Consider the following 144,179-nt stretch of genomic DNA (forward strand, 5'->3'; position numbering starts at 1 on the left):
AACTTGCACCATAGGTTGGGGAGGTGGAGACTTAGAGAGAAACGCAGATTTGGAAGTCCTACCTCGCTCCAAACCTGAGATCTGACATTCCCATTTCCAATATATCGCATAGGTAAAAAATATAGTGGCGGCTGCTGGTCTTTCAAAGAGGGGAAGCTCATTGTCGGCTTACATCATAAAATTTGTCAATTTATTTATATATAAATGTATAAATTCTCCCCTTTGTTAGTTTTCAAGAAAATGGCCTGAAATGGGTTGCAGTTTGTCTTCCGACTTCACTCGCAAAATCTGCGATGGTACTGAAGCGCCCAGCGACAGCTGTCAATCAAAACGGGATTCAGCCTTTCGACTGATCCTCCAATCATCTTGCAGAAGCTCAGCGTCCAGACCCGCCCACAGCTCATTCACCCCCAGAGACGCTCAGCGTGCAGCCCATGCAGCCCCATAGAAGCAAAGAGACGCTCAGCTTCTGTGGGTAAATGCATTAAAGCTCCGGGAATGTATGAGTTAAGTTAACAAAATCGAGTCGATTTGTGATAAGTAGCTGATTCTGAACGAACTCGTCTTCAAGATGAACGTGTTCTAACGCATTTGTAGTCAATGAAATGTTAACACAACTGTACATATTTGACCATTTAATTTTTGACATTTTAGGGGAAGCTGAGCTTCCCTTGCAGTCTTACAGAAATCGCCACTGATATATATATATATATATATATATTTATATATACAGTGCCTTGCAAAAGTATTCAGCCCCCTTGAACTTTTCAACCTTTTGCCACATTTCAGGCTTCAAACATAACGATATGAAATTGTAATTTTTTGTGAAGAATCAACAACAAGTGGGACACAATCGTGAAGTAGAACGAAATTTATTGGATATTTTAAACTTTTTTTAGAAATAAAAAACTAAAAAGTGGGGCGTGCAATATTATTCAGCCCCTTTACTTTCAGTGCAGCAAACTCACTCCAGAAGTTCAGTGAGGATCTCTGAATGATCCAATGTTGACCTAAATGACTGATGGTGATAAATAGAATCCACCTGTGTGTAATCAAGTCTCCGTATAAATGCACCTGCTCTGTGACAGTCTCAGAGTTCTGTTTAAAGCGCAGAGAGCATCATGAAGACCAAGGAACACACCAGGCAGGTCCGAGATACTGTTGTGGAGAAGTTTAAAGCCGGATTTGGATACAAAAAGATTTCCCAAGCTTTAAACATCTCAAGGAGCACTGTGCAAGCGATCATATTGAAATGGAAGGAGTATCAGACCACTGCAAATCTACCAAGACCTGGCCGTCCCTCTAAACTTTCAGCTCAAACAAGGAGAAGACTGATCAGAGATGCAGCCAAGAGGCCCATGATCACTCTGAATGAACTGCAGAGATCTACAGCTGAGGTGGGAGACTCTGTCCATAGGACACAATCAGTCGTACACTGCACAAATCTGGCCTTAATGGAAGAGTGGCAAGAAGAAAGCCATTTCTCAAAGATATCTATAAAAAGTCACCTGGGAGACACACCAAACATGTGGAAGAAGGTGCTCTGGTCAGATGAAACCAAAATCGAACTTTTTGGCCACAATGCAAAACGTTATGTTTGGCGTAAAAGCAACACAGCTCATCATCCTGAACACACCATCCCCACTGTCAAACATGGTGGTGGCAGCATCATGGTTTGGGCCTGCTTTTCTTCAGCAGGGACAGGGAAGATGGTTAAAATTGATGGGAAGATGGATGGAGCCAAATACAGGACCATTCTGGAAGAAAACCTGTTGCAGTCTGCAAAAGACATGAGACTGGGACGGAGATTTATCTTCCAACAAGACAATGATCCAAAACATAAAGCAAAATCTACAATGGAATGGTTCACAAATAAACGTATCCAGGTGTTAGAATGGCCAAGTCAAAGTCCAGACCTGAATCCCATCGAGAATCTGTGGAAAGAGCTGAAAACTGCTGTTCACAAACGCTCTCCATCCAACCTCACTGAGCTCGAGCTGTTTTGCAAGGAAGAATGGGCAAAAATTCTCTCGATGTGCAAAACTGATAGAGACATACCCCAAGCGACTTGCAGCTGCAATCGCAGCAAAAGGTGGCGCTACAAAGTATTAACGCAAGGGGGCTGAATAATATTGCACGCCCCACTTTTCAGTTTTTTATTTCTAAAAAAAGTTTAAAATATCCAATAAATTTCGTTCCACTTCACGATTGTGTCCCACTTGTTGTTGATTCTTCACAAAAAATTACAATTTCATATCGTTATGTTTGAAGCCTGAAATGTGGCAAAAGGTTGAAAAGTTCAAGGGGGCTGAATACTTTTGCAAGGCACTGTCAACGCATATATATGTGTGTGTGTTTGTCAAAATTTGCTTATATAATCATAAATAGACTTATCCCATTTGCAATATATTCTGAATCTCACTTGCAATATACTGTAATGATATAGGATCTCATTCCAGTTGCAACATAAGTCCTACTTGCAATATACTGTAGTAATACATGTCATCCCATTTGCAATACAGAATTACAATTCTGGGGTGGCAGAGCCGGACGGGTTGCGGGCCCCTGCCGGCCTCGGGCCGGGGACCCTGGGTACCGAAAGCAGAGGCGATCTGAGGTCGTCCGGGTCAACCCGTCCCCCCAAAATACGGGGGGCCCCACGCACAGTGCCTGGCGAAAGGCGCGTAATAGATTGCTATCGGGACATTAAGGCACTAATAAGAGGAAGTATTACTGTTATAATGTTATTTACATATATGTACATGTTTAAATGTTTTTTTTTATAGAATGATGAGTTTTTCTTCTTTAAAACATATAATTTGATGATTAGTAAAAATACTTCAGGGAGAAGAGAGAACTCTTTAGGGATCGGTAAAAGACTGAGATCATATCCTCTTTATAATTAAATTAAAATAATTTTAAAAGAAAAAATAGAGGTTGATGTTTATTTAAAAACATTTAAATTAATAAGTTCTACACTGTTCAAGCTCCAAACTTAAAAGTTAATCCTGCGCTTGTAATTAATATAGAGTATCTAGATTTATACTGTTTTATTTTGTTTATATTAAAATAGCGCTTGTGTTTCCTAACATAAATCCCTGCTTGTTCCCGAAGTCTGTTACTAGGAAACCTGTGCTACTGGTGTCAGAACTATATGCGTTTGTGTTTGTATGATTTGTGTAAATCCTATTTATTTAAAGTATCCTCCAGACCACCCAAGAAAGATGGAGGGCCCTGCTGAGTAATTTTAAGGTTGTTTTTCCTGCCACAGTCGCCCTCCGCTTGCTCAACAGCGGTTTTTGTATCTGTTGGTCCTGGATTTTGTAAAGTTGCTTTGAGACAATGTCTATTGTAAAAAGCACTATATAAATAAAATTGACTTGACTTGACTCTGTAATTACATTGTCAGGCTACATACAGACAACATGGGCGGTGTCTGAGGGCCGGGGGGAGGCCGAGGCACTGCCATGGATTGGCGTCCTGTCGGGAGTGTGTTTGTGTATTATGCCCAGTGATTATGAGAAAACCAGACCCAACGTGACCCTGATCAAAATACAACAAAATATGAATACTAAATAATAAAAATACATTTACATTTACATTTAAAAAAAATAAAAAAAATAAACAAAAATTAATAACTTAATTAATTTCATTTATTTTTTATATTTTACCAGCACTTTATTATGGTCGGGGTCATGGTGGCACCTGACCGACTGATAGCTCTTGTGCAAATTTACTGCAGAATCACCATTACTAAATCAATAAAGACTAATAATATTAATATTAATAATAATAATAATAATAATAATAATAATAATAATAATAAAATAATAATAATAATAATAATAACAAAAATAATCATTTTTATTAATAATATTATTATTATTAATAATAATAATAATAATAATAACACACACAAACAAATATACTGTTTATTCCAGTATGAATACTAGTTTAAAACGGATTTTCTTCCTGTACAAAAGCAGACATGGTGTCATGTGACTGAAACAGCCAATCAGAAAATTTTCCCATCTTGGCCAATCAGAAAATTAGTTTGCCAGGTCAGCCATTAAATAAAATTTTAGCTGCAGTACCGGTGTCCGAGCTATAGAGGGGCACTATTTCTGAGTTTACTATCTTACTGAGGACATTTGCTGAAACTTCTACACGTGACTCATTAGGGTCATAGGAGCCTATTCTAGAATTTTCTTTGTGCGGACCAGGCAAAATGTCCTAACAACAAAGAATGACCTCACAATGCTGGTGTTCTGTCAGGGGTTGGTCCTCACAAATATATAAAGACAAGAACACACACACACACACACACACACACACACTCACTCACACACACACTCACACACACACACACACACTCACTCACTCACACACACACACACACACACGCTTCTCATAAGACTTGAAACTGTATCTGTCGGAATTTGGACCCATTCTGTCAAAAAGGCTTTTGTATGGCTTCAAACTGATGTTGATTTCAGGAGGGCCTTCATCGATATTACGGAAAACCTGAATTCCTCAGCTGTGCAGTGGGGCTTCGGTCAGGCCACAGGAGTTTCTTGAAGTCGAGCTTTTCTTTATGTGTTTGTGGATTTTGCTTTAGAAGTCGCTTATGACACTTGTTAACACTTGTTTGCTATTGTTGCGGCTAAAACACATGAATTTCCAAATTACAAAAAGCATCATTGTGAATACGGTTGTTTTTTTTGCCATTAGTACTATTACCAGTATTATGGTTAACATTAAATATTCTTCTTATTATCATCATCATTATTCTAAATTGTTATGTTTATTATTTATTTTTAGTTTTTTTTTCTCCATTTGTTCTTTCAGCTACATGACAGTTAAGCACCCTGGACTCGATCTAGTCCTGCTTGGTAGCTGTGTTTTACTTCGCACTAAACAGCCTATTTTTCTAGTAGAAAAGGAAGCTCACATCCGCTTATAAAATCATGTGGAAAACACCAAGGTCTGGTTTGCACTTTTCAGTCTGTGTCTACAAGAAGATCGGGTTTCCTCAGCATATTTTTACGTGTAATAAGATGTGAAATGTGCGCTGCGTCGCTTTACGCATCAGGAGCGGTGTGCTGTTTTAGCAGAACACAAGGAAACAGAGCATCGTTAGGTTCCCTTTGCGGGCTTTTACATGAACGAGAGAGCTTATGTTCGGCCGACGTGCACTTTATTACCTCGTATTTTATATCAGGACTTGTATTTTAATCACTATTTGCCATGAGAAAACACAAGTGCGCATGTGTCACGGAAGCACACAGACGCTGCGCTGGTCGAGTTGAGTCTACACAGTTCTCATGTGTGCTATAAAGCCCCGCCCCCTTTTGTAAGAGGGAGGAATCTCTGTACAACAGAGCACAGCGCTTCACTCGCTCTTTCTTAGCGCCGTTTTAGCTCCAACAACGATGGTAGAAGAAGCTCCAGCACCGGCCAGCTCGGCCCCCGCCAAGGCTCCTAAAAAGAAGACCGCGGCCAAACCCAAGAAAGCGGGTCCCAGCGTCGGCGAGCTGATCGTCAAAGCTGTTTCCGCTTCCAAGGAGAGGAGCGGCGTGTCCCTGGCCGCCCTGAAGAAAGCTCTGTCTGCAGGTGGATACGACGTGGAGAAGAACAACTCCCGCGTCAAACTCGCCGTCAAAAGCCTGGTGACCAAGGACATCCTGGTGCAGACCAAGGGCACCGGCGCCTCAGGTTCTTTCAAGCTCAACAAGAAGCAGACCGAGGCGAAGAAGCCCGCCGCTCCTAAAGTGAAAAAGGCCGCAAAGAAACCCGCCGCTGCAAAGAAGCCCAAGAAGGTAACAGCCAAGAAGCCCGCCGCTAAGAAGTCCCCCAAGAAGGTCAAGAAACCCGCTGCTGCCGCTAAGAAAGCAACCAAGAGCCCCAAGAAGGCTAAGAAGCCGGCGACCCCCAAGAAGGCAGCCAAGAGTCCTAAAAAAGCCAAGGCAGCCAAACCCAAGACCGCTAAACCCAAAGCGGCCAAGGCCAAAAAAGCTGCACCCAAGAAGAAGTAAACTTGTTCCTGTTTTATTAACTTCGTTTTCTTAAAACGGCTCTTTTAAGAGCCACCTATATCCTCCCATAAAGAGTCGTTTCCTAAACACATACATACATATAAGCATGCATTCGAACATACAACTATTCATACATGCAACCATCCATACATACTTATTTTGTGGAGAGTGTAATAAGCAAGGAGTTCAAAACACTAAACATGACTGGTCCTGTTTTATGTGTAATAATGATTTGGTCACACATCCTCATAAATGTGTATATGTATGTGCACTCACGTATATGAGCCCTTTACATAATGTAAATGTTATTGTGACATAATATAATGTAATTGTTGCTTAAGAGAAGCTTTTCTGTATCATACATTACACGGGCGGGAGAACGGAGGAGAAGAGAGGGGGGGAGGAGGAGGGGGGGCAGTATGTGAGGGGGCGTGTATGTGTTTCCCTGAGACATGACGGCGCGTTTAGGATTGGCTCAGCTGAGCCTTCGCTCTAAGCCAATATGTGAGAGGCCAGTTTGCCTATATAATACCGCTTCGAGCTCTCTCCCAGTTTACTTCAGTTTTGTCCGACGAACACATCTGATCATCAAAATGAGTGGCCGAGGGAAGACCGGTGGTAAGGCTAGAGCTAAAGCCAAGACTCGCTCATCCCGTGCCGGCCTTCAGTTCCCCGTGGGCCGTGTTCACAGACTGCTACGTAAGGGTAATTACGCCCACCGTGTGGGAGCTGGTGCTCCTGTCTACTTGGCTGCCGTGATGGAGTATCTGACCGCTGAGATCCTCGAGTTGGCTGGTAACGCCGCCAGAGATAACAAGAAGTCTCGTATCATCCCTCGTCATCTGCGAATCCATCCAAAGCGAATGGATTAACGCCACAGACATCTACTCCTTTATTGCTCTCCCAAACAGAAAGGACTTTGAAATATGTTTTTTCCGCTCACAGACTTTGGCAAAATTCACCAATATATTTAGTAATGGTGCAGGAAGTGGTTTCTGGAAACACTGGGAACTGGTTTCTTCAATTCCAAATGACGTAAAGTTCATCGTTGTAAAGTTCTGGACTGGAAGAGTTGCGGATGAGGATGTCGATCAGTACATTATGAGGTTTGCACATATACTACAACCTGTTCAAAAACCAGTAGACCAGTTTGGAATATGGTATGGTGTACGGAGGTACAAAATAAAAGTCAAGAGGGACGATGGTGGAAACCTAATGCAAATCCCAAACTCTATCTCGATGGGGCCGTACAACGGGAACATCACCTTTCCTGGACAACAACAACGGTGCTACATTTGTACATCTTCAAGTCATCAAGCTAAAGAATGCGACACGATTAAATGCTGGAAATGCGGTCAACTGGGACACAAAGCCAAACTATGTGACAATTCTGAGATCTGCAATTTATGCAGACAAGAAGGACATTCATACTTTTCCTGCCCACAATCGTATAGTAATAGAACTAAAATTCTGCAAAGTCCTTGTACAGTATCCGTCGTAAAGGTTGCAAACACGCAGCTGCCTGCACAGACGCCTTCAACTCAACAGCAAATAGAAGAGGTACTTCCGACTCAAGAGCAAAAGAAAGATCAACAAGAAGAGAGTTCAGATTCTGATGGATCCACCACTACCTCCTCCGATACAGACAGCGACACCGAGGACTCAACATCTTCAAACGCTACATCTGATGAAGAACCTCCCCCGATACCCAAAGTTGATTCAGGTGAAAGACAAACTGACACCACAACAATGAATGATGAAAATTCTGTTCAAACAGTAATAAAAAAAGCTAACTCACCTAACACAGTTAACATAGTGGCTGAAAAAAAAGGCATCTCAAAAAAGAGACGTAAAAAAATTTCATCTATAGCGGACACGAGTAAACGAGTAAAAGATGCAGACTAAATATTGTTAGTTGACATCTTACCTGAATGATCTCATTAGGTATTAAACGTAACACTTAAATTATTTTAAAATGACATTGAATATAATATCAATAAATGTAAGAGGGATGAAATCTGATAAAAATATGAATATAAAAATAGCTAAATTTATGAATAAACGCTGTGATATAATATGTTCCCAAGAATTAAGATTGACAACTTTAGAAGATGTAAAAAAAATGTCTTCACTATGGACAATAGGAGAATGTATTATATCAATAGGTAAAGATAGAGCCGACGGAATTGGAATCTTTTTTAAAAAAAAAACAGTAAGAATAATTAAGACTAGACTTCTTGTGCCGGGTCGTCTACTTTTGGTCGACTGTTTTTTTAATAATAAAAAAATAAGAATCATAAATGTTTATGCACCCACAGATCGTTCAGGTAAGATGAAAATACTACATAAACTTCTCGAGATACTATATGTTGGTTTCCCCGTAATAATGTGTGGAGATTTTAATATAATTTCTGACTTAAAAGATAGAATACCGTATAGGGATATACCTTTATCTAGGGATGGTAAATTTTTAAACAAAATATGTGAAATGTCAGAGCTAAAAGACGCGTTTAGACAGATTTACCCGATCGATATTGGCTTTACTAGAATGGACAAATCAGTTAAAACAAGGATTGATAAAATATATGTATCACAAAATATACATGTCAAATCGTATAAAACTGAGCTGTTAGTTGATTCTGATCACCTAGCTCTAAATGTAAAACTATTATTATATAGATATGAACAAAAAGGTTATTGGAAATTAAATACTCGTTGTTTAAAAGAAGAAATAATTATCTCCGACACTAAAAATGAAATTAATAGGATAAAACAACTAAAAGTATTAACAAGATCAAATATTGAATTATGGCAAGTTTTAAAAGAACAAATTAGAATGTTTTTTAAACGAAAATGTAGGGAATTGCATCAACAAAATAACGACATTTATGATAAACTGTTGGATGAATATATTGAATTATTTACAAAATCTGGGTTGACCTCTGAAGAAGAGAATAGATTAAATGACATTAAAAAAAAATTAACTGAAATTAATGATGAACTAACTATAAGCCCTCAAATGCAAGCAGGTCATGACATAAATCAACCAGCAAATATTACAAATATAATTAAACAATTAAGAGAAGGAAAATCAAATAAATATATTACCGGGATACGAAATGATAAGGGAAAAATAATTGAGGATGAAAGTGAAAAATGTATATTAATAAGAAATATCTGTGAAAAGATGTATAAAAAAATAGAAGTAGACATTACAAAAGTGCGGTCCTTTTTGAGTACATGCACAAAAGATACTGTTTATTGTTCAGAAGACCTAGGAAGACCTATATCATGTGATGAAACTCTTATTGCCATTAAACAACTAAATAAAGGTAAATCTCCCGGCACAGATGGCATACCCACCGAATTCTATCAGTTATTTAAACAAGATGTGGGGGAATTATTGGCATCCGCTTTTAATGATGGAATAAATAACTGCAAAATGCATGAATCTTTTTATCAAAGTGTAATTAACTTAATTTTTAAAAAAGGAGATCCACATGATTTTGATAATTGGCGACAAATTACAATAATGAACGTAGATTATAAAATATTTGCTAAGATTTTAATGAATAGAATAAATGAACATTTAGACAATTTGATAGAATTGGAACAGACATGTGCAATAAAAGGCAGATATATGTGGGACAACTTGAATTCTTTAAGAGAGATAATGACAAATAAAAACATTAACGATTATTTTATTATTGCTCTTGACCAAAAGAAGGCTTTTGATTTAATATCTAGAGAGTATCTTTGGTTGGTGTTGGAACACTATGGGTTTCCTCCTAAATTTATACATATGGTTAAGCTATTATATAAAACATCTGTGACACAAGTAAAAGTAAACAGTGTTTTGACAGATTCCTTCTTAGTGGAACGGGGAGTTAAACAAGGCTGCCCCTTAAGTGCAGCCCTTTATGTACTAGCTATTAGCCCTCTTCTAAATAAAATCAAGAATGACCCAAGAATACAAGGTATAAAACTTTCTAAGAACAACATAATTAAAATCTCAGCTTATGCTGATGATATAACAGTTTTTATTAAAAACCAATTTGAATACAATATATTAAAAGACTATTTTAATGAATATGAAATAATAGCAGGTGCAAAACTTAACCAAATGAAAACAGAAGGTATTTGGATAGGAGGAAATACACAACCCTATCTAGAAGTTAATATAAAAGAAGAAATAAAAGTACTGGGTATATATGTATCTAAAGACAGAGCACGTGAACTAAACTGGGAAAAGAAAGAAGAGTCAGTGAAACATGAACTGGACAAATTCAAAGGCTCTAACTATAAAACTCGCATACATATTATTAAAACCTTTATTTTATCTAAATTATTATTTCTTGCTACTGTTTTTCCACCAGATGAAAAATGTATTAATCGCCTGAACAAATTGTGTATTAAATTTATATGGAATACAAATAGGGAGGTAACAAAACGAACCCTTTTGTTTAAACCAAAGTTACAAGGAGGGTTAGGAGCAATCGATTTAGGCATTAAATTAAAAATTGCATTTTGTAAAAACATAGCACAAGCAATGGAAAGGAAGGCTAAGTGGATACTAAAGGAATCTGAATGGTTGAAACAAAAAGGAAAGAAAAGAAAAGATGTATTTTATTATAAACTTATTTATGGTGATTTCACATTTAAGCATACAAACTTAAATATTGACTGGATTAACTTATCAAATAAAGAAATTTATAAATTAATTAATACATTTTATCATGGAGAAACCTTACAGTATAGACAGACAGATTTAAATGAAAGTAAGATAATAATAAAGAACATACTCTCTAAAAATATTTCTGAAAATATAAGAGACACAATGTGGCTAATAATAAATTATAGATTACCTGTTAGAACAATTGTGAAATGGAGTTGTTATGTCACCACCACTAAATGTCCTATACATGGTTGTCTGGAAGAAGAAACAATTGAACATCTTTTGTTGAACTGTACAAGAACCACCAACATTTGGAATAAAGTAAAAACATTAAATTTGGATTTTGATATTAATATGAGAACAATAATGTATGGTATTTTTGATAATGTACATACAAATATTGAAGAATTTTACTGGCTAATTATTTGTGTGGTGAATACAAAGATTTGGAAAACAAGATGCAAAATAATTATAGACCAAATTAATATAAGTGCTGACATTGTTTGTAAACAGATTGTTTGTCACTTAAGACGGTTGCGAACTGAAGATCTTAAAGCTAAGAAAAAATTTCCATGGTCGATACTTAAGTTGTAAAAATTTGTATGTAATAGATTTTATGTTTTGTATGTGTTATTGCTGTGTTCTTTATCTGGTTCGGATTGTAATGTAATGATAATAACTTTGTTCTGAAAATCATGTCTTAATAAAGATCATATTTAAAAAGGAAGACCGGTGGTAAGGCTAGAGCTAAAGCCAAGACTCGCTCATCCCGTGCCGGCCTTCAGTTCCCCGTGGGCCGTGTTCACAGACTGCTACGTAAGGGTAATTACGCCCACCGTGTGGGAGCTGGTGCTCCTGTCTACTTGGCTGCCGTGCTGGAGTATCTGACCGCTGAGATCCTCGAGTTGGCTGGTAACGCCGCCAGAGATAACAAGAAGTCTCGTATCATCCCTCGTCATCTGCAGTTGGCCGTGCGTAACGACGAGGAGTTGAACAGACTGCTTGGAGGTGTAACCATCGCTCAGGGCGGTGTGCTGCCTAACATCCAGGCTGTTCTGTTACCCAAGAAGACCGAGAAAGCAGCCAAGTCCAAGTAAAGTCGCTCTCGTGTTCTAACCAAAAGGCTCTTTTAAGAGCCACCCATTTCCACAGAAAAAGTGCATTTTCCCCAGATAATGTGTAAACACAACAAATGTAATATCGTTTCATAGAATCACATGGCATAACACACATGATTTATGACAGGGTAAAACTAATAATTCAATATGTACGATTTATTTTTTCTCTATCTTTACATATGTCTCTATATACATACATTATATGTATACATAAGTGAAGTTTTATATCACTTGCAGAAGCAAAACCAACAATACAGACAATTAAAAGTGGTGCAACAAACGTGTTTGTGTAATACACATGAAACAAAAATAATAATAATGCTAATAATAACTAATAATAAGCAAAATGAACGAAATAATCAATATTATATATTTTTTTAAATGTATATACTTTAAATGCGATTGTAGGCTGTGTTTTAAAAGCACAAAGAAAGAAAGGAAAGTATTATAAATCCCGCCAACAGCATAGAGGAAATATTATGTTTTCTGAAACGAGGCAGCGGCAGAACGCCGACCAGTCAGCGACATTTGACGTAAGCACGATCGTCCAATGAGAAAAGTGCGTCACCAAGACGCCCAATGAGCGCGGATCGGCTCTGGTACTTAAATAGAGCGTGTTGGGCGGGCTGACATATTCTGTTCTACAGTTCGTGAAGTGCTGAGTTCCAGACGCGATGGCAAGAACCAAGCAGACCGCTCGTAAATCCACCGGTGGTAAGGCGCCGAGGAAGCAGCTCGCCACTAAAGCTGCCCGCAAGAGCGCCCCGGCTACTGGCGGTGTGAAGAAACCTCACCGTTACAGGCCAGGTACCGTGGCTCTGCGTGAAATCCGCCGTTATCAGAAGTCCACTGAGCTGCTCATCCGCAAGCTGCCCTTCCAGCGCCTGGTTAGAGAGATCGCTCAGGACTTTAAGACCGATCTGCGCTTCCAGAGTTCTGCCGTCATGGCTCTGCAGGAGGCCAGTGAGGCTTACCTGGTCGGTCTGTTCGAGGACACCAACCTGTGCGCCATCCATGCCAAGAGGGTGACCATCATGCCTAAGGACATCCAGCTGGCCCGCCGTATTCGCGGAGAGCGAGCTTAAACGAACCCACTCCATCCAGTTATCCCCAAAGGCTCTTTTAAGAGCCACTTACATGCTGCCACTGAAATGGGCATTTTCATAAAGTGTTTTTATTTATTTACTTATTGTTCCATTGTGTGTGTGTTCCGAGTTATAATTTAGTTATATTTATCAGTTATAAATATTAGGAAAAACTGGTTAATGTGTTTGTGTGTGTAGAGATGTACTTTACATGTTCTTACAACAATTATAAACAAGGTTACATAAGTACAGCAGATTAAAGATTGGCAGGCATGGCTGGATTACTGACCGGGCCAGGGCCCTTGAGGTCAGGGGGCCCTGGCCCAAAACTCTTTGCCCAGGGGCCCAGACTATCCTTGATCCGTCCTTGTTGGCAGGTGGTGTCTTATAACACACATGATTAATAATGTTTATAGTGGTGTATGTTTATGGGGCTCTATAAAGCATTGAGTTAGTAAGAGTAATATAGTCGTTATGAGTAGTAGAGTAACAACACAAACATGACTGTAAAGAAGAAGGAGCAGTAAATTGCAGCAGTGGTAAAAATATTATGCTACTAATGCAAAAAAAAAGATTAATAATCAGTAATTATTATTCAGAGTAATAAATCAATAATAAAATACTATTCTAGGTACTCAACACAGGGTAATTAGAGGCATTTTAGAACAGATATACTGTATAATATTAAGTGTAAATAATCATAATTACTCATAATAATGATTTTTATTTATATTATAGTTGTAATAATAGTATTATTGGTGATGGTGGTAGTAGTAGTAACTGTAATTATAATGTTATGGAGAACCAATAGACGGTTAGTGGAGCGTTTCTTCCATCTCGTGGCCAAAATGTGAAAACATGAACTAAATCTGTGTGTTAATGTGTGTATGTGTGTATATCTTTATGTATTTTTATGTAATATAAAAAAAATTGTCACGGAAATTTAGTGGCGTTGGTGTTGCACGGTGTACACAGTCTGTATTTTGTACTGTGTGTGTGTGTGTGTGTGTAACCCTAACCTTTGTCCTCTGAGTCCCGCAGCACCGACTCCCATTTCTGACGGGTTTTTGTCGCCGTTTGCAGGTTCTCCGGCTGGTACTCACACTCAGGCTGGAACTCATTGTGCTCGCTACCTGATCTGAAGGCATGAGGACCCTGGTGTGGTTCGTCAGCTCCAGGTGCGCCTTGTGTTCCTAGGCAGCACAGATGATATCTGTTGAGCCCAATTTAAGCCCAACCTCCTTCAAACCCAAACTATAATAACCCCAACAGGTTTTTAACCCTAATTAGGTAATTTAATTTACTTTCACGAAAACAGGTGGGCATTAAAAGTGTAGGTTTTCACATTAACAATACACAAAATCTTATTTCTATAACTTTTGGAACTTAATGACTTTATTTGCTGTTTTTTAGTCCTTTGAAGCAGTCAAGAGCAGCTTTGTGATTTCCAAAAAGTACATAAAGAGCTATAAAAAGACCTTGTTGCTTTTGTATTTGAGCTAGCAAAGCTTCACACCTGAATGTTGTGCATTGTTCACGTTCTTGTATTTCTCTCTGTGTTTAGTACCATAATGGGGATTTAAATTGTAAACCCTAAACGGCTTTACTTCTGACTTCAGTAAATAAATAGTCTTGTTAAGAAATTGCAGTTTCTATCTATTGCACTCACAGTTCTGTTCGCAAACACATTACGGTGAAGATGGATACACTCACACACACCTAAATCATAAACTGAGAGGGAAATAAAAAAAAACAGTTCACCCCCCCCCATAAAAAAAGAAAAGCAATAAATTAATTACTTAATTTGAGTTCACATACACAGACACATTCCTAACACAAAACATGGCTCCTACACAACAGATTCAAGTCTATTTTTTTTAAATTATTCTTTTTAAAACTCAGAAATAACTTTAACACAGCTAACACTGAAACATAAAATGTCTTCTTTCACTTATTTGGATTTTATTGATACACAGCTTTGACCACTTTCACTTTAATCAAGATGTGTCTGACTTTGAAATATGTTTATGAAACGTTATGCTTTAGCAGAATATAACTTATAATTTCCCATTTCTCACAATACAGTGAAATATACAAACACATTTTTAACACAGATGTCACTTATAAAGACTTTATAAGTCGGTATTGTTCAGCACAGACAAATCCAAACACTGCTTTACACATTTTTTATGTATTTATTTGTTTAATGTATTCATTGTTTATGTATTTATTTAGTTATTCAATCACAGCCACTAACACCCACTTTAACAAAACATCTATGGCTCTAGCAGTCCAGGTGACACATATCCAGGGCCAGCTGTAGCCTAGTGGTTCAGGTACTAGGCCAGTTCAAGCATCAACACTGCTAGGTTATCACTGTTGGGCCCTTGAGCAAGGCTCTTAACCCTCAATTGCTCAGACTGTCACTGTAATGTAAGTCGTTTTGGATAAAGGCGTCTGCTGAAAATGTAAATATCCACCTATTTTACTTTTTTTTTTTTACTCTCTCTCTCTCTCTCTCTCTCTCTCTCTCTCTCTCAATTCAATTCAATTCAATTCAATTCAATTTGCTTTATTGACATGACAAATTTCTATATTTGTATTGTCAAAGCATACATATAGTATATATAAATATTTACAAAAGGAAAAAAAAACAGGTGTATATATAGAAAAAAATGGTAAGAAAATATTCATTATATAATTAGACAATCATTCACACAAAAAAAGAAAATATTACTATGTGTGTGTGTGGTGTGTGTGTGATGTGTGTGGTGTGTGTGTGGGGGGGTGGGTGGGGGTATTGTGTGTGGTGTGTGTGTGGTGTGTGTGTGGGGGGGTGGGTGGGGGTATTATGTGTGTGTGTGTCCCTCTCCTAATATAATGGCCAATTTCTGGCTGTCTGTCGGCGAGCTGAAGCCGCTCACCTCTCTTTCTAACTGATTATAATATTTGTTTCTGATTGTTGTGTATTTTGGGCAGTTTAGAAGGAAGTGCACCTCTGTCTCAACCTCACCTGCCCTGCAGTGACCACACAGTCTCTCCTCTCTGGGGATCCAGGACTTTTTAATCCTGCCTCTCTCGATGGCCAGGCTGTGGTCACTCAGTCTGTATTTGGTGAGAATGTGTCTCTGCTTTGTATCTCGGACAGTGAGGAGATACGTGGCCAGGTTGAATTCATGTTTTAGGGTCAGATAGCAGTTTAGTCTATTTTGGGATTGAGTTTTGGTTGTCCAATGTTCCAGATAAGTGTTTATGAGGTGTTTGATAATTTGGGTGATCCTGATTGGTGTTTGGGAACCAGTGCTGGTCAGAGAGTTGGGATTGTTAGGGGTCAGTGTGTTGGTCAGTCTCTGGACCAGCTGACACAGGGGACTCTTTTCAGGGTATAGCTCTTGGGATAGGAGTGCCTGAAACTGCAGGCTTGTTGTGGGACTGGATTTTAGGTGCATCCAGAATTTAAGGGCTCTTTTATCAATATTAATAATTAATGGGTATCGACCTAATTCAGCCCTGCATGCTTTGGTTGGGGTTTTTCTTTGTACATGTAAAATCATTCTGCAGAATTCTGCATGCAGGACTTCAGTGGGATGCTTGTCCCATCTAGTGTAGTCATGATGACTGAGTTGACCCCATACTTCACTACCGTATAGCGCAATGGGCAGGATTATACTGTCAAAGATCTTTAAACAGATTCCAATTGGGATGTCAATCTTAATTAATTTGTTTTTAATTGAATAGAGGGCTCTGCAGGCCTTCTGTTTCAGTGCATCCACTGCCAGACCGAAGCCTCCTGAGGCGCTGATTTTGAGCCCCAGGTACTCATAAGTAAAGGTTTGATCTAGGGCGGTGTCTCCTAGATTGAAAGTGTACCTGCTCTCCTGAGATCTGGCTTTCTTTTGGAAGATCATGATTTTAGATTTATCAGGATTTACTGTCAGGGCCCAGGTCTGACAGAACTTCTCTAGCAGATCCAGCACACTCACACATCTGCAAAAGCTAGCAACAAACACTGGCGTTGTCCATTTATATATTACACATTCCAACACAATTTTACCCTCATGTTTTATTTAACCTACACCTCATCCTACACTGCTGCAGGTGTTTTAGATCTTTGTTTTTATCATAACGTGTCTCTAATGCTACTTTCACTAGCACTGAAAAGTTTCTAAAGCTATTTGTTTCTTTCAAATTCAATATTCACTACAACTGTACTGATATGAACTAATATGAATTTTTGATCATACACTGCTGTATTCTCCCACACTGTCTTTCCGTATTCCTAATATGTTTTTTTTTTGGGCTACATTGTCATGTCTCTAATGGCAATTTGTCCCACCTAATTGTACAATATTAAAAAATGCGACAAACATGGCGATTATACAGTAGTACATTGTAATGGGGTTTAGGGTTTTTAAATAAACTTTATTGTACAAATTTATATCACATTACAAATATCATTTACATCATACACGTACAGTAATATTACATTAATTGATACATTTCATGTAATAATAGGGCTGCAAAGTGTTTAGGGTTGTTTCTTTGTTTGTCTTTCATTCTTCTTTTCATTCTTTTGGCACAACATGTTTATAATTTTTTTTTTTTTAACATTAAACATTAGTTACAGAAAAATATGTCATGTGGAATACATCACATCGATTGTGGACCGATTTACTGTGAGGATAAAACAGTGGAGGTTTTAAGTTACGCGCTTTACATGAGACCTACTCCGAGCAGCTGCGGTCACAGTGGGCGGTCGCTGCTTAACTCCGCCTCATTGTCTTCAACTAGGTCCGGTAGAAGGAAATAACAGGCTCGCTGTGAACGCTCGTCCTGCATTGACTCTCTTCATCTCGACGAGAGCAGTAACGATGTCCGGAAGAGGAAAAGGCGGCAAAGGTCTTGGAAAAGGAGGCGCTAAGCGTCACCGCAAAGTTCTCCGTGATAACATCCAGGGTATTACTAAACCCGCCATCCGCCGTTTGGCTCGCCGTGGCGGTGTGAAGCGTATTTCCGGCTTGATCTACGAGGAGACCCGCGGTGTGCTGAAGGTTTTCCTTGAGAACGTCATCCGTGATGCCGTCACCTACACCGAGCACGCCAAGAGAAAGACCGTCACCGCAATGGACGTGGTGTACGCTCTGAAACGCCAGGGACGCACCCTGTACGGATTCGGGGGTTAAACGTTCAGACCTCCACGCTAACACAACGGTTCTTTTAAGAGCCACCCATATTTTCTACAAAAGAGAAAATTCTTTCTGGTTTATTATTAATATCGTTATTATTAGTGCTCTCCATTAAGGATGATGGCCAAGCTGTCCTCCTTAATGGAGAGCACTGATCACCCACTGCATGAAACTGTGACTGCACTGGGCAGCTCCTTTAGCGACAGGCTTCTTCACCCGCGTTGCTCAAAGGAGAGATATCGCAGCTCCTTTCTTCCTTCTGCTGTCAGGCTATACAACCAGCACCGTCCCAAACGTAGACAATTACCATCACAATAATTCACTTGGTTTTTAGTACTTCTCTGTGCAATTACTTTTAAATTATGTGCAATACTTGCTGTACCTGCTGTACTTTGTGCAATATTTTTTAATAACTGCAATACTTGGTTTAACTTCCTCTATAAATACTGTTTATATTTTTGTAATTTTTACATATTCTTACTATTTAGTATATGTGTACATACATGTAAACTTTTTGTAATTTTCTATTTTTGTATTCCTGAAAGCTGCTGTAAACACTACAAATTTCCCCCTGTGGGATAATAAAAGGCTATCTTATCTTATCTTATTAGTAGTAGTACGTTCACAGATGCGTACATTTGCAAATCACTCGTTTAGCCCCAAAAGCTTGAAAGCATAATTATAAGTAAAAATAACACTTTCACTTTATGTAGCCCTAACAGCTTGGCGTTATCATTAGTAATTTTAGTATTACGTTTACTATCAGATCTCTCGTTTAGCCTTCATACGGCGTGTTTGCATACTATCAATGTACATCCATACTGTAGATTACACTACAATCATTAACACGATCTCTGTGTAAAATACAGTAAAACATTGTGCCCAAATGCCTCGCTTAAAAAACAAACAAAAAATATGTATATATCTATCCTATCTATATATTTATATATAAAATGTAATAAAATATTGCTATTTATTCTTTTATATTCGGTTTTTAAACATGTATCGACCTCAGATTAAGCGGGAACAGACAACAAAGAACAGATTCTAGTGAATGGGGCAGAAGGGGGCGTGGAACGGTATGTTGTCTGTCCAATAGAAACCCAGGACCTTGGACCAATCAGAGTTACGTGTTCCATCTTGGCTGACTCAGCATGCAGGGTTAATAAAGCGGGCGTGTAGAGCGTCTACATTCACTTGCAGTTTGTTCTAGAGGAAACAGCAGCATCATGCCTGAACCAGCGAAGACCGCGCCCAAGAAGGGCTCCAAGAAAACCGTCACCAAGACCGCCGGCAAAGGAGGCAAGAAGCGCAGAAAGTCCAGGAAGGAGAGCTACGCTATCTACGTGTACAAGGTCCTAAAACAGGTCCACCCTGATACCGGGATCTCCTCCAAGGCTATGGGCATCATGAACTCCTTCGTCAACGACATTTTCGAGCGTATAGCTGGTGAGTCCTCTCGTCTGGCTCACTACAACAAGCGCTCCACCATTACCTCCAGGGAGATCCAGACCGCCGTGCGCCTGCTGCTTCCCGGTGAGCTGGCCAAGCACGCCGTGTCCGAGGGTACCAAGGCCGTCACCAAGTACACCAGCTCCAAGTAAAGCGCCTTAGTCGCTCTGGCAAACCAACGGCTCTTTTAAGAGCCACCCATCTTATCAAGTTAAGAGAATTTTCTTCTTTTTAAATATGTTATACCCATTTTATCTAGGTAGCCTCACATGTTTATAATAATTGACCATTTATTTATTAACATATTACTATTTTGGGCACTGCTGTCTATCACGGGTTGTCCACGACTGTCACTATGTGGTGAGTTTAGGAGATTACATAATAAAATATCACTGTACTCTTAAAAAAGATATTATAATACACTCGGAGCCGTAGAGAGAGAGATGCTACACTCCTTGATCTCGCCAAACTAACCCGGTGCTGTCATGTTCTCATGTGGGACAGGAAGCAGTGAATGAACTATTAAATGCTAAATAATAATTTGTACAATTTCTGGGTATTTTTAACTGCCTTCACATTTACTGCATCTGCTTTAATGTCAATCTGGTATATGAAGTGGAAGATTGATGTTTATAATTACTTAAGTTAATAGGTCGTTCTTGTTAACACACAGTACATTATATTAGCATACATTACATAATGTGATATCATTAAGTAGTAGAGACAATTTACAATACAGAGATTAAATCAGGTTTGTCTGCACTGACTGAACAGATTCACCAACACACCACTGGACCAGAAACATTATAGTGCAGGTACATGAAATAGCTTCATTCATCTCTTATTTCATGAGTTTTTAATTATTTCATGAGTTATTAATCATTTATTCCTACCAGAGTTATTATCGATGTTTTCCACTCGAGCAGTTTTAGGTGAGCTGCCTGCACCGTACGGTACCTCATGCGGTCTTTCTTTCTTTTTTTTTCTTCTTTTTTTGGCCTTAGCCCTAGCTTTACCACCGGTCTTGCTTTTTTAAATGGCTTTATTAAACAAGATTCAATCACATTACAAATATATGCAGATCAAAACATCATCAAGATAATTACATCAGTTCAAAATACTAATTACATTTCAAAGAATATTATTATGAGGAAAAAAAAAGAAAAAGTGCGTAATTCATCTACCTATTCTAATACAGAAGCAGCATCCTCAAAACTTGTTCTTTTTCTTTTCCATTTTTGTAGTTATTTATTTATTTATGTATGCTTTATTATTATTATTATTATTATTATAAAAAAATTTTTTATAATGTAAAAGTTTGCAAAGTTAAAATTACAGTCTTAATATTGACCAAAGTCGTTTTTTTTTTTTTTTGTGCGTAAATCTTCATTTTTTAGTCTTCTGAGGTGGCATACAATTTGTTTAAAAACAGTATCTGTGGATATATTGCATTGTTCAATGATCATTTTACACCTAGTTTTCCAAATTTTTGTATTAACAATGCAAACAATAACCAATAAAGGTCATTCATTTTTTGGGAGGTATTTTCAAAGATTCCAAACTTATTTTTTTTTTTTTTTATTATTTAAATCAAACTCTAAGTTTAATGTTTAATTTTGTTCCAAATATCAATTGATCTACTGCAATTTATTAACAAATGTTCAATGGTTTCACCTTGTAAGCAGCCCTTACAGAGGGCATAATTTTGTTGTTACAAAACAGCTCCATTTTACAATAACTCTCACAGGAAGTCTTTCATTTGATTCCTCTTCAGTTAGTTGATTGTATTGTAAACTTTCACCATAATAATAATTATTAATTATATTATAAATATCTTTATTAGTTTGATTTAGCCAGTCTATTTTTAAATGATCATGTTTAAAAATAGTCACCATAAAGGAGTTGGTAGTATGGTGTTTTTAATCTCTTTTTACCTTTTTGTTTTAACCAATTGCACCTCTATTTAAAGCTTGTTACATTTTTACAAAAAGCTATTTTTAATTTGTTACCTATTTCAAATGCTCCCAAACCTCCATATTTTTTTGGTTTATTTAAAAATGCTCTTTTTGTTACCTCTCTATTAGTTCCCCATATATATTTTATGCATTGCTTGTTAATTCTTGTGATACACTTATCATCAGGTGGTATAACTGTAGCAAGGAATAACAATTTTGACAAAATAAAAGTTTTTATAAATTGGATCCGTGTCATATAATTGGTAACTTCATATTTTTCCAGTTCCTCTGGAATATACGGTCTTTCCCAATCCGCTCCCTCCTCACTAACACTCCACTACAGAGGGACCCTCCACGTGAACGCGCACACGGAGGCGGAGTGGAGAGGGGGAGTGAGTAGGGAGCGGATTGAGATTGGGGGGATTGGGATCCCTGACGGCACTTCATGTTTACATTCCGTTTCTGCTCTCCACGCTAGCCTGCAAAATGACCACAGCAAAAGTTAAGTTGATCTCAGATTGAGCTCCCTGATGTGTGTCTCATGAATTAGTTTATATTATTATTAGGGCTGTCGTTAATCGCGGTAATTAACGCGATTAAGGCGTTAAATTTTTAATCGAGATAAAAAAAAAATAATCGAGAAGAAAATTTTTAATCAAACTATTTTTATTGAGCTGTTTGTGTCACGTAAATTTGCGTCTCTGTGGTAATTTGCGTCCCTTAAAAGTGCATGAAGCAGAACTCTGATTAACAGAACAAAATAAGCACAGCCGGACACGGTCAATTCAGATTTCTTCCCTTCACACTCGCTCCCTGTGCCCCTATAGTACACTTAACATTCTTAAAGGGCCAGACACTACATGTGTAATTCACATTACATGACAGGTGAGAGGAAACATTTTTAAGGAAAAATAGTTCTTGTGTGAATTACAAGGGCAGGAAAAACTACGGCAGATACAGAAGGTGCACCGGGGCCCATGGCAGGGGGGCCTCCACGACATTAACCTCTCACCTCACTACCATTGGCTGCACTCGCCAGGTCCTTATTATTATATTACAATATTTTTGATAAGTAAAATTAAAATAACTAAAACTGTGCATTAAAAATACCAGAGGCAGAAATTTGGACTTGAAGTGTAACTTCTGAGTGACTTTTAATTCATTCTGATCAGCTATCAGCAGATGCAATTTGTTGAGGGGGCCCAACATTATTTTTTGCACTGAAGCCCATGAGCTCCTAGTTACACCACTGGTGTTGCATCTAGAAATGGATCATATTATGAGCGCCTGTTTTCAGTGGCAGGGTTATGGACAGGTAAAGATCCTCACTTTTACCAGTTCATGTGAACAGACTCATTTTAAAAAACTGGCTGAAAGATGGTAACTGTCAACAACTACATTTTAGCAGCAGTATTATACACATTTTGCACTTACGGCTGATATCTTGTGGACTGTTACAGTTTTTGTGGACAGTTGGTTGTTCAACAGTATTTGAAAAAAAAAATTTAAATGGTATCTTTTGTTGAGTTTTTATTACACAGTACTTACTCTGACCTTTTTGAATCCTGCACCTGAAAAATGACCCCAAAAAATAACCCATATGAGACAGAGTGGGAGAATAGAGCAGTGTATGACCAAAAGTCATATTAAGTCAAATCAGTAAATTTGTAGTGAAATTGAAATAAAACAAACAAATAGCTTTAAAAACCTTTCAGTGCTTGTGAAAGTAGCATTAGAGACACGTTAGGATAAAAAAATACATCTAAAACACCTACAGTAAAATTGTGTTTAGGAATGTGTAATATATAAATGGACATTGCTTGTGTTTGTTGCTAGCTTGTGCAGGTGTGTGTGAGAGAGAGAGAGAGTAAAAAATGTAAGTAAAATAGGTGGATATGTCTCACCTGGACTGCTAGAGTCATTAATGTTTTGTTAAAGTCATGAATGAGTGATTAACTAAATAAACAATGAATACATTAAACAAATAAATAAATAAAAATTGAGTAAATAAGTTTTTAGATTCTTCGGTGCTGAACAATACTGACTTATAAAGTGTGTTAAAAATGTGTTTGTATATTTCACTGTATTGTGAGAAATGGGACGTTATAAGTCATATTCTGCTATAGCATAATGTTTCATAAACATATTTCAAAGTCAGACACATCTTGGTTAAAGTGAAAGTGATCTTAGCTGTGTATCAATAAAAGCCAAATAAGTGAAATAAGACATTTTATGTGTCGGTGTTAGCTGTGTTAAAGTCATTTCTAAGTTAAACATTAAAAAGTGCATCTTTATAAAAGAGATGTATCAGATAAATAACTAAAATAGACTTGAATCTGTTTTGTGAGTGTTAGAAACATCAGTAGAATGTGAATGTTGGAGCCATGTGTTGTTTTAGAAATGTGTCAGTATATGTGAACTTAAAGCTGACACGGTGATGTTCTGTAGATCTTACAGCACAAATATGTAGGAATGACTGAAATGAATGTTAGTGTATTAAAATATTCTTCTTATTATCACCATTATTATTATAAGTTATGTTTTTTTTTTTTTTCTTCCATTTCTGCTACATGACAGTTAAGCACCCTGGACTCGATCTAGTCCTGCTTGGTAGCTGTGTTTTACTTCACACTAAACAGAGTAACAGAACAAAAACATGCCAGTAAAGAAGAGGGAGCAGAAAATTGCAGTAAATTGCAGCTTGCAAAAAAGAGTAATATCAATAATAAAACACTATTCTAGGTACTCAACACAGGGTACTTACAGGCATTTTAGGACAGACATATTGTAAAATATTAACTGTAAATAATCAGAATTACTCATAATAATCAATTTGTTTTTAATATTATAGTTGTTGTCGTAATAATAGTATTATTGGTGATGGTAGTGGTAGTAGTAACTTATAATATAACTAGTTACTTATAATGTTATGGAAAACATGGTGTGTGTGTGTGTGTGTGTGTGTGTGTGTTTGTGTGTGTGTGTGTGTATACATACATTTTACTCAAACACACACAGATACTACTAAGAAACAAAAGTGCTGTAAGAACCGGTGACAAACATACACAACACAGAATTGCAGAACTGCAGTCTGAGTCCATCACTGTTTAATATCTACATAAATGAATTAGTGTGCAGCCCCCGGACTCACTCTGCAGGACGGGGAAGTAAAATTTCTACTCTATGCAGCTGCACCTAGACCTGTTGGAGCAGTACAGCCAGAACTGGGCCCTAACAGTAAATCTGAAGAAAACAAAAATGATGGTGTTCCAAAAACAATCCTAGATGTCAGGAACACATGGCACCAGTTTACCATGGTCAGCACTGCCCTGGAGCACACAATGCAGTACACTTACCTTGGTCTCATCATTACATTTACATTTTCAGCATTTAGCAGACGCGTTTATCCAAAGTGACTTACAGTACAGCTACAGTATACAATCTGAGCAATTGAGGGTTAAGGGCCTTGCTCAAGGGCCCAACAGCAGCAACCTGGCAGTGGTGGGGCTTGAACCAGCAACCTTCTGATTACTAGTCCAGTACCCTAACCACTAGGCCACGGCTGTACTCATTACTGCATCAGGGAGTTTCAGCATGGCAGTGAATGCACTAAAGTATTGTACGTACGCAATCAGTAGGAGATTTTACAACATTGACATCCCCACCTCAGTTTGGAGTAAATTAATTGATAGTGTGATACAGCCCATTGCACTGTACAGGAGTGAAGTATGGGGTCCACTGAAATCTCACAGTTCTATTAAATGGGACAAACATCCAACAGAAACCCTGCATGCTGATTTCTGTAGAATGATTTAAGTCCTAAGAAGTGATAGAAGTCCTAAGGAAAACACCGACCATTTGGCAATATTGTTTCCTACTGTCATGCCTACAGAGCTACTTGAATCTGAATCTACATACTACATAAATAACAGCAGTCAGAAACTGAGCATCATGTTAGGAGAGGAGAAGGAGTGAAGCACTGTAGCAGCACAGTATGTATCTGCCTGCAACAATCTGAGAGACACGGACTGATACACCCGAACAGAGGAACAGTCTGAATTAACCCACAAAGAGAAAGTGTTCCATATATACATGTGTTTATTTTATTACTTTTTATTGTTTTAATTCATATTTCCTTATTTTTTTCCTGTATATACATTCATATTCTGTCTTTTCAATGCTTTGGCAATACTGTAAGTACTACAACAGTCACGCTAATAAAGCTCTTTGAATAAAATAGAAAGAGAAAAAACAGATATAGAGATAAAGATTTTTTTTTGTTTTGTTGTATGGTTATTTATAATTAATATATATATATATATATATATATATATTACATACATATAGTAGTACTTTATATTAGTAGTAGTGGGGTTTTTTTCTCTGTTGTATTTGTTCTTGTTTTAGGCCAGCAATCCTGTGATTTTTTTTAAATTTTTGCTCTTCTTCTTCTTCTGTTATTATTACATTATCATCATCATCAGCATCATCACTAAACATGGACATATAGTCCAATGACAATTTGTCACACATGAGGCACAAGAAAACAGATAATTTGCTATCTGCAAATGATACGTAAAGACTAAAAGCCATCAGTATAAGCTGCGCGGCATTGTGTCTAAATAAAACAATTGAACAACGCTTGCTCAGAATGCATATAAATGGGGCCACTTAATGCTGTTTAATGATAATAGTTGACCATTACACTGTCAGCTTAATTTCATGACAAATCTTTAGTTATTTAATCCGCAACAGAACATAAAATTAAATAAGGAATATTTAAGCACCACTTTTCAGTTTAAGCACCACAAACATGACATGAGGTAATATTTGTGATGGTCATCCTGATGACCTGTATGAATCTCATGAATAACTGATGACACTTGTACCTTAATTACTAAAATAATTAATATATTGCTCCTGCATTAAGGCATACATTAGCAGTGGTGGACAGTAACTAAGTAAATGTAACTAGTTGGGTGAGTTTTTACTTTAACTCCACCACATTTGGTAGTCAAATGTTTTACTTTTTTCTCCACTACATTCTGAACAATCTGTGGTTCCTTTTGGTTTATGTGTGAATAAAAACGTAACATTGTCAAAATAAAGGAAGAGTGAAGCGATCACATCAATCAGTGTTTTGTTCTTATGATAATTTTAATAAACATTAGTGTCAGATTAATGAATGACACTCGAGTCTTTTCACCTAAAATGAGTTGATTCATCAAGAGTCTTGTTACAGAAATGATAATGAAACATTAGAGCCATAATAAATCATGTTACTTTTACTTTCATACATTTGAAGGTATATACTAGTACTTTTACTCAATTGGAGGTAAAGAGTATTTTTTTAATTAGTTCATGTATTACATGTAGGAATCGATTATTAATCACTCATGAAATAAGAGATGAATTAATACCATTTCCTGTACCTGCACTATAATGTTGCTGGTACGGTAGTGTGTTTATGAATCTGTTCATTCAGTGCAGGTAAACCTTATGAATCCAGCCACATGGCTTAGTGTTTAGCCAAAATTATTATTATTATTAATCCTCAGGAAAGTGAAGGGAGGTTAGTTTATGCAAAAAAACAACTCCTATGCAAAAAAAACCTCTTTAATCTCTGTACTGTATATTGTCTCTACTACTTAATGTCAAGGGGTACATGAACCACGTGACCGCGTGGCGGCGAGATCAAGAAGTGTCGCAACTCTCTCTACGGCTCTGAGTGCTTCATAATATCTTAGTACAGTGAGATTTGATTCTGCGTGTTATTCTAAACTCACCACATAGTGGCAGTCAGGGCCCAAAAACAGTAATATATTAATAAATAAATAAAAGAAGATAAGGTATTACAAACATGGAAAGCTACCGAAATGCAGTGTGAATAATATATTCAAATATAATACTTAAAAAAAGAAGAAAATTCTCTTAACTTGATAAGATGGGTGGCTCTTAAAAGAGCCGTTGGTTTGCCAGAGCGACTAAGGCGCTTTACTTGGAGCTGGTGTACTTGGTGACGGCCTTGGTACCCTCGGACACGGCGTGCTTGGCCAACTCACCGGGAAGCAGCAGGCGCACGGCGGTCTGGATCTCCCTGGAGGTGATGGTGGAGCGCTTGTTGTAGTGAGTCAGACGAGAGGACTCACCAGCGATACGCTCGAAAATGTCGTTGACGAAGGAGTTCATGATGCCCATAGCCTTGGAGGACATCCCGGTATCAGGGTGGACCTGTTTCAGGACCTTGTACACGTAGATAGCGTAGCTCTCCTTCCTGGACTTTCTGCGCTTCTTGCCTCCTTTGCCGGCGGTCTTGGGGACGGTTTTCTTGGAGCCCTTCTTGGGCGCGGCCTTAGGGTTTTTAAATAAACTTTATTGTACAAATTTATATCACATTACAAATATCATTTACATCATACACGTACAGTAATATTACATTAATTGATACATTTCATGTAATAATACAAATATTTACATTTTCTTTTAGAATTAATTGAACTCGATCACTGTTTGTCTAAAGTCCATTAAAAAGGTCCCATGGAATTGTCATGCGTTTAGATTTAATTTTACATTTTTTCATGCATTTTAATTTGGCCATACATTGTTTAACTACATCTTCACAATCAATATACACATTTTCAGTTGTCATTTTACATCGAGTTTTCCATATTTGATTCACCACTACAGCAATCACAATCCAGTACAATAGTCTTTTCCCACATAATTTATCAAGGTTAAAGCCACCATAAATGACGTTTTTCCTAGACAGTTCTATATCTAATCCCAAGTCCTTAATACAATTCCAAATTTCTCTGGAGCGTTGACAGTCTACTAGTAAATGCCCAACTGTTTCGTTTTCGTTGCAATTTGGCATTGGACATAAGTTAGTTTTAACAAAACAACTCCACTTTACTACTGCTCTCACCGGTAATCTACCTAAGGCTGACAACCACATTGTATCTTTCATTTTTCTAGATATTATTTTATTTTGTAATAAATCTATAAGATTTTCATTTTCCTCTTTTGTGCAGTCTTTAAACTGTATCATACCATTATAAATGTAATTCGCAATTTCTTTATGAATTATTTTATTGGACTGCGTGACCCAATTTATTTCCAAAAGTCTATATTTTTCGACAAAGTCGCCATATAAGAGTTTATAGTAGGGGACATCTTTCCTTTTCTTCCCTCTTAGTTTGGCCCATTCATCAGTATTCCCTAACCAAGCTGCTTTTCGAGCTAAGCTTAAACTAATATGTTTGCAATAATTAATTTTAAGCTTTATTCCAAAATTAGTTGCTTCTAGTCCTCCATTCTTTTTAGCTTTATATAGGAATTCTCTTTTAACTATTTCGAAGTTTCTACCCCATATTGTTCTGATACAAATTTTGTTCAATTTTGTTATTATATTTTGCGTTGGTGGAAATACAATGGATAGAAACAATAATTTTGCTAATATAAAGACATTAATTAAATTTATTTTAGCTTCATAACTTGTTTTCCAATTCATTAATTTGTTGGACTCTTCAGTAATTTCTAATATTTTCTTATTCCAATTTTTATCTAATGCATTCTCATTGCTTATTTGTATACCAAGTACTGTGATTTCATCTTTTACTTGTATACTAAGACTTGGTTTACTCTTTGGGTCACCAATCCATACTGCTTCTGTTTTATTTTGATTCAAAACTGCTCCAGATACTTTCTCATAATTTAAAAAGTGATCATTGATTCTATCTAATTCTCTTTGGTTTTTTATGAACAAAGTTATGTCATCTGCGTAAGCTGATATTATACATCTGTTCATTTGATTGTTAACCTGAACCCCTGATAACATTTGATCTTTTTTAATTTTGAACAACAGAGGGCTAATCGCTATCACATATAAAGCTGCACTTAGTGGACATCCTTGCTTAACTCCCGTGTATATATCAAAACTTTCAGTCAGGTTCCCATTCACATTTACTCTTACTTTTGATTCTTTATATAACAGTTTAACCATATTTATAAATTCATCAGGAAACCCATACCATTGCAATACTCTCCACAGATAGTCTCTTAATAGAAAGTCGAATGCTCTTTTTTGGTCCAATGCAATCATAAAAAACCCAGGTACATTAAGGCCTTTGCATGTAATAATTTCTCTAATAATACATAAGTTATCCCACATGTTTCTCCCTTTAATTGCACATGTTTGCTCTTGTTCGATAATAGAATTTAAAATTACCTGCAACCTGTTCATTAAAATTTTTGCAAAGATTTTATATTCCACATTCATTAGAGTTATTTGTCTCCAATTACTTAAATCATATTCATCACCTTTTTTAAAGATTAATGTTACTATACCTTCATAAAAACTATCGTACATGTCCATTGTTTCTATTCCATGGTTAAAAACTGATGTAAGTAAATCAGACAAATCATCAGACAATAACAAATAAAATTCAGCAGGAAAACCGTCGGAACCTGGAGATTTTCCTTTGTTTAACGAAGCGATAGCTTTACTAACTTCTTCTTTGGTGATTTTCCCAACAATTTCCTTAAAACTTACATTTATACCTTGGATCGTTTCTCCTAAGAAATTATTTACATCACTCTCATTAGTGCTTGTTTTTTTATACATTTCTTTAAATGATTTAACAATTTCATCAGCTATTTCTTTTCCATTGGTTACTATTGAGTTATTTCCTGTCCGTATTCCTTTAACATTTTTTGTTTCTTTACGTTCTTTATATTTCTTAATAAGATTATGTATATTACAATCAGTATTCTCAGGCCCTTCATAGCCACACATTACTTTTAAGCTGTTGCGGTAATCGCAGTTCAGTTTATCCATTTTTTCTTTAAGTTCATCTATTTCTGTTAAATCTTGTGGCGTTTTATTCATTTTTGTTTTGTTCTTTATATAATTTGTAAGTAATTCATCATATGTCTGGTTTCTTTTTTGATTTAGTTCTTTACATTTCCTAATCAGCATATTTTTAAGCCTATTTTTTAAGATTTGCCACAATTCAAAATACGATTTAGAGATAACATCTAGATCTTTACATATATTTACCTCCTTTTTTAATTCATCTACGAGTGGTTCATTTTTCAGGCATTTCAAATTTAATTTCCAATAGTTTTTTCTAATTTTTGCATTTAAAAGAATTTTACAATTTACGGCTAAATGATCTGAATTTATTATCAATTCTGTTTTATATTGTTCAACTTTTATTTGGTTTGATACATATACTCTGTCTATTCTCGTTTTTGCCTTGTTATCAAATCTTGTGAAACCCGATTTATGAGGGTGTAAAGCCCTAAAAACATCTTTCATTCCACATTCATCACATATTTCTTTTAATACTTTTGCTGCTCTGGTTAGCTTAAAAGGTAATCCATCAACTCTGTCTTCTTTATCTGTTATGACATTGAAGTCTCCCGCTAAGATAATGTTATGACTGCAAAGCAACAATTCTCTCATTTTTTGAAATAGCTGTATTTTTTTAAAACTGTCTTGTGCTGTGTATATATTTATTAACCTAATTTTTTGATTTTCTAAAATGCAATCTATCACTAAAAGTCGACCTGGTATTAAATCTCTTCTCTTAATAATATTTATCTGTTTTGTTTTAAAAAATATTCCAATACCATCCGCTGAATCATCGCCTATAGAGATTACAGATTCACCTATGTTCCATGTTTGCTGTACGTTTTTTATGTCATCATGAGTTTTTAATCTTAATTCCTGGAGAAATAAAATATCTGCCTTTAACCGTTTTAGCTTATCTAATTTTTCCGTTCTATTTTTTTCCGTTTGTATTCCTCTTACATTATAAGTTATAACATTAATCCCCCCAAACATTAAATAAGTGGGTGTACATCTCACTTATCTTTTGGTCTCTTGGTTGTTGTCTCTGTTGGGGATCTTATACGTTTTCCAGTTTTGATCTCAGGTTGTTGAGTGTTCGATCTTCTCTCCAAGTTCGGTGATTTGTCCGTGTTGGTTTCAGTATTTGTTTCCATATCCTCCGTTTTTTCATTAGTTCTCTTTAATTGTTCTGTTGTAGTTGTTTGTTCGATGTTATCCGCTTGTCTTTGTGCCGGTGTAATGTCGATATCCGTCGCCTCACTGCTTTCGCTGTCGCTGTCGTCTTCCTCATCACTGCTCTCCGCTTCATCGCTGCTTGTTGAACCAGATGACTCTTCCTCACTGCTGTTGGATTCTTTATTCGCTTGTTCTTGTTGTGGCTGGTCGTTGTTGTCAGGTTTATCACAGGCTGGATCTTTTGTTTCAGGTGTAGTTTGTTCTGGAGCTTGTAGATTTGGTTGTGCTTGTCTTCTTTCCTTCTTTAAAAGGTTACTGAAAGATTTAGGACACGTGAAATACGAGTGACCGCTTTGTCCACACAGTCCACACTGTTCCACATCTACACAATCTTTAGCTTTGTGTCCAAACTGTCCACATTTCCAACATTTGGTCTTATCACAGTCCTTTACTTGATGTTGAGCGGAGTTACATATGTAGCATCGTTGAATTTGTCCAGGGTATGAAATCTTTCCTACATAAGGACCCATAGCTATAGTGTTGGGCAATTGCTGGATCTCTCCATTCTCGTTCGTTCTTAGCTTGACTTTATATCTTCTTACTCCATACCATATTCCGAACTGATCCACTGGCTTATCCGGAGGTTGTAGAATCTCACAGTATCTTCTGATATAGCAATTTACGTCTTCATCGGCGATTCGTCCAGTCCAGAACTTGATGATAATATGGACAATATCTTGGGGAGCTGAACTTGTGATATTCCAGTTTTTCCAAAAGCCTTCCCCAATCCAAGCATTGAATAGCTGGCAAAACATTTTCAACATATGCTCTGTGTAGAAAACCAGCTCATATTCTCTTTGATTTTGTAAAGTGATAAAAGAGTAAATGTCTTTAGCTTCTATCCACTCAGAACGTATGAGATGTGCTCCAACTGTGCTACGATTCGGTACTTCCCCTTCCCCAACAAATTTCAACCTTACCCAGTGTCTTCCGACCTGGGTAGGTTGGGCCCCAATTGGGGCCATGTTTGTTGGGGAGACTCCAATAAGTAGGACCTAAAGGTACACTACTTATACAAAGGAAAAATAAGATTCTAGAAAAGGACTTCCAAACGTATTATGTTATAGTAGTTATCACTGTACACGAACTGGTTCGGGCATGATGCTGCTGTTTGCTCTAGAACAAACTGCAAGTGAATGTAGACGCTCTACACGCCCGCTTTATTAACCCTGCATGCTGAGTAAGCCAAGTTGAAACACGTAACTCTGATTGGTCCAAGGTCCTGGGTTTCTATTGGACAGACAACAAACCGTTCCACGCCCCCTTCTGCCCCATTCACTAGAATCTGTTCTTTGTTGTCTGTTCCCGCTTAATCTGAGGTCGATACATGTTTTAAAACCGAATATAAAAGAATCAATAGCAATATTTTATTAAATGTGATAGATAGATTAGATAGATTAGATTAGACAGACAGACAGACAAGATAGATAGATTAGATAGATATCGTGTTAATGATTGTAGTGTAATCTACAGTAGGCTGTACATTGGTAGTATGCAAACACTCCGTATGAAGGCTAAACGAGAGATCTGATAGTAAACGTAAAATTACTAATGATAATTCAAAGCTTTTAGGGCTACACAAGTGAACTGAAAAAAAAATGCATCAGTGAATGTGTTATTTGTACTTATAATGATGCTTTCAAGCTTTTGGAGCTAAACGAGCATCAGTGAACGTACTACTACTAACAATATTAATAATAAAAAAGAAGCACTTTCTCTTTTGTAGAAAATATGGGTGGCTCTTAAAAGAGCCGTTGTGTTAGCGTGGAGATCTGAACGTTTAACCCCCGAATCCGTACAGGGTGCGTCCCTGGCGTTTCAGAGCGTACACCACGTCCATTGCGGTGACGGTCTTTCTCTTGGCGTGCTCGGTGTAGGTGACGGCATCACGGATGACGTTCTCAAGGAAAACCTTGAGCACACCGCGGGTCTCCTCGTAGATCAAGCCGGAAATACGCTTCACACCGCCACGGCGAGCCAAACGGCGGATGGCGGGTTTAGTAATACCCTGGATGTTATCACGGAGAACTTTGCGGTGACGCTTAGCGCCTCCTTTTCCAAGACCTTTGCCGCCCTTTCTTAATATTTTATTTAAACTTCATCAGAGTACATGGAAATTACATTACATTATCAAGACAATCATTTACAATTTTAAAATCTTCCACAATTCAGAGTCCTTAAATAAAACATTCATTGTTCTTATTTTTTTCAGTTCAGTTCTTATATTTTTATAAACATTCTCTGCTGAAACAAACTGTTGGTCAATAGTCATTCTGCATCTTGTTTTCCATAATTTAGACTTCACAATACACAGTACTAACCACAGGAAGTTATGTTTATCTTTAGGCATGATTTCATCAAAAATACCGAAACAGACGGACTTCATATGAATTTTAATCTCAAGACCTAAATTTTCCATTTTGCTCCATACTTCTTGGGAACGATAACACTCTAGAATAAAATGTTCTAAAGTTTCCTCTGTCTGGCATTTTGGCATAGGGCACATGTTTGTCTTCACAAAACAACTCCACTTCACTACAGATCTCACTGGAAGTCTCCTCACTGCTACCAACCATGTAATATCCCTTAACTTCTCAGATATTTTTTTACATAAGATATTATTTACACATTCTTTCTTTTCTTCCTCTCTAAGGCCTCTAAAATCCATTATATTACAATATTTCAAGTCTACTATTAGTTTGTAAATCTTTTTATTAGAATCTTTAATCCAATCTATATTCAAAACATTAAATTTATTTATAAAATCACCATAAATTAATTTATAATAAGGAACTAAAGCTCTAGAGCGGCCTTTTTTCTGTTTCCAATTTGTGATGTTTCCAATCCAATCAGCTTGTCTGTAAATGCCATTTGCAATAATTTTACATACAAAATTTTTGTTTTAATGGAAAGATCAATTGCTCCTAGACCACCCATTTTTTTCTGTTTATATAAAAGTTCACGCTTAGTTACTTCACGTGTTGAATTCCAAATAAAATTACAACATAATTTATTCATATTTTTAAGCCATTTATCTGTGGGAGGGAAAATACAGGATAAAAATATTATTTTTGATAAGATAAAGGTCTTAACCATATTTATTCTTGTTTTATAACTTAAATTACAATTTTTCCATTTACTAAATTCTTCTTTAATAATTTGTTCTTTTTCTTTCCAGTTATAATCTACACAGCCATTGTTATCAAAATATATACCTAGGACTTTAAGATGTTCAGTCTCAGGTACATCAATTGGAAATTTTTTATTAATGTCTTCAATCCACACACATTCTGATTTTAAAGCATTTAGGGTGGCTCCTGACATTTTCTCATATAAGGAGAAATGTTCATAAATAATGTCTAAATCTTTTCTTGTTTTAATGAACACAGTAATATCATCAGCATATGCAGAAATTATAAATTGGTTGTCACCTAATCTAACTCCTTGTAGTCGTTTATCATTTCGAATTTTAGTAATTAATGGACTTAAGCCAAGAACATATAGGGCAGCACTGAGGGGACAACCTTGTTTAACACCTCTCATAACTTGAAAACATTCTGTCAAATTACCATTAACATTAATCTGCACATTAGATTTTATATACATACACTTAATCATGTTATTCAAATTATCAGAAAAATTATACATTTTCAAAACTTCCCATAAATATTCTCTTGATACAAAATCAAAGGCTTTCTTCTGGTCCAAAGTGACCATATAAAAACTTTCACCACTCTCAAACACCAATTCCCTCGAAATATTTAAATTATCCCACATTAGTCTTCCTTTGATAGCACAGGTTTGTTCTTTAATTATTATTGAATCTAATACATCTTCTAACCTATTCATTATTATTTTGGCAAAAATTTTATAATCGATGTTCATTAAGGTTAAGTGTCTCCAATTATTAATATCATTTATATCTCCCTTCTTATACAATAAAGATAAAACACCATCATAAAAAGTGTCATGCATATAACCTCTTTTTACACCTAAATTAAACACCCGTGTTAATAAATTTGAAAAAACAAGAATATCAAAGTGATAAAATTCAGATGGCAAACCATCTTTACCAGGAGATTTTTTAAGATTCAGTTGTTTAATAGCAGACACCACTTCACATTCTTTAATACTTTCGCCTAAATAGTCATAGTTTGTATTATGTTTAAAGTCTAAGAAGGATTTTAAAGATTTTTTATCAATTTCAATTTCCTTATACATATCTTCACACAAATCTTTAATAGTATTCATTATCTCTTTAGCATCTGTAACTACTGTACCATTTTTATCTTTGATAGAACTAATGTAAGCCTTTTGTCTTTTTTGGAAATATAAATGAGTCACTTGAGATGAATTTAAAGTTTCATCAGAATTATATCCTATTTGAATTTGCAATTTTGTCAAGGACTCATTATTTAAGGTATCTATTTATTTTCTTAAATCTGATAATTCATTATCTTCATAGTCCGTTAAAAAACTTTTTTGTTTTAAATTAATGTATTTTTTCATAATATAGTTATACCTTTTATTTTTCTCCTGATTTACCATTTTACTTCCGTGTTTTAAAAAATATTTGATCTGAGTTTTTAGAATTTCCCACAATTTACAATCATTTTTTATAAATATATTTAAAGACATGATTCTAAACAACTCTTCTTTTAATCCCATGATTACTTCTGGATGCTTTAAAATATTTATATTTAGTTTCCAATAATTTTTACTAATCTCTTTTTTAAAATCAATCTTGGATATCACTGTCAAATGATCGGATTCAATAATTAATTTTGTCTTATAAGATTTTACTTGAAAATTTTTATTAACATAAATTCTATCAATTCTAGTTTGACATGAGCTATCAGATCTAGTAAAGTCAATTCGATCAGGACAAATTATTCTAAAAGTGTCTTGCATACAATACTCTTCCATAATTTGTTTTAAAACTTTTCCTTCCCTACTTAATTTAAATGGTTTATTTGAAATTCTATCTTTTTCATCGGTAATTGTGTTAAAATCACCACACACTATAATATAAAACCCTACACATAATAATGCTTTAACTTTATTAAAAAGTTGGATTTTCTTACTTTTGTCTTGAGCCGTGTATATATTTATTACTCTGATTTTTTTATCAAACCAAAACACATCAATAAACATTAATCTGCCTAGAATAATTTCACGTAATTGAATAACTTTTACGTTTTCTTTATAAAACATAATTCCGATACCGTCAGCTTTACTTTCCCCGATTGAAAGGAAACTCTTATTTTTAAACCACAAACTTTGTACATCTTTAACATCATTTACATTTGAAAGCCGAGTTTCTTGCACACATAAAATATCAAAATTTTCCCTTAACAATAATTGTATCTTTTTAAATCTATTAGAAGCTGACTGAATTCCTCTTACATTACAAGAAGCAACCAATAAACTATTAAAGGACATTTAGAAAGATCATTTTTGAATTTTCTTTTTAACCTTTTTAGTAACTAAAACTTCATTACCTTCAGTCTCTTCTGAATAATTCCATTTCCGTTTGTCGTTGCTGTCTGTCAGGTGTTCAGAAGTCTTTGTTCCTGTGCTTGTGTGCTCCATACTTCGACCCTTCTTGTTTCGGTGAAGTTCCTCTTTTCGCATATGAGGATTTAATGAAGAACTGCGTTTCTCTTTCAGTTCCTTGGAAGCAGACGTGTTGTCCTGGCGTATATCCTCAGTTCCTTCATTAGAGATAAGTGAGATTTCTAAAGCAATGTTGCACGACTCCGATGCTGAACCTTTAGTTGACTCCTCTCCAGACTCAGTTGTAGATGAATCGTCACTGCTGGATGAACCACTGCTGCTGTCCTCTGTTGATGATGTTTCACTGCTGTCGTTATTACCAGTTTGCTTTAAATCTTCAACATTTTTACATTCTGTAACAGTCCCATTTTCCTCCAAAGTTGTATTAATAAAAAGGCTTTCAGTTTGATCCATTTCATTTTGTTGTTTATCCTTTGTCTGTGATAATTCAGGTTCATTACTAGAATTGGCTTCAGGTGGAATATTTTTTTCCCCAGCCTCAGTCGTTGATAACGGTTGTACACTTTCAAAAAGGTTTTCCTTTACTTCTGTGCCAAAGCTTGTCTTAGAACGGTTAGCATAAGAGTTAGGGCACATAAAGAAAGTGTGACCCACAGTTCCACATAAATTACAAATTGCAGAGTTGTTACAATCTTTAGCTTTATGTCCAAAACTGCTACATTGCCAACATTTCACCTCCTTACATTCTTTAGCAATGTGATCAGTCGCTTGACATGTATAACATCTGGAAATTTGGCCTTGGTAGATAATTTTCCCATTGTACGGACCCAGTGAGGTGTTGTTTGGAATCCCTATGTCTTGGTTGTTGAGGTCTTTCTTAATTCTCACTTGATATTTCCTAATCCCATACCAAATGCCGAACCGATCCACAGGCTTAATGGCTGGTTTTACAATGTTACAGAAGCGACGTAAATACAGCTCCACATCTTCATCTGGAATTCTTCCTGTCCAAAATTTCACAATCACTGTTTTTATGTCAAACTGCAAAGGTGAGAATATTTCGAAATCTCTCCATTGTTCTTTGTTTGAATTGTAAATGTCCATGAAAACTCGTAATGATTTTTCGTTACGAAAACAAAGTTCAAAGTCTTTCCGGTTCGGAAGGCTGATGAAGGAGAAAATGTCTTCCCCACTCACCCACTGGGACATAAAAAGCTTTTCTGCCACCTCATCTCTGCTTGGAGCAGATCCAGATCCTATGAAGGAGATTTTCGCCCAGTATTTGAGAAAACGGTTATTATATGACTCTCGAAAAGACATACTGGAAGCCATACTTTCAAATGTTTGTACTTAGCGGCCGCAAACACCGTAAGGTGCTGCGGCCAAAACTTTCACGTGTTTGAAGAGGATTACTGATCAAAGCCGCCTTTTCCTCTTCCGGACATCTTTACTGCTCTCGTCGAGATGAAGCGAGTTAATGCAGGACAAGCGCTCACAGCGAGCCTGTTATTTCCCTCTACCGGACCTAGTTGAAGACAATGAGGCGGAGTTAAGCAGCGACTGCCCACTGTGACCGCAGCTGCTCGGAGTAGATCTCATGTAAAGCGCGTAACTTAGAACCTCCACTGTTTTTACACCACAGTAAATCGGTCCACAATCGATGTGATGTATTCCACATGACATATTTTTCTGTAACTAATGTTTAATGTTAAGAATTTTTTTCTAAACATGTTGTGCCAGAACAAAGAAAGACAAACAAAGAAACAATCCTAAACCCTATTACAATTTACTATAATCGCCATGTTTGTCGCATTTTTTAAAAATTGTACAATTAGCCAGTGATGACAGTACAATGACAGTGTAGCCAAAAAAAAAAAACATATTAGGAATATGGAAAGACAGTGTGGGAGAATACAGCAGTGTATAATCAAAAATTCATTTTAGTTCAAATCAGTACAGTTGTAGGGAATATTGAATTTGAAACAAACAAATAGCTTTAGAAACCTTTCAGTGCTTGTGAAAGTAGCATTAGAGACACGTTATGATAAAAACAAAGATCTAAAACACCTGCAGCAGTGTAGGAGGAGGTGTAGGGTAAATAGAACATGAGGGTAAAATTGTGTTGGAATGTGTAATATATAAATGGACAACGACAGTGTTTGTACATTATACAGTCTGAGCAGTTGAGGGTTAAGAGCCTTGCTCAAGGGCCCAACAGTGATAACCTAGCAGTGGTGGGGCTTGAACCAGTGACCCTCTGGTCACTGGCCTAGTACCTTAACCACTAGGCTACAGCTGGCCCTGGATATGTGTCATATGGACTGCTAGAGCCATAGATGTTTCACTGTATTGTGAGAAATGGGACGTTATAAGTCATATTCTGCTAAAGCATAACGTTTCATAAACATATTTCAAAGTCAGACACATCTTGATTAAAGTGAAAGTGGTCAAAGCTGTGTATCAATAAAATCCAAATAAGTGAAAGAAGACATTTTATGTTTCAGTGTTAGCTGTGTTAAAGCCATTTCTGAGTTTTAAAAAGAATTATTTAAAAAAAAATAGACTTGAATCTGTTGTGTAAGTGTAGGAGCCATGTGTTGTTTTAGAAATGTGTCAGTGTATGTGAACTCAAATTAGGTAATTAATTTATTGCTTTTCTTTTTTTATGGGGGGGGTGGTGGTGGACTGTTTTTTTTTATTTCCCTCTCAGTTTATGATTTAGGTGTGTGCGAGTGTATACAGCTTCACTGTTCGCGAACAGAACTGTGAGTGCAATAGATATAAACTGCAATTTCTTAACAAGACATGGGCGTCTTTTTATTTACTGAGGTCTGAAGTAAAACCGATTAAGATTTACAATTTAAATCCCCATTACGGTACTAAACACCGTGAAATACAAGAATGTGAACAATGCACAACATTCAGATGTGAATCTTTGCTAGCTCAAATACAAAAGCAACAAGGTCTTTTTATAGCGCTTTATGTACTTTTTGGATATCACAAAGCTGGTCTTGACTGCTTCAACGGACTGAAAAACAGCAAATGAATTAATTAAGTTCCAAAAGTTATAGAAATAAGATTTTGTGTATTGTTAATGTGAAAACCTACACTTTTAAGCCCCCCTTTTGTCGTGAAAGTAAATTAAATAGTGAAATGATGTTGATGTTTTTACTCTGCCTCCTTCTAATTGTCATTGCCTGATAGTAAAAATAGGATTATTATTATTATTATTACATGTTGGGGATATCCTAATTTGGGTTAGATACATGTTGGAATTTTCCTAATTAGGTTTAAAAACCTGTTAGGGTTATCATAGTTTAGGTTAGAAATAACTTGGGGTTATCCTAATTAGGGTTAGAAACATTTTGGGGTTATCGAAGTTTGGGTTTGAAGGAGGTTGGGCTTAAATTGAGCTCAACAGATATCATCTGTGCTGCCTAGGAACACAAGGTGCACCTGGAGCTGAGGAACCACACCTGGATTCCTTCAGATCAGGTATGAGTGCCAATGAGTGCCAGCCTGAGTGTGAGTGCCAGCCGGAGAACCTGCAAACGGTGACAAAAACCCGTCAGAAATGGGAGTCGGTGCTGCAGGACTCAGAGATCAAAGGTTAAAGTTACACACACACAGTGGCGGCTCAAACACATGAATTACCAAATTAGAAAAGGCATCATTGTGAATACGGTTGTTTTATTACCATTATTACAATAACCAGTCTTATGGTTAACATTCAATATTCTGCTCATTCCTTATGCCTTCATCCAGCGTGTTTACATTCTACCAATGTACAGCCATACTGTAGATTACACTACAATCAGTTAATACGATCTCTGTGTAAAATACAGACTGTACACCATGCAACACCAACGCCACTAAATCCTCCTAACAATTTTTTATATTACATAAAAATATACATACATAAAAGAAAACACACACATAAACACACAGATTTAGTTCGTGTTTTCACATTTTGTTGGAAGATGGATGAAACGCTCCACTAACCGTCTATTGGTTCTCCATAACATTATAATTACAGTTACTACTACTACCATCACCAATAATACTATTATTACAACAACTATAATAGAAATAAAATCATTATTATGAGTAATTATGATTATTTACACTTAATATTTTACAGTGTGTGTTCCTAATTACCCTGTGTTGAGTACCTAGAATAGTATTTTATTATTGATATATTATTCTGAATAATAATTACTGATTATTAATCTTCTTCTTTTTTGCATTAGTAGCGTAATATTTTAACCACTACTGCAATTTACCGCTCACTCTTCTTTACCGTCATGTTTTTGTTCTGTTACTCTACTACTCATAACGACTATATTACTCTTACTAACTCAATGCTTTATGGAACCCCATAAACATAAACCACTATAAACATTATTAATCATGTGTTATAAGACACCATCTGCCAATGTTTAATCAGCTGTACTTATGTAACCTTGTTTATAATTGTTGTAAGAACATGTAAAGTACATTTCTACACACAAAAACAACCAGTTTTTCCTAATATTTATAACTGAAAAATATAACTAAATTATAACTCGGAACATGCACAAACAATGGAATGATAAAAAAATTATGTTATGAAAAATGCCCATTTCAGTGGAAGTATGTAAGTGGCTCTTAAAAGAGCCTTTGGGGATAACTGGATGGAGTGGGTTCGTTTAAGCACGCTCTCCGCGAATACGGCGGGCCAGCTGGATGTCCTTAGGCATGATGGTCACCCTCTTGGCATGGATGGCGCACAGGTTGGTGTCCTCGAACAGACCGACCAGGTAAGCCTCACTGGCCTCCTGCAGAGCCATGACGGCAGAACTCTGGAAGCGCAGATCGGTCTTAAAGTCCTGAGCGATCTCTCTAACCAGGCGCTGGAAGGGCAGCTTGCGGATGAGCAGCTCAGTGGACTTCTGATAACGGCGGATTTCACGCAGAGCCACGGTACCTGGCCTGTAACGGTGAGGTTTCTTCACACCGCCAGTAGCCGGGGCGCTCTTGCGGGCAGCCTTAGTGGCGAGCTGCTTCCTCGGCGCTTTACCACCGGTGGATTTACGAGCGGTCTGCTTGGTTCTTGCCATCGCGTCTGGAACTCTACACTTCACCAACTGTAGGACAGAATATGTTAGCCCGCCCAACACGCTCTATTTAAGCATTAGAGCCGCTCCGCGCTCATTGGGCGTCTTGATTACGCTCTTTTCTCATTGGACGATCGTGCTTACGTCATATGTCGCTGATTGGTCGGCGTTCTGCCACTGCCTCGTTTAAAAAAAACAGTATTTCCTCTATGCTGTTGGCGGGATTTATAATACTTTTCTTGGTTTCTTTGTGCTTTTAGAACACAGCTTACAATCGCATTTAAAGTATATACCTTTTAAAAAAATATATTATTGATTATTTCGTTCATTTTCCTTATTATTATTAGCATTATTCTTATTTTTGTTCCATGTGCATTACACAAACACGTTTGTTTCACCACTTTTAATCGTCTATATTGTTGGTTTTGCTACTGCAAGTGATCTATAACTTGGCTAATGTATACATATATAGTGATATACGTAAAGATAGATAAATGGGGAAAAAATAAGTCATACATATCGATTTGTTAATTTTACCATGTAATAAATCATGTGGTTTATGCCGTGTGAGTCTATGAAACGATATTACATTTGTTTACACATTATCTGGGGAATTGCACTTTTTCTGTGGAAATGGGTGGCTCTTAAAAGAGCCTTTTGGTTAGAACAGGAGAACGACTTTACTTGGCCTTGGCTGCTTTCTCGGTCTTCTTGGGCAACAGAACAGCCTGGATGTTAGGCAGCACACCGCCCTGAGCGATGGTTACACCTCCAAGCAGTCTGTTCAGCTCCTCGTCGTTACGCACGGCCAACTGCAGATGACGAGGGATGATACGAGACTTCTTGTTATCTCTGGCGGCGTTACCAGCCAACTCGAGGATCTCAGCGGTCAGATACTCCAGCACAGCAGCCAAGTAGACAGGAGCACCAGCTCCCACACGGTGGGCGTAATTACCCTTACGTAGCAGTCTGTGAACACGGCCCACGGGGAACTGAAGTCCGGCACGGGATGAACGAGTCTTGGCCTTAGCTCTAGTCTTACCACCGGTTTTCCCTCGGCCACTCATTTTGATAATCAGATGCGTTCGTCGAACAAAACTGAAGTAAACTAGAAGAGAGCTGGAAACGGTATGATATAGGCAAACTGGCTCTCTCCTATTGGCTTAGAGCGAAGGCACAGCTGAGCCAATCATAAACGCGCCGTCATGTCTCAGGGAAACACATACACGCCCCCTCACATACTGCCCCCCCCTCCTCCCCTCTCTTCTCCTCCGTTCTCCCGCCCGTGTAATGTATGATACAGAAAAGCTTCTCTTAAGCATCAATTACTTTATATTATGTTACAATAACATTTACACTAACAATTACATTATGTAAGGTGCTCATATACGTGAGTGCACATACATACACACATTTATACGGACAGTTTTATGGGGATGTGTAACAAAATTATTACACATAAAACGGGACCAGTTATACTTAGTGTTTTTAACTCCTTGCTTATTACACTCTCCAGAAAATATGGATGCATGTATGAATAGTTGTATGTTCGCATGCATGCTTATATGTATGTATGTGTTTAGGAAACGCGACTCTTTATGGGAGGATATAGGTGGCTCTTAAAAGAGCCGTTTTAAGAAAACGAAGGTAATAAAACAGGAACAAGTTTACTTCTTCTTGGGTGCAGCTTTTTTGGCCTTGGCCGCTTTGGGCTTAGCGGTCTTGGGTTTGGCTGCCTTGGCTTTTTTAGGACTCTTGGCTGCCTTCTTGGGGGTCGCCGGCTTCTTAGGGCTCTTGGTGGTTTTCTTAGCGGCAGCAGCGGGTTTCTTGGCCTTCTTGGGGGACTTCTTAGCGGCAGCAGCGGGTTTCTTGACCTTCTTGGGGGACTTCTTAGCTGCGGGCTTCATGGCTGTTACCTTCTTGGGCTTCTTTGCAGCGGCGGGTTTCTTTGCGGCCTTTTTCACTTTAGGAGCGGCGGCTGTTTTGGCCGCGGGCTTCTTCGCCTCGGTCTGCTTCTTGTTGAGCTTGAAAGATCCTGAGGCGCCGGTGCCCTTGGTCTGCACCAGGGTGCCCTTGGTCACCAGGCTTTTGACGGCGAGTTTGACGCGGGAGTTGTTCTTCTCCACGTCGTATCCACCTGCAGACAGAGCTTTCTTCAGGGCGGCCAGGGACACGCCGCTCCTCTCCTTGGAAGCGGAAACAGCTTTGACGATCAGCTCGCCGACGCTGGGACCCGCTTTCTTGGGTTTGGCCGCGGTCTTCTTTTTAGGAGCCTTGGCGGGGGCCGAGCTGGCCGGTGCTGGAGCTTCTTCTACCATCGTTGTTGGAGCTGAAACGGCGCTAAGAAAGAGCGAGTGAAGCGCTGTGCTCTGTTGTACAGAGATTCCTCCCTCTTACGAGAGGGGGCGGGGCTTTATAGCACACATGAGAACTGTGTAGACTCAACTCGGCCAGCGCAGCGTCTGTGTGCTTCCGTGACACATGCGCACTTGTGTTTTCTCATGGCAAATAATGATTAAAATACAAGTCCTGATATAAAATACGAGGTAATAAAGTGCACGTCGGCCGAACATAAGCTCTCTCGTTCATGTAAAAGCCCGCAAAGGGAACCTAACGATGCTCTGTTTCCTTGTGTTCTGCTAAAACAGCACACCGCTCCTGATGCGTAAAGCGACGCAGCGCACATTTCACATCTTATTACACGTAAAAATATGCTGAGGAAACCCGATCTTCTTGTAGACACAGACTGAAAAGAGCAAACCAGACCTTGGTGTTTTCCACATGTATTTATAAGCGGATGTGAGCTTCATTTTCTACTAGAAATATAGACTGTTTAGTGCGAAGTAAAACACAAATTATTAAACAAGTCACCTGAAAACTACAGTTACAGCATACAAGCTAAAATGTTTCCTTTACCAGAATAAAGTAAATCGGATGATGAATTTTGGAAGAGTTGTGCTTTACCCTAAATATATCCACCACTACCAGCTTTAATGCTAATAACAATAAGCAATGTTGCTAACGATTCGATTTAGAGAACCGATTATTCCGAACCGATTCTGCACTTCCGAACCGACTGCATTAGGGCCTCTTAAGCACTAATGAATCAATCGATTCAGTTTTTCGATTCGTTTAAACGGATGATTTAAACGAACCGATTCAGTAAAACGAACTGAGCTAAACTAAGCTAAAAAAATGTTAAAATGATTAAAATTCGCTTCTCATAATGAGATTTAACTTAAATAATGATACTACATAATCACATAGTCCCAATAGATCAGTTAAGTAAGTTACCTTGAGAACACTGAAAACACAGAGGGTTGCTATGGTAACCTTATCCACGGTCATTCTGTTGTGGCGCCATTTTGACTAAACTAAAAGTCCAATTTACGGTTAGCCAGTTAGCTAACGATAAATAATACCAATAAAAAGAAAGACTAGTCATGTTTAACAGAAGATTTATTACTGAATAGGAACAGAAAATCTAACTTAGGTTTATATTAATGTAATTCAGTGCCTCCTTTTTTACTTAACTACGTCTATTGTAAGTTAAAACAGGTCACAGGGTTAAAACCTACTTTTTAAAGCTTTGCTTGACTTCATAAAACACACAACAAAACACTGATAAACATGAACTAAATAAAGATTAATAAAACATACTCAATACTAGACTATTCTGAAACCCCACTGCTTTTGCAACTTACCAATAAGGATGAGTCCTGCTCCTTTCCTTGCATGGTCCAAAAAGAGGGAATCAACCATGAAACACAGATATACTTGATAGGAGAAATGTGACTGGTTAACACATATTTTTATTTATTAATTTATTTTTAATCTTCCATGGGAAAAAAAAAATCTATGTTTCTAGTCAGAAATGCCATTATTTTGTCCAACAAATGTAATTAAAATTGAATAAATATATATTTTTAAACAGTGTATTTTATCACAGTTCTACACATAAATGTGTAGACTAACTATTGGAGTTACTTTACGTGTCTGTGTAAAAAGTGGCCAAAAATGACACAAAACATGTTACAGACCGCAGGACACAGTAGTTGTGTAGAAAAAATGACACATTACTTATTAGAGTGTAGTTTTACTGTCTCTTATATAATCAGTGAGATAAAAGCACCAAAGCTTTGAATCAGTCCCACACATTCCTGCTGGTTTAATACAAGCTCCGATACACTGAGTCCAGTGTTACAAAAGTGAAACAAGCTTCAAAGTCTCGGTATCAAATGTTCCATCCCTAATAAACAATGTTTTGTCCATTTTGTGTTAATTATTTCAGCCAGTTGGCAGCTTTTATTTTTCTTGTTGAATTCCTTAGATGTTTAGAGAAGCGGACAGTAGATAGAGATGAACAGGCCATGTCTAAATGTCTGCACAAACAATCTAAGGACTTCAAGACTACAAGAAAAACAAAAGCAGGTGAACTGGATAAAATGATTTCCACAAAATAGACAAAACATTGTTTAGCGTTACCATCACAAACTCCGTTCACTTTACCCCCGAGAAACAGTTTGATTGGCAGCAGGTAAGCAACAAGCACTTCCTGTGTATTGTACCTACCATTTTCTTCAGATCGGCTGTTTGTAAATGTGTCTCGGCATTGGTAAAAGTGTTTCAGCTCTTGTAAATTTGTTTTTGTTTTTTTGTAATTTTATTTTCTAAAATGTTAATTTGTTTTGCACTTCTCGGCCACCGTACAAGGTACTAAACTAATCAAAATACAATGTTTTTCCTGCCTCTCTCTCTACTGTTACCAGGAGAAAACAAAAAACAAACAACAAAAAAGGGCTTTACCCCCTACTCTGCTTTTAAGTTTGATTAAAATATTACATAACTAAGTTAAACTTTTAACTACCAGAGAAGATACACAACACGACATAAAAAACTTTGGCGGTTTGTCTGGTTGGTGGAGCAGGAGGGGAAGAGATGACTCCCGCTCAGCCAAAACAAAGTACATGCTCGGAGTTTCTCAGGAATGGAGTTCCAGAGTTTGGGACCAGATATACTAAAAGCCCTGTCACATAGAACAAAGCCTGAAAGGGGGGACAACAAGTACGTTTTTATCTGATGACCGAAGTAAACGAGTAGGTGAGTATGGATGAAGTAAATCAGTGAGATATGTAGGTGCTTGGCCATGCAAGGCTTTAAAAACCAACAAAAGAACCTTATATTGAATGTGGTATTGGATGGGTAGCCAGTGGAGCTGTTTAAGTGAAGGAGTTATGTGGTCACGTGATCTTGTATGTGTTAGGACCCTCGCGGCTGAATTTTGTACATGCTGTAGCCTCTTCAGCCCGGAGACAAGGAGCCCATAAAGAACAGTATTACAATAGTCCATTACAAGAGTTTCAGTTGAAGAGAATGAAATAAAGAAGCGCAGTCTAGAGATGTTCTTAAGGTGAAAATATCCAGTTTTAGCAACATTTTTTATGTGAAATTTAAAAGAAAGAGTGGAGTCTAGAATGACAGCAAGATTGCGGACCTGAGACAGGGAAGAATTGGTAAAATCTGGGAATTTTAACATATCATATTACTTTTTACAATTCTCCAAAGGTTCCACCAGAGGGAAGCAACACAATTTTTTTTTTTTTACCACGGTCAAAAGAAATCTGGTGGTCACAAATAAACATAAGGCCAAAATTACAGTGGTCTGTCTACCTGCATATGCTCATAACATAGCCGTTAAGCTGTATTTAATTAACCAGAGCTTTCATACGTATATGATTTAAGTATACACTCCATCTTTATCCTGACATTCTTTTCTTTGTTTTTTATTTCTGGTGGTCTCCTGCTGTTTTTAACTGGAAGCCTCGCCCTCAGTCACTCCACCCTATCACTCATTGGTTGCAGTGTAGAACAGGCTGCAACCAATCAGAAGCCACTTGTACTGCAAAAAGACAGAAAGAGAGAACAACCAAACACAAATATATGAAAACAGAAAAAAAAACGTGTCCCTCAGGCACGTAACAATATCATATCAGTATTTTTTTATTTTTCAATTCTCCAAAAGTGCCACAAGAGGGCGACATTACAAGATTTTTTTACCAGCTAGGTCACATGATCTCATTTTACCATAATATTATATAATAAAAAATTATATTAGTTTTTATAACAAATATCCAAAACTGATACAAGAGGGCGACATCTAAATTTTTTTTTGACTGACCACAAATAATCACAAGGCTAACATTACAGTGGTCTGTCTACCTGCATGTGCTCAAAACATAACCTTGTAGCTGTATTTACTTAACCAGTGCTTTAGAAGTATACTCTATCTTTGTCTTGACATTCTTTTCTTTCTTTTTTTTATTTGTGGCGGTCGTCTGCTGCTTTTTTACTAAAAGTCCCGCCCCCTGTCACTCCATCATAGCTCTCATTGAATGCAGTGGAGAAAACGCTGCAACCAATCAGCAGCCACTTGTACTGCAAAAATACAGAAAGACAGAAAGAGAGAACAACCAAACACAAATACTGTACATGAAAACAGACAAAAAAACCCTCAGGCATGTAACAATATTATCTCACAATTTGTTTTTTACAGTTCTCCAAAAGTGCCACAACAGGGCGACATTAAAAAGATTTGTTTTACCATGGTCACAAGAACTCATATTACCACATCATATTACTTTTTTGCAATTTTTTAAAAGTGCCACAACAGGGCGACATTAAAATGTTTTTTTTTTTTTTTACCCGTTCAGTCACATGAACTTATTTTACCATATCATGTTAATTTTTTTTTACAGTTTTCCAAAACTGCCACAAAGCAGCGACATTACAAGGATATTTTTACTATGGTTAAAAGACCTCATATTACCACATAATATTATATTATATTATATAATATAAATTATAACAACTTTTTTTGCAATTCTTCAAAAGTGCCACAAGAGGGTGACATTACAAGATTTTTTTTTCCATGGTCACATGATCTAAGTTTAAATATCATGTTAATTTGTTTTACAGTTTTTTAAAACACTGCCACAAAAGGGCGACATTACAATGATTTTTTGCTTTACCATGGTCAACAGACCTCAAATTACCATATCATATTAGCTTTTATAACAATTCTTTAAAAGTGCCACAAGAGGGCGACATTTCTTTCTTTTTCTTTTTTTTTTTTTTACCATGGTCACAAGAAAACTGGCCACAAATAATCACAAGGCTAAAATTACAGTGGTCTGTCTTCCTGCATGTACTCATAACATAACCTTGTAGCTGTATTTACTTAACCAGTGCTTTAAAAGTATAGACTCTATCTTTGTATTGACATCATTTTCTTTTTTTATTCGTGGCGGTCTCTTGCTGTTTTTTTTACTGGAAGCCCCGCCCCCAGTTACTCCACCATTTCTCTAATTGGATGCAGTGAAGAACAGGCTTAAACCAATAAGCAACCACTTGTACTGCTTATCCCCGGTCAGTCCATCATATCTCTGATTGGTTGCAGTGGAAAACAGGCTGCAACTAATCAGCAGCCACTTGTACTGCAAAAATACAGGAAGACAGAAACAGAGAACAACCAAACACAAAGACATGAAAACAAAAAAAACACGTGTCCCTCAGGCATGTAACAATATGAAATCACTATATTTTTTTTAATTCCCCAAAAGTTCCACAACAGGGCGACATTACAAAGATTTTTTTACCATGGTCACAAGATCTCATATTACCACATAATATTACTTTTTTGCAAATCTCCAAAAGTGCCACAAGAGGGCGACATTACAAGATTTTTTTATAACCAACTTGGTCATATGAACTCATTTTACCATATCATGTTAATTTTTCCAAAACTGTCTCCTGCTGTTTTTTTACTGGAAGCCTTGCACTCAGTCACTTCACCCTATCGCTCATTGGTTGCAGTGGAGAACAGGCTGCAACCAATAAGAAGCCACTTGTACTGCTGATGCTTAGTCATTCCACCATGCCTCTCATTGGATGCAGTGGAGAAAACGCTGCAACCAAAACAAACAACAACCAAACACAAATACATAAAAGAAAAAAAAACGTGTCCCTCAGGCATGTAACAATATCTTATCACTATTTTTTTATTTTGCAATTCTCCAAAAGCGCCACAAGAGGGCGACATTACAATATTTTTTAACAGCATGGTCACATGATCTCATTTCACTATAATATTATATAATAATGTATAATGTTAGTTTTTATAACAAATCTCCAAAAGTGATACAAGAGAGCGACATTTAAAAAAAATTTTTAACCATAGTCACATGAAAACTGGTGTCCACAAATAATCACAAGGCTAAAATTACAGTGGTCTGTCTACCTGCATGTGCTCATAACATCAGCAGACACTTGTACTGCAAAAAGACAGAAAGAGAGAACAACCAAACACTAATACATGCACGTAACAATATCATATCACTATTTATTTTTTTTATTCTCCAATGGTGCCACAACAGGGCGACAAAGATTTATTTAACATGATCACAAGATCCCATATTACCACATCATATTACTTTTTTTGCAATTCTCCAAAAGTGCCACAACAGGGCGACAAAGATTTATTTAACATGATCACAAGATCCCATATTACCACATCATATTACTTTTTTTGCAATTCTCCAAAACTGCCACAAGACAGCGACATTACAAGGATCTTTTTTTACCATGGTCAAAAGACCTCATATTACCACATCATATTACTTTTTTTGCAATGCTCAAAAAGTGCCACAAGAAGGCGACATTACAATTTCTTTTTTACCACGGTCACAAAAAAAAATGGCCACAAATAATCAATTAATAAAAGTAAACACTCTAGCTTTGCCTTTACATTTTCAGCATTTAGCAGACGCTTTTATCCAAAGCAACTTATATTTTGCAGTCTAAGCAATTGAGGGTTAAAGGCCTTGCTCAAGGGCCCAACGGTGGCAGCCTGGCAGTGATGAGGTTTGAACAATCAACCTTCTGCTTACTAGTCCAGTAGCTTAACTGCTAGGCTACAACTGCCCTTGACATTCTTTCCTTTTGTGTTTATACTGAAAGTCCCATCAGTCACTCCACCATGTCTCTAATTGGTTGCAGTAGTGAACAGGCTCGTAACAATATCATATCACTATTTTTTTTTTTACAATTCTTCAAAAGTGCCACAACAAGGCGACATTACAAAGATTTTTGTTTATTATGGTCACAAGATCTCATATTAACACATCATATTACTTTTTTGCAAATCTCCAAAAGTGCCACGAGAGGGCGACATTACAAGATTTTTTTATTTATTTTTTATCAACTTGGTCACATGAACTCATTTCACCATATCATGTTAATTTTTCAATGTGCAATTCCAAAACTGCCACAATAGGGCGACATTACAAAAATCTTTTTTTACCATGTTCACAAAACCTCATTTTACCATATTATATTAGTTTTTGTAACAATTCTCCAAAAATGCAACAAGAGGGCGACATCTCAATTGTTGTTTTTACCACAGTCACAAGAAATCTGGTGGCCACAAATAAACACAAGGCCAAAATAACAGTGGTCTGTCTACCTGCATGTGCTCATAACATACGTTGTAGCTGTATTTACTTAACCAGAGCTTTCAAAGTATACAGGTCGCCTGCTGCTTTTATATTGAAAGTCTCGTCCCCAGTAACTCCACCATGTCTTTAATTGTTTGCAGTAGTGAACAGGCTCGTAACAATATCATATCACTATTTTTTTTTTTTTTTTTGCAATTCTTCAAAAGTGCCACAACAGGGCGACATTACAAAGATTTTTGTTTACCAACATGGTCACATGATCTCATTTTACCACATCATATTACTTTTTAAAACAATTTTCCAAAAGTGCCAAAGAAGGGCGACATTTCAATTTCTTTGTACCATGGTCACAACAAAACTGGCCACAAATAATCAATTAATCAAATAATAAAAGTATACACTCTTGCTTTGTCTTTAAATTTTCATTTTCAGCATTCAGCAGATGCTTTTATCCAAAGCGACTTACATTTTGCAGTCTAAGCAATTGAGGGTTAAGGGCCTTGCTCAAGAGCCCAACGGTGGCAGCCTGGCAATGATGAGGTTTGAACCATCAACTGGTGCTTACTAGTCCAGTATCTTAACCGTTAAGCTACAACTGCCCTTGAGATTCTTTTCCTTTTTTTTTTTTTCATATTGAAAGTCCCGCCACCAGTCACTCCACCATGTCTCTAAATGGTTGCAGTAGAGAACAGGCTCGTAACAATATTATATCACTATTTTTTTTTGCAATTTTTCAAAAGTGCCTTAAGAGGGCGACATTAAAATATTTTTTTTACCAATTCAGTCACATGAACTCATTTTACCATGTCATGGTAATTTTTTTTTACAGATTTCCAAAACTGCCACAAGACGACGACGACATTACAAGGATCTTTTTTTTTTCACAAAACCTCATATTACCACATCATATTACTTTATTGCAATTCTCCAAAAGTGCCACAAGAGGGCGATATCTCAATTTTTCTTTTAACCACAGTCACAAGAAAACAGGCCACAAATAATCACAAGGCTAAAATTACAGTGGTCTGTCTACCTGCATGTGCTCATAACATAACCTTGTAGCTGTATTTACTCAACCAGTGCTTTAAAAGTATACACTCTGTCTTTGTCTTGTCTTTGTCTTTGGCTTAATTTATTTGCGTTGTGACTTTTTTTATTTGCGTTGTGACTAGTTTTATTTGTGTTGTGGCTTAATTTATTTGCATTGTGATTTTTTTAATTCGTGTTGTGGCTTAATTTATTTGCGTTGTGACTTTTTATTTGCGTTGTGACTTGTTTTATTTGTGTTGTGGCTTATATCTATCTATCTATCATCTATATTTTTAGCAATTCTCCAAAAGTGCCACAAGAGGGCGACATTACAAGATTTTTTTTTGTACCATGCTCACAAGAAAACTGGTGGCCACAAATAAACACAAAGCCAAAATTACAGTGGTCTGTCTACCTGCATGTGCTCTTAACATAGCCTGTAGCTGTATTTACTTAACCAGTGCTTTAAAGGTATACATTGTAATTGGTTGCAGTAGAGAACAGGCTGCAACCAATCAGCAGCCACTTGTACTGCTTATGTTTAGTCACTTCACCATCGGCCTTTCCCAAATCGTTCCCTCCTCACTAACACTCCACTACAGAGTCACACTCCATATGAAGTCACACTGTGCTGTGAAGGGAGCTTCCAATTAAGGAAAGGGTCTAAATTCAGGAGTGAAATCTGGGACGCCCTCTTTGCTTTCGAGTGGAATAAGGAAGCTGTCGTCACCATGGCTACAGATAGATGCTTTTCTCGCCTTGCCATCATGTCTTGCGCTCCGTTATCATTTCAGCATCTCCAAGCGGAAATACGAGCTTAGGAGACGCAAGAACCTGCTACTTTATAACTAGTATAAATGTATAGTTATGTTTTAATTCTCCAAAAAATGGTGTTACAGTTTTTCTCAATTGCTTTGGTGCATTTCTCTGATCAGAATTAAAATTCTCATAACTGTTAGTTCAGCCTCCACAAGATTTAGTCATTTGTGCACATCATAGTAGCAGTTTCTCATTCCTTCCAACAAATTACAAATGCTTTTGGACATGCATCAATTGCTTCCATACAATTCTCTGCAGTACTGTGTATGTTGTATGTTCCAATTCAGTTCCAATATGTACTGCAATATTGTTTACAGTTGTGCACAGCTCTACCCAAAGGGTGTTTCTTATGTTTGTTGTAAATAAGTTTGTACTTTGCTATAGCACAATGCTGTGAACAAATTAGAATTGCAAAGAGCATATGCAGTAAAAATGTGAAACATACATATTGAGTGTCTTGTACTCATTTACCTCACTAAATACAGTAATGTGCAACTTAACTGTAGATTTCAGATGGGTGTGCTAATAGTGTATAGTGCTGTCTTGAGCATTTTCAGGTAGTCACCATGATCTGACTTTTTTGCACTGGAAAACACAGAGTGAACTGTCATAATGAAAACATGACAAAGCCATTTGACTATCTTGTTCATAAACAATGGAGTCAGGACTTTTTTTTGATGACACTGACACTTTCATTGACATGAATACTTGCTTTTGAGGAATGAACTTTTCATTTTGAGCAAGTGACACGCTTTTGCAAGTTATCAACTAGGTTTTGCAGTTTGTACTAATTGTTTTGAGAAATGCACTTACTGTTGTGCAAATGTTAATAGTGATGTGAGAAATGCACCAAAGCCACTGAGAAATTTTTTTTAAATATGATAATAATGTTAGTGATGGTATTGTTGGGGTAAAATAATTTTGCCATTCATGAAGTTTAAGTTCACCGATCACATATTTCATTACTTTCTTTAAAAAGACTGAAGAAGACTAAATTTTCCCTAACACCTTATGAGGATAGTTTAATATAATATTTTACATTTGTAAGCTGTTTCCTCCATTCACCTTTCCTAGCTGCACTTCTGTGGAGTGTGGTGGTTGATTGTGCTCTTGTGTTCACTCGCTGTTGAAGGGTTTTACAGTTCACTTCCCCTCCGTCCTAATTACTTTGGAACAGCCCTTAATGTGGCGAGCACTCCACGTGAACGCGCAAACGGAGGTGGAGTGGAGAGACGGAGTGAGTAGGGAGCGGATTGGGATTGGGAGCATATCTGACATTGGTTGCAGTGGAGAACAGGCTGCAACCAATCAGCAGCCACTTGTACTGCAAAATGACAGAAAGAGAGAACAACCAAACACGACATTACAAGAATTTTTTACCAACATGGTCACATGTTTTCATTTTACCATTTCATGTTTGTTTTTTTTACAATTCTCCAAAAGTCTTCTAAGAGGGCGACATTAGAAATATTTTTTTCTATTATGGTCACAAGACATATACTATATTGCCTTAAGTATTCACTCACCTGCCTTCACACCTATATGAACTTGAGTGATGTATCATTCTTAATTCATAGGGTTTAAAATGATGTACCCTTAGCAGCTATAACAGCTTCAACTCTTCTAGGAAGGCTTTCCACAAGGTTTAGGAGTGTGTTTATGGGAATTTTGACCATTCTTTCAGAAGCGCATTTGTGAGGTCAGATACTGATGTTGGACGAGAAGGCCTGGCTCGCAGTCTCAGCTCTAATTCATCCCAAAGGTGTTCTATCGAGTTGAGGTCAGGACTCTGTGAAGACCAGTCGAGTTATTGCACACCAAACTCGCTCGTCCACGTCTTTATGCATTATCTCTGGTGCACAGTCATGTTGGAACAGGAAGGGACCATCACCAAACTGGGAACACAAAGTTGGGAGCATGAAATTGTCCACAATCTCTTGGTCTGCTGAAGCATTAAGATTTCCTTTCACTGGAACTAAGGGGCCGAGACCAACTCCTGAAAAACAACCCCACACCATGATCCCCCCCCCTCCACCACACTTTACACTCGGCACAATGCAGTCAGACGAGTACCGTTCTCCTGGCAACTGCCAAACCCAGACTCGTCCATCGGGTTGCCAGACAGAGAAGCGTGATTCATCACTCTAGAGAACACGTCTCCACTGCTCTAGAGTCCAGTGGCGGTGTGCTCTACACCACTGCATCCGACGTGTTGCATTATGCTTGGTGTTGTAAGGCTTGGATGCATTCCATGAAGCTCTACACACTGTTCTTGAGCTAATCTGAAGGCCACATGAAGTTTGGAGGTCTGTATTGATTGGCTCTGCAGAAAGTTGGCGACCTCTGCGCACTGTGCCTCAGCATCCGCTCTCTGTCATTTTACATGGACTAGCACTTTGTGGCTGAGTTGCTGTCATCCCCAATCGCTTCCACTTTGTTTTAATACCACCGACAGTCGATTGTGGAATATTTAGTAGCGAGGACATTTCACGACTGGACTTGTTGCACAGGTGGCATCTTATTACAGTACCATGCTGGAATTCACTGAGCTCCTGAGACCCATTCTTTCACTAATGTTTGTAGAAGCAGTCTGCATGCCTAGGTGCTTGATTTTATACACCTGTGGCCATGGAAGTGATTGGAACACCTGAATTCAATTATTTGGATGGGTGAGTTAATACGTTTGGCAATATAGTGTTTTAACATTCCAGATTACTTTTTTTTACAATTCTCCAAAAGTGCCAAAAGAGGGCAACATCACAAGATTTTTTTTACCCTTGTTAACAAGATCTCATATTGCCATATCATAACTAATTTTTAACAGTTCTTTAAAAGTGCCACAAGAAGGCAACATCACAATTTTTTCAACATGATCACAAGATCTCGTATTATATCATATTACTTTTTTTTTTTACAATTCTCCAAAAGTTCCACAAGAGGAGGTTTGCATGTTCTCCCTTTGTCTGCATGGTTTTCCTCCAGATGCTAAGTTTTTTTTCCCACAGTCCAAAGACATAAAAGTGCCACAAGAGGGCAACATCTCAAATATTTATTTTTTTTACCATGGTCACATGATCTCATATTACCATATCTGTTACATGTACATGGTTAGCCATGGTTTAAAGGTACAGTAATTGCTGGTACATAACTCAGTGAAGAGGTGTAAAAATAAGCAGAAAACCAGATTCATACCCAGCTAAATCAACTTCACTTAGCAGGTCTTTAAATGTTACAGGTTTTTACAAACAAAGTGTATTAATTAGAGAACACAAATGTACACACTGGAACTTAAAATCCAACAAAGCTCCCACTCACAAAGTGAACTGTAGACAGTGCCAAATAAAACAAATAAGAAAAACAGCTAAACTGCCTAGTCAGGCCTAAACTAACTAACAAAGAAAAAAAATACAAGGGGAAGCACCCACTTTTTACCTAATAGGCTAAACATAATAATACCTACGTGTATGAATGTATGGCTGCCTCCTTTCCTGTTCACAATGGGGAAAGTGGGTAAGGAAGAAGGAGAAAAATGAACAATCTTTACAAAACTGATGGCAAAACAAACACAAAGCCAAAATTACAGTGGTTTTTTTGTTTGTTTATTAGGATTTTAATGTCGTTTTACACTTTTGTTACATTCATGACAGGAACGATAGTTACTCATTACACAAGGTTCATCATTTCACAATGTTATATTAAACACAGTCTTGGACAATTTAGTGTCTTTAATTCTCCTCACTTGCACGTCTTCGAACTGTGGGAGGAAACCGGAGCATCCGGTGGAAACCAACACGGACACGGGGAGAACATGCAAACTCCACACAGAAAGGACCCTAACATCCCTACCTGGGAATCAAACACAGGACCTTCTTGCTATGAGACGAAAGTGCTACCCACTTAGCCACCTGACTATCTGCAAGGGCTCTTAACATAGCCTTGTAGCGGTCTATACTTAACCAGAGCTTTTAAAGTTTACAGGCAACAGTTTACAGTCTGTCTCTGTCTTGGCATCTTTGATGTGCTACATGACCACCTTCCCATTGGAAAAACTTGCCCTTGATCCAATATGGGGGCTTTCAAGATGGCAGCCATGTTCCAGACATAGCCTAAAAGCAGAGGTGGAAAGAGTACTGAAATATTGTACTCAAGTAAAAGTACTATTACTTTAATGATTTTTTACTTAAGTACGAGTAAAATTACTAGTCTAAAAATCAACTCAAGTAAAAAGTAACTCATTTAAAATGTACTCAGAGTAAACGTTACTTCGTTACTTTTTTAACAGAAGGAGGAACATTATTTTCTAACAGAAGTTGATAGATGGATGATACAGCAGATCACACACAGCTCACCAGCCATGCAGCATATCAGCAGTTCATGTGTGGATTTAACCTCTACACACCTAACACACTGCAACTGCTGTTGTCAATTCAAAACCGCATTATTTCTGTTTATCCTCAATAGAAGGGTTAGGTGGTTACTGTTGCACCTATAAAAAATATAACGGGTCTTACACCGTCATAGGAACATGATCAAAATCCAAAACAAACCAGCAGAATCTCACAATCACATTTATGCTTAAATAAATGCTCAAAAATAATAAACATAAAAAATCACAATATTTCATAATGCTTTACTATCGTAGCCAACCGTAAGCAGCAGCAGAACCGCGACCCAGATCAGTCACACAGCAACAGAAAATCATAACCACTTATCTGCTTACCTGATCTACATATCCATGTGTTGTTCCATTAGGGATATAATCCACTTTATATAAAACCATCTTGTATGTTTCCAGAATATATAAATCCATACCCAACTGTCTTATCCACCGAACTAATGAAAACTAGATTTATTCTCTCGGATTTCCCGGTAAAAAGCTTAAATGTGATTCGTTCACTAAACTGTCATTTATAGAACAACCAATGAAGAAAGAGATTGAAATTCCACCCAGAATGTGAAGCTCTGATTGCTTTATACATCTGAATCTCTTCACTAAATGAACCGATTCATGGAGTTGTTTATGCACAACATCATAATGAAACAGAGTGAGTCGTTTCTGACTAGTTAACTCAGTGATTCAGTTCGCAAGCCCGACTCTAAAGAACACAAATGCGTAAATGCTCAGCGGGCCGGATCAAACAGTTTAATGTCGAGTTTTTTTATTGTTTTCTTTTTATTTTATTTTTTTACTCAGTAACGGATGTTATTTAAAATGAAGCGAATTACAATTCTTAATACAAAACATACTTAAGTAAAAGTAAAATTACAGGTTGTAAAATCTACTTTAAAAAGTACAAGTCCACAAAAAAACTGCTCAATTACAGTAACACGAGTAAATGTAATTCGTTACTTTCCACCTCTGGAAATAAACTATAAACTTGTTTAATGATGTTAAATCTGATTGGTTCATGGCACGTATGTTTTAAAGAAGAAACAAACACAGGCACATCTACACAAGAGAGGATTTTTCTGACACCTTCTCTTCCCTGTAGTGTTTTTATGTGTTAGCAGTCCGAGGGATGCAAAGTGTAAGTTTTTTAATACATTTTAGACTGGGGTGACTCGAGATTTTGAATACTTTTAAAGTACTGTTGAGGAATTTAGAGGAACAGATCATCACAAGAAGGTAATAAAAAGGTAATTAAGAAAGAAACTTAGATAGACAGATAGATAGATAAGTATATATATATATATATATATATATATATATATATATATATATATATATATATATATATATAAAGTATAAGTATATATATATATATATATATATACAGTGGGGTCAAAAAGTATTTAGTCAGCCACTGATTGTGCAGGTTCTCCTACTTAGAAAGATGAGAGAGGTCTGTAATTTTCATCAGGTACACTTCAACTATGAGAGACAAAATGAGAAGAAAAAAAATCCAGGAAATCACATTGTAGGATTTTTAAAGAATTTATTTGTAAATTATGGTGGAAAATAAGTATTTGGTCAATAATAAACAAGCAAGATTTTTTGGCTCTCACAGACCTGTAACTTCTTCTTTAAGAAGCTCTTCTGTCCTCCACTCATTACCTGTATTAATGGCACCTGTTTGACCTCGTTATCTGTATAAAAGACACCTGTCCACAGCCTCAAACAGTCAGACTCCAAACTCAACCATGGCCAAGACCAAAGAGCTGTCGAAGGACACCAGGAAGAAAATTGTAGACCTGCACCAGGCTGGGAAGAGTGAATCTACAATAGGCAAGCAGGTTGGTGTGAATAAATCAACTGTGGGAGCAATTGTAAGAAAATGGAAGACATACAAGACCGTTGATAATCTCCCTTTGGGTCAAGATCTCATCCCGTGGGGTCAAAATGATCATGAGAACGGTGAGCAAAATATCCCAGAACTACACGGAGGGACCTGATGAATGACCTGCAGAGAGCTGGGGCCAAAGTAACAAAGGCTACCATCAGTAACACACTACGCCGAGAGGGACTCAAATCCTGCAGTGCCAGGCGTGTCCCCCTGCTTAAGCCAGTATGTGTCCAGGCCCGTCTGAAGTTTGCCAGAGAGCATATGGATGATCCAGAAGAGGATTGGGAGAATATCATGTGGTCAGATGAAACCAAAATTGAATTTTTTGGTAAAAACTCAACTCGTCGTGTTTGGAGGAAGAAGAATGCTGAGTAAACACCTGTGAAGCATGGGGGTGGAAACATCATGCTTTGGGGCTGTTTTTCTGCAAAGGGGACAGGACGACTGATCCGTGTTAAGGGAAGAATGAACGGGGCCATGTATCGTGAGATTTTAAGCCAAAACCTCCTTCCATCAGTGAGAGCATTGAAGATGGAACGTGGCTGGGTCTTCTAGCATGACAATGATCCCAAACACACCGCTCGGGCAACGAAGGAGTGGCTCCGTAAAAAGCATTTCAAGGTTCTGGAGTGGCCTAGCCAGTCTCCAGACCTCAACCCCAGAGAAAATTTGTGGAGTCCGTGTTACCCAGCAACAGCCCCAAACATCACTGCTCTAGAGGAGATCTGCATGGAGGAATGGGCCAAAATACCAGCTACAGTGTGTGCAAACCTGGTGAAGACTTACAGGAAACGTTTGACCGCTGTCATTGCCAACAAAGGTTATGTTACAAAGTATTGAGTTGAACTTTTGTTATTGACCAAATACTTATTTTCCACCATAATTTACAAATAAATTCTTTAAAAATCCTACAATGTGATTTCCTGGATTTTTTTTTATTTTGTCTCTCATAGTTGAAGTGTACCTATGATGAAAATTACAGACCTCTCTCATCTTTCTAAGTAGGAGAACTTACACAATCAGTGGCTGACTAAATACTTTATGGCCCCACTGTATATATATTACACATTCCTAAACACAATTTTACCCTCATGTTTTATTCACCCTATACACCTCCTCCTACACTGCTGCAGGTGTTTTAGATGTATTTTTTTATCCTAACGTGTCTCTAATGCTACTTTCACAAGCACTGACAGGTTTCTAAAGCTATTTGTTTAATTAATTTCAACTAATTCGCTTTCCCCTGATTTCTGTGGTCATTTAGTTTCTTGTTCTGAATGATTTTCATTCTGATTCGTTGTTCTTTTGCGTGCAGCTCCGAACGATAGGACAGATTCGTGGGTTTTTTGCGTGGGGGTAAAAAAGTGGTTGTCCAGAGCTATTTTTGGATAGGCAGCGTTCACATAAAAAGCTTGTTGATACAAACGTTAAAGAGACCGGTGTTTTAGATCAGCTTCAGCACTGGACACATAATTAGCCGTTTGCACTATTTCTTAGGCTAAATTGACCGTTTCATGATTGAGCTATGCCAAACCTGTAATGAACATGCTTATCAGGTGGATTTTTACAGTGGTTCTTTTTCTTTTTTTGTAGATCAATTTGAAATGATCATTTTTTTTCTTCTGTTTTGGTTGAACCAAGTGTCTTTTTGCTTTTTTTGAGGCAAATGTCTGCGTGGTGGTTTTGATGTTGCAGAATAGCGGGTTTGTGTTCGGTGAGGTTTGTGCTGGTGTGATGAGTAGACGAGTGGAGTCACCGTGAGTTTGAACGGTGTGTGATTGCTTTTTTGATGTTCGTGTTTAATAAAAAATAAATCAAATGTTTCTTTTTTTCATTGCTTCATATTCATTTTGAAATATCCCCTAATCATTTCTTTTTTGAAAACTGTTAAAGTGTACTCCTTTGGCAGGAGGTTGAAGTAAAGATGTGTGATGAAAAGCTTACAGCACCTGGTATTCCCAGGCGGTCTCCCATCCAAGTACTAACCAGGCCCGACCCTGCTTAGCTTCCGAGATCAGACGAGATCGGGCGTTCTCAGGGTGGTGTGGCCGTAAGCGAAAGATACTGCAAATAGTTTCCCTTTTAAAGTCGTCCATCATTCAGCCTTTCACTTCAGTATGTTTAGATTATTTGTTGTCGTGTTTTTTGTTATTTTAGACATCATTTATTTTCCTGTAAAACTGTTTATAGGTTAAAGCGTAACAGCATAAACACCACCGTCTATAAATGATTGAATTGCTTTGCTCCTCCACTTGAGACTTTTGTTGAAGTAAACAGCGTCTTAAATATGACGAGCTTGATTAGTTTATAAAGGCTCCCCCGTCCCAAGTGTTTTTGTAAAATGTTGCAGGTATACTTCTTTATACATTTCTGCACATAACTCATGTATTGTGTCTCTTATTTGATTTGTTTATTTTCTGTAACTATTTTTCCATCTTTATTCATAATAGATTCAATAAATGATATATTATATAATTAGAGACTATTTGTGTTGCATTTAGAGTTTCTTCAGAATCAATACCAAGTTGCATTTGTAGATTTTTTAACGGGTCATCGTTAAACATTTTGAGCTCATTTTTAATTGTTTCTAATTCATTTTCTTCTTGTTCACATAAATCACTTTTAAGTTTTTATTCGATGTATTTTTTCATCAGAGAATCATATTTTTTGTTTTTTTCTATATTTATTTGTTTACTTTTAACTTTGCATATTTTTTTCATTCTAATCTTAAATACCTCCCATAATTCATTCTCACCACTAGTTAAAACATCTAATGATTTGATTTTTATCATTTCATTGTTTATGTCCATAATTACTTGTGAATTTTTTTAAATTTGTGTATTTAATTTCCAATAACTTATTACATCATTACATTTTAATTTTAAGACTCCAATTACCATTAAATGATCGGTCTCTAGCAAAAGTTTAGCATTATATGTTGTTACGTCAAAATTTATATTTATATATATTCTATCAATTCTAGTTTTACACGTGTTATCAAATCTTGTAAAATCTATTTTGTCTGGGTAAATAGTTCTAAAACTATCAAACATTTCATGATTTTCCATTATCTCCTTTAATACAATACCTTCTTTATATATTTTATTTTCCTTAAGAGTTATCTTATCTTTTTTATCTGTAATAGTGTTAAAGTCGCCACATAGAATTATTGGTAATTTAATACATAGAAGAGGTTTCAATGAATTAAATAATTGAATCTTTTTAGCCCTGCTTTGAGCTGTATTTACATTTATTATTCTCATTTTAATTCCATATAAAAAACAATCCAAATACACAAGTCTACCAGGAATTACTTCACGTAGTCTAACTACTTTAACATCAAACGTGTAAAATAAGATCCCTATACCATCAGCTTTACTCTCACCAATAGGGGCGGCACGGTGGCTTAGTGGGTAGCACTGTCGCCTCACAGCAAGAAGGTCCTGGGTTCGAACCCCAGGTGGGGCGGTCCGGGTCCTTTCTGTGTGGAGTTTGCATGTTCTCCCCGTGTCTGCGTGGGTTTACTCCGGGTGCTCCGGTTTCCTCCCACAGTCCAAAGACATGCAAGTAAGGTGAATTGAAGATACTAAATTGTCCATGACTGTGTTTGATATAACCTTGTGAATCGAATAAACTTGTGTAATGACTAACTACCGTTCCTGTCATGAATGTAACCAATGTGTAAAAACATGACGTTAAAATCCTAATAAACAAACAAACTCTCACCAATAGAAAAGAAAGATTTTCCACACACCCAAGACTGCTCTGTGACATTCATATCAGAAATACTAGATAAATGTGTTTCCTGAATGCTTAAAATATCTAGATTTTCTTTACTTAATTTATTTATTTTTTCTAATTTTTTAGCAGTTGATTGAATACCTCTAACATTTAATGTAGCGACTTTAATATTATTAACCGGCATTGTTCAAAAGGTTTTGTTTGTTTGTTTGTTTGTTTGTTTGTTTTTTTAAATTTTTTTTTTTTAAAGCGATCTTTTACTTTTTGCTTTTTTATTTACACTTTTTTCTGACGATTCTGTACTTTTACATCTTTTTTTTGGCTGTATAACTGTAGGTTGTTCCTGTGTCCCTGTATTTAATACATTTTCTAAGAAGATAAAAAAGTTTCACCCTTATCTTTAGAGTCTTCTTCCGCCACTTCTTGTGTTCCACTCCTTGCTTGAGTCGGATGTTCGTTGGGTTGTTTGGTGAGAGATGTCGGGTCTTCACTGCTTGTATCCGTGCCAGAAGATTCTGATGAATCGTCGGTGCTGGATTCACTCGAGTCTCCACTAGATGATTCACTGCTGTTGCTGGAACTTTCAACGCCATCATCATGTTTCCTTTCTTCTCCAAGCTTCTCTTCATTCGTTTCTTTTTCCTTTGCAGTCACGTTAGAGTCGTTTTCAATTACGTGCTTTACATTTACTTGTCCAGCTTTTGCTTTGTTACTATAAGATTTTGGACATCCAAAGTACGTATGGCCTTGTCCACCACATAGATTACATGTCTCACTGTTAGTACATTGTTTTCCCTTATGTCCAAAGTCACCACACTTCCAACACTTGAGTTTAGTGCAATCTTTAACTTGATGTTCATATGAATTACATATATAGCACTGTTGCGATTGTCCTTGATAGGTCATTTTTCCATTGTAGGGTCCCATTGATATTGAATTTGGAATCTGTATTAAACTTCCATTCGGACTCGTTTTCATTTTAACTTTGTAACGCCGTACTCCATACCAAAGTCCAAACTGATCAAGTGGTTTGAAAACAGGTTGAATAATTACACAATATCTTGAGATGTACTGTTCAATATCTTCATCGGAAACTCTTCCTGTCCAAAATTTAACGTGTATATTTTTGATGTTTACTGGAGTTGCACAATCCAGCTCCCAATCCTTCCAGAACCCTTGGCTTCCATTGTTGAAGACTTGAACAAAGTATTGTATTGCACGCTCTTGATGAAAAATCAGTTCATAATCTTTTTTGTTAGGAAGTGAAATGAATGAGTATATGTCAGCGACATTTAGCCATTGACTTTGCATTAGGTGAGCACCGATAGTTGATCTGTTTGGAGCTTCATCTTGGCCTACATACCGGATTCTGGCCCAAAATTTCCCTGTTTGAGAGGTAGAAGGTCCAGCTGGTACCATAGTGTTCTTTATCCAGGGATTTCTCCCAGTTTTGACGAAGAAAAGTATTAAAGAAACAGCGTAATGCTGCCCTTCCCTCTTCCGGACATCGTTACTGCTCTCGTCGAGATGAAGTGAGTCAAGAAGCTGAGCGTCTCTTTGCCTCTATGGGGCTGCATGGGCGGGACTTCGAAACTCACCGGTCATTGGATAAATGCCACGATTTTGTCCCGCCCCCGGACGCTGAGCGTCTCTGGGGGTGAATGAGCTGTGGGCGGGTCTGGACGCTGAGCTTCTGCAAGATGATTGGAGAATCAGTCGAAAGGCTGAATCCCGTTTTGATTGACAGCTGTCGCTGGGAGCTTCAGTACCATCACGGATTTTGCGAGTGAAGTCGGAAGACAAACTGCAACCCATTTCATGCCATTTTCTTGAAAACTAACAAAGGGGAGAATTTATACATTTATATATAAATAAATTGACAAATTTTATGATATAAGCTGACAATGAGCTTCCCCTCTTTGAAAGACCAGCAGCCGCCACTGATTATATATATATATATATATATTACATACTACACATGTCCCTCAGTCACTATCCATGGCTTAATGGTCCGAATTGCAGTGTCCAAAACCAGTATATTTTTTAACTATGCGATATATTGGAATTGGGAATGTCAGATCTCAGGTTTGGAGCGAGGTAGGACTTCCAAATCTGCGTTCCTCTCTAAGTCTCCACCTCCCCAACCTATGGTGCAAGTTTGAAAAAGATCAGAGAAACAAAGACAAAAATTGGACCAAAAAATCTCTAAGGGTTTTGGTCATACTATACTGGTTTTGGACCAAATAAAAATAAACTTATCCCATTTCCAATATAATAAAGGCATGACAAATATACAGCTTTTGGACAGTGAAAAGTCATCCCATTTGCAATATATTGAATACTTGAGTGGGGTCCCATAAGCAGCATACAGTAGTGAAGGCCCAAATGCTTATTTTTCACACTTCCCAAGGGTCTACAGACATGAAACACATACCAATGGATTCGTCTTGACGAGTAGATGTCATGTGACACCAGAAACGGCAGCTAATTCTGCTGGAAATTGCTGAAAATCGCCCCGTTTTTTATATTTTTTTTTACTAAATTAACATGTTTATCGGGCACTTTGTTGGACAAATTTGGTACCCATGCACTCGGGAGGACTCCTAGATTACGATTCAATCGAGTCCCGGTTTCTGTGTTTTACTGTTTATTTCCGCCAAGCCTATGAGGCCTACGTTAGCAACCGAATGCTAATGACACTCGTTTTTCATACTTCCCGGTGATCAACATGCAAGATACACATATCAATAGATTTATCTCGATGAGTAGATGCTGTTTGACACCAGCAGCTTGAGCTGCTTTTGAGGGAAATCGCGGAAAATCGCCCCGTTTTTATAACGTTTAGCTACTAAATTAACATGTTTATTGGGCACTTAGGTAGACAAATCTGGTATGGTTACACTCGGGAAAACTAGTTTTGCTGTCCTAGAGGTTCTGGAACCTTTATAAATGGTTCAAAGTCAGGCAAAAGAAACACAGGAAGGCCTTAAAAATGTTCAAGGGGACCTAGGGCTTCCAGATTTTTCACACTGCTTCTAGAGGTGTCCACAGCCAACACATTCGAGTTTTGAGTCGATCGGACCTTCCAAAGCAGTGTTACATAGAGCGTGTAAGAATCTGAATGGGAATAAATTGGGATTTGGACGTGTCCAAACGGGGTAGCAAGGTCCGATGGGTCTGAAATTTTGGCGACATTGTCGACATACTCAAATTTGGAAGCGTTCGGGCTTTCCAAAGTATTTTTCATTGGGGCAACGATTCGAGCAAAATTCATGCAGACTTGCACCTTGGCCTTATGCCTTTCTCAGTGAAGGAGGAGAAATACTGAAAGGCCTTAAAAATCTTTATGTGGACCTAGAGCTTTCAGATTTTTCAGACTACTTCCAGAGGTGTTGACTGCCCACATAGTTGAGTTTTAAGTCAAACGGCCCAAGTGGTGTCCAAAAAGTTATTATGGGATTTGAATAAGAATATATTGGAATTGGAACATGTCCAAACAGGCTCTAGAAAGGTCAGACGAGTCCGTAATTTCGGCCACATTGTCATCAGAGGCTCTAGATAAACATACTCAAATGGAACCGTTCAGGCATTCCAAAGTATTTTTTATCTGGACAACGATTCGTGCAAAATCCATGCAGACTTGCCATGTTTTCTTAAGGTCAGCACTTAGAATTTCAAGTACTAAACTTTACTAAAGCCCCTGGGAGAACTGCAAATCCTTTTTAGGTGCTGGGTCAACCACGAAAGGTACTTCAGTCAAAGATGACACTCAACGATACCCATTTTCAAAGGCTGCTTCTCAGATTAAAACTGAACACACATATAAAAAGAGTTGTTGCATCCGAAAAGATGTATTTACAAACACATGACAATCTTCTTCTTCTCCTGGGCCTTTGTCCCGCTTGGATGCGGGGTTAGCTCTTCGGCGGATCATGATCCGCACATTGATTTGGCACAGTTTTTACGCCGGATGCCCTTCCTGGCACGACCCTCCCTATTTTATCCGGGCTTTGGACCGGCACTACAATGCACTGGTTTGTGCATCTAGCGGCTAGGTATCTATAGGACAATTCAGTGTTTCCAATTAGCCTGGTGGCATGTCTTTGGACTGCGGGAGGAAACCGGAGCACCCAGAGGAAACCCACGCGGACACGGGGAGAACATGCAAACTCTGCACAGAAAGGACCCGGACCGCCCCACCTTGGGATTGAACCCAGGACCTTCTTGTTGTGAGGCGACAGTGCTACCCACTAAGCCACCGTGCCGCCCTACAAACACATGACAATAATTTGCCAAAAATGCAACACGGGTCATTCCCATGCATATGTCCATGTTTTTCCACTGCCCCTTTTTATATCAGCCATTTCTAGCATGTTCTTTTGTCAAAGCATCTATGTTACACCCAATTCTGATGAGGCCGGACTGACCCATGGGTCCAAGCCCTTTCACATCCTGATGGAAGTACCCTTATTTGACTGACTGAAAAGCTGACCAAGTGAAACTCTTTAGTCATTTTGAGTGACTTGATCACTATTTATCAACTCTTCAGAGCTGTGATCCAAGAGCTTACCAATGCATCACAGCCACCCGATAGATATCTAGCATGGTAAATATCTGTACCTATCAGTGGGTGGTGAATAACCATCAAACCAACCTAGGATGGTAAATGTACAGTTTTCACACATCAGGGTATTTAATGGTTTTTTTAAATAAATGAGCAGGAAAATGTCCACTGAGGAGGACATTGGTCTAGTGATCAACTGGATTAAGTTGGCTGTTTTTTTTTGGTTGTAAACAGCCAACTCCCTGCTTTCTGACATTTTTCATCTTCTGCTTTGAATATCCTTGCAGCACCAGTTGAATTATGGGATAGATTAACGATTAACGTGCCTGGTTCTCATACTTTAAAATGTTTGACGATGCAGTTCCACATCTGGGGATTTTTTGTATGTACTGTTTAATTAATACTACTGCTTTCATTTACTGGTATGTATACATATACAACAGTAATAATCAAATTACATTGACATTTATGGCATTTGGCAGACGCTCTTATCCAGAGCGACTTACATTTATGCCATTTTTTTACATTTATGCAGGACTGGGTGTGGGGGAGGGGCAAGAACATAAGCTTTCCAAGTAAACTTCAGGATCAGGTTTTCTCTTTTCAAATTGAATGACAGAGCACAAATATTCAAATCACACTATAAAGATGTCATACATGTTATATAAATACATAATACGCAGTGGTTTGGGCACAGCTAGGTGAATTCCATGTTTTGTTATTGGTTTAAACGTCTTAATGTCTCTTCTATGGGATAGAAATTTGAACAATATTTTTTCTGTATGTAACTAAAAGAAAAAAAAAGTTAGCTTTTTAATGCATTATTACTTTTATACCAGGCACATTGTTTTTTTCCCCCTAGTACTTACATTCAGCAAGTAAAAAGTAATCATGCATTAAAATGTGCAGCACTTTGTTTCCTGTAGAGAATGTGTAAACTTTTTATTTTACTTACTTTTACAAAATCAGTAAAACATGGAATTTGATCAGAAGTATCCATTTGTTCTATGTAGTTCATGCTAAATTATTTTGCACAATATGTTGTTATCTACTGTATCTGATGTAAAAGCATCAGTAAAAATAAATAGCATTAAATATAGTGTAGTGTTGTGGTGGGACATTTCATACTGCGTTCATGTCATACTGGTTCATGTCATAACAGGTCCAGAGTCAGGGTGGGGGAGGGGATGGAGAGAGAGCAATTAAGCACCTGTGAACTACTAATGCTTTGTTCAAGACACACTGAAATTGTTTATTAACTTGATCTGTATGAATATATTTTATTCTGAAATGAAGAACTGCTCAGCCCTCTTTTGTTTTAGTAATTATTTTGAAGTCATACAACAATTTGAGCTCCTTCTGAGTTAATTAAGCCATCCCCTGACCTGATAATTGATATTATTAAAAAGAATGTTGTATTTTCTTTAATGTACAGATTTCTACAACACATTAAAGCGTTTAATAAAATGTCTCTGAAGCTGTGTTTGGGTAATGATTTTATGGGAGAGTGATTAACTTCATGAGAAGTAAATTGGCACTGAAACATTTGATAAAACACCCCGCCATCATAAACGCACGTGTGCAGTTCTGCACTTTCTCTGTGCACCTTGAACGCATCATTATAATCATGCTCGGTGCGCGCGAGACACGGAGGTTTCAGAGGCTGCGCGAGCATCATCAGCGCTGTGTGGAGCGGCACGAGCTGGAGTCCCGAGAGAGGAACAGACTGGAGCACGAGGAAAGTGTGAAGCTGCTGCAGGTAAGACCTGTTTTACTCTTCTATTCAACTGTAAACTCAGGCTGTACTCAGAGCTTTAATCCGTCCAACACACAACACATACTGATGCTTTCACCTCGTTTTTCACCTGCATGACTTGGTATTTAAACAAATGAGGGTTTAAATGTAGATAAAACACACACAGGTGTGAATGTAATCATGTGTTTTAGCAGTTTGAGTCTACAGTCAGTGATGGTGTTGTACTGGATACCTTTAAATTCAGGTGTTCCTAAAATGTAGATTCCCGCGTGTAACTAAGTGGGGTGGGGGAGGGTAAAGTGCACCATGAGCTCTGTGATAACACGCACTTACATTTAGGTTCATCTGGTTTTTTTTTTCTGTTTGTTTGTTGACCTGAAGCAAAATTATTTTACTGATATTTCAAATGTGTACTAAACTTTACAGAGAATGGACAAACAAGAGGATAAACAAGAGGATAAACAAGAGGGGGTCCCCATCATGATGAGTATATATATATACTGTATATGATATTTACCAAGAACCACAAATAAATCAATCACATATTTTCTATTTGTAGGGGTACCATCTCTGTAGAAATGTAATAACACAACTTGCATATCCAAAGACAAATTCATTTTAAGTTTTTCATTCAAAAACCGAACCATTTCATGCCAAAACATAGATACAATGGGACATAAAAAAAAAAGAAAGATGCTTAATAGTTTCTTTGTCTCCATTACAGAAAGAACAACAATAATCTATATCCAGTCTGAATCTTTCCAAAGTAACCTTAGCAGGATAAATCTTATGTATTATCCTAAAAAATTCTTCTTTAGTTTTATTCGCAATACAATATCGTTTAAGTACACTCCAAGTATCGTCCCATATTAAGTCAGGAAACATTGAGATCCATAAAGATTTTGAAGGAGGAGTATACTAATAATTAAATAAGGATCGGACCATTTTATTGCTACATTTATCATTAATAATATCAATGTCACCCAGAAACAAGTGTTTGTTTATTGTGTTTATGTCTATATAATGATTTGTGCTGTAGTTTTTAAATAAAGACAAACTCTTGTCAGATATTGATTCTAAAACCATTAAGTATTCTTTATCTGAAATTTGGCAGTTAAACTTGAGACGAAGCTCATTAATACTTAAAAAGTTATTATCTGTATTCAACAGCTGACAAACTAGTAGAATATTAGCTTGAAACCAGTTCTTAAAAAAGAAAGATTTATTCTGATGAGTGATGTACTTGTTATTCCAAATGAAAAAGTTGTGTGGAGAGAAGTTGTGTTTATAGACCAAGCACCATGTTTGTAGCACTTGTTTGTGGAATCTAGATAGCATAATAGGTAATTTATTAATATCAAAGTTACATTTCAAAAGGAAAGTTATCCCTCTGAGTTGTTCAAATAAGTATTGGGGGAATATATTCCACAGTGAAGAGCTAGTTTTAATAAAGTTTTTTAACCAGTTAATCTTAAAAGTGTAGTTTGAAGTGGAATAATCTAATACATTTAAACCACCTTGTTCATAAAGATTGGATATAATATCCTTCTTTAAATAACGGGGCTTGTTTTTCCAAACAAAATTAATCATTAATGTGTCCATGTTTTTGGCAACATTATTTGGTACAAATAATGCCTGAGACAAATAAGCTGCTCTTGAAAGTCCTTCAGATTTAGATAACAAAACACGTCCTTCTGGATACGAGCTGTGTGATGCTGGAGGATCCTCCTCCTCTGTTGCTATTTCATATCTACCAGTGATCAGTGAAGTCTCTTACACGCTTTCTGGCCATTTATAGTAGCTCTTTCATGCTTATCTACTAATACTAACTCATTATTACTCTACTAATACTAACTCACTCATTATCACTCCAGTAATACTCACTCACTCATTATTACTCCACTAATACTCACTCATGCTCATTATTACTCCACTAATACTCACTCATTATTACTCCAGTAATACTCACTCATACTCATAATTACTCTACTAATACTCACTCACTCATTATTACTCTACTAATACTCATTATTACTCCAGTAATACTCACTCATGCTCATTATTACTCCACTAATACTCACTCATTGATTATTACTCTACTAATACTCACTCATAGTCATAATTACTCTACTAATACTCACTCGCTGATTATTACTCAACTAATACTCACTCATACTCATTATTACTTTACTAATACTCATTCACTCATTATTACCCCACTAATACTCACTCATACTCATTATTACACCACTAATACTCATTCACTCATTATTACCCCACTAATACTCACTCACTCATTATTACTTCACTAATACTCACTCACTCATTATTACTCTACTAATACTCACTCACTTATTATTACTCCAGTAATACTCACCCATACTCATTATTACTCTACTTATACTCACTCACTCATTATTACTCCAGTAATACTCACTCATACTCATTATTACTCTACTAATACTCACTAATGAGTGAGTGAGTATTACTGGAGTAATAATGAGTGAGTGAGTATTAGTATAGTAATTATGAATATGGGTGAGTATTAGTAGAGTAATAATGAGTGAGTGAGTATTAGTATAGTAATTATGAATATGGGTGAGTATTAGTAGAGTAATAATGAGTGAGTGAGTATTAGTATAGTAATTATGAATATGGGTGAGTATTAGAGTAATAATGAGTGAGTGAGTATTAGTAGAGTAATAATGAGTATGAGTGAGTATTGGTAGAGTAATAAAGCTAACGCGGTCCCTCATTATCAGATATTAATCAATTAATGCACAATATGTCAACCTTTGTTCTCACTGTTGACCGCTGGTCGAGTCTCTCACCACACCATGCATAACGCTGATGTGCAAAGTGATTTCCAAAATGGCAGTTCTACAGGAGACGGCAAAAAAGGTCTTAAATTTGAATGGAAATTCATGTAAAAAAATCATTCCAAGTACTTTTGGAGCATTTCTAGTAATGTGTTTATTCTTTTATGCTTTGTTCAAATTGTGCAAAAAATAAAAACGTAAATAGAGACACAGAATTTTCTTTGGAAAGCATTTGATACACTTTACTAAAAAACAACAAACCAATAGCAAACAATCATCCTGCAGTAATAAACTCTTTCTTTGCTACCACAGAAATCAGGGGAGAGCGCGAACACAGTCCCCCACTATCAGAAATTATACAGTCGAGATTCCCACATTTGGGGAATTCGCAGCGGTCAGCACAACCGGAGTGCAATGGCTGAGCCTCACCCTGGGTGAACCACCTTCTTGATCATGGTCTCGCCCCTGCCAGGTAAGTATGAGGCTCAGAAGCACCGCCGAACAGAGACACCGAATCACACACCGTTCACACTCACAGTGAGCTCCACTCGATAATGAGGGACCGCGTTCGCTTTCCCGTGATTTCTGTGGTAGCAACGAAGGAGCTTGTAGATTTAAGCCGACCGTATTCATTTAGTTTCTTGTTCTGAATGATTTTCATTCTGATTTGTTGTTCTTTTGCGTGCAGCTCCGAACGATAAGACGGATTTGTGGTGTTTTTGCGTTGGAAAAAAAAAGTGGTTGTCCAGAGCTATTTTTGGAAAGGCAGCATTCACATAAAAAGCTTGTTGATACAAACGTTAAAGAGACCGGTGTTTTAGATCAGCTTCAGCACTGGGCACATAATTAGCCGTTTGCACTATTTCTTAGGCTAAATTGACCGTTTCATGATTGAGCTATGTCAAAGGGCATGCTTGTCAGGTGGATTTTGAAAAAAACCGTAGCACCTGGAGGAAAACCATGCAGACAAAGGGAGAACATGCAAACTCCTCCTGTGGAACTTTTGGAGAATTGTAAAAAAAAAAAAAAAAAAAGTTATATGATATGATAATGCAAGATCTTGTGACCATGTTGAAAAAATTGTGATGTTGCCTTCTTGTGGCACTTTTAATGAACTGTTAAAATTAGTTATGATATGGCAATATGAGATCTTGGTAAAAAAAAAATCTTGTGATGTTGCCCTCTTTTGGCACTTTTGAAGAATTGTAAAAAAGTCATTTGAAATGTTAATACACTATATTGCCAAAAGTTTTTACTCACCCATCCAAATAATTGAATTCAGGTGTTCCAATCACTTCCATGGCCACATGTGTATAAAATCAAGCACCTAGGCATGCAGACTGCTTCTACAAACTTTAGTGAAAGAATGGGTCTCAGGAGCACAGTGAATTCCAGCATGGTACTGTAATAAGATGCCACCTGTGCAACAAGTCCAGTCATGAAATTTCCTCGCTACTAAATATTCCACAATCGACTGTCAGTGCTATTATAACAAAGTGGAAGCGATTGGGAACAACAGCCATGAAGTGTTAGTGCCATGTAAAATAACAGAGCTGAGGCTCATAGTGCACAGAGGTCGCCAATTTTCTGCAGAGTCAATTGCTACAGACCTCCAAACTTCATGTGGCCTTCAGATTAGCTGAAGAACAGTGTGTAGAGCTTCATAGAATGCAGCCAAGCAGCTGCATCCAAGCCTTACATCACCAAGCATAATGCAACGCGTCGGATGCAGTGGTGTAGAGCACACCGCCACTGGACTCTAGAGCAGTGGAGACGTGTTCTCTAGAGTGACGAATCACACTTCTCTGTCTGGCAACCCGATCGACGAGTCTGGGTTTGGCGGTTGCCAGGAGAACGGTACTTGTCTGACTGCATTGTGTCAAGTGTAAAGTGTGGTGGAGGGGGGATTATGGTGTGGGGGTGTTTTTCAGGAGTTGGGCTCGGCCCCTTAGTTCCAGTGAAAGGAACTCTTAATGCTTCAGCATACCAAGAGATTGTGGACAATTTCATGCTCCCAACTTTGTGTTCCCAGTTTGGGGATGGTCCCTTCCTGTTCCAACATGACTGCGCACCAGAGATAATGCATAAAGACTTAGACGAGCGAGTTTGGTGTGGAAGAACTCGACTGGTCTTCACAGAGTCCTGACCTCAACTCGATAGAACACCTTTGGGATGAATTAGAGCTGAGACTGCGAGCCAGGCCTTCTCGTCCAACATCAGTATCTGACCTCACAAATGCGCTTCTGAAAGAATGGTCAAAATTCCCATAAACACACTCCTAAACCTTGTGGAAAGCCTTCCTAGAGGAGTTGAAGCTGTTATAGCTGCTAAGGGTGGGGCGATATCATATTAAACCCTATGGATTAAGAATGATACGTCACTCAAGTTCATATAGGTGTGAAGGCAGGTGAGTGAATACTTATGGCAATATAGTATATGTCTTGTGACCATAATAGAAAAAAATATTTGTAATGTCGCCCTCTTAGAACACTTTTGGAGAATTGTTAAAAAAAATTACATGAAATGGTAAAATGAAAACGTGACCATGTTGGTAAAAAATTCTTGTAATGTCGTGTTTGGTTGTTCTCTCTTTCTGTCATTTTGCAGTGCAAGTGGCTGCTGATTGGTTGCAGCCTGTTCTCCACTGCAACCAATAACAGATATGTCCCCAATCCCAATCCGCTCCCTACTCACTCCGCCTCTCCACTCCACCTCTGTTTGCGCGTTCACGTGGAGTGCTCACCACATTAAGGGCTGTCCCAAAGTAATTAGGACGGAGGGGAAGTGAACTGTAAAACCCTTCAACAGCGAGTGAACACAAGAGCACAATCAACCACCACACTCCACAGAAGTGCAGCTAGGAAAGGTGAATGGAGGAAACAACTTACAAATGTAAAATATTATATTAAATTATCCTCATAAGGTGTTAGGGAAAATTTAGGCACAGTCTTCTTCAGTCTTTTTAAAGAAAGTAATGAAATCTGTGATCGGTGAACTTAAACTTCATAAATGGCAAAAAAAAATTCTCAGTGGCTTTGGTGCATTTCTCACATCACTATTAACATTTGCACAACAGTAAGTGCATTTCTCAAAACAATTAGTACAAACTGCAAAACCTAGTTGATAACTTGCAAAAGCGTGTCAAGCGTGCAAGTATTCATGTCAATAAAAGTGTTAGTGTCATCAAAAAAAAAGTCCTGACTCCATTGTTTATGAACAAGATAGTCAAATGGCTTTGTCATGTTTTCATTATGACAGTTCACTCTGTAAGTGTTTTCCAATGCAAAAAAGTCAGATCATGGTGACACTACCTGAAAATGCTCAAGACAGCACTATACACTATTAGCACACCCATCTGAAATCTACAGTTAAGTTACACATTACTGTATTTAGTGAGGTAAATGAGTACAAGACACTCAATATGTACAGTGTATCACAAAAGTGAGTACACCCCTCACATTTCTGCAAATATTTCATTATATCTTTTCATGGGACAACACTATAGACATGAAACTTGGATATAACTTAGAGTAGTCAGTGTACAGCTTGTACAGCAGTGTAGATTTACTGTCTTCTGAAAATAACTCAACACACAGCCATTAATGTCTAAATAGCTGGCAACATAAGTGAGTACACCCCACAGTGAACATGTCCAAATTGTGCCCAAATGTGTCGTTGTCCCTCCCTGGTGTCATGTGTCAAGGTCCCAGGTGTAAATGGGGAGCAGGGCTGTTAAATTTGGTGTTTTGGGTACAATTCTCTCATACTGGCCACTGGATATTCAACATGGCACCTCATGGCAAAGAACTCTCTGAGGATGTGAGAAATAGAATTGTTGCTCTCCACAAAGATGGCCTGGGCTATAAGAAGATTGCTAACACCCTGAAACTGAGCTACAGCATGGTGGCCAAGGTCATACAGCGGTTTTCCAGGACAGGTTCCACTCGGAACAGGCTTCGCCAGGGTCGACCAAAGAAGTTGAGTCCACGTGTTCGGCGTCATATCCAGAGGTTGGCTTTAAAAAATAGACACATGAGTGCTGCCAGCATTGCTGCAGAGGTTGAAGACGTGGGAGGTCAGCCTGTCAGTGCTCAGACCATACGCCGCACACTGCATCAACTCGGTCTGCATGGTCGTCATCCCAGAAGGAAGCTGACGCACAAGAAAGCCCGCAAACAGTTTGCTGAAGACAAGCAGTCCAAGAACATGGATTACTGGAATGCCCTGTGGTCTGACGAGACCAAGATAAACTTGTTTGGCTCAGATGGTGTCCAGCATGTGTGGCGGCGCCCTGGTGAGAAGTACCAAGACAACTGTATCTTGCCTACAGTCAAGCATGGTGGTGGTAGCATCATGGTCTTGGGCTGCATGAGTGTTGCTGGCACTGGGGAGCTGCAGTTCATTGAGGGAAACATGAATTCCAACATGTACTGTGACATTCTGAAACAGAGCATGATCCCCTCCCTTCGAAAACTGGGCCTCATGGCAGTTTTCCAACAGGATAACGACCCCAAACACAACCTCCAAGATGACAACTGCCTTGCTGAGGAAGCTGAAGGTAAAGGTGATGGACTAAACCCAATTGAGCACCTGTGGCGCATCCTCAAGTGGAAGGTGGAGGAGTTCAAGGTGTCTAACATCCACCAGCTCCGTGATGGAGTGGAAGAGGATTCCAGTAGCAACCTGTGCAGCTCTGGTGAATTCCATGCCCAGGAGGGTTAAGGCAGTGCTGGATAATAATGGTGGTCACACAATTTGGACATGTTCACTGTGGGGTGTACTCACTTATGTTGCCAGCCATTTAGACATTAATGGCTGTGTGTTGAGTTATTTTCAGAAGACAGTAAATCTACACTGCTATACAAGTTGTACACTGACTACTCTAAGTTATATCCAAGTTTTAGTTCTATAGTGTTGTCCCATGAAAAGATATAATAAAATATTTGCAGAAATGTGAGGGGTGTACTCACTTTTGTGATACACTGTATGTTTCACATTTTTACTGAATATGCTCTTTGCAATTCTAATTTGTTCACAGCATTGTGCTATAGCAAAGTACAAACTTATTTACAACAAACATAAGAAACACCCTTTGGGTAGAGCTGTGCACAACTGTAAACAATATTGCAGTACATATTGGAACTGAATTGGAACATACAACATACACAGTACTGTAAATCATTCTTGCACATCCAGACGTTCCTGTCTGTCTGGCCACATATTTTCATCGACATTACAGCGAATATCATCCCTGGCAATGCAGTAAGGAAAGTATCTCCTTAAGTAGCAAATCCACCCTCTGCAGGACTCTGCTGTGATGTCATTACATGCTGCATCCATGGCCACTAGCAGGGCCATTTGGGTATGTGGATGCCAGTCATATACCTTCCACCTCCAGGCAGAGAAAAACTCCTCTATTGGATTAAGGAATGAGGAGTAGGGAGGGAAATATTCCACCAGCATCCTTTCATGTGCTGCAAACCACTGCCTGACCAAATCTGAGTGGTAAAAACTCACATTATCCCATATTACAACATACTTGTTCAGATGGTCTCCATTTAGACCCCTCTCATTCTCAGGTATTATGTCCCAGTAAAGAGTGTCTAAAAAAAGTCAGCAAATGTTTTGGTAAGATTTGCTTGACTGATCTTGAGAAATAGTTCAACATTTTTGTATGTAATGATTTAAGCAATGAAATGAGGACTATTAGTTTTATTGGGAATGACTATTCAGCATTCATAAGTATAGTTCATTTTGACAGACATGACATAAGCAAATGATAATGTTATAAAACAGCAGAGAATTGTATGGAAGCAATTGATGCATGTCCAAAAGCATTTGTAATTTGTTGGAAGGGATGAGAAACTGCTACTATGATGTGCACAAATGACTAAATCTTGTGGAGGCTGAACTAACAGTTATGAGAATTTTAATTCTGATCAGAGAAATGCACCAAAGCAATTGAGAAAAACTGTAACACCATTTTTTGGAGAATTAAAACATAACTATACATTTATACTAGTTATAAAGTAGCAGGTTCTTGCGTCTCCTAAGCTCGTATTTCCGTTTGGAGATGCTGAAATGATAACGGAGCGCAAGACATGAGGCTGCTGATGAGGAAGCAGCCTTCACAGCACAGTGTGACTTCATATGGAGTGTGACTCTGTAGTAGAGTGTTAGTGAGGAGAGAACGATTTGGGAAAGGCCGATGGTGAAGTGACTAAACATTAGCAGTACAAGTGGCTGCTGATTGGTTGCAGCCTGTTCTCTACTGCAACCAATTACAATGTATACTTTTAAAGCACTGGTTAAGTAAATACAGCTACAGGCTATGTTAAGAGCACATGCAGGTAGACAGACCACTGTAATTTTGGCCTTGTGTTTATTTGTGGCCACAAATTTTCTTGTGAGCATGGTACAAAACAAATCTTGTAATGTCGCCCTCTTGTGGCACTTTTGGAGAATTGATAAAAAGATAGATGATAGATAGATAGATATAAGCCACAACACAAATAAAAAAAGTCACAACGCAAATAAAAAGTCACAACGCAAATAAAAAGTCACAACGCAAATAAATTAAGCCACAACACGAATTTAAAAAATCACAATGCAAATAAATTAAGCCACAACACAAATAAAACTAGTCACAACGCAAATAAAAAAGTCACAACGCAAATAAATTAAGCCAAAGACAAAGACAAGACAAACATAGAGTCTATACTTTTAAAGCACTGGTTAAGTAAATACAGCTACAAGGTTATGTTATGAGCACATGCAGGTAGACAGAGCAATGTAATTTTAACCTTGTGATTATTTGTGGCCAGTTTTCTTGTGACCATGGTAAAAAAAAATTGAGATGTCGCTCTCTTGTTACATTTTTGGAGAATTGTTATGAAAACTAATATGATATGGTAATATGAGGTCTGTTGACCATGGTAAAATAAATATTTGTAATGTCGCCCTCTTGTGGCAGTTTTGAGAAATTGTAAAAAAGTAATATGATGTGGTAATATGAGATCCTGTGACCATGGTAAAAGAAATATTTTCAGTTTTCATGTATTTATTTGTGTTTGGTTGTTCTCTCTTTCTGTCTTTCTGCCTTTTTGCGGTACAAGTGGCTGCTGATTGAATGCAGTGTTTTATCCACTGCATCCAATGAGAGATATGGTTGAGTGACTGGGGGCGGGGCTTCCAGTAAAAAACACAGCAAGAGACTGGCATGATTAAAAAAAAGAAAAGGATAGAATGTCAAGACAAAGATAGAGTGAATACTTCTAAAGCACTGGTTAAGTAAATACAGCTACAAGGTTATGTTATGAGCACATGCAGGAAGACAGACCACTGTAATTTTAGCCTTGTGATTATTTGTGGACACCAGTTTTCATGTGACTGGTTAAAACAAAATAAATTGAGATGTCGCCCTCTTGTGGCACTTTTGGAGAATTGCAATAAAGTAATATGATGTGGTAATATGAGGTTTTGTGAATATGGAAAAAAAAAGATCCTTGTAATGTCGTTGTCGTCTTGTGGCAGTTTTGGAAAACTGTAAAAAAAATTACCATGACATGGTAAAATGAGTTCATGTAACCGAATTGGTAAAAACAATCTTTTAATGTCGCCCTCTTAAGGCACTTTTGAAAAATTGCAAAAAAAAAATAGTGATATGATATTGTTATGAGCCTGTTCTTTACTGCAACCATTTAGAGACATGGTGGAGTGACTGGGGGCGGGACTTTCAATATGAAAAAAAAAAAAAGGAGAAGAATCTCAAGGGCAGTTGTAGCTTAACGGTTAAGATACTTGACTAGTAAGCAGACGGTTGATGGTTAAAACCTCATCACTGCCAGGCTTCCACCGTTGGGCTCTTGAGCAAGGCCCTTAACCCTCAATTGCTTAGACTGCAAAATGTAAGTTGCTTTGGATAAAAGCGTCTGCTGAATGCTGAAAATGAAAATTTAAAGACAAAGCAAGAGTGTATACTTTTATTATTTGTGGCCAGTTTTGTTGTGACCATGGTAAAAATAAATTGAAATGTCACCCTTCTGTGGCACTTTTGGAAAATTGTTTTAAAAAGTAATATGATGTGGTAAAATGAGATCATGTGACCATGTTGGTAAACAAAAATCTTTGTAATGTCGCCCTGTTGTGGCACTTTTGAAGAATTGCAAAAAAAAAAAAAAAAAAATAGTGATATGATATTGTTACGAGCCTGTTCACTACTGCAACCAATTAAAGACATGGTGGAGTTACTGGGGACGAGACTTTCAATATAAAAGCAGCAGGCGACCTGTATACTTTGAAAGCTCTGGTTGAGTAAATACAGCTACAACGTATGTTATGAGCACATGCAGGTAGACAGACCACTGTTATTTTGGCCTTGTGTTTATTTGTGGCCACCAGATTTCTTGTGACTGTGGTAAAAACAACAATTGAGATGTCGCCCTCTTGTTACATTTTTGGAGAATTGTTACAAAAACTAATATAATATGGTAAAATGAGGTTTTGTGAACATGGTAAAAAAAGATTTTTGTAATGTCGCCCTCTTGTGGCAGTTTTGGAATTGCAAATTGAAAAATTAACATGATATGGTGAAATGAGTTCATGTGACCAAGTTGATAAAAAAAAAAAAAAATCTTGTAATGTCGCCCTCTTGTGGCACTTTTGGAGATTTGCAAAAAAGTAATATTATGTGGTAATATGAGATCTTGTGACCATGGTAAAAAAAAAATCTTTGTAATGTCGCCCTGTTGTGGAACTTTTGGGGAATTAAAAAAAAAAAATAGTGATTTCATATTGTTACATGCCTGAGGGACACGTGTTTTTTTTGTTTTCATGTATTTGTGTTTGGTTGTTCTCTGTTTCTGTCTTTCTGTATTTTTGCAGTACAAGTGGCTGCTGATTAGTTTAAGCCTGTTTTCCACTGCAACCAATCAGAGATATGATGGACTGACTGGGGATAAGCAGTACAAGTGGTTGCTGATTGGTTTAAGCCTGTTCTTCACTGCATCCAATTAGAGAAATGGTGGAGTAACTGGGGGCGGGGCTTCCAGTAAAAAAAAACAGCAAGAGACCGCCACGAATAAAAAAAGAAAATGATGTCAATACAAAGATAGAGTGAATACTTTTAAAGCACTGGTTAAGTAAATACAGCTACAAGGTTATGTTATGAGCACATGCAGGAAGACAGACCACTGTAATTTTAGCCTTGTGATTATTTGTGGCCAGTTTTCTTGTGACCATGGTAAAAAAAAAAACTTTTAAAGAATTGTTATAAAAGCTAATATGATATGGTAATTTGAGGTCTGTTGACCATGGTAAAGCAAAAAATCATTGTAATGTCACCCTTTTGTGGCAGTGTTTTAAAAAACTGTAAAACAAATTAACATGATAGTTAAACTTAGATCATGTGACCATGGAAAAAAAATCTTGTAATGTCGCCCTCTTGTGGCACTTTTGAAGAATTGCAAAAAAAAGTTATTATAATTTATATTATATAATATAATATTATGTGGTAATATGAGGTATTTTAACCATAGTAAAAAAAAAATCCTTGTAATGTCGCTGCTTTGTGGCAGTTTTGGAAAACTGTAAAAAAAAATTTAACATGATATGGTAAAATAAGTTCATGTGACCGAACGGGTAAAAAAAAAAAAACATTTTAATGTCGCCCTGTTGTGGCACTTTTAAAAAATTGCAAAAAAGTAATATGATGTGGTAATATGAGATCTTGTGACCATAGTAAAACAAATCTTTTTAATGTCGCCCTGTTGTGGCACTTTTGGAGAACTGTAAAAAACAAATTGTGAGATAATATTGTTACGTGCCTGAGGGACACGTGTTTTTTTGTCTGTTTTCATGTACAGTATTTGTGTTTGGTTGTTCTCTCTTTCTGTCTTTCTGTATTTTTGCAGTACAAGTGGCTGCTGATTGGTTGCAGCGTTTTCTCCACTGCATTCAATGAGAGCTATGATGGAGTGACAGGGGGCGGGACTTTTAGTAAAAAAGCAGCAGACGACCGCCACAAATAAAAAAAAGAAAGAAAAGAATGTCAAGACAAAGATAGAGTATACTTCTAAAGCACTGGTTAAGTAAATACAGCTACAAGGTAATGTTTTGAGCACATGCAGGTAGACAGACCACTGTAATTTTAGCCTTGTGATTATTTGTGGTCAGTCAAAAAAAAATTGAAATGTCGCCCTCTTGTATCAGTTTTGGATATTTGTTATAAAAACTAATATTATTTTTTATTATATAATATTATGGTAAAATGAGATCATGTGACCTAGCTGGTAAAAAAAATCTTGTAATGTCGCCCTCTTGTGGCACTTGGAGAATTGAAAAATAAAAAAATACTGATATGATATTGTTACGTGCCTGAGGGACACGTTTTTTTTCTGTTTTTATGTATTTGTGTTTGGTTGTTCTCTCTTTCTGTCTTTTTGCAGTACAAGTGGCTTCTGATTGGTTGCAGCCTGTTCTACACTGCAACCAATGAGCGATAGGGTGGAGTGACTGAGGGCGGGGCTTCCAGTTAAAAACAGCAGGAGACCGCCAGAAATAAAGAACAAAGAAAAGAATGTCAGGATAAAGATAGAGTGTATACTTAAATCATATACGTATATGAAAGCTCTGGTTAATTAAATACAGCTTAACGGCTATGTTATGAGCATATGCAGGTAGACAGACCACTGTAATTTTGGCCTTATGTTTATTTGTGACCACCAGATTTCTTTTGACCGTGGTAAAAAAAAAAAAATTGTGTTGCTTCCCTCTGGTGGCACTTTTGGAGAATTGTAAAAAGTAATATGATATGTTAAAATTCCCAGATTTTACCAATTCTTCCCTGTCTCAGGTCCACAATCTTGCTGTCATTCTAGACTCCACTCTTTCTTTTAAATTTCACATAAAAAATGTTGCTAAAACTGGATATTTTCACCTTAAGAACATCTCTAGACTTTATTTCATTCTCTTCAACTGAAACTATTGTAATGCACTATTGTAATGCTGTTCGTTATGGGCTCCTTGTCTCCGGGCTGAAGAGGCTACAGCATGTACAAAATTCAGCCGCGAGGGTCCTAACACATACAAGATCACGTGATCACATAACTCCTACACTTAAACAGCTCCACTGGCTACCCATCCAATACCACATTCAATATTAGGTTCTTTTGTTGGTTTTTAAAGCCTTGCATGGCCAAGCACTTACATATCTCACTGATTTACTTCATCCATACTCACCTACTCGGTTCACTTCGGTCATCAGATTAAAACTTACTTGTTGTCCCCCTTTCAGGCTTCGTTCTATGTGACAGGGCTTTTAGTATATCTGATCCCAAACTCTGGAACTCCATTCCTGAGAAACTCCGAGCATGTACTTTGTTTTGGCTGAGCGGGAGTCATCTCTTCCCCTCCTGCGCCACCAACCAGACAAACCGCCAAAGTTTTTTTTGTCATGTTGTGTATCTTCTCTGGTAGTTAAAAGTTTAACTTAGTTATGTAATATTTTAATCAAACTTAAAAGCAGAGTAGGGGGTAAAGCCCTTTTTTTGTTGTTTGTTTTTTTGTTTTCTCCTGGTAACAGTAGAGCGAGAGGCAGGAAAAACATTGTATTTTGATAAGTTTAGTACCTTGTACGGTGGCCGAGAAGTGCAAAACAAATTAACATTTTAGAAAACAAAATTACAAAAAAACAAAAACAAATTTACAAGAGCTGAAACACTTTTACCAATGCCGAGACACATTTACAAACAGCCGATCTGACGGAAATGGTAGGTACAATACACAGGAAGTGCTTGTTGCTTACCTGCAGCCAATCAAACTGTTTCCAAACCATTTGTTCTTTCAGCTACATGACAGTTAAGCACCCTGGACTCGACCTAGTCCTGCTTGGTAGCTGTGTTTTACATCGCACTAAACAGCCTATTTTTCTAGTAGAAAAGGAAGCTCACATCCGCTTATAAATGCATGTGGAAAACACCAAGGTCTGGTTTGCTCTTTTCAGTCTGTGTCTACAAGAAGATCGGGTTTCCTCAGCATATTTTTACGTGTAATAAGATGTGAAATGTGCGCTGCGTCGCTTTACGCATCAGGAGCGGTGTGCTGTTTTAGCAGAACACAAGGAAACAGAGCATCGTTAGGTTCCCTTTGCGGGCTTTTACATGAACGAGAGAACTTATGTTCGGCCGACGTGCACTTTATTACCTCGTATTTTATATCAGGACTTGTATTTTAATCACTATTTGCCATGAGAAAACACAAGTGCGCATGTGTCACGGAAGCACACAGACGCTGCGCTGATCGAGTTGAGTCTACACAGTTCTCACGTGTGCTATAAAGCCCCGCCCCCTCTCGTAAGAGGGAGGAGTCTCTGTACAACAGAGCACAGCGCTTCACTCGCTCTTTCTTAGCGCCGTTTTAGCTCCAACAACGATGGTAGAAGAAGCTCCAGCACCGGCCAGCTCGGCCCCCGCCAAGGCTCCTAAAAAGAAGACCGCGACCAAACCCAAGAAAGCGGGTCCCAGCGTCGGCGAGCTGATCGTCAAAGCTGTTTCCGCTTCCAAGGAGAGGAGCGGCGTGTCCCTGGCCGCCCTAAAGAAAGCTCTGTCTGCAGGTGGATACGACGTGGAGAAGAACAACTCCCGCGTCAAACTCGCCGTCAAAAGCCTGGTGACCAAGGGCATCCTGGTGCAGACCAAGGGCACCGGCGCCTCAGGATCTTTCAAGCTCAACAAGAAGCAGACCGAGGCGAAGAAGCCCGCGGCCAAAAAAGCCGCCGCTCCTAAAGTGAAAAAGGCCGCAAAGAAACCCGCCGCTGCAAAGAAGCCCAAGAAGGTAACAGCCAAGAAGCCCGCAGCTAAGAAGTCCCCCAAGAAGGTCAAGAAACCCGCTGCCGCCGCTAAGAAAGCCACCAAGAGCCCCAAGAAGGCAGCCAAGAGTCCTAAAAAAGCCAAGGCAGCCAAACCTAAGACCGCTAAGCCCAAAGCGGCCAAGGCCAAAAAAGCTGCACCCAAGAAGAAGTAAACATGTTCCTGTTTTATTAACTTCGTTTTCTTAAAACGGCTCTTTTAAGAGCCACCTATTTCCTCCCATAAAGAGTCGCGTTTCCTAAACACATACATACATATAAGCATGCATGCGAACATACAACTATTCATACATATTTTGTGGAGAGTGTAATAAGCAAGGAGTTAAAAACACTAAGTATGACTGGTCCTGTTTTATGTGTAATGATTTTGTCACACATCCTCTTAAAACTGTCCGTATAAATGTGTATATGTATGTGCACTCACGTATATGAGCTACTTACATAATGTAATTGTTAGTGTAAATGTTATTGTGACATAATATAAAGTAATTGTTGCTTAAGAGAAGCTTTTCTGTATCATACATTACACGGGCGGGAGAACGGAGGAGAAGAGAGGGGAGGAGTGGGGCAGTATGTGAGGGGGCGTGTATGTGTTTCCCTGGGACTTGACGGCGCGTTTATGATTGGCTAGGCTGTGCCTTCTCTCTAAGCCAATAGGAGAGAGGCCAGTTTGCCTATATCATACCGTTTCGAGCGCTCTCCAAGTTTACTTCAGTTTTGTTCCACGAACGTATCTGACTATCAAAATGAGTGGTCGAGGAAAGACCGGTGGTAAGACTCGGGCTAAGGCCAAGACTCGCTCATCCCGTGCCGGCCTTCAGTTCCCTGTGGGCCGTGTTCACAGACTGCTACGTAAGGGTAATTACGCCCACCGTGTGGGCGCTGGTGCTCCTGTCTACTTGGCTGCCGTGCTGGAGTATCTGACCGCTGAGATCCTCGAGTTGGCTGGTAACGCCGCCAGAGATAACAAGAAGTCTCGTATCATCCCTCGTCATCTGCAGTTGGCCGTGCGTAACGACGAGGAGTTGAACAGACTGCTTGGAGGTGTAACCATCGCTCAGGGCGGTGTGCTGCCTAACATCCAGGCTGTTCTGTTGCCCAAGAAGACCGAGAAAGCAGCCAAGGCCAAGTAAAGTCGCTCTCGTGTTCTAACCAAAAGGCTCTTTTAAGAGCCACCCATTTCCACAGAAAAAGTGCAATTTCCCCAGATAAAGTGTAAATAATACAAATGTAATATTGTTTCATAGACTCACACGGCATAAACCACATGATTTATGACATGGTAAAATTAACAAATCAATATGTACGACTTATTTTTTCACCATTTATCTATCTTTACATATTTCACTATATATGTATACATTAGCCAAGTTATAGATCACTTGCAGTAGCAAAACCAACAATATAGACGATTAAAAGTGGCGCAACAAACGTGTTTGTGTAATGCACATGGAACAAAAATATTAATAATGCTAATAATAACAACAATAATAATAAGCAAAATGAACGAAATATTCAATATATTTTTTTAAAAGGTATATACTTTAAATGCGATTGTAAGCTGTGTTCTAAAAGCACAAAGAAACAAAGGAAAGTATTATAAATCCCGCCAACAGCATGGAGGAAATACTGTGTTTCTGAAACGAGGCAGTGGCAGAACGCCGACCAGTAAGTGACATTTGACGTAAGCACGATCGTCCAATGAAAAAAGAGCTTCATCAAGACGCCCAATGAGCGCGGAGCGGCTCTGGTGCTTAAATAGAGCGTGTTGGGCGGGCTGACATATTCTGTTCTACAGTTGGTGAAGTGCAGAGTTCCAGACGCGATGGCAAGAACCAAGCAGACCGCTCGTAAATCCACCGGTGGTAAAGCGCCGAGGAAGCAGCTCGCCACTAAGGCTGCCCGCAAGAGCGCCCCGGCTACTGGCGGTGTGAAGAAACCTCACCGTTACAGGCCAGGTACCGTGGCTCTGCGTGAAATCCGCCGTTATCAGAAGTCCACTGAGCTGCTCATCCGCAAGCTGCCCTTCCAGCGCCTGGTTAGAGAGATCGCTCAGGACTTTAAGACCGATCTGCGCTTCCAGAGTTCTGCCGTCATGGCTCTGCAGGAGGCCAGTGAGGCTTACCTGGTCGGTCTGTTCGAGGACACCAACCTGTGCGCCATCCATGCCAAGAGGGTGACCATCATGCCTAAGGACATCCAGCTGGCCCGCCGTATTCGCGGAGAGCGTGCTTAAACAGGGTTACATAAGTTTGTTTCATATGTGCTTTGTTTTATAACTATTTTATAAGATTGCATTTGTGTTATTGAATAAACCCTAAAAAGGTTATTGAAATGATTTAGAACTTCAATTTTGTAGCTAAAACTATTCCTGTAATAATTATAATAATTATAATAAATAATTATAATTTATAAATACTTTGATTTAAGTTAAAAAGTATACAATAAAGCGTGTAAATAGTGTGTTATTTAAGTGTATTTGTTGGTTTATTTCACTTATTGTGTACTGTTGGTTGTCTAGGAAAATCATCTAGAAAACATTTAGATTAAGTAAGAACTTTACATTGTTCACAGGACCCAGGGTCCCATCCTTATTTCCTTGACAGGTCTAAGCTTTCACCTTAGGGGGATTGGGGCGCTACACTTAGTACATCACAATTACAAAACACTTATGAACTGCACTGTTGTGCTGAACTCACATGACAAAGTTGCAGTAAGGTACAAGATGTAACTTATTTCTAGCACAACTAGATGGAGATGATGTCTGGACATAATTTTGAACTCCACTTTACAAGTCACTTAAACCTTGAAGATTTTCAGTTTAGCTACCAGTCCAACCACACCACACCAACGTCTGCATTTCTAGTAAAAATACAGTGGCCATTGATGAGCTGATTAATACTAAATAGATCAGGTAGTCCTCTACACCAAGCATTTACAGACGTATTACAGTAAATACGCAGAAGTGGTAAAGCATTGCATTCATCAGAAACGACATTAATGTTTTTGTAGGTGTGTTTGTTAAAAGTCTAAAACCAAGTACATTTATAAACGTGTTTAAATTGGTACTTACACATCCTAACACACTGACATCTTCAGCTCTTCATTTCAATCATCTGCTCTGCTTTCACCTGGTCGTGCAGACGTGCACCTTTACGCAGACTCACGATTGGCTGTGGGTTTGTAGAGGGGCGGGACAAGGGCTGAAAAAAACGGACGCATCTAGAGAGGGATAAATTCCAATTGGCTACGACTGGATTAGGGTGTAATTTGATTGGTCCACACTCCTGGACAAAATATGGGCCAACCCTAAAACTGCACTGATATTTAGAAAGAAAAACAAGCCAGGCATTAATATGGAATGATGGTCTGAACACCCAGACGTGTTAATCTGAGTTCTACATCAAACATTCAAATCTTTTTATGAATTTACCTTTCTGCACAGGAAGACGTTTTAAGTTAATTTTCCTTCTCCAGCCCCCATTCCCCAAACAGTTCACTGCAGCAAGGAGGAGTGAGAAGCAAATGGTGGCGTAAAAGATGCAGAAGTGATTCTGAAGAGTTTTTGCTCATTTTCTGAGAGGTGGTTTGCTGTTAAGACCATTAAAAGTGACTTTGGCTTTGGTCAATGTTTTGCACAGAAGCATATTAATTTGTCATTTATTTAGTGAATAGTTAGACAAGCCACTTATATATGCATGTAAGAATGGAAAACTGAGCAAACTATTCACAATGTAGAAAGGAGATGCATGTGTAGATGCTGTGTAAAAGGCAAGGTTTTTTTTGATGAAACATTGTCTTTTTGGTTAGACAAGTTTGGTGTGAAGGAACTCCAGTGTCCTGCACAGAGCCCTGAATTTTGTACAGATGCTGAATTTGTCTTCGTAAACACAGCATTAGCTTTCACCCTCCCATGCTTCATGACTGCAAGAGGATAGAACAATGTGGAGGTTGGGCTTTTGTTCTACTGTTTGAAATACTATAAATTTGATTTATTTTTATTCAGGTTTTCCACAGTCATTTAAGACAAAATTGGAATTAAGCAAGTTCATCACCATGATGATGTTCACCTGTTCAGCCTTGCATGCAGCTGTCAACTTTTCTCAGGTGGGTTCATTCTTTTTTAGTCATCTGTAAAACTCACTTATTTGTGTTTACATGATTAACTGTTATTAAACCAAGCAAATACAGATAGGACTGTAGTGTGCCTTAAAGTGGCATACATATGTATTACAACACGGCTAGTTTATAGTGCTACGGATCCTACGGATTTTAACTTATCGATGCCCAATTGCCCAGCCGCAATGCCCCCTCCTAATGCAAAAGGCTTAGTGACAGAAGAAGAGATTTTGTCTTTTCTTCCGGATGTGAACAGTACTTGCAATGTGCTCCTCGTACTGTCCATGCTATCACAGCCAGCAGTTAACTTTGTGAGTATAATCAACACATTTTGTGTCCTGTAGCTCTCACTGACATGGGTGTAAATATTTAACAATGACATGGGTGTAAATTGTTAGCAAAGGTGGGTAGATTACACAAATTATCACGAAGCAGATTTCATCAGACAGAAATGTGTACAAAAGTGATTGAAACATAAGTAAATAAAAATATAAGTTATATTGACCCCACTGTTTCAAACCAGTGTTTTTGTTTTTATTTGCATTTTAAATACTGTATTTTTTAACTATACTATATCTTATTTTTTAAACTGTTATAAAACCTAGAGCAGTGATTCTTTTTATAAATTTAAGTCTGGTAGTTATTGGGCAGATTTAGCCTTTACTAAAGAAGATTATCTGAAGACAAAAAGACCCAATGTTATCATATTATTTATATCAAGTTTTAACTATTTTGAGACCTGCTGCCATGAATAACAAGTTCATAAAAAACACAAATCTATGTTTATGTGGCAGTAAATTCCAACACTACAAAAGTATGTTTTTTATTTTATTTAGTAATTTAGTAATGTTTTTTATTTTTGGTTTATTGTACTGTAGGTGCCCTTGTGCCAGTACCGTGAGTGGTACTTCAGAAGTGGTGACCATCACAGGCTCGTGGAGATGGTACTAAAAGAGCTAGGAGCCATTGCTGATGACATTATCAAGAGAATCCACGATTCAACCCCCCACAGCACTGCAGCCCCCACCCCCCCACTGGCTGCCCTCGCCCGGTCATTATTATTATATTACAATATTTAAGCTACGTGAAATACTAAAATACAATGAAATATCAGAATACATGCAATCAAAATATACTGTTTGTTTGTTTGTTTATTAGGATTTTAACGTCATGTTTTACACTTTGTTTACATTCATGACAGGAACGGTTGTTACATATTACACAAGGTTCATCAGTTCACAAGGTTATATCGAACACAGTCCTGGACAATTTAGTGTCTACAATTCACTTCACTTGTATGTCTTTGGATTGTGGAAGGAACTGTTTTTTTTTTTTTTTTTTTTTTTTTTTTTTTTTTTTCATTTTTTTCATTTAAATAATTTCCTTTTTTATGGCCAGGATGGATAAGTGTTTTACTCTACTCAGAATGAAAGTATCAGCTGGCCTTTTTCTTCACGTATTGCTTTGGTGATGAAGAAAAAAAAGAAAATGTTCGGCTCCTTTGGCAGGAGGTTGAAGTAAAGATGTGTGAGGAAAAGCTTCCAGCACCTGGTATTCCCAGGCGGTCTCCCATCCAAGTACTAACCAGACCCGACCCTGCTTAGCTTCCGCTCACGCAATACTGCTATTTAATCCACACAGACAATTATTGCAACATATCAAATTATTTATTTAAATCACTGCAAATGCTTAAAGCACTTTCAAGCAAAAACGTGTACAAGTACAGAATTTCCTTAAAAACATTCTTACTTTACTCCATGCAACTTTCAAAATACATTTAAAACAACACATTTAAAATAACACAATGTGCATTAGCTTAACATGTACAAAATTCATGTTAATTCATATTACAGAAAAACACTTTTACTGTTAAATATATCAGTATTGAATGCATAGTACAACAATGAACAATGAATCTAGATAAAGTTACATTAGAAATAACACAAGAGCTTCAGAAATGCAGGGTTACAGAAACACAGTAGTTTTGGTATAAAACTCCACTCAACACTGTCGACTCACATACCCGACTTGAAATGAACCGTGTTCCTAGGTAGATCCTGGGTAGCAAACGTAGTGAGGTAAACCACTTCTCAACCTGCAACCTGCTTTGTTCTTTTCCCTTAACAATCCAATCATTGTTCACCTGTAATCACAGAAAGATCATCTTTAGCAGTTCTATTCAATTTAATACAGTATCCTCAAAATAAATCTAATCTTTCTGAAAAATACAATATTTTGTAAGGATCCTGTGGCGACTGTTAAACGATGTCACAGTTTACAGCGTCGCAGGAGATTAGCTACTATGCTAGCGCTGTCGTGTCGTATATTTCACCTAACCTGACTAACTTAGCTTTTAAACATGAAACTCACAGTCATTTGTACAATGGAACATTTACTTGTTTTACTTTGGAAAAAAGTTGCCGACAACTAATGCTAACGCTCCTATAGTGCACAACAGTCCCGATAACCGTGACTAGTGTTAATTTATTGTCCTAACTGTCGTAGACTCTTTACCTTTATTTTTTGCTGGTTCCCAGTTTTGGTGTAAAAAATCCTCTTCTGCTCCTGCTCCACTGCGGCTCCATCCATCATAGCCGAACTGTTTCTGTGTGCGCGCCTCTCCTAAACTCCTTCCCGTAAAACCTGAGATAATGTGGTGGTTCCGAAGCTGAACCGTTAGGCAAACAATGTCAGTTTAAAACTCTCACAGCTGAAAATTAGGTGGAATCTTGTCAATAAAATCGTTTGGCACCAAAGGTAATTACAGTAATTTACCTCAATGTCAAAAATACAGTAAATCTCTGTATTCAGTATTTGGCATCAGGCAAAATTGTCATGATGCAGTGGAAAATACTGTTATGTACTGTAAAAACTATTTGCAGTATTTTACTGTGTGGTATGTGGTTAATAACTGTAGAAATTACAGAAATGTCTAACAGTGTGTGCTGGCTTGTTTTATTGTAATTCTTAAATGAACGCTATTAATGTTGATATTAATATTTTTGTTTCTTGTTTCTTTGTTTTGTTTTAGAGAGCTGCCAGCCAAATGTTAAGAAATCAGCTTGCCGTGTGAAACAGTACAGGTTCATGATTACTGTAAAGAGCTGTTTGTGCTGAGGTGTCTTTGTCTTAACGATGAGGTGCCGATTGTGAAATGACGACTCCGTTGACACAGTTTATTTGCAATTAAGAAGTTTATTACAGAATAATAGCAGTGTCGCTCGGACAGCCTGGCTTTGTCCGGAGAGAGCTTGTGTTCGGATCTGCTGCTCTCTGACTCCAATGAAATTTGCTTCTCCTTAAATACTTGAATATCCATACAAAAAACATATGGAATGTATCGGGTGTGTCATTTTCTTAAAACTCAGTAGAGGTTCCCACAGTCCTACTGACAGTTAGGGCCTCTGTGTGATTAATATATTTTCTATAGAATAACAGAAATGTATGCATTTAAAATGGATCCCAGATGTGGGATTGCAACCGAATACACCCCGGCCTCCTTATGGAATGTAGAGGTCTCATGAGAGGCATCCCAGAAGTGTGGGAAACACTTCTACACAATAACCTATATATGAGATTGTTTTAAAAGGAATATTAAAAAGAGATATCTGACCAAATTATTTTATACGAACCTTCCAGACACCTCATATTCCCCCCTTTGGGACTAATTAGTCTCAAAAATCAAAAGAATAACATAATGAACAATGGTTATAGACATAACATAATCTAGTTCCTCCCACATGTATGTTTCCCCAACTTAAATGTAGCACTTAGCGACTTTTATGGAGTGCAAGGAGCGAAAAACCTATCAGGCAGTGTCATCCTTCTGAAATGTCCATCAATCAATCAATCAATTTAGACAGGAAAAACTCACTCGCGACCCCTCTGCCCAGGCGGCCACATATTGTACTCCAGTCCAATTGTCCCCAGAATCTAAAGGAGGAACTATTATATTTGAAAGGATCACATCCAATTTTACCCCAAATTACAAACGAAACTATTATATTTGATAGGATTATGATTTTAGCAAATACATTCGAAAACCTCAGAAAAGAAAATCAATAAAATGTCCAAAGGTCAACGGGTCAACCCCTCGGATTGATCTATTGGACCTTGTTCCTACCTATCAATCAATCTGTCCCTAACCATCGAGAAACAAACAAAAAACTCTGAGGTCCCCAAATGTACCTACCTCATAACCGAACATTTTTCATTAAAGACTAATACCTCCAAAAACAACATAATATCACATTAAGTACTCCAAAAACAACATAATATCACATTAAGTACTCATAATTACATACTACAATTATAACAGCACACATCTTATTTGCATAGTATAACATAAGAAAGACATAAGAATGTATCACACTGCAGCTCCTCAGCAGCGCTGACTCTCCATGTGACTCCATGAAGTCTTGATGATGTATTGAATCTTGACATTCATCACAGAGTCCTTGTTCAGAGTCTATCAGTCCATTCTTATTGTCCTCATGTGAGCTGTATGAACCCCTTCAGCACATCAGGGTCCTCGACTAATCAATCAACCAAAAAGTGGTCTCCCCCCTTTCATACTAAAAGGAAAGAAAGAACACCAACCAGTATCTTTTGCATAAACAACAGATGCAAATTGAAACATCAATTAACTCCTTATACAAAAATGTAAAATCACAATATCATACTCTCATATTCCCCCAATCTCATTACTCCATGGTAAAACTACCAAACAAAATAACTAAAATAAACGGTAGGACTACAGCCATATAACGAGATTATAACGAAATTACATATTCAAAATGGATACGTCTCCATCAGTTCACCTTCCACCATCAGTTCTTCGACATCGTCCATGTCAGTCCCTCGTAATAAAGGCATCTGTATCCTATCACCAGGCATCACAACACCTACCCATCTCATTATCATAGCCTTTGCAAAGGTCAATAACAGCGTACAAAAACAAAACATCACACACAATGATAGAAGAACCGCTACCAAAATCTGAACCAACACTGCTCCCAACGGTCCTAATTTCTCTTGCAACCAAGCATTCGCAGACCATCCAGCTCCTGCTGACGCTCCAAACGCATCCCTTATATTCTTCAATGCATCTATAACACTAGTCATATTATCTGAACTATCAGGAATCAAAGTATAACAAGCATCTCCTGTCAAGTTCAAAGCTACACACAGGCCACCCTGTTTGGCCAAAATGTAATCAAGAGCCATATCATGTTTCAGTAACGTCAATCTGTGACTTTTCTGAGTATTTGATAAGTATTCAAACCCTCTCACAGTTTCATTCGCAAAACCCTGTAGGGTGTAGGTAATATTATCAATGTGATCTGCTAAAAATGTCACACCATACCATGGAAATAAGCCTATACCCCACTTTTCTCCTATACTTATTCTCCAATGGTAGGCCTCTAGATTATGAAATTGTGCCATGTCCCTTTTCTTTCTACTTCCAGAAACAGCCTCAGATTGGCTCTCATCCGGTCTTTCACCTCTCTGAATAGTAAAAACCTCATATGGCAGCTTCAATGTTGCCATGTAACAACATCCTATCCATCCATATGGCAGAAATATATAAGCTTTATCACCACAAACCCACCAAATATCTTTAAAATTTCCTATAGTCACATTTCCAGGCAAAATCTGATTCCTCACCATCAAAGTTCTGCTTTGTTTACGGTGTGGCATATAAAAAGTCACCTTAAATAAATCACTCTTAGCCTTCTGCTTACGCTTACCCAAATCCATTATATAATTGTCACAATCTGATATTCCCATAAACATTCTAGTTCCTTTATGAGTGTCATTTGAACAAAAACAATCTTTAGCTCCAACAGATCTTACCTCTATTGCATCAGGAACTGCTGTCAATACATTTTCATGCTGATCAAGTAAATTCACATATGGTAAATCTCTCAACCAAGAACAATTATTCTTAGGTCTAAACAAATGCACTGACAAAGCCATCAATCTATCTCCTCCTGATTGCTGCTGAAATAATAACCATGACAGCACATAGTATTGACATATAGAAAGCAACGGCTCTGGTTCCGTTTCCAAAATTGAAGGCCATGTCCCTGGTGTTGGAACTTTCACTATACATGGACCATTCAGTCGTCTAACTGATCTTACTGAATGAGTTAACTGCTGAAACCACAAATTCCTACTTGCCCATGGGTCTGAGATTTGTAACACTGAAGAATCGAATCCAAATGCTTTCCACTTAGTTTCTCTCTTCTGTAATGAACGGTACTGGTCAGTCATTTCTTCTGATGTCCAGTCAAAATCTAAGAACTGATCTTTAACATCCAAAACAGTCCTCTGAGTTGTCACAGATGAATCTACACCCTTCTCTTCTTCCATCTGCTTCCCAGATTTAGATATCTTACTACTACTATTTACACTAAGCTCTATCTTTAACATAGGCTTCTGAGTTATATTCACCACTTCCTTAAAGTTCAAAGTCGTCATGTCAGGTGTTTGAGTCACCTTTACAAAATTCCTAGGCAACATCGTTGTCACCGTATTATTAACAAAGGTTGCCCTTATATCAACCTTACTTGTAATATTTCCAGAAGTGACAAAAGTAGATGCTTTCACCATCACTGTAGTAGCTTCTATTCTCTTCAAAATCTCAGCTACAGTAGTAATCTCCACTGATGTATTAACACTCTTAGTTGTTTCCGGAACTAAAGTAATACTCCTCATCTGTGTTCTATTTACCCCTAGAGTAGTCGCTGTAGTAGCTTGCTCCTCAATTCTCTTAGCAACCGTAAACATCTCCACAGGACTCAAATCTACTATCATAACCACCACTTTACGAGTTATATAACCTCCTCTCCAACTATTTACCAAGGGAATGAATTTAAACTCCGGCTCATAATAAGTACATGTATATTCCCCTAGGTCTCTTCTAGTAATATTTCTCACAAAAAGTGTACAATCATCACTGACTGTCAACCACCTTACGTCATTCAGCAAAATATATTTCCTCTGATCAAGAGGCACAGTATCAACCTCAGATCCCATTAACAACTCTTCATCACGACTATTCCTCCACACAGGAGGATTACTACCACCAACATTAAACCTCGAGCATTTACAGGGAAGATAAACTGCTCCTCCTAACTTGGCTCTAACTACCTTCTTCTTAAGAGTTGACACCATTGTCACCATCTGAGGCGCTACCGTAGTTAAACATAACACACTCATACTTTCAGAATCATTCAGTGCTGAAAGATTACACTTCTCTGAAGTTCCTACCACTCTAGTTGTCATAACGCTTTGGCCTAACCCTTTTCCTAGCTGGTCTTGGACTCCTTTGTTTACCTGTGTCTCTGCATTCTCCTGCATCAGAATCACTTCCCTTTGTAACCTCTGGCGCTTCACACTCCTCAGGAACAGGCTCTGCTGTTCCTGGGACATATTGAAAATCAACGTCTCCAAATCTCCTTTCCTGCTCACTAACTGCAGAGTCATCTCTGACATCATCAGACACAGGCACACTCCCATCAACATCTTCCACATTATCTTCCACAACATTCCCTTCTAACTTTCTTGAACCTTCAACTTCCTGACTTTGTGACTCTAGTACCTCTTCACTTGGCGCTTTAACACAATGCGACAAATGGTACCACGTTGGAGACCCCTTAACCTGAACCGCAGTTCCCGTACTGCGAACAACTTCAAACGGTCCTTCACGGCGTTCGTTATACCACTTTCTTCTAAATACCTTCACAAACACCTTGTCTCCAGGTTGCACTGAACACTTCCTTTGTTCGTCCAGTCTCTCCTGCACCTCCTCTTTCTTTTGCCTGTCAGAAACGTACGCGGATATTCTTTTATGCAGATTAGCCATATACGCAACATATGCTCTCATTTCATCCTCTAAAAGGGCTAAGCTTGGACCCTTTCCACTTGTACGCAAACAAGGCATCGGCATCAATCTACCTGTAACCAATTCATGAGGTGTCATATGTAACTCACGCAGCTCACTCGAGCGACACACCATTAATGCCAATGGAAGTGCTGCTATCCAATTCAACCCCGTATGCTGGCAAATTTTCACAATGCGATTTTTCAAAACACCATTCATCTTTTCACAAATCCCTTGACTTTGCGGATGATAGACCGCACCAAGACGCTGTTTAATTCCCAATTTTTGCAAAATCAATTTCACTGTTTTATCCACAAACTCTTTCCCATTATCTGAGGATATCCGATCTGGAAGTCCCCACCTGCTTATGACCTCTCTACACAAAAACTTAGCAACAGACTGGGCATCCTTTCGCTTGGTTGGACAAGCCTCAGGCCATCGTGAAAATCTATCCACAACAACCAACATATACCTCTTTCCTTCAACTGGCTTTATCATATCCACAAAGTCCACAACCAACTCACGCATAGGACCTCTCGGAGTTGGAATATAACCAGGAGGAACCATCACTCCCCTTCGAACATTATTTTTCAGACAGATAGTACATCTACCTATAACATAATCAATCTGCTCAAGCAGACATGGTGCCCAAAAACCATACTCCTTTGTAATCTTACGTTTAACTTCCCCCCTTGCAACATGAGCCAACCCATGTGCTTCCTGAATCATTAGACCTAACAGGTCTGGAGGTGCTACTATTAATCCCTCATGATTTCTCCAAAGACCAGTAGAATCCTTGGTGGCACCTCGGTCTAGCCACAACTGTTTATCCACATCAGGAACAGCTTCCTGAAGTAAAATGACATCCTTAAGTGTAATTTTTTCTTCCAAATTCACTTCATGCGTAACCAGAAACACTTCACCCACTTTGTCTGCTCCTGTAACTGCCTTTGCAGCTTCATCAGCTGCTTTATTTCCTTGTGTGACCCTTGACATATCCTTTTTATGTGCTGCACATTTAGCTATTGCTATTTCCTTGGGCTTCATCATAGCATGCAACAGTTTCATTATTTGAGCATGATGCTGTATTGGGGAACCATCAGTTTTCTTAAACCCTCTGTTCTTCCACACTGATCCAAACAAATGACACACATTGTGCGCATAGGCGGAATCAGTATATATTGTCACTCGCTTACCTTCCGCCAACAAACATGCTTCAGTTAGCCCCACAAGTTCAGCAAGCTGCGCAGATGCAGGCTGCAGTATTATTTCAGCCTTCTCAATAACAAATCCAGCTCCTTGGGCTTTCACTACTGCATAACCAGCACTCAACTTATCTTCCACACGATAACAAGAACCATCAGTCCAATATTCTACATCTGCTTCATGCAGTGGGAGAGCTTGCAAATCTGACCTAAGTTTCATATACCTCTCTGCTTCCTTAACACAATCATGTGGTTCACCATCCTCAGGAGTTGGCAAAGTCTCAGCTGGGTTCACTGTAACACACCTCACTAAAGTGACATCTTCCTGCTCTAAGAGTCTATGATAGTCCCTAAGCCTAGGCATAGTCAATGTATACTTGCCATAATTCAAAAGATTTCTAAGGCTATGATGGGTAAGAATTGTTACCGGATATCCCATCGTAACAGATGATGCTTTATCATACATTAAAGAAACTCCCACCATTGCTCTGTAGCACAGGGGTAACCCCAATTCTACTTCTGAATACGCAGTAGAATAATAAGAAACAGGTTGAGGGCTTGTTCCTGTTCCTGTTGGCTGACAAAGAACTGCACATGCATATTTACCCCCAATAGAAGTAGACACATACAACAGAAAATTCCTAGAATAGTCTGGAAGCGCTAGCGCCGGAGCCTCCTGTAACCTTCGTTTGATCGTCTCAAAAGCCAAAAGGCCATCCTGTGTCCACGAAAGATTACAATGCAATTGCGCATTCCCTGTATCTTTAATCATGGCTCTCAAAGGCCCCGTTAAACTAGCATAATCCTCTACCCATGCTGAAGAATAGCCAGCAATGCCAAGAAATGTCATCATTTCTCTGACCGTTCTAGGCTTTGGAGCCTTGCGAATAGCTTCCAACTGACTATCAGCAATACTTCTATGTCCCTGTGTTATTGTTTGTCCCAAATAAACCACTCTCTCCTGACAATACTGCAGCTTTTTCAGAGAGACCTTATGCCCCTTCTCTGCCAGTATCTGTAACAACCTAACTGAGTCCTTGTGACATGTTTGCTCATCTAATGAACAAATAATAATATCATCCACATACTGAATAACCGTGCTTTTTAGCATCTGATCTAACCCTGTCAGATCATCCTTCAATACTTTATTGAATATATGAGGACTATGTTTAAATCCTTGCGGCAACCTCTTATACTCATAAAACTGACCTCTGTATGTGAATCCAAATAAGCCCCAACTTTCTATACCAAGTGGAACACTAAAAAACGCACCACATAAATCTATCACTGTAAAATGTGTCGCATCTGGAGGCATTTGGGCTAACAAAGTATGCGGATCCGGCACTTCTGCTGGAAAATCAGCCACTACTTCATTCACTGCTCTTAAATCATGTACCAGGCGATAAGAATCGTCTGGCTTCTTCACAGGCAACAAAGGCGTATTACTCTGAGGATTCTGTGTTATCTTCAAAACATCTGCTTTCAAAAGTCCTTCAATTTGTGGTCCAATCCCCCTAATTGCCTCTTCTTTCAATGGATACTGGTTCCTCCAAGGAAGTTTAACTCCTGGTCGTAGTTCAACTTTCACTGGTTGAGCTGACTTCACCAGTCCAATATCAGCACTATGCTGAGACCATAAACATCCTGGAACTTGTTGCAACATCTCTTCTCTTATAAAGTTTCCATCCAACTTAGCACTGCAAATGGACTCATGCGTCATCCGCACAGTTTGTGGCTGTCCCTGCCCTTGAGCAGAAATCATAATCTTAATAAAACGCTGGTCCTCACTTCTCCAAATTGCAAGATTCTCCTTCATCGGTAGAAAAACAGCTTCCTCTGCTTGCACCATCATTTCTCCTATGTGCTTCTGCTCATAATCCTCAGACACCAACAAAGTCACATGTGGGACACTCTTTTCAATATCAAACTCCTTGGACAAATAATCATCTCTATCTATCTTCATAGCTGCCCCTTGTGGTCCCAAAACTATGCAGCACGAACGAAGTTGAACTTGCTTCGGTTGACATTTCAACCATTCCTCTGAATTCGATTGGGCAGCATCCTTGAAATACTTAAGCGTACAGTGATATGGATACTCCGGGAGCTTCGCATTAGGCATGTTTGCTACAATAAACTTCTCCCACAACTTGGCGGGCTCCAAAAATTCTGCACCAAGATTTCCAATCCAGAATACTGAAGAGACCTCAGTCTCCACTGACATCAACAATTGGTGCACCACATCATTTGGCACCTCCACCAGACAGCCGTCAGGTGTACACTTTATCGTACAGTTCAATCTACATAAAGCATCTCTTCCCAAAAGTGCAATAGGTGTATGTTCTGATACCAATATAGGTATTGTAGTCTTCAGATTTTTATAACAAAGCTCAATCGGTTTTGTGAGAGGTACCAGCTGTTTTATTCCCTCAAACCCAATTGTCCTAATCCATTGATTAGACATAGGGAGATGTATAGCATCTTCAGGTCGAATACAGGTGAAAGCCGCTCCACTATCCGCCATCATTTCCAAAGGTCTATTATTTACTTTCACCTCTATTGTTGGATCTTTCTCCGACCCTGATGCTACCAGCTGACACCCCCCTTTTGGGTCCTCTGGGCACCTCTAAAATCCTTGCTCCGGGCCCCTGTAAGGGTTCACAGGTCCCTCAAAAGACCTCGGTTGGCCCCTAAATCCTCCTCTTCGGAAATTTCTTCCTCTGAAAATTCCTCCTCTGAAATTTCCTCCTGGCCTGTTGCACTCCCTGGCAAAGTGACCAAACTGTCCACAATTAAAGCACACTTCCGAAGACTGTTGAAAATACGGATTAAATCTTCCTCCTCTTCCTATGTTTCCACGACCTCTTCCTCTCCAGGTCTGCACTTGACCAAACAATGGCTGTGGGTAAGAAACAACTGGAACCACTGATGATGACTGAGATGGTTGAGGCTGAGCCTGGCTCGGCTGTACTTGTGGCAATGGTGGATTTTGCTGAGACTGACTCTGTATAACCACAGCCTGCTTCTTCTCCTTCTTCTTATTATCCACCAATTGTATTTGGTTAAGTTTTCTAAGGGTTTCTTGGTCCTGCTCTTTTTGATCATGCTCCTTCTTCCTATACAGCTCCACCTGGTGGGCTATATGATCTGTATAGACACCCTTTTCCATGCTTCCAAGACCAACCACCTCTGCTAGCTTACTCCTCACCGGCAAAGGCAGCCCCTTCTGTATTTTAGCTCTCAAAATTGACTGCTCCATTCGATTCAAGTCCGGATCATTTCCTGTGACATTTCTCCACACTTGATGGGCTCTCGAGACATATGCCCTCGGGTTTTCTCCCTGGCCCAATGGCTCAATGAGAATATTATCTGGATGCACATTTGTCGGAAACGTATCTCTTAGCGCTCTCCACACTCGACCTCTATTCGCAGAAAACAGCTCCGGGTCATTCACAGCAGTCCCCACATATCGATTAAGCCCTGCTTTCTGTAGAAGCTCCTCCATGGCTGGAACCCCAAGGAGATTAGCTAGAAGTCTCTTAATATCTCCTACAGCCGATTGTGTCCCCACCATAATCTCTTCCAGCTTTGAAATCCAAGGATGGGCTCCATCCTGAAGAGTAGGCAACTTCTCAAGTATATCTGACATATCTGTATTCTGCCAAGGCTTGTACTCCAAACTCTGTCCTCGGATGACCACTGGACACATCTTCTCCAGTGACTTCCCTTTTCTTGAACGCAACACATACTTTCTGTCCACTTGTTTGGAGTCTTCTTTCTGCAACTCTTTCTTCTGTATCTGCAATTCCCTTAATTGCTCCTCCAGCTCTTTCCGGCCTTCCGGACTAGTAGATTCTTCCAGGCGTGAAAGACATTGATCTATACTTTTTCCTACCTTTCTTAAAGCCTTCTGTTTGTTCTCAATTCTGGTGCTGGATGTTGCAGGAAAAAACCCTCTTGAATACATAGGACCATCTGAATCACTATCGCTACCTCCATTTTCACTCTCCTTAGAGCTTTCATCTCCTGAGTCTTCTCTCCTCCTTGTTTTATCTCCTCTCTTTTCCGCTTTAGCCAATATCTTCCTGACTGCAGGGTCATATCCTCCCATGACCTCCTCCAGATCACTTCGATCTTCATCATCTTCAAATTCCATCCTCCTGATCCTCAGCTCACCCTTAGTTTTCAAAGATGTCGTCTTCTTCTTACTTTTAGAACTTGGGTACATCTTTATGGTCGTTTCCGCTTGTCCCATTTCTATTATTCGATCATCCTCATTTCTGATTTGATAATTGCCCTCCTGACTGATCACTGGGAGCTGGGGATAAACCTCCTCAAATTTCACATTCTTCTGATAGGGAGGGGGTTTTTTCACTGAGTCCACATGTGAAAAAGGCACATTGACTTCCGCCATTCGTTTTTCTATTTCTTTTGTGCTTTTTTCTATTTCTTCTGCACCTCTATCTCTCTTCTCTTTTGCAGCTCTCATCCGCTTCTGCCCTTCATTCTCAAACAACTGGAGAATGCCAAGCTCCTCTTGTCTTTTTCTTTACGTTTTTCACCTTTTTTACCCTTCTTTTGATCAGCTTTATATGTAGACACAAGCACCTGCATTGTATTAATTACATCTGGATTAAACGTTCCCTCCAATGGCCAAGGTTGGTTAATCTCAGGCCAACGCTTATTCCACTTCTCCATCATCTTTGGGATGCCTTTAACTAAAGAATTATTCTTCTGTATCACATCAACAGGAGTAATAACCTTCGCAATTTTAGCGTCCTTCTCTGACATTGTAATGACTTCCTTATGTACCCTTATTGCAAAGAATGAGACTAATCACTATAACTACTTAAAACTATTTCAATTACCACTCCTTTATTTCCCTAAGCAACCGATGTGACACAATCAATAAAACCTAAAATGAATTTGCCAACTCCAAAGGTGACAACCATCCACAACACTAAGCATCTCCTATTATAATAACCAAACACCCAAAGAATCTATCAAATTGTAAGCAAAAGCTCACTCAATTAATCCCCCAAATAAAAGAAAGTCCTATCCCATATGAAACTCAAACTCACACACTCCCACAAGGGACCAACTATCATCAAATAAAGTCCAATTCGCATATTCATTCACCTTAAACCAACAAATAGTCTCAATATCAAACCCCAACACAGCTTAGATCAGAAATCATGCACAGACAATAAAACTCACATTAGCCATCAAAGTTTAGTATATTCCTATAGACGATCAGTCTGTTGCCAAGCCTTTTCTCTCTAAAACTATATCATATAGTGTAAACAAATACACATACTCTTGTATACCCAAATAGATGAATAATAATCATAAAATACACTTAAAATGCAGGTATTGGATAGCAGAGTTTGTGATAATAAACAGGAACACTGGCCTGATTAGATGAATGATGTCATCACACTTCAGTCCTTATTGAACAGCAGCACCTCCACTCCGCGCTGCGCACACAAGGGGAGAATCACCCCTCCTTCTCCTCTGCTCACAGAAACCCACTTTGTAGTCGTCTCATATGAACACACAGGAATCAGAAGACAGGGCAAAGTTTATAAAGTCTTTTACTAAACAGCACTCTATTAATTCACAACTTTGCTCAGGTTTTTTTCCTTCACTTCAACAAACTTTTATACACATGCAAGCATTTGCAGTCAGGCTAAACATTACACCTACAAAGGTTAGGCACGTCAACTACACACACACATACATTAATGTACATGGACCTACTTAGTTCAGTTCCTTCAGTTCCTCTGACTACTTTTCAGTCCTTAAATCCTTACATATTCCTTATTTCTGTTTACATTAAACTCCTTTATATTGTCTATTCCTTAAACTCCTTTTAATAAATTTTTACGTCCTCGGATCTCTGCAAATCTGAATTACATGCATTCTATTCTTCTGCTATCTTAACTATTTGCTATCTGCTCCTCATCCTTCAAACCTCCTGAGGCTGGCTCTCCAATGTCTGTGGTGTCAAAAACTCAACTTCAAACATACTTTATCTTAAAACCACACCACAGCCAGCAGCAGCAAAAATCACATAGATTCATGGCATATTACACACACTCACACATAACTTTACAATTTATTGGTTTACTTATCCTAATTCTTCATAAAAGTGGGCTTAGGGGTCTTTTTTTCTCCTTTTTTTTTTTAAAGCCTGCCCTTACCACACTTCGCATCATCTGGTTTCCATCATTACTCACATTACACTCAACCTCACACTAGACGACACCCTCCAATCACTATGATTGACAGGTCTCCATACCATTTGATTTCCTTACTCCCTAGGCCAAAAACTCCCCCTAAACGTGGGATACTGTCTCTCTCTCCCATACGCACATAGAAGCAGCACCTCTGACGTCACCTTACACAGCTCTCTAAGTCTGGGCAGCCCCCACTTTTTCTCCCCCTCTCACACACACACACAAAGGGATCAGGGAGCAAAAAACAGGACTTTGTTACTTATAAGAATTCAATGCAACTTAGCTGTCAGCACTTCATCTAAACACTAAGCCATGATTCACACTATACTTCTCACCTTAATACTATATCCATTCTTTAAAAATCTTTCTTGGGAGTTTATTGCTTACATTTCAAATGTCCTCATCATTTCTGAGGCTCATAAATTTTTAATTAATTAACCTCCCAAAGAAAGCTCATTAATTATCATTAATTACTTAATTAGCATTAAGCTGTCCTCTTGAAGAAGCTTATTATCTTTACTTATTAATTATTACTCAATAAAAATCAAACAAAAGTCTTCTTCAAGGGCTCATTTTATTTCTAACTAAATATCCTATTGACCACTACAGCAATCTACTACAATAATCACCCACTGACAATTAAGACAGGCGCCACACATTACACATATGCACACATACTTCTGTATCTCTCTCATGCAAAGGGGCTTCTCTCATGGGAGCTCTCTCCTGCACACACACACCCCAACCTAAAGCTCTGCCTCTCAAACAAACACAAACACACACACAGAATCCAAAGAGCCCAGCTCTTTGCACGCACACACATAGTCTTAGACACACAAACTCAATCCTAACACACACAAATATACATTACATAGAGCACACACACATAGACTTAACGCCCTTATGCACTCACTTTTTCCTGCTCTTCCATCTGACATACACACACACACACTTAGAGCTCTCACATACATTCCTAAAAACATTTAATGCTGCAAAGTTGACTAATTCATATTTTCCTTAATGCATGCTTCTTCCTTTACTCTCATTTAATCTTCTTAATTCTTTTTAACTCTTCTCTTTTTCCTTAAAACACTTCACTTTCCTCTTATTTACCTTTGTATTCTCTATTCTTTTCTGTTTCCTTTTAACCTTAAATTTCTCTTAATCCTTAACTTTAATTAATTAGCACCTTATTAATTGCTAACGAGAGAGGATAATTGCTCATGTCTTACAGTCAACAAAGTTAATAGGCCTATACTAAGTCACTCGCATGGCGCTAATTAACACTCTTACTCGTTAATAATCAAGGCTATTCCACATACTTCAACTTTTTTTTTCCCTACTTAAACTTTTTCCTTTTCCATCCCATATTGTCTCTATTTTCACTTTACCCCCCTATTGTGATGTCCATATCACAATAAACCTTGAATTTGGACGGAGCATCATTCCACCGTCCACACCTCACAGTACACACAAGAACGTTGCAGTGCAGCCAAACACCACAGATTACAACACACAGGCTCACGCCCTATCATCATAAAAAATAGAACGCTCACCTGATGTCGTTCTGACAGTGTAGCAGCTACATCAGCATCCCATCCTCGTCGCCATCTGAGGTGTCTTTGTCTTAACGATGAGGTGCCGATTGTGAAATGACGACTCCGTTGACACAGTTTATTTGCAATTAAGAAGTTTATTACAGAATAATAGCAGTGTCGCTCGGACAGCCTGGCTTTGTCCGGAGAGAGCTTGTGTTCGGATCTGCTGCTCTCTGACTCCAATGAAATTTGCTTCTCCTTAAATACTTGAATATCCATACAAAAAACATATGGAATGTATCGGGTGTGTCATTTTCTTAAAACTCAGTAGAGGTTCCCACAGTCCTACTGACAGTTAGGGCCTCTGTGTGATTAATATATTTTCTATAGAATAACAGAAATGTATGCATTTAAAATGGATCCCAGATGTGGGATTGCAACCGAATACACCCCGGCCTCCTTATGGAATGTAGAGGTCTCATGAGAGGCATCCCAGAAGTGTGGGAAACACTTCTACACAATAACCTATATATGAGATTGTTTTAAAAGGAATATTAAAAAGAGATATCTGACCAAATTATTTTATACGAACCTTCCAGACACCTCAGTGCTTTCATACAGTCTGTACAGTTTTTAATGTTTCCTTGACATGTATTTTAAGTAAATATTTCTGAAGTTAAATAAAAAAGAGAAGAATTTTATGATTGTCTGTTTTTCTATAAATAAACATTTCTAATTGATATTTAAAATGTATTTAACATAAACTATTTTAAACTATTTTTTTAAATTGAGCTCAAGATAAGTAGAAATATTGGGAAAAGCAGTTGGTATAACAAAAAAAGAGTTTAATCAACTTGTGTAATAACTTAATGTTTTAAAATCATAAGTTAAATCAACAGAATTAACTTACTTGTTACATCAATCAACCTGCCAGGTAAGTATGAGGTCCAGAAGCACCGCCGAACAGAGACACCGAATCACACACCGTTCACACTCACAGTGACTCCACTCGATAATGAGGGACCACGTTCGCTTTCCCGTGATTTCTGTGGAAGCACTCCGGAGCAGAAAGTGGCGGTATTGCACAAATTAACTGGATTTTAACTTTCGTCAAATAACAAGTCGTTTACCGCCAGAACTGTGAAGGATTCGGTGGCGACACGTTGTCATCAACACTAATCGAAAAAGTAAGTCAAATTAATTTATGTTCGTGTTCGAGTAGGCAACATTCCCACTAGTATAACCAACATTAACATTCGCTGGTTAAATATGAACGTTTCTTAGATGAGAACAGTGCTTCAGTGTAGGCCTACTCGCAGCTAAACCGTCAATCAGCATTATAACGGGAAAAAAATCCCATATTTTATAAACGGCTGTATGGTAATATTGTGGCTCTGTACTTTATGCATCGTTTTGAGGATTTTGCTTACAAAAATATTACACAATTAGCCTATAATATAAGTTGAGTAAGTTTTGTTTAAATATTGCCGTTATGTCTAACATTGTAAGCTATTACAGAAAATAAGTCTGTTGCATCTTTATTTGTTTGTGGTCTTTTAATTAACTAAGGGCATGTACTGAGTTTACCTTATTGATTAAAATATCTTTTCTTAGGTTCCTCATTCTTTTCGCAACGCACACGCACTAAAAGGCATTGTTCTGGTAAGTGCTGTCTTTGTCCTGCCTCTAAATTCATAAAGCTGTGTTTTGTGAGGCTTTAAGATCCACCCATAAGTTTTATATATATATATATACAGTGTATCACAAAAGTGAGTACACCCCTCACATTTCTGCAGATATTTAAGTATATCTTTTCATGGGACAACACTGACAAAGTGACACTTTGACACAATGAAAAGTAGTCTGTGTGCAGCTTATATAACAGTGGAAATTTATTCTTCCCTCAAAATAACTCAATATACAGCCATTAATGTCTAAACCACCGGCAACAAAAGTGAGTACACCCCTAAGTGAAAGTTCCTGAAGTGTCAATATTTTGTGTGGCCACCATTATTTCCCAGAACTGCCTTAACTCTCCTGGGCATGGAGTTTACCAGAGCTTCACAGGTTGCCACTGGAATGCTTTTCCACTCCTCCATGACGACATCACGGAGCTGGCGGATATTCGAGACTTTGCGCTCCTCCACCTTCCGCTTGAGGATGCCCTAAAGATGTTCTATTGGGTTTAGGTCTGGAGACATGCTTGGCCAGTCCATCACCTTTACCCTCAGCCTCTTCAATAAAGCAGTGATCGTCTTAGAGGTGTGTTTGGGGTCATTATCATGCTGGAACACTGCCCTGCGACCCAGTTTCCGGAGGCAGGGGATCATGCTCTGCTTCAGTATTTCACAGTACATATTGGAGTTCATGTGTCCCTCAATGAAATGTAACTCCCCAACACCTGCTGCACTCATGCAGCCCCAGACCATGGCATTCCCACCACCATGCTTGACTGTAGGCATGACACACTTATCTTTGTACTCCTCACCTGATTGCCGCCACACATGCTTGAGACCATCTGAACCAAACAAATTAATCTTGGTCTCATCAGACCATAGGACATGGTTCCAGTAATCCATGTCCTTTGTTGACATGTCTTCAGCAAACTGTTTGCGGGCTTTCTTGTGTAGAGACTTCAGAAGAGGCTTCCTTCTGGGGTGATGGCCATGCAAACCAATTTGATGTAGTGTGCGGCGTATGGTCCGAGCACTGACAGGCTGACCCCCCACCTTTTCAATCTCTGCAGCAATGCTGACAGCACTCCTGCGCCTATCTTTCAAAGACAGCAGTTGGATGTGACGCTGAGCATGTGCACTCAGCTTCTTTGGACGACCAACGCGAGGTCTGTTCTGAGTGGAGCCTGCTCTTTTAAAACGCTGGATGATCTTGGCCACTGTGCTGCAGCTCAGTTTCAGGGTGTTGGCAATCTTCTTGTAGCCTTGGCCATCTTCATGTAGCGCAACAATTCGTCTTTTAAGATCCTCAGAGAGTTATTTGCCATGAGGTGCCATGTTGGAACTTTCAGTGACCAGTATGAGAGAGTGTGAGAGCTGTACTACTAAATTGAACACACCTGCTCCCTATGCACACCTGAGACCTAGTAACACTAACAAATCACATGACATTTTGGAGGGAAAATGACAAGCAGTGCTCAATTTGGACATTTAGGGGTGTAGTCTCTTAGGGGTGTACTCACTTTTGTTGCCGGTGGTTTAGACATTAATGGCTGTATATTGAGTTATTTTGAGGGAAGAATAAATTTACACTGTTATATAAGCTGCACACAGACTACTTTTCATTGTGTCAAAGTGTCATTTTGTCAGTGTTGTCCCATGAAAAGATATACTTAAATATCTGCAGAAATGTGAGGGGTGTACTCACTTTTGTGATACACTGTATATATATATATATATATATTTGCACACTGCCATTCCAAACAAGACTTTAACAAACACCTGAAATCAATAATAATAATAACTCATTTAGTTGTTTTGAGTTAGTCTAGTTAGTGTTACTTTTTAGGGACAGTTGATGTGGAGGTTATAGCAGATTTCCATAATATATTATGAGGTGCAGTCATTTTGTGTATATTTTTATATGTTGTGTGTGTTTGGGGCACATTGGAGGTTTAATTATGTGCCTACTGATTATTTTGGTGTTTGTTACAGGGTTTAGTGGTGGGAATGTGGCGTTGCAAGGGGTGCACAGAAACTGTTTCAAATAGGTCTCTCTTATAGGGCTGGTGAACTCCTTGATACTTATCCACTACAAGATTGGATCAGCTTGCATGTTGACTTTGAAAAGGCACATTGATATAAAAGGTGAGCTAAGAAAGTAAATGTGCTGTTTATCTCAGATAATTAGTTATACATTAAAATACTTATGCTAACCTACTCTTTCATTATTCTATTTCATGGAGTCTGCAGGTCATTAACATTATAGGTATGTATTAGGACTTGTCGTTATGTCTAATTTATAAGTTATTATAATTTATTAATTTAATTTTAAAAAATTGACACTGATCTATGCTATTCACCAGATATGCAGTACTGACCTTTTCACTTGTGGTTTAATTTGGGAAAAGGTGATTTGGCCAAATATCAGCCTGAAATGTAGTTAACATTTTGTATTAATGTTTTTTAAGGGATTTAAATATTATTTTTGTTGTCCTGAATTTTTTTTTTTTTGTTTTTGTGCAGAGTAAACAGCTTTGAAGATGGTGACTTCTTTAATCCCTAAGGTTATCTTGCCTGATGCCAGTGCTCAGAGGTTAACTCTCTCCCAAGGACTCCCTGCATCTATTGATCTTATGGTGTGGACTTGCTGAAAGGTTTAGACTTTAGTACCTGGATTCCATGTTTGGAAATGAGTTTTTTTTTTTACCTTATCTCAATTTCAGAAGTAGAGGACTATGCAGTAAGATTATGAAAGTTCTGTAGTTAGTGGTCCAGTCTTAAATCCCCAAGCTTTCAGTCTTTCCTCTGTAAGTGACTCTTCTTCCCTGTCAGCTGGTTCTGATACAGATATGTCATCAAGTGACTGTTCAAGTGCACTATCTACTTGACCTGCTTTTTTTCATGTGCCTAAATTGTCATAAACTATCTAACTACCATACAAAGCTGAGAAAACTGTTTTTTTTTTATTAGCATTCTCCACAACTTTATCTGATTTGGGGTTGTATATGCAGACTTGCATGCACCTTCTTGTTTCTAGACTCATTGTCCATTTTATCAGCTCCACTTACCATATAGAAGCACTTTGTAGTTTTACAATTACTGACTGTAGTCCATCTGTTCTCTTCATGCTTTGTTAGCCCCCTTTCACACTGTTCTTCAATGGTCAGGACCCCCACAGAGCAGGTATTATTTGGGTGGTGGATCATTCTCAGCACTTCAGTGACTGACATGGTGGTGGTTGTGCTGGTATGAGTGAATCAGACACAGCAGCACTAATGGGGTTTTTAAACAATTCACTGTCACTGCTGGACTGATAATTGTCCACCAACCAAAAACATCCAGACAACAGTGCCCTGTGGGCAGCATCCTGTGACCACTGATGAAGGTCTAGAAGATGAGCGACTCAAACAGCAGCAATAGATGAGCGATTGTCTCTGACTTTACATCTACATGGTGGACCGACTAGGTAGGAGTGTCTAATAAGAGTGGACAGTAAGTGGACACTGTGTTTAAAAACTCCAGCAGCACTGCTGTATCTGATACACTCATACCAACACAACACACAATAACACACCACCACCATGTCAGTGTCACTGCAGTGCTGAGAATGATCCACCACCTAAATAATACCTGCTCTGTGGGGGTCCTGACTTGCAGAATAGGGTGAAAGGAGGCTAAAAAGGCATGTAGTGAAACAGATGGACTACAGTCAGTAATTGTAGAACTACAAAGTGCTTCTATATGTTAAGTGGAGCTGATAAAATGGACAGTGAGTGTAGAAACAAGGTGGGTGGGTTTAATGGTATGTCTGATCAGTGTATAGAAGTACATATATAGTTTATACTGTTAAAATGTTTTCAGCACTTTGAGGTTGGATGTACACTCTAGCTCTAATTAAAAATGCATAAAAAATGCACTTGGATTATGTATGAGTACCATGTATTGCATTTATTTAGTGTGAAAATAGTCAGTGCAAGTCTTGTGTATTGTGAATACATTGCACTTTTTTTTTTAAACCACTATGGTGGTTTGCATGTGTTTGAATAATCTGTTGCCTAAACAGGGTTTACAGTATTAAATAGTATTTTTATAGTATAGTATATATTTAAAAGTTAAATCAGTTTATAGGAACTAAAATGAGTCTGTTGGCAAAATTTTGTTCTCTGTGAAGCTTAAAAAAAAAAAAAAAACTCACTAAAGCAATTTTAGTACAGAATTCTGACTCTGCCTTTTCTTTGTCATATGTTTCCATTCATGGTTTTGTATTTGCATACAACTAACATATGGATGTTTGTGATTTATTTAAATGAAGCAATTTCAATAGGTCCTTAGTACCACTGTAAGATCTGAACAGTTAACTTGCTTAATTAAAATTAACTCAAATTCCACAATAAAAATATAGCTGCCGTTACAGTTAAAATCATGTACCCTTAACATGATGAAATTGATTTAATGTTATTTGATGAAATTGATTAACATTACATTATTAAATTGATTTAACATTACCTGATGAAATTGATTAACATTACATGATTAAATTGATTTAACATTACCTGAATAAATTGATTAACATTACATTATTAAATTGATTTAACATTACCTGATGAAATTGATTAACATTACATGATTAAATTGATTTAACATTACATGAATAAATTGATTAACATTACATGATTAAATTGATTTAACATAACACAATACATTTATTTAACAGTAATGAGAATTTCTGTTTTGTATCAACATGATTCAATTTACTAGTTTGAATGTGAATGAAATATTTTACCTTGACAAGAAAAAATAATATCAGTTGGCCACAATTTGATCATGTGGGACCGATGTACACATTAAAAATTAAGTAAATTCAATGGATTTTTTTTTTCAGTGTGGGCTCTTTTGACCATCTTAACTTTTGAAAAATAAAATTAGGAATAATTCAGTTTTAATCATGTCAAAATAATGCTGGAGCAAAGACTTAATGATGGCTACAATTGAGCTTATATTGAATTTTAATATTTCATATTTATTTGCGAAGTGGCATAGCAAAATGTCATTATGTGTTGGTAATGACAATTTTTACTTTTTTAAAGAAAAAAACTAGATAGGCCATGGATTTGCTAAAGCTAGTCAACAGCTAGTACAAGATGCACTTAAAATACATATAAATAATGTGTACATTTCTTTTTTTTTTGTAACGTACTGCCATATTGATGTAAATGGTAATGACGCTGGATAAATATACTCTATGATCAGGAGGAATACATGATTAAGTTACTCACATTTCCAGACATTATCTTATTAAAATGTCAATCTTCTCTCATGGCTGGCATGTGCTTCCTTGCATGTCTTTGTTTCCATGGTTACAACATAAACAAGTGTTACCTTCAAATGATTCCCTACAGAAACCATACACTGTTGTAGTAATGACGATAATGCTGGGGACAGTAATATATTGCTTAAAAATATGCATAGGTTGTACAAATATGAAAAAAAAAATACATATTGTTTCTTTTCAAGTTATTATAAAACTCATATTGTGATTTTTATAATGAATTGATCACTTTTTAGCATTTTATCAGAGCAAAGAAGTTTTAAAGTCTGGGTTGGGGACAAGGCCAAAGTAGCAAAATATTGATGTTTAAATCATCATAAAAAATGAAAATCATAATTATTTTGGTATGTAATTTTTTAGTGATGCAATGAATGATCTTTTTAATACCTAAAATATTTGTCTAGTAATAAAGTATTTTTAACACAAATTTATAACTTAGGGACGTAAAAGTTCCCCCAATTGACGAATCACCCTTACATAAAAAGCTTGTTGATACAAACGTTAAAGAGACCGGTGTTTTAGATCAGCTTCAGCACTGGACACATAATTAGCCGTTTGCACTATTTCTTAGGCTAAATTGACCGTTTCATGATTGAGCTATGCCAAACCTGTAATGAACATGCTTATCAGGTGGATTTTTACAGTGGTTCTTTTTCTTTTCTGTAGATCAATTTTAAATGATCATTTTTTTCTTCTGTTTTGGTTGAACCAAGTGTTTTTTGTTTTGTTTTTTCCAGGCAGATGTCTGCGTGGTGGTTTTGATGTTGCAGAATAGCGGGTTTGTGTTCGGTGAGGTTTGTGCTGGTGTGATGAGTAGATGAATGGAGTCACCGTGAGTTTGAACGGTGTGTGATTCGGTGTCTCTGGTCGGCGGTGCTTCTGGACCTCATACTTACCTGGCAGGGGCGAGACCATGATCAAGAAGGTGATTCACCCAGGGCGAGGCTCAGCCATTGCACTCCGGTTGTGCTGACCGCTGCAAATTCCCCAAATGTGGGAATCTCGACTGCAGCATTTCTGATATGGGGGGACTGCGTTCTCTTCTCCCCTGATTTCTGTGATAGCAAAGAAAGAGTTTATGACTGCAGGATGATTGTTTGCTATTGGTTTGTTTTTAGTGAAGTGTATCAAATGCTTTCCAAAGAAAATCGTTTGTCTCTATTTACGTTTTTATGTTTTGCACAATTTGAACAAAGCATAAAAGAATAAACAGATACGTTACTTGTCATTCCTTAAACTGATCTATTTCAGTCATGGTTTTTATCTAATTTGCTTATGACACTTGTTTGCTATAGGCTCTATGCACGCAAGCTCTGTGACGCGTTTCCGTTTAGCGTTAGTCGGGCAGTCTAGCTTCCGGTTTGTTATAAACACCGGCAAATTTCTAATCACAACGTGTCGTATAGCGGCGAATATACGAGTTTGAGTTCTAAAATTAGTAAGAAGGTTTTGTGTTTTCAAAAACAAGATCGGGGTGGATCGGTACATTCTCAGGGTTCATGTTGAACGCTGCATCCGACGGGTTAAAAAGAATAAGTTGTTTGACACAGTGATCGCTATCAGAGCATAAATCAGCTGTTTACTGTATCGTGAGATTGGACCACTTGTCAAGGGATGGAGCTAAACATTCGTTTTTGACTGTAATTTTTTAAAGAACGTGCACATTTAAATATTGTAAATATATATATTATAGTTTATACTCTGTTTTTAAACAAAAGCATAAAAAGCCAACAAAAGCCTCTTCATTATGTAAACATACCTCTTATGTCTACACTCTTTGATTATTTTATTAGTTCTACAATTACAAACTGTAGTTAATTTGTTTCTTTCTATACTGTTAGCCTCCTTTCTGTTCTTGATGACCAGGACCCCCACAGAGCAGGTATTATTTAGGTGGTGGATGATTCTCAGCACTGCAGTGACGCTGACATGCTGGTGGTGTGTTAGTGTGTGTTGTGCTGGTATGAGTGGATCAGACACAGCAGTGCTGCTGGAGTTTTTAAACACCGTGTCCACTCACTGTCCACTCTATTAAACACTCCTACCTTGTTGGTCCACCTTGTAGGCATAAAGTCAGAGACGATCACTCATCTATTGCTGCTGTTTCAATTGGTCATCTTCTAGACCATCAGTGGTCACAGGACGCTGCCCATGAGGCACTGTTGGCTGGATGTTATTGGTTGGTGGACGATTCTCAGTCCAGCAGTGACAGTGAGGTGTTTAAAAACTGCAGCAGCGCTGCTGTGTCTGATCCACTCATACCAGCACAACACACACTAACACACCAGCACCATGTCCGTGTCACTGCAGTGCTGAGAATCATCCACCACCTAAATAATACCTGCTCTGTGGGGGTCCTGGGAGAGTCATTGAAGAACAGCATGAAAGGGGGCTAACAAAGCATGTAGAGAAACAGATGGACTACAGTCAGTAATTGTAGAACTACAAAGTGCTTCTATATTGAGTGTGTAAAACAGTTTTTGCTGTTTCTTACGTTTTGTGAATCTGGCAGTTGTTTAACATTCATTTCACAATGAATAGACCACTTGAATGGCGTTAAAAAGACTTGAAATAAAATCTTTTTACATTTAACTTCAAATGGACGTTTTTTTTTTTCTCTTTTGTAACATGATACAAGGTTTTGAACTGAACAGCATATACAGTGCCTTGCAAAAGTATTCAGCCCCCTTGAACTTTTCAACCTTTTGCCACATTTCAGGCTTCAAACATAACGATATGAAATTGTAATTTTTTGTGAAGAATCAACAACAAGTGGGACACAATCGTGAAGTGGAACGAAATTTATTGGATATTTTAAACTTTTTTTAGAAATAAAAAACTGAAAAGTGGGGCGTGCAATATTATTCAGCCCCCTTGCGTTAATACTTTGTAGCGCCACCTTTTGCTGCGATTACAGCTGCAAGTCGCTTGGGGTATGTCTCTATCAGTTTTGCACATCGAGAGACAGAAATTTTTGCCCATTCTTCCTTGCAAAACAGCTCGAGCTCAGTGAGGTTGGATGGAGAGCGTTTGTGAACAGCAGTTTTCAGCTCTTTCCACAGATTCTCGATGGGATTCAGGTCTGGACTTTGACTTGGCCATTCTAACACCTGGATACGTTTATTTGTGAACCATTCCATTGTAGATTTTGCTTTATGTTTTGGTTCATTGTCTTGTTGGAAGATAAATCTCCGTCCCAGTCTCAGGTCTTTTGCAGACTGCAACAGGTTTTCTTCCAGAATGGTCCTGTATTTGGCTCCATCCATCTTCCCATCAATTTTAACCATCTTCCCTGTCCCTGCTGAAGAAAAGCAGGCCCAAACCATGATGCTGCCACCACCATGTTTGACAGTGGGGATGGTGTGTTCAGGGTGATGAGCTGTGTTGCTTTTACGCCAAACATAACGTTTTGCATTGTGGCCAAAAAGTTCGATTTTGGTTTCATCTGACCAGAGCACCTTCTTCCACATGTTTGGTGTGTCTCCCAGGTGACTTTTTATAGATATCTTTGAGAAATGGCTTTCTTCTTGCCACTCTTCCATAAAGGCCAGATTTGTGCAGTGTACGACTGATTGTGTCCTATGGACAGAGTCTCCCACCTCAGCTGTAGATCTCTGCAGTTCATTCAGAGTGATCATGGGCCTCTTGGCTGCATCCCTGATCAGTCTTCTCCTTGTTTGAGCTGAAAGTTTAGGGGGACGGCCGGGTCTTGGTAGATTTGCAGTGGTCTGATACTCCTTCCATTTCAATATGATCGCTTGCACAGTGCTCCTTGAGATGTTTAAAGCTTGGGAAATCTTTTTGTATCCAAATCCGGCTTTAAACTTCTCCACAACAGTATCTCGGACCTGCCTGGTGTGTTCCTTGGTCTTCATGATGCTCTCTGCGCTTTAAACAGAACTCGGAGACTGTCACAGAGCAGGTGCATTTATACGGAGACTTGATTACACACAGGTGGATTCTATTTATCACCATCAGTCATTTAGGTCAACATTGGATCATTCAGAGATCCTCACTGAACTTCTGGAGTGAGTTTGCTGCACTGAAAGTAAAGGGGCTGAATAATATTGCACGCCCCACTTTTTAGTTTTTTATTTCTAAAAAAAGTTTAAAATATCCAATAAATTTCGTTCCACTTAACGATTGTGTCCCACTTGTTGTTGATTCTTCACAAAAAATTACAATTTCATATCGTTATGTTTGAAGCCTGAAATGTGGCAAAAGGTTGAAAAGTTCAAGGGGGCTGAATACTTTTGCAAGGCACTGTATATTTGATACCCCATTGCTGCCAGCTTGACACTGATAAATTCTGTAATGACTTTAATTCTTGATAACCTGCTGTAATAAACATAAGAATAAAAAAATCAAAGTTCCTGCTCGCATTTACAACAAATATGTTTTTGGAGAAAGACATGTTAATACTGTAACATCAAATTAATCAATTGACAGGAAATTTATTATGGTCTGACATATAACATTTGATAATGAATAAAAGATAACTCATTCATATATTGGTGAACAAAACTTTTTACACTTAATCAAAAGATTGAGGGTAAATTGCTAATATATCCAGTCAGATATGTTTAGTTTGTTTTATGTTGTATTAGGATTTTAACATCATGTTTTACACTTTGGTTACATTCATGACATAAATGGTAGTTACTCATTACACAAAATTCATCAGTTCAAGTTTTAATATCAAACAATTTTGTATCTCCAATTCACCTCACTTGCACGTCTATGGACTGTGGGAGGAAACAGGAGCTGCCGGAGGAAACCCACGCAGATACAGGGAGAACATGCAAACCTCACACAGAAAGAACCCGGACCACTCCACCTGGGAATTGAACACACATACATATATATATTTATTGTTGTTTGAACATCATTAATACATGGGATTTGACACTATCTTAAAGCTTGCCTAACCTGGCACTGTGCAAGCAGAATATGCATAAAAATGAAATTGTAATGGTATGCTTCAAAGCTAACTAAAACATGAATCTTAATACTGGTCTGTCAAGCTAGATGTAGTGTTTGTCTAGTCTAGCAAAACAACCACTAACCAGTTTACAACTACCCTACTTGCATGGTTCTAAGGAAATGTTTGCTAACGTACTTACCTTCATATTTGTCAATGTCGCTGGAGTTGTACATTTAAAATCCTTTTTCCCGCTTGTTAGAAGAAGCAGTACAAACCATGCGTCGGTCGGTCTAAATCGTTCACTGTCAGACGAGGTTAATCTTGAAGACAACAAGTGTAAAAGAGAGCCATGCCTAACGTTATCTGCTTGTTGACGACCGGCAAATGAATACCGGAAGTTGATCTGCCAGTATACGAGAACCCGGAAGACAGTCGTGCATAGAGCCTATTGCTGAGGCTGAAACAATAATTTATTAATTAGAACAGGCATAATTGTGAATACGGTTGTTTTGACTTGTTCTGACTAACATTAAATGTTCTTATTATTATTATTATCATCATTATTCTAAATTATTATGTTTATTATTATTTTTTTTTCCATTTGTTCTTTCTGCTACATGACAGTTAAGCACCCTGGACTCGACCTAGTCCTGCTTGGTAGCTGTGTTTTACTTCGCACTAAACAGTCTATTTTTCTAGTAGAAAAGGAAGCTCACATCCGCTTATAAATGCATGTGGAAAACACCAAGGTCTGGTTTGCTCTTTTCAGCCTGTGTCTACAAGAAGATCGGGTTTCCTCAGCATATTTTTACGTGTAATAAGATGTGAAATGTGCGCTGCGTCGCTTTACGCATCAGGAGCGGTGTGCTGTTTTAGCAGAACACAAGGAAACAGAGCATCGTTAGGTTCCCTTTGCGGGCTTTTACATGAACGAGAGAGTTTATGTTCGGCCGACGTGCACTTTATTACCTCGCATTTTATATCAGGACTTGTATTTTAATCACTATTTGCCATGAGAAAACACAAGTGCGCATGTGTCACGGAAGCACACAGACGTTGCGCTGATCGAGCTGAGTCTACACAGTTCTCATGTGTGCTATAAAGCTCCGCCCCCTCTCGTAAGAGGGAGGAGTCTCTGTACAACAGAGCACAGCGCTTCACTCGCTCTTTCTTAGCGCCGTTTTAGCTCCAACAACGATGGTAGAAGAAGCTCCAGCACCGGCCAGCTCGGCCCCCGCCAAGGCTCCTAAAAAGAAGACCGCGGCCAAACCCAAGAAAGCGGGTCCCAGCGTCGGCGAGCTGATCGTCAAAGCTGTTTCCGCTTCCAAGGAGAGGAGCGGCGTGTCCCTGGCCGCCCTGAAGAAAGCTCTGTCTGCAGGTGGATACGACGTGGAGAAGAACAACTCCCGCGTCAAACTCGCCGTCAAAAGCCTGGTGACCAAGGGCACCCTGGTGCAGACCAAGGGCACCGGCGCCTCAGGCTCTTTCAAGCTCAACAAGCAGCAGACCGAGGCGAAGAAACCCGCGGCCAAAAAAGCCGCCGCTCCTAAAGTGAAAAAGGCCGCAAAGAAACCCGCCGCTGCAAAGAAGCCCAAGAAGGTAACAGCCAAGAAGCCCACCGCTAAGAAGTCCCCCAAGAAGGCCAAGAAACCCGCTGCTGCCGCTAAGAAAGCCACCAAGAGCCCCAAGAAGGCTAAGAAGCCGGCGACCCCCAAGAAGGCTAAGAAGCCGGTGACCCCCAAGAAGGCAGCCAAGAGTCCTAAAAAAGCCAAGGCAGTCAAACCCAAGACCGCTAAGCCCAAAGCGGCCAAGGCCAAAAAAGCTGCTCCCAAGAAGTGAACATGTTCCTGTTTTATTACCTTCATTTTCTTAAAACGGCTCTTTTAAGAGCCACCTATATCTTCCTCTAAAGAGTCGCGTTTCCTAAACACATACATACATATAAGCATGCATGCAAACATACAACTATTCATACATACATGCATATTTTGTGGAGAGTAATAAGCAAGGAGTTCAAAACACTAAGTATGTCTGGTCTTGTTTTATGTGTAATAATGATTTTGTCACACATTCTCATAAAACTGTCCGTATAAATGTGTATATGTATGTGCACTCACGTATATGAGCACCTTACATAATGTAATTGTTAGTGTAAATGTTATTGTGACAATGTAATTGTTTCTTAAGAGAAGCTTTTCTGTATCATACATTACATGGACGGGAGAACGGAGGAGAAGAGAGGGGAGGAGGGAGGGGGCGGGGCAATATGTGAGGGGGCGTGTATGTGTTTCCCTGAGACATGACGGCGCGTTTAGGATTGGCTCAGCTGTGCCTTCGCTCTAAGCCAATAGGAGAGAGGCCAGTTTGCCTATATTACACCGTTTCGAGCTCTTTCTCAGTTTACTTCAGTTTTGTTCCACGAACGCATTTGATCATCAAAATGAGTGGCCGAGGGAAGACCAGTGGTAAGACTAGGGCTAAGGCCAAGACTCGTTCATCCCGTGCCGGCCTTCAGTTTCCTGTGGGCCGTGTTCACAGACTGCTACGTAAGGGCAATTACGCCCACCGTGTGGGAGCTGGTGCTCCTGTCTACTTGGCTGCCGTGCTGGAGTATCTGACCGCTGAGATCCTCGAGTTGGCTGGTAACGCCGCCAGAGATAACAAGAAGTCTCGTATCATCCCTCGTCATCTGCAGTTGGCCGTGCGTAACGACGAGGAGTTGAACAGACTGCTTGGAGGTGTAACCATCGCTCAGGGCGGTGTGCTGCCTAACATCCAGGCTGTTCTGTTGCCCAAGAAGACCGAGAAAGCAGCCAAGACCAAGTAAAGTCGCTCTCGTGTTCTAACCAAAAGGCTCTTTTAAGAGCCACCCATTACCACAGAAAAAGTGCAATTTCCCCAGATAATGTGTAAACAAATTTAATATCGTTTCATAGATTCACACAGCATGAAACTCACATGATTTATGACATGGTAAAATTAACAAATCAATATGTACGATTTATTTTTTCCCTTTCTATTTATCTTTATATATGTGTACACAAGTGAAGTTTTAGATCACTTGCAGTAGCAAAACCAACAATATAGACGATTAAAAGTGGTGCAACAAACGTGTTTGTGTAATACACATGGAACAAAAATAATAATAAGCAAAATGAACGAAATAATCAAAAATATATTTTTTTAGAAAGTTATATACTTTAAATGCGATTGTAGGCTGTCTTTTAAAAGCACAAAGAAACAAAGGAAAGTATTATAAATCCCGCCAACAGCATAGAGGAAATATTATGTTTTCTGAAACGAGGCAGCGGCAGAACGCCGACCAGTCAGCGACATTTGACGTAAGCACGTTCGTCCAATGAGAAAAGTGCGTCATCAAGACGCCCAATGAGTGCAGAGTGGCTCTGGTGCTTGAAAAGAGCGTGTTGGGCGGGTTAACATATTCTGTCCTACAGTTGGTGAAGTGCAGAGTTCCAGACGCGATGGCAAGAACCAAGCAGACCGCTCGTAAATCCACCGGTGGTAAAGCGCCGAGGAAGCAGCTCGCCACTAAGGCTGCCCGCAAGAGCGCCCCGGCTACTGGCGGTGTGAAGAAACCTCACCGTTACAGGCCAGGTACCGTGGCTCTGCGTGAAATCCGCCGATCGGTCTTAAAGTCCTGAGCGATCTCTCTAACCAGGCGCTGGAAGGGCAGCTTGCGGATGAGCAGCTCAGTGGACTTCTGATAACGGCGGATTTCACGCAGAGCCACGGTACCTGGCCTGTAACGGTGAGGTTTCTTCACACCGCCAGTAGCCGGGGCGCTCTTGCGGGCAGCCTTAGTGGCGAGCTGCTTCCTCGGCGCTTTACCACCGGTGGATTTACGAGCGGTCTGCTTGGTTCTTGCCATCGCGTCTGGAACTCTGCACTTCACCAACTGTAGAACAGAATATGTCAGCCCGCCCAACACGCTCTATTTAAGCACCAGAGCCGCTCCGCGCTCATTGGGCGTCTTGATGAAGCTCTTTTTTCATTGGACGATCGTGCTTACGTCAAATGTCACTTACTGGTCGGCGTTCTGCCACTGCCTCGTTTCAGAAACACAGTATTTCCTCCATGCTGTTGGCGGGATTTATAATACTTTCCTTTGTGTCTTTGTGCTTTTAGAACACAGCTTACAATCGCATTTAAAGTATATACCTTTTAAAAAAATATATTGAATATTTCGTTCATTTTGCTTATTATTATTGTTGTTATTATTAGCATTATTAATATTTTTGTTCCATGTGCATTACACAAACACGTTTGTTGCACCACTTTTAATCGTCTATATTGTTGGTTTTGCTACTGCAAGTGATCTATAACTTGGCTAATGTATACATACATAGTGAAATATGTAAAGATAGATAAATGGTGAAAAAATAAGTCGTACATATTGATTTGTTAATTTTACCATGTCATAAATCATGTGGTTTATGCCGTGTGAGTCTATGAAACAATATTACATTTGTATTATTTACACTTTATCTGGGGAAATTGCACTTTTTCTGTGGAAATGGGTGGCTCTTAAAAGAGCCTTTTGGTTAGAACACGAGAGCGACTTTACTTGGCCTTGGCTGCTTTCTCGGTCTTCTTGGGCAACAGAACAGCCTGGATGTTAGGCAGCACACCGCCCTGAGCGATGGTTACACCTCCAAGCAGTCTGTTCAACTCCTCGTCGTTACGCACGGCCAACTGCAGATGACGAGGGATGATACGAGACTTCTTGTTATCTCTGGCGGCGTTACCAGCCAACTCGAGGATCTCAGCGGTCAGATACTCCAGCACGGCAGCCAAGTAGACAGGAGCACCAGCGCCCACACGGTGGGCGTAATTACCCTTACGTAGCAGTCTGTGAACACGGCCCACAGGGAACTGAAGGCCGGCACGGGATGAGCGAGTCTTGGCCTTAGCCCGAGTCTTACCACCGGTCTTTCCTCGACCACTCATTTTGATAGTCAGATACGTTCGTGGAACAAAACTGAAGTAAACTTGGAGAGCGCTCGAAACGGTATGATATAGGCAAACTGGCCTCTCTCCTATTGGCTTAGAGAGAAGGCACAGCCTAGCCAATCATAAACGCGCCGTCAAGTCCCAGGGAAACACATACACGCCCCTCACATATTGCCCCCCCCCCCCCTCCCTTCTCCTCCGTTCTCCCGCCCGTGTAATGTATGATACAGAAAAGATTCTCTTAAGCATCAATTACATTATATTATGTCACAATAACATTTACACTAACAATTACACTATGTAAGGTGCTCATATACGTAAATTCACATACATATACACATTTATACGGACAGTTTTATGAGTATGTGTGACAAAATCATTAATACACATAAAACAAGACCAGTTATACTTAGTGTTTTTAACTCCTTGCTTATCACTCTCCACAAAATATGTTTGTATGAATAGTTGTATGTTTGCATGAATGCTTATATGTATGTATGAGTTTAGGAAACGCGACTCTTTATGGGAGGATATAGGTGGCTCTTAAAAGAGCCGTTTTAATAAAACAAAAGTAATAAAACAGGAACAAGTTTACTTCTTCTTGGGTGCAGCTTTTTTGGCCTTAGCGGTCTTGGGTTTGGCTGCCTTGGCTTTTTTAGGACTCTTGGCTGCCTTCTTGGGGGTCGCCGGCTTCTTAGCCTTCTTAGGGCTCTTGGTGGCTTTCTTAGCGGCAGCAGCGGGTTTCTTGACCTTCTTGGGGGACTTCTTAGCGGCGGGTTTCATGGCTGTTACCTTCTTGGGCTTCTTTGCAGCGGCGGGTTTCTTTGCGGCTTTTTTCACTTTAGGAGCGGCGGCTTTTTTGGCCGCGGGCTTCTTCACCTCGGTCTGCTTCTTGTTGAGCTTGAAAGAGCCTGAGGCGCCGGTGCCCTTGGTCTGCACCAGGGTGCCCTTGGTCACCAGGCTTTTGACGGCGAGTTTGACGCGTGAGTTGTTCTTCTCCACGTCGTATCCACCTGCAGACAGAGCTTTCTTCAGGGCGGCCAGGGACACGCCGCTCCTCTCCTTGGAAGCGGAAACAGCTTTGACGATCAGCTCGCCGACGCTGGGACCCGCTTTCTTGGGTTTGGCCGCGGTCTTCTTTTTAGGAGCCTTGGCGGGGGCCGAGCTGGCCGGTGCTGGAGCTTCTTCTACCATCGTTGTTGGAGCTAAAACGGCGCTAAGAAAGAGCGAGTGAAGCGCTGTGCTCTGTTGTACAGAGACTCCTCCCTCTTACGAGAGGGGGCGGGGCTTTATAGCACACATGAGAACTGTGTAGACTCAACTCGACCAGCGCAGCGTCTGTGTGCTTCCGTGACACATGCGCACGTGTGTTTTCTCATGGCAAATAATGATTAAAATACAAGTCCTGATATAAAATGCGAGGTAATAAAGTGCACGTCGGCCGAACATAAGTTCTCTCGTTCATGTAAAAGCCCGCAAAGGGAACCTAACGATGCTCTGTTTCCTTGTATTCTGCTAAAACAGCACACCGCTCCTGATGCGTAAAGCGACGCAGCGCACATTTCACATCTTATTACACGTAAAAATATGCTGAGGAAACCCGATCTTCTTGTAGACACAGGCTGAAAAGTATAAACAAAGCCTTGGTGTTTTCCACATGCATTTATAAGCGGATGTGAGTTTCCTTTTCTACTAGAAAAATAGGCTGTTTAGTGCGAAGTAAAACACAGCTACCAAGCAGGACTAGGTCGAGTCCAGGGTGCTTAACTGTCATGTAGCAGAAAGAACAAATGGAAAAAAAAAGTAAATATAACAATTTAGAATAATAATGGTGATAATAAGAAGAATATTTTAATACACTAACATTTATTTCAGTCATTCCTACATATTTGTGCTGTAAGATCTACAGAACATCACCGTGTCAGCTTTAAGTTCACATATACTGACACATTTCTAAAACAACACATGGCTCCAACATTCACATTCTACTGATGTTTCTAACACTCAGAAAACAGATTCAAGTCTATTTTAGTTATTTATCTGATACATCTCTTTTATAAAGATGCACTTTTTAATGTTTAACTCAGAAATGTCTTTAACACAGCTAACACCGACACATAAAATGTCTTATTTCACTTATTTGGCTTTTATTGATACACAGCTAAGATCACTTTCACTTTAACCAAGATGTGTCTGACTTTGAAATATGTTTATGAAACGTTATGCTTTAGCAGAATATGACTTATAACGTCCCATTTCTCACAATATAGTGAAATATACAAACACATTTTTAACACAGATGTCACTTATAAAGACTTTATAAGTCAGTATTGTTCAGCACAGAATAATCTGAAAACTTATTCAATCAATTTTTATTTATTTATTTGTTTAATGTATTCATTGTTTATTTAGTTAATCACTCATTCATGACCCTAACACCAAATTTAACATAACATTAATGGCTCTAGCAGTCCAGGTGAGACATATCCACCTATTTTACTTACATTTTTTACTCTCTCTCTCACACACACACACCTGCAAAAGCTAGCAACAAACACAAGCGTTGTCCATTTATATATTACACATTCCTAAACACAATTTTACCTTAATGTTTTATTCACCCAACACCTCGTCCTACACCGCTGCAGGTGTTTTAGATGTAGTTTTTTTTTTTTATCCTAACATGTCTCTAATGCTACTTTCACAAGCACTGAAAGGTTTCTAAAGCTATTTGTTTGTTTTATTTCAATTTCACTACAATTTTACTGGTTTGACCTAATATGAATTTTTTATCACACACTGCTCTATTCTCCCACTCTGTCTTATATCCTAGTATGGGTTATTTTTTGGCTACATTTTCATGTCTCTAATTGCTGTTTGTCTCACCTAATTGTACAATATTAAAAAATGCGACAAATATGGCGATTATAGTACATTGTAATAGGGTTTAGGGTTGCATAGAAGCCCTGTTGAATTTCTTTTTTTAACATGTTTAAAACTGCAAAATTATTAAAATTAAACTTTAGTTACAAAAAAAAAACATCAAATCGATTGTGGATCGATTTACTGAGCAAAAACTACAGTGGCCAAGAAGTGCAAAACAAATTAACAACAAAAACAAATTTACAAGAGCTGAAACACTTTTACCAATGCCGAAACAAATTTACAAACGGCTGATCTGACGGAAAGGGTAAGTACAATACACAGGAAGTGCTCATTGCTTACCTGCTGCCAATCAAACTGTTTTGCAGGGATGAAGTGAAAGGAGTTTGTGATGGTGACACTAAACAATAGTGATGTGCAGATGAAGCCTCATTAAAGCTTTTGAAGTTTTTTCCTGATTGTGCTGAAAATACCTGAGTGGGGGAGGAGGGGGGTGGTTAGGGTTGCACCTATAAAAAATACGGTCTTACACTGTTATGAGAACATTATCAAAATGTTTTATTTAGGGTGTTTAACAAATATTATTTTCATTCTTTATAATAATAAGTCAGAACCATATTTTAGGCAAAACAACACACTCAGCCCACTGTGCTACTCATACAGCGGTGTATTAAACAGGTTGTTATGCTGATAAACCTGCTCACACACACCGTTACTAAGAATGAAAGCAAATACTTAATATAATAACCAAACGCTTTCTAATTTCCACGGTAGCAGCAGTATCCTTCTGTTGCATACAAAGCTCGTCCTGTATCAGTTCAATACGGAACGTGACGTTTAGTCTCCAAATAAAGAACGATTCTGTATTTTACGGGGCGGTTGGTAACCCTACACTCTAAAAAGAAATGTGTTAAAAACGACACACACTGTGTGGAATTTCAACACATGTGAGGAGTGTGCTCAGGGACGACACATACTATATGTTGATTTAAACACAGTAAATGTGTCATCCTGTTTTTGCACACCCACCGTGTTAGGATAATTAACAAACACAATGTGTTGTTCTTACACAATGTGTGTTGATTATGTGTAATCAAGAAAATGGGTAAGATAAAGACTAAAACAAATGTAGCCATTTTATTTTACTGTATAATATTACAAATGTTTAAATAACATTCTTTTTTGTGTTTTTTGTAAAACAAGATTACAAACAGTTTAACAGTAAAGGTACAAAATATATCTTCCTTGAACTTCTTTCCATTCTTAAAGATGGTTGCAAAATCTCGTAAAACGTCTGTTTCTCTGTCCTAAAAGAAAGACAGAAATATCATTACAAGGTGCTGTGTTTCTCTCTCAGAGAGTCTTGTGTAATCACAATACAAAATATTAACTGAATTAGACATTTACAACATTTAATATTTTGAATAACATTCTGATTAGTCAACCAACCAAATGAGTAATCAGAACACAACTGATATTCCTCCAAATTTGTCATGTCTCTAATTATTCACATAGGCTGTTTAGCAAATTATTAAACAAGTCACCTGAAAACTACAGTTACAGCATACAAGCTAAAATGTTTCCTTTACCAGAATAAAGTAAATCGGATGATACATTTTGGAAGAGTTGTGCTTTACCCTAAATATATCCACCACTACCAGCTTTAATGCTAATAACAATAAGCAATGTTGCTAACAATTCGATTTAAAGAACCGATTCTTCCGAAACGATTCTGCACTTCCGAACCGACTGCATTAGGGCCTCTAAAGCACTAATGAATCAATCGATTCAGTTTTTCGATTCGTTTAAACGGATGATTTAAAAGAACCGATTCAGTAAAACGAACTGAGCTAAACTAAGCTAAAAATGTTAAAATGATTAAAATTCGCTTCTCATAATGAGATTTAACTTAAATAATGTTACTCAATCACTGTAACAACACAGTCCCAATAGATCAGTTAAGTAAGTTACCTTGAGAAAACTAAAACACACAGGGTTGCTATGGTAACCTTATCCACAATCATTCTGTTGTGGCGCCATTTTGACCAAACTAAAAGTCCGATTTACGGTTAGCCAGTTAGCTAACGATAAATAATACCAATAAAAAGAAAGACTAGTCAGGAACGGAACATTTATTACTAGTTAACGGAACATTTATTACTGAATAGGAACAGAAAAGCAAACTTAGGTTTATATTAATGTAATTCAGTGCCTCCTTTTTTACTTAACTAAGTCAATTGTGAGTCTATTGTAAGTTAAAACAGGTCACAGGGTTAAAACCTACTTTTTATAGCTTTGCTTGACTTCATAAAACACACAACAAAACACTGATAAACATTAACTAAATAAATATTAATAAAACATACTCAATACTAGACTATTCTGAAACCCCACTGCTTTTGCATCTTACCAATAAGGATGAGTCCTGCTCCTTTCCTTGCATGGTCCAAAAAGAGGAAATCAACCATGAAACACAGATATACTTGATAGGAGAAATGTGACTGGTTAACGCATATTTTTATTTATTAATTTATTTTTAATCTTCCATGGGAAAAAAAAATCTATGTTTCTAGTCAGAAATGCCATTATTTTATCCAAATTAAAATAAAAAAATGAATAAATATATATTTTTAAACAATGTATTCTCTCACAGTTCTACACATAAATGTTTAGACTAACTATTGGAGTTACTTTACGTGTCTGTGTAAAAAGTGGCCAAAAATGACACAAAACATGTTACAGATCGCAGGACACAGTAGTTGTGTAGAAAAAATGACACATTACTTATTAGAGTGTAGTTTTACTGTCTCTTATATAGTCAGTGAGATAAAAGCACCAAAGCTTTGAATCAGTCCTGCACATTCCTGCTGGTTTAATATAAGCTCCAATACACTGAGTCCAGTGTTACAAAAGTGAAACAAGCTTCAAAGCCTCGGTATCAAATGTTCCGTCCCTAATAAACAATGTTCTGTCCATTTTGTGTTAATTATTATATCCAGTTGACCCGCTTTTGTTTTTCTTGTTGAATTCCTTAGATGTTTAGAGAAGCGGACAGTAGATAGAGATGAACAGGCCACGTCTAAATGTCTGCACAAACAATCTAAGGACTTCAAGACTACAAGAAAAACAAAAGCAGGTGAACTGGATCAAATTATTTCCACAAACTCCGTTCACTTTACCCCCGAGAAACAGTTTGATTGGCAGCAGGTAAGCAACAAGCACTTCCTGTGTATTGTACCTACCATTTTCTTCAGATCGGCTGTTTGTAAATGTGTCTCGGCATTGGTAAAAGTGTTTCAGCTCTTGTAAATTTGTTTTTGGTTTTTTTGTAATTTTATTTTCTAAAATGTTAATTTGTTTTGCACTTCTCGGCCACCGTACAAGGTACTAAACTTATCAAAATACAATGTTTTTCCTGCCTCTCGCTCTACTGTTACCAGGAGAAAACAAAAAACAAACAACAAAAAAAGGGCTTTACCCCCTACTCTGCTTTTAAGTTTGATTAAAATATTACATAACTAAGTTAAACTTTTAACTACCAGAGAAGATACACAACATGACAAAAAAAACTTTGGCGGTTTGTCTGGTTGGTGGCGCAGGAGGGGAAGAGATGACTCCCGCTCAGCCAAAACAAAGTACATGCTCGGAGTTTCTCAGGAATGGAGTTCCAGAGTTTGGGATCAGATATACTAAAAGCCCTGTCACATAGAACAAAGCCTGAAAGGGGGGACAACAAGTACGTTTTAATCTGATGACCGAAGTAAACGAGTAGGTGAGTGTGGATGAAGTAAATCAGTGAGATATGTAAGTGCTTGGCCATGCAAGGCTTTAAAAACCAACAAAAGAACCTAATATTGAATGTGGTATTGGATGGGTAGCCAGTGGAGCTGTTTAAGTGTAGGAGTTATGTGATCACGTGATCTTGTATGTGTTAGGACCCTCGCGGCTGAATTTTGTACATTCTGTAGCCTCTTTAGCCCGGAGACAGGGAGCCCATAAAGAACAGCATTACAATAGTCCATTACAATAGTTTCAGTTGAAGAGAATGAAATAAAGAAGCGCAGTCTAGAGATGTTCTTAAGGTAAAAATATCCAGTTTTAGCAACATTTTTTATGTGAAATATAAAATAAAGAGTGGAGTCTAGAATGACAGCAAGATTGTGGACCTGAGACAGGGAAGAATTGGTAAAATCTGGGAATTTTAACATATCATATTACTTTTTACAATTCTCCAAAAGTGCCACCAGAGGGAAGCAACACAATTTTTTTTTTTTTACCACGGTCAAAAGAAATCTGGTGGTCACAAATAAACATAAGGCCAAAATTACAGTGGTCTGTCTACCTGCATATGCTCATAACATAGCCGTAAAGCTGTATTTAATTAACCAGAGCTTTCATATACATATATGATTTAAGTATACACTATCTTTATCCTGACATTCTTTTCTTTGTTCTTTATTTCTGGCGGTCTCCTGCTGTTTTTAACTGGAAGCCTCGCCCTCAGTCACTCCACCCTATCGCTCATTGGTTGCAGTGTAGAACAGGCTGCAACCAATCAGAAGCCACTTGTACTGCAAAAAGACAGAAAGAGAGAACAACCAAACACAAATACATAAAAACAGAAAAAAAAACGTGTCCCTCAGGCACGTAACAATATCATATCAGTATTTTTTTATTTTTCAATTCTCCAAAAGTGCCACAAGAGGGCGACATTACAAGATTTTTTTTACCAGCTAGGTCACATGATCTCATTTTACCATAATATTATATAATAAAAAATAATATTAGTTTTTATAACAAATATCCAAAACTGATACAAGAGGGCGACATTTCAATTTTTTTTTGACTGACCACAAATAATCACAAGGCTAAAATTACAGTGGTCTGTCTACCTGCATGTGCTCATAACATTACCTTGTAGCTGTATTTACTTAACCAGTGCTTTAGAAGTATACACTCTATCTTTGTCTTGACATTCTTTTCTTTCTTTTTTTTATTTGTGGCGGTCGTCTGCTGCTTTTTTACTAAAAGTCCCGCCCCCTGTCACTCCATCATAGCCCTCATTGAATGCAGTGGAGAAAACGCTGCAACCAATCAGCAGCCACTTGTACTGCAAAAATACAGAAAGACAGAAAGAGAGAACAACCAAACACAAATACTGTACATGAAAACAGACAAAAAAACACTGTGTCCTTCAGGCACGTAACAATATCATCTCACAATTTGTTTTTTACAGTTCTCCAAAAGTGCCACAACAGGGCGACATTAAAATGTTTTTTTTTTTTACCCGTTCGGTCACATGAACTTATTTTACCATATCATGTTAATTTTTTTTTACAGTTTTCCAAAACTGCCACATGTCACGAGGGGGTCTAGGGACAAGACAATAGGGGTGGACACAAACGCAGAGATGTAAAAACTAACAAAGGATATTTATTAATAACAAAAGACAAGACCAACAAAGCAGGGCTAAACAAAACTAAACACAGCTAACTAAACATAAACTAAGCACACGGCTAGTAACATAAACTAAGTACACGGCTAGTAACACAAACTAAGTACACGGCTAGTAACATAAGCTAAACACAAAGCTAAACACACGGCTAGTAACATGAGACCAACACAGAGACCAACACAGAGACCAACACAGAGACCAACACAGAGACCAACACAGAGACCAACACAGAGACCAACACAGAGACCAACACAGAGACCAACACAGAGACCAACACAGAGACCAACACAGAGACCAACACAGAGACCAACACAGAGACCAACACAGAGACCAACACAGAGACCAACACAGAGACCAACACAGAGACCAACACAGAGACCAACACAGAGACCAACACAGAGACCAACACAGAGACCAACACAGAGACCAACACAGAGACCAACACAGAGACCAACACAGAGACCAACACAGAGACCAACACAGAGACCAACACAGAGACCAACACAGAGACCAACACAGAGACCAACACAGAGACCAACACAGAGACCAACACAGAGACCAACACAGAGACCAACACAGAGACCAACACAGAGACCAACACAGAGACCAACACAGAGACCAACACAGAGACCAACACAGAGTTCCACACCATAACCCAGTTCAGAAGAATAGTTCTCAGCGTCTGTCGAGAAGCTGCCTCCTTTTATTAGGAGCAGCTGGAGCTAATTAGCCCAGAAGAGCCAATCAGGAACGGGGTGTGGCAGGAGACAGTGTGCTCATGGAGAGGGGGGCGTGGCACCTCAGGAGCACACACAGAGGCTCAAAGCGTGACACCACAAAGCAGCGACATTACAAGGATTTTTTTTACTATGGTTAAAAGACCTCATATTACCACATAATATTATATTATATAATATAAATTATAATAACTTTTTTTTGCAATTCTTCAAAAGTGCCACAAGAGGGCGACATTACAATTTTTTTATTATGGTCACAAGAAAACTGGCCACAAATAATCAATTAATCAAATAATAAAAGTATACACTCTAACTTTGTCTTTACATTGTCAGTATTTAGCAGATGCTTTTATCCAAAGCGACTTACATTTTGCAGTCTAAGCAATTGAGGGTTAAGGGCCTTGCTCAAGAGCCCAACGGTGGCAGCCTGGCAGTGATGAGGTTTGAACAATCAACCTTCTGCTTGCTAGCCCAGTAGCTTAACCGCTAGGCTACAACTGCCCTTGACATTCTTTTCTTTTTTTGTTTATACTGAAAGTCCCGCCCACAGTCACTCCACCATGTCTCTAATTGGTTGCAGTAGTTAACAGGCTCGTAACAATATCATATCACAATTTTTTTTCAACACTTCTTTAAAAGTGCCACAACAGGGCGACATTACAAAGATTTTTGTTTATTATGGTCACAAGATCTCATATTAACACAACATATTATTTTATTGCAATTCTCCAAAAGTGCCAAAAGAGGGAGACATTACAAGATTTTTTTTCCATGGTCACATGATCTAAGTTTAAATATCATGTTAATTTGTTTTACAGTTTTTTAAAACACTGCCACAAAAGGGCGACATTACAATGATTTTTTGCTTTACCATGGTCAACAGAACTCATATTACCATATCATATTAGCTTTTATAACAATTCTTTAAAAGTGCCAAAAGAGGGCGACATTTCTTTCTTTTTTTTTTTTTTTTACCATGGTCACAAGAAAACTGGCTACAAATAATCAAAAGGCTAAAATTACAGTGGTCTGTCTTCCTGAATGTGCTCATAACATAACCTTGTAGTTGTATTTACTCAACCAGTGCTTTAAAAGTATACACTCTATCTTTGTATTGACATCATTTTCTTTTTTTATTCGTGGCGGTCTCTTGCTGTTTTTTTTACTGGAAGCCCCGCCCCCAGCTACTCCACCATTTCTCTAATTGGATGCAGTGAAGAACAGGCTTAAACCAATCAGCAACCACTTGTACTGCTTATCCCCAGTCAGTCCATCATATCTCTGATTGGTTGCAGTGGAAAACAGGCTGCAACTAATCAGCAGCCACTTGTACTGCAAAAATACAGGAAGACAGAAACAGAGCACAACCAAACACAAAGACATGAAAACAAAAAAAACACGTGTCCCTCAGGCATGTAACAATATGAAATCACTATTTTTTTTTTTTATTCCCCAAAAGTTCCACAACAGGGCGACATTACAAAGATTTTTTTTTACCATGGTCACAAGATCTCATATTACAACATAATATTACTTTTTTGCAAATCTCCAAAAGTGCCACAAGAGGGCGACATTAAAATATTTTTTTATAACCAACTTGGTCATATGAACTCATTTTACCATATCATGTAAATTTTTTTTTTAAGTTTTCCAAAACTGTCTCCTGCTGTTTTTTTACTAGAAGCCCCGCCCTCAGTCACTCCACCCTATCGCTCATTGGTTGCAGTGGAGAACAGGCTGCAACCAATCAGCAGCCACTTGTACTGCTGATGCTTAGTCATTCCACCATGCCTCTCATTGGATGCAGTGGAGAAAACGCTGCAACCAAAAAAAAAAAAACAACCAAACACAAATACATAAAAGAAAAAAAAAACGTTTCCCTCAGGCATGTAACATATATCATATCACTATTTTTTTATTTTGCAATTCTCCAAAAGTGCCACAAGAGGGCGACATTACAAGATTTTTTTTAACAGCATGGTCACATGATCTCATTTCACCATAATATGATATAATAATATATAATGTTAGTTTTTATAACAAATCTCCAAAAGTGATACCAGAGGGCGACATTTTAATTTTTTTTTTTTTACCATAGTCACATGAAAACTGGTGTCCACAAATAATCACAAGGCTAAAATTACAGTGGTCTGTCTACCTGCATGTGCTCATAACATCAGCAGACACTTGTACTGCAAAAAGACAGAAAGAGAGAACAACCAAACACTAATACATGCAAGTAACAATATCATATCACTATTTTTTTTTTTTATTCTCCAAAGGTGCCACAACAGGGCGACAAAGATTTATTTAACATGATCACAAGATCCCATATTACCACATCATATTACTTTTTTGCAATTTTTTAAAAGTGCCACAACAGGGCGACATTAAAATATATTTTATTTAATATATATTTTAATATATTTTATTAAAATATATTAAAATAGATATTTTTACCCATTTGGTCACATGAACTCATTTTACCATATCATGTGAATTTTTTTTTTACAGTTTTCCAAAACTGCCACAAGACAGCGACATTACAAGGATCTTTTTTTACCATGGTCAAAAGACCTCATATTACCACATCATATAACTTTTTTTGCAATGCTCAAAAAGTGCCACAAGAGGGCGACATTACAATTTCTTTTTTACCACGGTCACAAAAAAAATGGCCACAAATAATCAATTAATAAAAGTAAACACTCTAGCTTTGCCTTTACAGCATTTAGCAGACGCTTTTATCCAAAGCGACTTATATTTTGCAGTCTAAGCAATTGAGGGTTAAGGGCCTTGCTCAAGGGCCCAACGGTGACAGCCTGGCAGTGATGAGCTTTGAACCAGCAACCTTCTGCTTACTAGTCCAGTATCTTAACCGCTAGGCTACAACTGCCCTTGACATTATTTTCTTTTTTTTTTTATACTGAAAGTCCCGCCCACAGTCACTCCACCATGTCTCTAATTGGTTGCAGTAGTTAACAGGCTCGTAACAATATCATATCACTATTTTTTTTTTCACAATTCTTCAAAAGTGCCACAACAAGGCGACATTACAAAGATTTTTGTTTATTATGGTCACAAGATCTCATATTAACACAACATATTACTTTTTTGCAAATCTCCAAAAGTGCCACAAGAGGGCGACATTACAAGATTTTTTTTTTATCAACTTGGTCACATGAACTCATTTCACCATATCATGTTAATTTTTCAATGTGCAATTCCAAAACTGCCACAATAGGGCGACATTACAAAAATCTTTTTTTACCATGTTCACAAAACCTCATTTTACCATATTATATTAGTTTTTGTAACAATTCTCCAAAAATGCAACAAGAGGGCGACATCTCAATTGTTGTTTTTACCAGTCACAAGAAATCTGGTGGCCACAAATAAACACAAGGCTAAAATTACATTGCTCTGTTTACCTGCATGTGCTCACAACATACGTTGTAGCTGTATTTACTTAACCAGAGCTTTCAAAGTATACAGGTCGCCTGCTGCTTTTATATTGAAAGTCTCGTCCCCAGTAACTCCACCATGTCTTTAATTGTTTGCAGTGGAGAACAGGCTCGTAACAATATAATATCACTATTTTTTTTTTTTTTTGCAATTCTTCAAAAGTGCCACAACAGGGCGAGGGAAGATTTTTGTTTACCAACATGGTCTTTACCAACATATTACTTTTTAAAACAATTTTCCAAAAGTGCCACAGAAGGGCGACATTTCAATTTCTTTTTACCATGGTCACAACAAAACTGGCCACAAATAATAAAAGTAAACACTCTTGCTTTGTCTTTAAATTTTCAGCATTCAGCAGACGCTTTTATCCAAAGCGACTTACATTTTGCAGTCTAAGCAATTGAGGGTTAAGGGCCTTGCTCAAGGGCCCAACGGTGGCAGCCTGACAGTGATGAGGTTTGAACCATCAACCTTCTGCTTACTAGGCCAGTATCTTAACCGTTAAGCTACAACTGCCCTTTTTTTCATATTGAAAGTCCCCAGTCACTCCACCATGTCTCTAAATGGTTGCAGTAGAGAACAGGCTCGTAACAATATCATATCACTATTTTTTTTTGCAATTTTTCAAAAGTGCCTTAAGAGGGCGACATTAAAAGATTTTTTTTACCAATTCGGTCACATGAGCTCATTTTACCATGTCATGGTAATTTTTTTTACAGTTTTCCAAAACTGCCACAAGACGACGATGACGACATTACAAGGATCTTTTTTTTTCCATATTCACAAAACCTCATATTACCACATCATATTACTTTATTGCAATTCTCCAACACTGCCACAAGAGGGCGACATTACAATTTTTTTTTTTAACCACAGTCACAAGAAAACAGGCCACAAATAATCACAAGGCTAAAATTACAGTGGTCTGTCTTCCTGCATGTGCTCATAACATAACCTTGCAGCTGTATTTACTCAACCAGTGCTTTAGAAGTATACACTCTATCTTTGTCTTGACATTCTATCCTTTTCTTTTTTTTAATCATGCCGGTCTCTTGCTGTGTTTTTTACTGGAAGCCTCGCCCTCAGTCACTCAACCATATCTCTCATTGGATGCAGTGGATAAAACGCTGCATTCAATCAGCAGCCACTTGTACTGCTAAAAGGCAGAAAGACAAAAAAAGAGAGAACAACCAAACACAAATATATGAAAACAGAAAAAAACATGTGTCCCTCAGGCAAGTAACAATATCAAATCAATATTTTTTTTTTTACAATTCCCTAAAAGTGCCACAACAGGGCGACATTACAAATATTTCTTTTACCATGGTCACAGGATCTCATATTACCACATCATATTACTTTTTTACAATTCCCCAAAACTGCCACAAGAGGGCGACATTACAAATATTTATTTTACCATGGTCAACAGACCTCATATTACCATATCATATTAGTTTTCATAACAATTCTCCAAAAATGCCACAAGAGGGCGACAGCTCAATTTTGTTTTACCATGGTCACAAGAAAACTGGCCACAAATAATCACAAGGTTAAAATTACATTGCTCTGTCTACCTGCATGTGCTCATAACATAACCTTGTAGCTGTATTTACTTAACCAGTGCTTTAAAAGTATAGACTCTATGTTTGTCTTGTCTTTGTATTTGGCTTAATTTATTTGCGTTGTGACTTTTTTAATTTGCGTTGTGACTAGTTTTATTTGCGTTGTGACTAGTTTTATTTGTGTTGTGACTAGTTTTATTTGTGTTGTGGCTTAATTTATTTGCATTGTGACTTTTTTAATTCGTGTTGTGGCTTAATTTATTTGCGTTGTGACTTTTTATTTGCGACATTACAAGATTTTTTTTGTACCATGCTCACAAGAAAACTGGTGGCCACAAATAAGCACAAGGCTAAAATTACAGTGGTCTGTCTACCTGCATGTGCTCTTAACATAGCCTGTAGCTGTATTTACTTAACCAGTACTTTAAAAGTATACATTGTAATTGGTTGCAGTAGAGAACAGGCTGCAACCAATCAGCAGCCACTTGTACTGCTTATGTTTAGTCACTTCACCATCGGCCTTTCCCAAACCGTTCCCTCCTCACTAACACTCCACTACAGAGTCACACTCCATATGAAGTCACACTGTGCTGTGAAGGGAGCTTCCAATTAAGGGGAGGGTCTAAATTCAGGAGTCAACTTTGGGACGCCCTCTTTGCTTTCGAGTGGAATAAGGAAGCTGCCGTCACCATGGCTACAGATAGATGCTTTTCTCGCCTTGCCGTCATGTCTTGCGCTCCGTTATCATTTCAGCATCTCCAAGCGGAAATACGAGCTTAGGAGACGCAAGAACCTGCTACTTTATAACTAGTATACATGTATAGTTATGTTTTAATTCTCCAAAAAATGGTGTTACAGTTTTTCTCAATTGCTTTGGTGCATTTCTCTGATCAGAATTAAAATTCTCATAACTGTTAGTTCAGCCTCCACAAGATTTAGTCATTTGTGCACATCATAGTAGCAGTTTCTCATTCCTTCCAACAAATTACAAATGCTTTTGGACATGCATCAATTGCTTCCATACAATTCTCTGCTGTTTTATAACATTATCATTTGCTTATGTCATGTCTGTCAAAATGAACTATACTTATGAATGCTGAATAGTCATTCCCTATTAAACTAATAGTCCTCATTTCATTGCTTAAATCATTACATACAAAAATGTTGAACTATTTCTCAAGATCAGTCAAGCAAATCTTACCAAAACATTTGCTGACTTTTTTAGACACTCTTTACTGGGACATAATCCCTGAGAATGAGAGGGGTCTAAATGGAGACCATCTGAACAAGTATGTTGTAATATGGGATAATGTGAGTTTTCACCACTTAGATTTGGTCAGACAGTGGTTTGCAGCACATGAAAGGATGCTGGTGGAATATCTCCCTCCCTACTCCTCATTCCTTAATCCAATAGAGGAGTTTTTCTCTGCCTGAAGGTGGAAGGTATATGACCGGCATCCACATACCCAAATGGCCCTGCTAGTGGCCATGGATGGATTTGGATTTGCTACTTAAGGAGATACTTTCCTTGCTGCATTGCCAGGGATGATATTCGCTGTAATGTCGATGAAAATATGTGGCCAGACAGACAGGAATGTCTGGATGTGCAATAATGATTTACAGTACTGTGTATGTTGTATGTTCCAATTCAGTTCCAATATGTACTGCAATATTGTTTACAGTTGTGCACAGCTCTACCCAAAGGGTGTTTCTTATGTTTGTTGTAAATAAGTTTGTACTTTGCTATAGCACAATGCTGTGAACAAATTAGAATTGCAAAGAGCATATTCAGTAAAAATGTGAAACATACAGTGTATCACAAAAGTGAGTACACCCCTCACATTTCAAATATTTCATTATATCTTTTCATGGGACAACACTATAGACATGAAACTTGGATATAACTTAGAGTAGTCAGTGTACAGCTTGTATAGCAGTGTAGATTTACTGTCTTCTGAAAATAACTCAACACACAGCCATTAATGTCTAAATAGCTGCAACATAAGTGAGTACACCCCACAGTGAACATGTCCAAATTGTGCCCAAAGTGTCAATATTTTGTGTGACCACCATTATTATCCAGCACTGCCTTAACCCTCCTGGGCATGGAATTCACCAGAGCTGCACAGGTTGCTACTGGAATCCTCTTCCACTCCTCCATGATGACATCACGGAGCTGGTGGATGTTAGACACCTTGAACTCCTCCACCTTCCACTTGAGGATGCGCCACAGGTGCTCAATTGGGTTTAGTCCATCACCTTTACCTTCAGCTTCCTCAGCAAGGCAGTTGTCATCTTGGAGGTTGTGTTTGCGGTCGTTATCCTGTTGGAAAACTGCCATGAGGCCCAGTTTTCGAAGGGAGGGGATCATGCTTGTTTCAGAATGTCACAGTACATGTTGGAATTCATGTTTCCCTCAATGAACCGCAGCTCCCCAGTGCCAGCAACACTCATGCAGCCCAAGACCATGATGCTACCACCACCATGCTTGACTGTAGGCAAGATACAGTTGTCTTGGTACTTCTCACCAGGGCGCCGCCACACATGCTGGACACCATCTGAGCCAAACAAGTTTATCTTGGTCTCGTCAGACCACAGGGCATTCCAGTAATCCATGTTCTTGGACTGCCTGTCTTCAGCAAACTGTTTGCGGGCTTTCTTGTGCGTCAGCTTCCTTCTGGGATGACGACCATGCAGACCGAGTTGATGCAGTGTGCGGCGTATGGTCTGAGCACTGACAGGCTGACCTCCCACGTCTTCAACCTCTGCAGCAATGCTGGCAGCACTCATGTGTCTATTTTTTAAAGCCAACCTCTGGATATGACGCCGAACACGTGGACTCAACTTCTTTGGTCGACCCTGGCGAAGCCTGTTCCGAGTGGAACCTGTCCTGGAAAACCGCTGTATGACCTTGGCCACCATGCTGTAGCTCAGTTTCAGGGTGTTAGCAATCTTCTTATAGCCCAGGCCATCTTTGTGGAGAGCAACAATTCTATTTCTCACATCCTCAGAGAGTTCTTTGCCATGAGGTGCCATGTTGAATATCCAGTGGCCAGTATGAGAGAATTGTACCCAAAACACCAAATTTAACAGCCCTGCTCCCCATTTACACCTGGGACCTTGACACATGACACCAGGGAGGGACAACGACACATTTGGGCACAATTTGGACATGTTCACTGTGGGGTGTACTCACTTATGTTGCCAGCTATTTAGACATTAATGGCTGTGTGTTGAGTTATTTTCAGAAGACAGTAAATCTACACTGCTATACAAGCTGTACACTGACTACTCTAAGTTATATCCAAGTTTCATGTCTATAGTGTTGTCCCATGAAAAGATATAATGAAATATTTGCAGAAATGTGAGGGGTGTACTTACTTTTGTGATACACTGTATATATATATATATATATATATATATATATTATATATATACACTGTAGATTGTAGACTGTAGCATTGACACATACTGTGCAGCGAGGGGGGCAGTATGCCCTTCTCCCAGAATTTTTTGTAATTTTTCCAATTCTGTAATTTGGGATTTGTTGTTTAAATGTCTGTGAAATTTTCTCGAGTTGGTTTAAATTTTTGAATCTTTTTTTTTCTTTTTGAATCTTTATTTAACTGACAAAAGTAAAACAAAAATATTTCCAATGTTTTCACAGATCAACGTTTTTGAATTTGATGCTTGCAATAAAATTTTGGACAGAACCAAAACAGAAGTGAAAAGTGACTAGAATATTCAAGTTACAGCGTTCCACAATAAGCAGGTGAACTAATAACAGGTGAGGGAATCATAAATGGGTATAAAAGGATTAGTCCAAAGGATCAGTCTGTACAAGCAATGAGAGGTTGTGGATAAACATGTAATTTCTTTTCTTTTAGCAGGTTGTACTAAAGAAACTAATAATGTTGACATTTCTGTGGTTCGTTGGGGTTACTAATGTAGAGATAGAATAAGTTTTATTGCTGTACTACATTTACTGATAATTACCTCTAAATAAACACGACTCTTCATTGATGAGCTGTCAAGTGGCTTGACTGAGTGATCTGTCACAACTTACATTTTAGCATTTGCATTGTTAAGAATAAGTCCTTGTCTGATCTGTGTTATTTCTGCCAAACTAGGCTGTTAATGGCTGAACAAGTGTAGTACGATATGGCTTGTATGAAGGGACGTATTTAAATGATCACCTCTGGTTAACAAGTTGGCTGACTTTCTGTTTACTCTAAAGAAGTTTTATCCATAAGTCAAGCAAATCAACATGTTCAAATTTGGTAAGCAACCTGAATCTTTGTTTTAGAAGTAGGCTTACCATTTGATTTTGTTCCAGATTCATTCATGTCATGCAAAAAAGTAGCTGAAATCATTTAATCCTTTTCTGCAATAATTGTTAGCTACTGTGTATAAACCCAACACAACAAATGCATTTTAATCAGATTTCAGTGCAATCATCATACTAAGAGCAAAAAAGGCAGAAGCCTAAGCTCTTCAGCCAGGTTATATCTGTACACGTGCCTGTTCATGATGTGCCTGGTGGATGCTCTTACTCAAATCTATTTCAAATGAAACAGGATCCAATCTAAGGATATAGGCACTTTTGCACTCTAGCTTTCACTGTTATGGATGTGACATGTAAATTCGTATTGCTTACCTGCTTTGATGAACACATCATGATTAAGTGACTTTTTAGAGGCAATGCAGACCAATATTTAAATGCAAGATATTTATAAATGTAATATACTGTACACTGATCAGCCATAACATTAGAACCACCTCCTTGTTTCTAAACTTGCTGTCCATTTTATCATCTCCACTTAACATATAGAAGCACCTTGTAGTTCTACAATTATTGACTGTAGTCCATCTGTTTCTCTACATACCTTTTTAACCTGCTTTCATGCTGTTTTTCAATGGTCAGGACCCCCATAGGACCACCCCAGCATAGGTATTATTCGGGTGTTGGATCAATCTCAGCCCTGCAGTGACACTGACATGGTGGTGGTGTGTTAGTGTGTGTTGTGCTGGTATGAGTGGATCAGACACAGCAGCGCTGCTGGAGTTTTTAAATACTGTGTCCACTCACTGTCCACTCTATTGGACACTCCTACCTAGTTGGTTCACCTTGTAGATGTAAAGTCAGAGATGATCGCTCATCTATTGCTGCTGTTTGAGTTGGTCATCTTCTAGACCTTCATCAGTGGTCACAGGACGCTGCCCACAGGGCGCTGTTGGCTGGATACTTTTGGTTGGTGGACTATTCTCAGTCCAGCAGGGACAGTGAGGTGTTTAAAAACTCCATCAACGCTGCTGTGTCTTATCCATTCATACCAGCACAACACACACTAACACACCACCATCATGTCAGTGTCACTGCAGTGCAGAGAATGATCCACCAACCAAATAATACCTACTCTGTAGTGGTCCTGTGGGGGTCCTGACCATTGAAGAACAGCATCAAAAGGGGCTAACAAAACATGTAGAGAAACAGATGGACTACAGTTAGTAATTGTAGAACTACAAAGTGCTTCTATATGGTAAGTGGAGCTGATAGCTTACACAGAGATAAATTAAACTAATATTTACAATTGCAAAATAAAAACAATTTATAAGCTTAATTTAACAAATGATGCCATTGATGTCTCAGTCAACCACTAGCAGCCACCCATTTCTATTTCCCAGACTAAGCATTTTTACAGGGTAACAAAATACTAGGGCTGCACATCTTTTTTCTCTCGAGTGTTTCCTCATGTTTCCTCCCCCCACTACTGTGAATCACTTGCCATTCAAACCCTTAGTCCCACCCCAATTAGGTCTGGGCTACACCAAAAAACAGTCAAGGGGGGTTACGAGAAATAAATGTCATCTAAATGTGTTCAACACTTATTACACAGACATGTCATTATAGCAATTTTTTCACATCACCAGTTCTTGGCTATTTTTATTTATTGATGTTCTATTTCTCTTTTACAGGCACCTCACTTATAGGCCGCCCCTCTTCAGACTCATCATAGGTCCTTCTGGTTACTACTGAAGCAAGATGGGTTGCACCACTATCCCTACAAAAGCAAATTTTCCTTTTTTTTTTTTACAAACATTAATTGCTTAAAGTCTATCAAGTCTATAAAAATGTTACATCAACCTTGTTGATGGGTCAGTCCTCCTGGCATTAAGATGTTTTATTTATGTGAAATCCAAGACACATTATAGTAAACAGATAGTATAGTAAAAGACATACCATGTTAAACACACAGCACTGACCAGCATTTATTTGCTGCTGGCCAACGCTGCTTGTCAAATACTGATGTTACTGGTTTAAACTGGTCATGGTAGGAGACAAGTAAAAACTGTATTCAAACTGTACACATAACTAACTGTATTCAAAGCACACATGGTGATCAGTGAGCAGCAAAAACTAGCACGAGGGTGCTTAAAATAACACGCTCACTAGCTAGTACCTACAGGAATGAAACAACCTTTACTACATCCAAGAAAAGTGTATTATTAGTATAGTGTGAGGGTTTTTATTTTTAATATAAAGACTCAGAAATGGTGTAGAATGTTCTGCGGCACGGTGGCTAAGTGGGTAG

General features: G+C 38.3%; 14 protein-coding genes, 1 long non-coding RNA gene, 3 other non-coding genes and 1 pseudogene across 18 annotated transcripts in view; 9 read left to right on the plus strand and 10 right to left on the minus strand.

Annotated features, from left to right (window-relative positions):
• Positions 1-5,432: 5,432 nt before the first annotated feature.
• On the plus strand, positions 5,433-6,035 carry LOC134328882 (histone H1-like). Its single transcript, XM_063010116.1, has one exon. The coding sequence runs from the start codon at positions 5,433-5,435 to the stop codon at positions 6,033-6,035; it is 603 nt and encodes a 200-aa protein (XP_062866186.1).
• Positions 6,036-6,628: 593 nt separating this feature from the next.
• Positions 6,629-88,042, plus strand: LOC134328774 (uncharacterized; annotated as a pseudogene).
• On the plus strand, positions 12,503-13,074 carry LOC134328935 (histone H3). Its single transcript, XM_063010177.1, has one exon. It carries the CDS (start codon positions 12,503-12,505, stop codon positions 12,911-12,913), a length of 411 nt encoding a protein of 136 aa, XP_062866247.1. The 3' UTR covers positions 12,914-13,074.
• Positions 17,782-18,096, plus strand: LOC134329092 (histone H4). The gene has a single exon (XM_063010339.1). The coding sequence runs from the start codon at positions 17,785-17,787 to the stop codon at positions 18,094-18,096; it is 312 nt and encodes a 103-aa protein (XP_062866409.1). The 5' UTR covers positions 17,782-17,784.
• Positions 19,329-37,286, plus strand: LOC134329004 (histone H2B-like). Its single transcript, XM_063010245.1, has 2 exons — positions 19,329-19,761; positions 37,267-37,286. The coding sequence occupies exon 1, from the start codon at positions 19,329-19,331 to the stop codon at positions 19,701-19,703; it is 375 nt and encodes a 124-aa protein (XP_062866315.1). The 3' UTR covers positions 19,704-19,761; positions 37,267-37,286.
• Positions 36,776-37,730, minus strand: LOC134328904 (bromodomain-containing protein 4-like). The gene has a single exon (XM_063010145.1). It carries the CDS (start codon positions 37,564-37,566, stop codon positions 37,048-37,050), a length of 519 nt encoding a protein of 172 aa, XP_062866215.1. The 5' UTR covers positions 37,567-37,730; the 3' UTR covers positions 36,776-37,047.
• LOC134328939 (histone H3) lies at positions 41,787-42,218 on the minus strand. Its single transcript, XM_063010181.1, has one exon. The coding sequence runs from the start codon at positions 42,210-42,212 to the stop codon at positions 41,802-41,804; it is 411 nt and encodes a 136-aa protein (XP_062866251.1). The 5' UTR covers positions 42,213-42,218; the 3' UTR covers positions 41,787-41,801.
• LOC134328996 (histone H2A-like) lies at positions 42,890-43,276 on the minus strand. The gene has a single exon (XM_063010235.1). It carries the CDS (start codon positions 43,274-43,276, stop codon positions 42,890-42,892), a length of 387 nt encoding a protein of 128 aa, XP_062866305.1.
• On the minus strand, positions 43,877-44,527 carry LOC134328815 (histone H1-like). Its single transcript, XM_063010043.1, has one exon. It carries the CDS (start codon positions 44,525-44,527, stop codon positions 43,877-43,879), a length of 651 nt encoding a protein of 216 aa, XP_062866113.1.
• On the minus strand, positions 61,791-61,909 carry LOC134329675 (5S ribosomal RNA). The gene has a single exon (XR_010014901.1). It is a non-coding gene; the product is annotated as a 5S ribosomal RNA (ribosomal RNA).
• On the minus strand, positions 73,050-73,213 carry LOC134329684 (U1 spliceosomal RNA). Its single transcript, XR_010014908.1, has one exon. It is a non-coding gene; the product is annotated as a U1 spliceosomal RNA (small nuclear RNA).
• LOC134328891 (histone H1-like) lies at positions 85,157-85,753 on the plus strand. Its single transcript, XM_063010125.1, has one exon. It carries the CDS (start codon positions 85,163-85,165, stop codon positions 85,751-85,753), a length of 591 nt encoding a protein of 196 aa, XP_062866195.1. The 5' UTR covers positions 85,157-85,162.
• A 26,435-nt stretch (positions 88,043-114,477) lies between the features above and the next one.
• Positions 114,478-114,640, plus strand: LOC134329711 (U1 spliceosomal RNA). The gene has a single exon (XR_010014935.1). It is a non-coding gene; the product is annotated as a U1 spliceosomal RNA (small nuclear RNA).
• A 3,387-nt stretch (positions 114,641-118,027) lies between these two features.
• Positions 118,028-118,953, minus strand: LOC134329112 (uncharacterized). The gene is made up of 2 exons (XR_010014763.1): positions 118,713-118,953; positions 118,028-118,426 (listed from the first exon to the last, which is right to left on the minus strand). It is a non-coding gene; the product is annotated as an uncharacterized LOC134329112 (long non-coding RNA).
• Positions 118,954-119,710: 757 nt separating this feature from the next.
• On the plus strand, positions 119,711-120,352 carry LOC134328818 (histone H1-like). The gene has a single exon (XM_063010046.1). It carries the CDS (start codon positions 119,711-119,713, stop codon positions 120,350-120,352), a length of 642 nt encoding a protein of 213 aa, XP_062866116.1.
• Positions 120,353-120,953: 601 nt separating this feature from the next.
• LOC134328768 (uncharacterized) overlaps positions 120,954-144,179 on the plus strand; it is a 34,623-nt gene continuing 11,397 nt past the window's right edge. The window contains exon 1 of the mRNA XM_063009988.1: positions 120,954-121,336. Coding sequence (XP_062866058.1) covers positions 120,954-121,336 — 383 coding nt within the window. The remainder of the gene's footprint in view (positions 121,337-144,179) is intronic.
• On the minus strand, positions 122,006-122,425 carry LOC134329069 (histone H3-like). Its single transcript, XM_063010314.1, has one exon. The coding sequence runs from the start codon at positions 122,400-122,402 to the stop codon at positions 122,118-122,120; it is 285 nt and encodes a 94-aa protein (XP_062866384.1). The 5' UTR covers positions 122,403-122,425; the 3' UTR covers positions 122,006-122,117.
• LOC134328995 (histone H2A-like) lies at positions 123,095-123,481 on the minus strand. Its single transcript, XM_063010234.1, has one exon. The coding sequence runs from the start codon at positions 123,479-123,481 to the stop codon at positions 123,095-123,097; it is 387 nt and encodes a 128-aa protein (XP_062866304.1).
• On the minus strand, positions 124,018-124,725 carry LOC134328878 (histone H1-like). The gene has a single exon (XM_063010112.1). It carries the CDS (start codon positions 124,676-124,678, stop codon positions 124,076-124,078), a length of 603 nt encoding a protein of 200 aa, XP_062866182.1. The 5' UTR covers positions 124,679-124,725; the 3' UTR covers positions 124,018-124,075.

Source organism: Trichomycterus rosablanca, chromosome 15 (assembly GCF_030014385.1).
Source record: "Trichomycterus rosablanca isolate fTriRos1 chromosome 15, fTriRos1.hap1, whole genome shotgun sequence".
Classification (NCBI taxonomy): Eukaryota; Metazoa; Chordata; class Actinopteri; order Siluriformes; family Trichomycteridae; genus Trichomycterus; species Trichomycterus rosablanca.

What these genes read in the sequence shown, in the direction of transcription:
- LOC134328882 (XM_063010116.1), top strand. Translation starts at nt 5,433, where the DNA reads ATGGTAGAAGAAGCTCCAGCACCGGCCAGCTCGGCCCCCGCCAAGGCT.
- LOC134328939 (XM_063010181.1), bottom strand. Translation starts at nt 42,212, where the DNA reads ATGGCAAGAACCAAGCAGACCGCTCGTAAATCCACCGGTGGTAAAGCG.
- LOC134329092 (XM_063010339.1), top strand. Translation starts at nt 17,785, where the DNA reads ATGTCCGGAAGAGGAAAAGGCGGCAAAGGTCTTGGAAAAGGAGGCGCT.
- LOC134328878 (XM_063010112.1), bottom strand. Translation starts at nt 124,678, where the DNA reads ATGGTAGAAGAAGCTCCAGCACCGGCCAGCTCGGCCCCCGCCAAGGCT.
- LOC134328818 (XM_063010046.1), top strand. Translation starts at nt 119,711, where the DNA reads ATGGTAGAAGAAGCTCCAGCACCGGCCAGCTCGGCCCCCGCCAAGGCT.
- LOC134329004 (XM_063010245.1), top strand. Translation starts at nt 19,329, where the DNA reads ATGCCTGAACCAGCGAAGACCGCGCCCAAGAAGGGCTCCAAGAAAACC.
- LOC134328891 (XM_063010125.1), top strand. Translation starts at nt 85,163, where the DNA reads ATGGTAGAAGAAGCTCCAGCACCGGCCAGCTCGGCCCCCGCCAAGGCT.
- LOC134329069 (XM_063010314.1), bottom strand. Translation starts at nt 122,402, where the DNA reads ATGGCAAGAACCAAGCAGACCGCTCGTAAATCCACCGGTGGTAAAGCG.
- LOC134328996 (XM_063010235.1), bottom strand. Translation starts at nt 43,276, where the DNA reads ATGAGTGGCCGAGGGAAAACCGGTGGTAAGACTAGAGCTAAGGCCAAG.
- LOC134328904 (XM_063010145.1), bottom strand. Translation starts at nt 37,566, where the DNA reads ATGGATCAAACTGAAAGCCTTTTTATTAATACAACTTTGGAGGAAAAT.
- LOC134328995 (XM_063010234.1), bottom strand. Translation starts at nt 123,481, where the DNA reads ATGAGTGGTCGAGGAAAGACCGGTGGTAAGACTCGGGCTAAGGCCAAG.
- LOC134328815 (XM_063010043.1), bottom strand. Translation starts at nt 44,527, where the DNA reads ATGGTAGAAGAAGCTCCAGCACCGGCCAGCTCGGCCCCCGCCAAGGCT.
- LOC134328935 (XM_063010177.1), top strand. Translation starts at nt 12,503, where the DNA reads ATGGCAAGAACCAAGCAGACCGCTCGTAAATCCACCGGTGGTAAGGCG.